The sequence below is a fragment of the Desmodus rotundus genome, chromosome 9 (assembly GCF_022682495.2).
Source record: "Desmodus rotundus isolate HL8 chromosome 9, HLdesRot8A.1, whole genome shotgun sequence".
In the NCBI taxonomy this organism is placed as follows: domain Eukaryota; kingdom Metazoa; phylum Chordata; class Mammalia; order Chiroptera; family Phyllostomidae; genus Desmodus; species Desmodus rotundus.
In genome coordinates, this window is record NC_071395.1 from 36949138 (window position 1) to 37075953 (window position 126816).

At 57.1% G+C, this 126816-nt stretch overlaps 8 protein-coding genes and 1 non-coding gene across 18 annotated transcripts; 6 read left to right on the forward strand and 3 right to left on the reverse strand.

Annotated features, from left to right (window-relative positions):
- Nucleotides 1-1102: 1102 nt before the first annotated feature.
- On the forward strand, nucleotides 1103-34971 carry ARID3A (AT-rich interaction domain 3A). Of its 6 annotated transcripts, none has more exons than XM_045202508.2 (9): nucleotides 1103-1307; nucleotides 4718-5347; nucleotides 6423-6756; nucleotides 25904-25976; nucleotides 29294-29477; nucleotides 29842-30089; nucleotides 32076-32372; nucleotides 33700-33798; nucleotides 34649-34971. In XM_045202508.2, exons 2-9 carry the CDS (start codon nucleotides 4968-4970, stop codon nucleotides 34822-34824), a joined length of 1791 nt encoding a protein of 596 aa, XP_045058443.2. In that variant the 5' UTR covers nucleotides 1103-1307; nucleotides 4718-4967; the 3' UTR covers nucleotides 34825-34971. The 6 variants fall into 6 exon arrangements, with proteins under 6 accessions (XP_045058443.2, XP_024424854.2, XP_045058446.2 ...); XM_024569086.3 differs by having other exon boundaries at nucleotides 1103-1257; XM_053911168.1 differs by lacking the exon at nucleotides 1103-1307 and adding an exon at nucleotides 1312-1416.
- Nucleotides 34972-42204: 7233 nt separating this feature from the next.
- Nucleotides 42205-48406, forward strand: WDR18 (WD repeat domain 18). Its single transcript, XM_024569003.3, has 10 exons — nucleotides 42205-42420; nucleotides 43318-43428; nucleotides 44791-44924; nucleotides 45226-45367; nucleotides 45890-46033; nucleotides 46247-46311; nucleotides 46409-46533; nucleotides 46755-46921; nucleotides 47838-47906; nucleotides 48060-48406. The coding sequence occupies exons 1-10, from the start codon at nucleotides 42211-42213 to the stop codon at nucleotides 48189-48191; spliced, it is 1299 nt and encodes a 432-aa protein (XP_024424771.1). The 5' UTR covers nucleotides 42205-42210; the 3' UTR covers nucleotides 48192-48406.
- Nucleotides 48407-52641: 4235 nt separating this feature from the next.
- On the forward strand, nucleotides 52642-60629 carry GRIN3B (glutamate ionotropic receptor NMDA type subunit 3B). Its single transcript, XM_053911180.1, has 9 exons — nucleotides 52642-53082; nucleotides 54809-55401; nucleotides 55863-56895; nucleotides 58722-58867; nucleotides 58954-59069; nucleotides 59196-59347; nucleotides 59665-59829; nucleotides 59917-59975; nucleotides 60177-60629. Exons 1-9 carry the CDS (start codon nucleotides 52657-52659, stop codon nucleotides 60523-60525), a joined length of 3039 nt encoding a protein of 1012 aa, XP_053767155.1. The 5' UTR covers nucleotides 52642-52656; the 3' UTR covers nucleotides 60526-60629.
- An 88-nt stretch (nucleotides 60630-60717) lies between these two features.
- On the reverse strand, nucleotides 60718-67969 carry TMEM259 (transmembrane protein 259). Of its 3 annotated transcripts, none has more exons than XM_045202535.3 (11): nucleotides 67546-67969; nucleotides 64367-64642; nucleotides 63647-63746; nucleotides 63317-63427; nucleotides 62984-63106; nucleotides 62804-62904; nucleotides 62665-62722; nucleotides 62451-62531; nucleotides 62207-62339; nucleotides 62034-62133; nucleotides 60718-61947 (listed from the first exon to the last, which is right to left on the reverse strand). In XM_045202535.3, exons 1-11 carry the CDS (start codon nucleotides 67771-67773, stop codon nucleotides 61393-61395), a joined length of 1866 nt encoding a protein of 621 aa, XP_045058470.2. In that variant the 5' UTR covers nucleotides 67774-67969; the 3' UTR covers nucleotides 60718-61392. The 3 variants fall into 3 exon arrangements, with proteins under 3 accessions (XP_045058470.2, XP_024424852.3, XP_053767157.1); XM_024569084.4 differs by having other exon boundaries at nucleotides 62451-62534; nucleotides 67546-67968; XM_053911182.1 differs by lacking the exon at nucleotides 62034-62133 and having other exon boundaries at nucleotides 62451-62534; nucleotides 67546-67967.
- A 5987-nt stretch (nucleotides 67970-73956) lies between these two features.
- CNN2 (calponin 2) lies at nucleotides 73957-81601 on the forward strand. The gene is made up of 7 exons (XM_024568840.3): nucleotides 73957-74084; nucleotides 77706-77827; nucleotides 78368-78434; nucleotides 78536-78673; nucleotides 79693-79809; nucleotides 79909-80055; nucleotides 80608-81601. The coding sequence occupies exons 1-7, from the start codon at nucleotides 74022-74024 to the stop codon at nucleotides 80881-80883; spliced, it is 930 nt and encodes a 309-aa protein (XP_024424608.2). The 5' UTR covers nucleotides 73957-74021; the 3' UTR covers nucleotides 80884-81601.
- Nucleotides 81602-82997: 1396 nt separating this feature from the next.
- Nucleotides 82998-96538, forward strand: ABCA7 (ATP binding cassette subfamily A member 7). The gene is given in 53 exon segments (XM_071219257.1): nucleotides 82998-83100; nucleotides 83800-83921; nucleotides 84018-84055; nucleotides 84057-84109; nucleotides 84294-84435; nucleotides 84520-84526; nucleotides 84642-84791; nucleotides 84793-84818; nucleotides 84820-84844; nucleotides 85037-85071; nucleotides 85073-85151; nucleotides 85371-85470; nucleotides 85473-85531; nucleotides 85682-85921; nucleotides 86243-86414; nucleotides 86561-86665; nucleotides 86890-86970; nucleotides 86973-87106; nucleotides 87557-87630; nucleotides 87632-87713; nucleotides 87920-87980; nucleotides 88200-88270; nucleotides 88356-88481; nucleotides 88580-88600; nucleotides 88632-88771; nucleotides 89081-89383; nucleotides 89591-89617; nucleotides 89744-89921; nucleotides 90008-90020; nucleotides 90023-90052; nucleotides 90055-90138; nucleotides 90141-90174; nucleotides 90536-90704; nucleotides 90826-90846; nucleotides 90953-91017; nucleotides 91019-91064; nucleotides 91367-91513; nucleotides 91577-91700; nucleotides 92050-92130; nucleotides 92133-92179; nucleotides 92255-92371; nucleotides 92441-92502; nucleotides 93472-93592; nucleotides 93972-94106; nucleotides 94176-94254; nucleotides 95518-95554; nucleotides 95556-95588; nucleotides 95590-95616; nucleotides 96089-96242; nucleotides 96244-96330; nucleotides 96394-96454; nucleotides 96457-96489; nucleotides 96492-96538. Coding segments are annotated over 53 exon segments (4608 nt in total).
- Nucleotides 96539-97927: 1389 nt separating this feature from the next.
- Nucleotides 97928-109735, forward strand: ARHGAP45 (Rho GTPase activating protein 45). 2 transcript variants are annotated; one of them, XR_008425190.2, is made up of 24 exons: nucleotides 97928-98279; nucleotides 99155-99485; nucleotides 101886-102029; nucleotides 102228-102312; nucleotides 102397-102469; nucleotides 102580-102646; nucleotides 102764-102901; nucleotides 103006-103070; nucleotides 103239-103349; nucleotides 103424-103504; nucleotides 104991-105179; nucleotides 105389-105526; nucleotides 105622-105812; nucleotides 105919-106025; nucleotides 106117-106197; nucleotides 106339-106446; nucleotides 106554-106726; nucleotides 106899-107087; nucleotides 107179-107316; nucleotides 107469-107695; nucleotides 107783-108008; nucleotides 108661-108769; nucleotides 108877-109155; nucleotides 109477-109735. XR_008425190.2 is itself a non-coding variant. In XM_053911790.2 (23 exons), the coding sequence occupies exons 1-23, from the start codon at nucleotides 98190-98192 to the stop codon at nucleotides 109077-109079; spliced, it is 3264 nt and encodes a 1087-aa protein (XP_053767765.1). In that variant the 5' UTR covers nucleotides 97928-98189; the 3' UTR covers nucleotides 109080-109735. The 2 variants fall into 2 exon arrangements, 1 of the variants encoding a protein (XP_053767765.1); XM_053911790.2 differs by having other exon boundaries at nucleotides 108877-109735.
- Nucleotides 109736-110161: 426 nt separating this feature from the next.
- POLR2E (RNA polymerase II, I and III subunit E) lies at nucleotides 110162-121866 on the reverse strand. Of its 2 annotated transcripts, XR_006656688.3 has the most exons (9): nucleotides 121710-121866; nucleotides 119985-120159; nucleotides 117884-117999; nucleotides 117139-117219; nucleotides 116732-116790; nucleotides 116560-116638; nucleotides 116249-116333; nucleotides 111103-111157; nucleotides 110162-110735 (listed from the first exon to the last, which is right to left on the reverse strand). XR_006656688.3 is itself a non-coding variant. In XM_024569213.4 (8 exons), exons 1-7 carry the CDS (start codon nucleotides 121764-121766, stop codon nucleotides 116268-116270), a joined length of 633 nt encoding a protein of 210 aa, XP_024424981.1. In that variant the 5' UTR covers nucleotides 121767-121866; the 3' UTR covers nucleotides 115719-115925; nucleotides 116249-116267. The 2 variants fall into 2 exon arrangements, 1 of the variants encoding a protein (XP_024424981.1); XM_024569213.4 differs by lacking the exons at nucleotides 110162-110735; nucleotides 111103-111157 and adding an exon at nucleotides 115719-115925.
- Nucleotides 114635-114736, reverse strand: LOC112312701 (small nucleolar RNA U13). The gene has a single exon (XR_002975599.2). It is a non-coding gene; the product is annotated as a small nucleolar RNA U13 (small nucleolar RNA).
- Nucleotides 121867-126816: the final 4950 nt, after the last annotated feature.

Consider the following 126816-nt stretch of genomic DNA (forward strand, 5'->3'; position numbering starts at 1 on the left):
AGCCTAAAAGGTGGAGGCTTCACTGCCACCTGCTGCCCTTAGACTACGAGCAGCTCTACAATTGGGGGGGGTGCGACGTGGAGGGATGGCCCCGAGAAGATGGCAATGCTGTGTACTTTGGGGGAAGCGATGGACTGCACAAGATCCCACCCCAAAACTCAAGATGAGGGAGCCGAGTCCCACCCCGTGGGGACCCTTGAGAAGTAGGGCCCTCTGGGTGGCCCCTAATCTCCCACTATCTCTTACTTGGGCTGAAGTCTGCAACTCCCTCCGGCTGAGCCCACATGCCCATCCCACCTTTCCCCACCCTACTCTGTTCCTCAGTTTCCAGCTCTTCCAAACGGGGACATTTAGAGTCTCCACTACCTAAATATGTGAGGGCTGAATTTTGCCTTGGGCACGTGGCCAGGAACCTGAGTATTCAGAATATGAAAATTATTAAATTATTACTAAGACGAAGATATCCTCCTAGGTGGGCTGTCAGGTTCTTAAGAGACGGTGAGAGTCGGGGCTGGGGTCGCCTCGATTTCGCGACGAGCCCCTTCACCCCCACCCTGGATCCAGCATGTAAGGCGGCACCTTACTCATTAGCGGGGCTTTGCTTCCCTCTGGGCAGCCGCTCCCCCTCCAGGACTCCTCCCTAACGTGCGACGGCCCCTGGCCAGACTCTGGCTTCTCTCTCCGGCCCCGCCCCGCTCTCATTTCTCGTCACTATTGCTCAGTTCTTCCCCGGGTTTCGAATCCCCATTTTACAGACGTGAAAACCGAGGCTCAGCTGGGGTTGTGGGGTGAGGCAGGTCACTCGCACCCGGCCGCTCATGAGACAAGAGTGCAATTGCGAGCCTGATAGGTCCACGCCGGGTGCTCTGTAAGATGCGGAGGAGCTCTCCGACGCCGCTCTGGTCGCCCCAATTTACTCCTCCTCCCCCACACTTCGGACGCTCCCAGCTCCACCCGCGTCCTCAGTGCTATGTGCCCTGTGCGCTCCCAGAGGCAGCGCGCACTTTGCCCACCGTCCCTAGGCAGGGGGCGGGGCCTCTCGCGTCGGTGTTCCCCTTACTTTTATTATGTATTATTTTTTAAAGGGGCCGCGACCCGAGAATTTCCGTCCACTCTCCTTTCCCTCCCCAACACCCCAGGGCTGGTCGTGCGTGGTCCAACCGAGCGCCGGGAGGACCTGGGCCGTCCGGGAAGGGGGAGGGGGCCTCGCGAGACCCCTCCCCGCGTCTCAGGCCGCGGCGCTGAATCACCCGCGAGGTATTTGCATCTGAGAGCGATTTGTCACCCGGTGATTTGTCTTCCCGGCGGTGAGCGCGCCGGTCGGGGGGAGGGGAGGGGCGGGGGAGGCCGCGCGCAGGGAGACTTTTACCAATCCGGTCGGATGGGGGTGTAGACGCGGACTGGGCCGGCGGCTAGGTGAGTCCGCGCGTCGCGCAAACCCGGCGGCGGCCGGGAGCCAGCAGCTCGCAGCTTGCGGCCCGGGCCGGAGGCCAAGCGCGGCCGGGGCAGGGCCGGACGCCAGGCGTGGGGCATGGGCCGGGGGAGCGGGCCCCGCGCGGTGAGGCTGGGGTGCGGACGCTGGCCTTTTAAATCGTGGGTTTCGGTCCGCGGTGATGGGATCCCCAAAGTTGGGCAGGGACGTGGGTGGTGGTCCAGCTCCGTGAAGGCGACCGTAGTGGGTCGCAGTTGGGTGGTTTTCTCTGCACCCCTTGTTGACCTCACCCCCTACCGTGTTGCATAGGGGCGCGCCCGCGTGTGTGTGCGCGCGCGCGGGGTGGATCGGGGGTCGCAACTGCGCTCCCCCTCTAGCGGAAGGAAATGGTCTCTAGGCGCGCACTGGGGGCTGCGCTTCGGGTCCTTAGTTCGTTTTTTTCTCCCCGGAATCTGGTGTTTTATTCTGGAGTTCTGAGGAGAGTGGAAGCCCCAGTGGGGAGGGCAATTCCCTAGTGACCTTACCCTGCCTGGACAGTTTATTTATAAAGTGTCGGCCCCCGGGCAGAAAGGGCCCCCTGGAGGGGACAACGCGGTGCCCGCACTCGGGGGTGGGCTCGGCCAGGGACCTGGCTCTCTGGTGGGGATCCCCGGGGAAAGCCCCCTCCCCCGTTCAGTGCCCCCCAGACACAAAGCGGGCGCAGGAAGCGCGAGGAGCGCGCGTTTGTCAATTCCAACGTTTGGTGTCTGACCCCGGGCTGTGCGTTTGTCAATAATCTTCCGTTTTTCAGTCTCCCGGACCCAGGGTTTGCACCCCCCCCCCCCCCCGCCATGCAAATCGGCCGCTTTCCAAGAAGCGTTTGAAACCGGGACTGGGGTTTTCGTCGTTTTATTTCTTCTTCAGTGTTTTTCTCACTTCCTCCAGGCCGACCCCTCCCCACCCTCCTCGCCCCCTGCCCAGCTTGCTGCCCCACCCTCCCCCTCCTCTTCCCTCTGTGGAGTGAGGGCCCCCTTTCGCCACCCGCGGGCCCCAGCCTTGCACAACTCTTTAAATAACTGTGTTTTGCAAGGCCCTGGCCGGGCCTGAGCCGGTGACCTCTCTCTCCCAGAGGCATTAGAGGGAGGGCGTGGCCCGATCCCTCCTCCCTACCCCCCAGCCAGGTCTTAACGACCACCCGGCACCCCCCACCCCTGCCAGGTTCCTGCCTGGGAATGCCTTTCCCATGGGGCTGTCATAAAGTGGGAGTAGGGACTGAGGACAAAGGGCTCTTGGGGGGAGGGGTGGGGGTGGGTGCTGCCAGTTCAGGGTTAATGGCAGCCTTGAGGGGGCCCAGGCCCAACCCAAGGGGGCTCCCGGGTTCCCACCTGCCCCCTCCAGACCCAGCCTGGAGGCCTGCCCTGCTCCCCTCCCCCACCGGCTGACCCGGAAGGGTCATTAAACCCAGCAGGCCAGGCAGGGGCAGCGTGAGGGGGGGGGAGTAGCTTCCTCTGGCCTTTTCCTTATGCCCCCCAAAGCAGTAGAAGGCATTGCCTGGAGTGTTTCCATGGGAGGGGGCTTGTCTTGAGGTTGTTAAAGGTGAGCAAGGGGCAGTAGGCCCTAGACACTGGGTGAATGGGTGAAAAATGTCCCCTCAGCACTTCTCGGAGCTGGTGGGGGATGACCATCAGTAGAGGGGAGAAGGGGGCTGGGTGCTGCTTTGCTGTGCTGGTCACTCTCCAGCACTGTGGCCTCTAATAGGGTCTTTGTGCCCAGAGACCCCTGCTGGATACTGAGGTCCTTTGAGGGTGTGTCCCTTCCCACTTTTTACAGGGGCCACTCACCTGCCCCCCCCATTGCCCTTTTACCCAGCAAGCCCCAGGGGGCCTGGGTAAAGGGTGGCTAGCCTGGAGGAGGTGGAAGTCCACTGGGCTCACTGTGGCTCTGTGGGGCCCTCCCAAGACTGGAGAAGTTGCAGGGGGGGTGGGGGGGGCTGCACTGCAAGTCTCCTTGGCGGGGTCAGGTTCCTTTTAGCAAGCCACCATAGCGGTGACCCTTGATCAGCTAGAACCAGGAGCCTCTGGCCCTTCAGACCCACTGGCCCCTCCTGTGTGACACCCTTCTGCCCCAGAAGCAGATTAAGAGCCTTTGGGGGTTCATTTGCTGGGTTAGGGGCAGCCTCCCGGACCCTCCTGCCCTCCCCACTGTCCCTGTGGTATCTGGGGTGTCACCGCCAGGCCTGTTGAGTTCTGCCCATTTGTTTTATTGGTTGCTTGGGTGGGTGTGGGTGTGGCCCTGGCTTGGGTGGGGGGCTGGGGTGAGACCTGAATCCTCCTGTCCTGGTGGAGCCTGGCTGTGTCAGGTCTGGGACATCCCTCTCCAAGGCACCTGGAGGCCCTGGCAATTAAGGCTAGTGGTGAACTGAAGGGACCCCAGGCTAGGGACAGAGTACATTGCATTCTGGGATGTTGGTTCTACTTGGGGTCCCAAAGAGCAGGGGAAGTCCCCTGCAGAGAGCACATGGGGGCAGAGTGGGAGGTTCTGATGGCACCCAGACCCACTTAGCAAGACATCTCTGAGCCTCAGTTTCCCTCATCCATAAAATGGGGACAATCTAGTGTCTACTTTCCTACCACTGACATAACACGGTGTCTATTTGTGCCTGTCTTCACCATCATGAACTCACTTCATCTCTGCCTCAGCACAGTGAGGTGGGTGCAGTTAGGGTACCATTTTGCATATGGGGAAACTGAGTTCCAGAGGAGCCGAAGCTTAGGGCTTAAAGCATGAGCGGGGAAGGGTTAGCTCAGGGCCCGTACGTAGCAAGCACTCAGTCTGGACTAGCCATTTTCTCTGTTAGCCTGAGAGAGAGTAGGGCACCTGTAGCCCTCTGGGCTGGGCAGCAGCAGCACCTAGAACCTAGAACCAGAACCCAGAACCTATCTGGACGCTGGTGCCTGGCAGCCAGCTGTAGCCAATCAGAGACCAGAAATGTCCTGTCCCCCCCTGCTCTGTTTATGGAGCAATAACTCACAATGAAGTCGGCGACTGCATATTTCTTTGTGTGGCTGCCTCAAGATCCTTGGGAGCCCAGTGCTAGGTAACCCTGCTTCCCAGCCCACTGAAGGGCAGGGAGAGGGGATGGATGGGGATAGTGTGCTTCTTCACCTCCAGGGAGGCCTCCAGGTTCGCACCCTGATGGGAGTGAATGGGGGAGATTTTCCCAGAAGCCTTTGCAATCCAAATTCAGTGGGAAGCATGGAGCTAAGGAGCCCAGTGTGATTTGACAGTCTCTCTTGCCACCCTCAGGTTTCTGCAAACACACTAATGAGCTGGACACCAGCTGCTGCCTCTCCGTGCCCAGCGTGAGAAGGAGGTGACACCTGTTGGCATGCCCCACCAGCCTTCAGTCTGAGCCAAGCGGCCCCTGCCCCCCGCCACCCTGCACTGTCCCAGCTCCCCCGCGGCCCCCACACTGCAGTGCGGCCGGGCCCCCTCCCCGAAGGGGCCACCCCTGCCACCCACCCCTGGTGCCCGGGGTGGCCCAGCTCGCAGGGCCATGAAGCTACAGGCTGTGATGGAGACACTCCTGCAGCGGCAGCAGCGAGCACGCCAGGAGCTGGAGTCCCGGCAGCCACTGCTGCCCGAGGCCCCTGCTGGCCCCCCAACCCTCTCCAGGGCTGCCTTGGACGAGGACAGAGACCCTGAGAACACCCGAATGCAGCAGGCACAGATGGCCGCATTGGCTGCCATGCGGGCCGCTGCTGCAGGCCTTGGACCTGCACCCAGTCCCTGTGGCTCTGAGGATGGGCCTCCTGGCTCAGAGGAGGAAGACACTGCCCAGGAAGGGGAACCAGCCTCACCAGGCCAGGACAGGGAGGCGCCAGGACATGCCGAAGGCGACGGGCACTTTGAGGATGTGGGCTCTGATGATGACCTGTGAGTGAGGGTCTGCAGTCTTCATGCATTGGATGGTGTCTAGGTCTTAGAGCAAAGATGTAAGGGCAGGACAAACCCCCCCCAGGGAAGTGCCACCCTTAGAACTTTTCTGGATGGCAGTGGACATGTCCTCCAAGTGCGCTGTCCAGTGTGGATGCCACAAGTGATAAGTGGCTATTGAACATGTGTGGGGTGGCCAATGCCAAGGATGTGACCGAGGATCAGTGTTTGTAGTGTTCTTGGCATCTTAATTTTTTTCAAGCTTGTATTTTACTTTTTATTTATTTTTTTATTGTATTTTTTTCCCATTACCATTTAGTCCCCTTATACCCTCCTCCCCACCACAATCACCACACTGTTGCACCTTAATTTAAACCAGGGCTCAGTGAGGCTACCGTACATTCAATGTCAGGGTTGGATAAGGTTGGTGGGTTGGGTGGGGCCTGCATGGGGAGGGTATTGGTTGGCTCATTGGGGTCTGTGTTTCATGGGGATCCAATGTGAGCCCTGAGCTGGGTGCTGGCAAGAACCCAGGGGGGTCTTCCTGGGAAGACTTTTAACAAGCAAAGAAGCAGGGTGATTACAGGCTGTGGCTGGGGCTTCTAAGAAAATGAAGCGGGGGTGCTGGGGAGGGGGGTGGCTGTGGCTAGGATTAGCTTTCTCAAATGATGAGCAAAGTGTTAATAGACCCTAGGAAAGGCTGGGAGCCTGGAACAGCATGCCTAGTGGAGGGAACAGCCTGAGCAAAGGCCCAGAGGCAGGAACCAGCTTGGCATTTTCAAGGCTTAGAAAGGCAGCCTGTGCAACAAGGGAGAGGAGAGGGAGAGCCAGTTAGCTCTAGGCAGGGGCTGGGGTTTATGTCAAAGGGGCAGCTACAGCTGGTCTAAGCTAATTGGGACCAAGAGGTGTATGGCCCATGCCCCACTTACCGGCCCTCTCAGCAGCTGGGGCAGGTGAGGCCCAAACTTCCCGTGTGGAAAGAGGGAAACCAGGCTGGAATAAGGAGCTGAACTTACCCCGACACAGGGGTGAGCTGGTGCCCTCTCCTCTGACATCTGCCCTCTGCCTTCCCCAGGAAGCCGAAGTGGGAAGAGGAGGAGGAGGAAGAGGAGGAGGAAGAGCTAGAGGAAGACTTGGGGGATGAGGACGAAGAGGAGGATGAGGAAGACTACGAAGACGAGGAGGGGCTCGGGCCGCCAAGCTCTACTGGCCTGGGCCCTGCAGCCCTGTTCCCCCACAAGGCCCAGCTGCCCCAGGCCTTCCGTGGCGGTGATGGTGGGCCCCGGGTGCTGGGCAGCCAGGAGCGCCCAGGGGCTGGCCCAGCCCACCCCGGAGGAGCTGCCCATGTCGTACCCCAGCTACAGCCTCCTGACCATGGGGACTGGACATACGAGGAGCAGTTCAAACAGGTGGGTCGTGTGTCACGAGGGCTGTAGAAGCAGGGGCACACCTGGCTGTTACTGGGACCCTTCCAGCTGGCCCGGATGGCTTTTGCCTCCTGCCTGCAGGTGCCAAGCTGGGTGCAAGGGATCCCATGGGTAGGCTGGCTGGCTGTTAAATGCGTGAATATGGGGGACATGAGCCAGGAAGGAGAAGTTTGGGGCTCTTGGTATCTGCACCAAAAGGACAAGCAGAGGAGGGGCAGAGTGAAGAGAGGGTTTCAGAGTGGAGGGAATGGCCCAGGCAAAGGCTGTGTGACTGGACCTGGCTCAGCATGGGTTGCAGGTGTGGCCTGGTGACATGGGGTTAGAAGCCTTGTTGGTCTGGTCTCTTGAGTGGAGCCCAGTTTATTGAGGCCCAGGCCGTTGATTGAGAAGGAGGTGGCCACGTTGGATGGCTACGCACCCTGGGGCTCTGGAGGGGCGGGGAGGAAGCAGGCCATTCTGGTGCCTTCCCGAGAGCGGGGCCAGGGCAGAGGAAGTGGCCGGGCGGGGCATCCTTTGAAGTTTGGCCGAGCTGGGCTGGGCAGATGGAAACCAGATGGTGGCCGGGGGCAGCCAGGGCGGCCAGTAGGGCTTGCATTCCATCCTCAGCCAGCTGGGCCCTGCCCGACCTCTAGGAGTGGCTGAAAGGGACCTTGCTGGGGCTCCACCGGGCTGTGGACACCGGGCACACAGGATAGCCTTGGGGTGGTTGCCCTCTGGACGCTGGCTCCTGGATAGGTTGCGGAGCCCTCCCAGAGGGAGGTGAGGCCCAGCCACCCTCTGCTGGTCTCTGGGGACCCAAAGCCAGCGGCTTCCCTCTCAGCCTCACTTGGAGAAAAGGATGCTGGGACCTGGCAGCCCTTGGAGACCAGTTCAAGCCATCAGAAAACTCACAGATGAATTAAAGAACAGGAAATTGGACCCATGGGGACGAGCAGGAGCTATAGTGGGAGTGACGAGGATGGAGTAGGTGGGAAGGATGGCACCCTCCAGGTAGGCACACCAGCTGCTAGGAAGGGAAAGGAGAGTTAACTGCCTCCCTCCCCCAGCCCCCTTGCCTTCCTGGGAGCTGCCCAGGTGGCTGGGTGGGGCAGCCTTGCCTCCTGCCTCGTTTTGGCCCACGGTTGGTAGTGCCTTTTGATGGAATGAAATCCAGCAGATGTCACCTCCTCAGGATGAGGCCAGCCACGTCCCATGAGTGGTCCTGGCTGTCCCCTGCATGTGGACACCAGCCTGAATCGGCATACAGGACTGATGGCCCCACCCTGCTCCTTGCATCAGTTTCCCTCCCTTTGGGAAGGAAACTCTTGCCCAGCACCCGCTTACCCCATCTTGCAGATGAGAAAATTGAGGCATAGTATTGGGGCAGGTTTTGCAGACTCTGAGCCCCTGATGTCCTCTGGGTTCAGTATAACACAGACGGGCACGTTGTAGACATGTCATATTTATTTATTCATCGAGTATTTGCTGTTTGTCCTGAACATAGCACTCGGGGAACCCCAGGCTGGTGGGCAGCAAAGCTGGACAGACACCCCCACCTTATAGGGTCACAGCCAGGTAGGAGGACTGAGGCCATGCAGCCCTTGGGGGGTCAGAGGTCGACAACCCCTGCTCCTCTGGCCCCAACACTGACAGGGGATGGGGGCGGGGTGTTGGCAGTCAGGCCAGGTGGAGATGAGGGGTCAGAAGCCCTGACCCCAGAGACCTTTGTGCATGTCAGGAACAAAGGGCCTTGGGAGCCATTGTCCCATTTGTCCAGGAAGTGATGGTGATCACACCCAGGGTCATACAGTCATTTTCAAGATTTGTCCTTGTTGTGGGCGGAGAAGGTCAGTGAACGAGTAGGTGGACAGCACACGGGATGTGGTCGGTATCTTCACCGGTATCTTTACTGGGGGTGTGGGCATGCCCTGGGGTGCTAGGAGCTTGTTCTTTTTCTTTTTAAGGGAGGGCCCCAAGTTTCTCCTTTTCATTTATTTATTTGTTTATCTTTAGAGAGAGGTGGAGGGAGGGAGAAAGCAAGGGAGAGAAACAATGATTCGCGAGAGACATATTGACTGGTTGCCTTTCGCACGTCCCCAGTGGGGGACCTGGCCCACAACCCAGGCATGTGCCCTGACCTGGATTTGAACTGGCGACCTTTTGGTTCACAGGCAGGCGCTCAATCCACTGAGCCATGCCAGCCAGGGCTGGGAGCTTATTCTTGCCAGTTTGTGGCAGGTCCAGCTGCCAGTGCTGCCTGTCCACCCAGCTGGCCAGGCACCTGTGCAGCCAGTGTCAATAGTGGTTTGGCCCTAGCCAGCTTTGCAGATGTCAGGGGCTGTGTTGACTCTGGCGCTGCCCCACCTGCTTCCTGGCACGTTGTAGCCAGCTGCTAGCCATCCACTTGGCATCATCTTTGCCTCTCCCTCCCAGGTCTTGGCAGGGCCTGGAGCTAACTTCTGCCCCAAAACCCTCAACAGCCTTGAAATTCCACTGTCAGCTATAAGTCTGAGGGCAGGCAGGCTGGGGAGGGGCCAAGAGCAGTGGGCTTCTGACCCCGGAATCTTTCCTGGAAAACCTGGAACCTCCCACTGTGGGTCCCCCTCCCCATGCAATATGCACTGATGGAGGCCAGCTCACCTGGAGCTGCTGGCTGGGGATCAGGTTGTGTAATGGGCAGGACTTAGGATCTCAGCCTCCTGGCATCCGATATGGCTTCTGGTGGTATCCTGGTGGTTTCCTGTCACTAACACAGCCATGCCTGGGCTCTAGGAAGTGCCATTGTGAGTTTTTAAATTGTATCCATTTATTTTCAGAGAGGGGAAGGGAGGGAGAAAGAGAGGGAGAGAAACATCAGTGAGGGGTTGCCTCTCACATGCCTCCCACTGGGGACCTGACCGGCAGCCCAGGCACGTGCCTTGACTGGGAATTGAACCGGCGACCCTTTGGTTCGCAGCCCGCACTCAATCCACTGAGCCACACCAGCCAGGGCCCATTGTGGGTTTTTAAATCAGCATACTTTTTTTTTGCTTTTAAAAAATATATTGATTGATTTTAGAGGGAGAGAGGAAAGGATAGGGAGGGAGAGAAAGAGAGAGAAACATCAGTGTGTTGCTCCACTTTGATGCCTTCATTGGCTGTTTCCTGTGTGTGCCCTGACCAGGGATCGACCCCACAACCTCGGCCTATTGGGACAACACTCTAACCAGCTGAGTTACCTGTCCAGGGCTTTTGGCAGACTCTTAATCACAGATCTTCAGCCACTTAAGGATTTGAATCCTTAGTCTCAAGAACTCATATAAATATTGGAACTTTTAAACAGCTTTATTGGTAGAAAATTTGCATAGCATGGAATTTACCCATTTGAAGGGTGCAATTCACTAGTTTTTAGTATATTCACAAGGCTGTGCACTCATCAATCACCGCAGTCAATTTTAGAACATGTTCATCACCCCAAAATGAGTCCCATCCCCCTTAGCAGTTTCCTCCATCCCTCTCCCCTAGCCCTTGGCCCGTTTTCTGTGGCTGTGCCTGTCCTGGGCACTTTACATACATGGAATCACATACTGTGTGGCCTTCTGTGTTTGACTTCTCTCACTGAGCTTCATGTTCAAGGTCCACCCACACTGTAGCGTTAGTGTGTCTCTCCTTTTCGTGGCCGAGGGACACTCCAGTGTGCGCTGGGCCACGGTGTGTTGCCCAGTCCTCCATGTTCAGACGCGTGCGTTCTTCCCACCCTGTGGCCCCCGGGAAGGCTGCTGCTGTGAACGTGCGTGGGCAGCTTTTTGTCTGAACGTGTTTTCGATTTTCTTGCTGTGCACATCGGAGTGGGGTTTCTGGTCCAGATGGTAACTCTGTGTTCAACGTTTTGGGGGGCTGCTGAGTGCTGTTCATAGCACCGCCCCACTTTGCATCCCACCTGCCGTGCGTGAGGCTCCAGTTTCTCCGGGTCTTCACTGGCACTTGTGACTGTGGCTGGTTCCAGCTGTGCGGGTGGGGATTGTGTGGTGTTTCACCTTTTTTTTTTTTAATTGTCACCTGAGGATGTGTTTATTGATTTTGAGAGAAAGGAAGGAGGAGAGAGAGAAACATTGATTGGTTGCCTCCCATACATGCCCTGGTAGGGATCGAACCCACAACCCAATATGTGCCCTGACCAGGGATCGAACCCATAACCTTCTGGTGTACAGGACGATGCTCTAACCAACCAAGCTACCCGGTCAGGGCTCACTGTGGTTTTGATTCACATTAAACGTTGGGATATTTCCCCCTGCTTTCCAAGGTAACGTCTGCTCACCTCCTAACCCCTAAAGGAAACCAGAGACATGGAGACGACAGTTTACCTAGTGTTTGTCACTGAATTGTGTGCAGGCAACAGACTGAACGTGTGGGTCTCGGGTGCACCCTCTGGAGCCTTCTGGGGATGGGGGGGAGGCCATTGCCCCTGTTGGGCGGATGGGGAAAACCAAGGCGCAGAGCGGTCTAGGAACTTGCCATGGGGGCGGGGTCCGAGCTGGGATTGTATTCCAGGGTACACTGGCTTCAGTGCCTGCCAGAGTGTTCCTGGGGAGTGGATGAACCAGCGAGGGGCAGGGGGCCACTAGCTATGTGGTTGAGGGGAGGCCTGGTGGTCTCACTAAGCCTCAGTTTCATTCAGCTGAAATGGAGGCAATTGGTGCGATGCTTCACACTGGGGCCTCTGGGCCCAGGGTGCACTTGGACAGAAACAGCTGCCAGCAGCCCCAAGAGGCCTCTGCATCCTTGCCTCAGGCCCTCTCTGGCCCCTCCCACCCCTGGGCCTCCCGGGGCCCATCTTATTCCAGGCTCCTCATATCCCCTCTCCAACTCGATGACCCTGGGTACAGGTTCAGGGTCTGGGAGGTGAAGCCATGGGCCTCAGAGGCGTCCTCAGCAAGAGGCCAGGGGAGCTTTTTCTTGTCCTTTCAGCTCATTTAGTTTTTAAATTGTGGAAAATAAACTCTTACACATTTTTAAGTCCATTTTTGATTCCAGAAGTAGCACTAGACACCGTTCTCATGGGGTGAGAACATGGAAGGGGACCACTGAGGCTTGAGGTCGGCAGCCCCGGCCCCGACTGGTGTCGCTGTGGTTCTTCCAGGTGCATCTCTCCCCACTTCTGCCCAGAAGTGTGACCTTTCACAGGCGTGGATGGTTCCACCCAATACCGTGCCAGGCACACTTCTTTTGGCGGGTGTTGTCACCTCATTGTCAATCGGCCTCTGTGTGTATCAGAACGTCTGAGTTGCCTGGTTCTTGTGAGCTCAGTGCAGAGTTCCCTTGTGGGGCCAACAGCAAGGTGTTGGTTTTCTCTGCTTCCCTGTTGTGAACAACACTGCAGTGAGCATTTCCGGGCTCCTCAGAGTTGCTTGGGGCAGTGTGGGATGGGGTGGGGAGCTGGAATTGCTGGGGCTGAGGGAGGAGGTGGCAGACAATTTCTCTGTCCTGCTGGGAGCAGGACATCCAGGCTGGGGGATGATGGAGCAGGACCCAGGAATTCCCATCCCTAAGGGGGTTGGGGCTGGGCTAGAAGAGGATTGAAGGGAAGGCTGCCCAGAGGAAGGGGCTTTGCAGGATATGTAAAAGTTTGCCAGATGGACAAAGAAGGGTAGGGTCTGCTTCTTGGAATAGTGTGGCTGGAGCATAAAAGTGAAGGGGAAGGGGTGGGCGGAACATTAGGGCAAAACAGAAGTGGGCTCGAGGGGGCCTTGGTAGGATTTGGAACTGAGGAGAGGGAGAGATGCTGGGAGGACCCTTCTGGGGTCCATGGGCCAGGCAGGAGTGAGAAAGTAGCACTATAGCCAGGCCTTTGGGACCAGGGGGAGAGGATGAGTTAGAATTTTTTTCAGTGGGCCAGGGTACTCTGGGGAGAGGGCACAGCATGGGCAAAGGCCAGGTCAGACGCTGTGCTCTTCCGATGTGCTTGAGGCAGGAGGTGCCAGGGGCCAGGCCCCATGGACCCTGGAAGCCAGCTTGGCACCAGGCGTCTTCCTGAGGCACGAGGAGCCCTGGGCCCTGTGCGAAGAGGCAGGGAGGGGTACTGGGAAGCCCCTGGGGAACCCAGCGCTCCCCGCCTAGGGCAGCGCCTGCCTCATCAAAGCTGCTGTGGCTGTTGGCTCAGAGCCAGCTGGGCCGTGGCAGGCGCAGGGAGGGTGCATGCCCGCCAGCCGCTGGCACCATGCCCCTACCCGTGCCAGCCCTGGGAACCACACTGACTCAGCCGGAAGAACCTTATCTGGCCCTTATGCTGTCACTCAGCCGCAGGGTCACCACCGTGGGGTCACTGCCGCTGTGGCCTGGCCCCACGCCCTCCGCCAGCTCCCCACCCTGGTGGCCTCTGCCAAGTGCCCAGCCACACCCCACGCTCTCTAATAATACACGCGGCCGATGGAGGGAGCGGTGCCTGGCAGGCAGAGTGCCCTCGCTGGGCACCCCATCAGGATGGGTGTGGGTGAGCCACGTGGGGGCCCACCTGCTGGCTGGCATGGGTGTGTGAGTGTGAGTGTGGGTGTGGGGATGTGGCGGTGGTACCTGGCTCCGTGGGCTGGAGTGTCCTGTCTTCCCAGGGCCTCATGAGTGTCAGAGTCTGTATTCACCAGAGCTGGGGCCCCGGGGGCAGTTGAGACCCTGTGTGTGGGTAACCCATGCTTCTGCTGGTGCATGACTGTCACGTGTGTGCACGTGCATGTTCTGGGGCCGCAGGGACCCCTCTGCGGCATCTTTTACGTGTATCTGTCATCCTGAGCACCTGCTCATATCCTGATGTGTGACCCATTCTGACTTGTGTGTATATGTCTACGCGTGCATACCACGTGACGTGTCTCCAACTTGTGTGGAATGTCACCGAGTGTGTCCTGGGGTCCGGACACACTCAGGGCTGGCACGGCCTGTGTATCCCACAGTGTGTCAGCTCGGGGGCCTTGAGGGCTCCTTACGTCTGTATGTGACGGGCTGACAGTCTTTTATGGCTGTGTGTGCACGTGGCTGTGTGCAGGGGGTCTGCAAGCGTGTATGTGTAGCCAGCTTCCACGTGTGCCTGTGTTTGAGCCTTGCGTGCCTGTCGCCACTGGGCTTGCTTCCCCTGCCCTGTGAAGCGTGAGGTCTCAGTAGTGCCCATTAAACATTAGCCAGAAAGTCAAGTTCCCTGCTCAGTGGTACAGACTGGCCGCACAGGAGCAGGTCAGCTGTGCTTGCCTGCTGACGTAGCCCCAGGGATCCCTGAGGTGGGGGGGACTCCCACAGCCCTGCTTGATTCCTTCTTTCCCTCACGTGCTGTGTGGTCTTAGGTAGGGGTGTGCCCTCTCTGATCCAGGATTCAGCCCACTCTGTGCCCCAGTTTTCCCCACCTGACACAAAGACCCTTCAGCCTCCTAAGTTTTCTGATCCCCAAAGCCAGCACCCCTGCAGTGAGGTGGAGGGCACCCCCTCGCCCTTTGTGACAGCCCAGTCCCCCCATCACAGATGCTGGCACTGTTCAGTGTGCACTCCAAGCCTGCCCAGAGGAGCAGCTGGGGGAGCTGGCTGGCGGGTGGGCACGAACGGGGCGGGATGCAGCCCGCCCCTTCTCTCCCTTCCTGGCTGCATGCAGCCAGAGGACAATTGGGGGTCACAGGGTTAAATGGTAACCAGTCCGCCTATTGAAGGCCTCAGCTCAGGACATGGCCTTGCCCTGTGGTGGTCAGGGCTGGCGGGGGTCTCCTGGGGCTAAGGGTGGGGGCAGGGAGGGTGTGGAGTGAGCACGGCTCACCACCCTTGCAGGTCCCGAGGCTGCAGGAACAGGTAAAAACTCACATTCCAGGAGGAAACCTGTCATGGGATGAATGATTTTCCCCCCAAACTCACGTCCACCCGGAACCTCAGAACGGGACCTTACGTTGAAATACGGTCGGTCTTTGCAGATGTAATTGGTTGAGAGGAGGTCACACTGGAGTAGGGTGGGCCCCAAACCTAAGGACAGGTGTCCTTATAGCAGGAGGAGACACACACAGCCACACAGGGAGGCAGCCACACGAAGGCAGAGATCAGGGCAATGTGGTCACAAGCCCAGGGACACTGGAGTCCCAAGAAACTGGGAGAGGCGGGAAGGGCCCTCCCCTGGAGTTTTGGGCCATTCGACACCTGAATGCCTTGATCTCAGGTGGCTGGCCCAGACCTGTGAAAGAACGAATGGCTTTTTAGGGCCCAGTTCTGTTGCTTTCTTCCCCCACACAGGAAATAATTTAAAACCTGAAGAAGGTTTGGGTCCCGGACTTGAGACTTGGCCATGACATGGGTTGCCCCCACCCCTATGGCTTTGGGGATTGGTTTTGGTCAATGGGGACCCCGACTGTCCCACCCATGTGGTCATGGGACTGGGTTTAGACAGAAAAGCCAGGCTGTCCCCCATGTGTGCGTGTCTGAGCGTGTACGACCACCGGTTGTGTCCCAGTCCCCCTTCTGGGCACTGGGGGCACATCTGTGAAGAAGACAGACAGAAGTGGCTGGCTGTCTTCTGTTTGGCAGTGCGGTGGTGGGAGTGTGGGGCCCAGCAGGCCGGGTGGGTGAGACAGCCAAGGGCAGGCTGTCTGAGCCATTATCTTAAAGCCAGTGCTCGAGGGTGTGTCTGTGTTTGTGTGTCTGTCTGGGTGGAGGGGTGTGTCCGTGTGTGCGCCGGGAGACCACACTAGGGAGGGCAGGGCGGTGGGCACATCAGGAGGGTCTGTGTGTCCATTGCCACATGGAGGTCCAGGTGGGGGGCTGTGTGGCTGCTCTGGGTGGGGCTGGGGGTCTGGCCGTTTCTGTCTGGGTGTGATTGTTAAGAGTGTGTGTGAGGTCTGCTAGTACTGAGGGGGGCATCTGCCATCTCTGTCCGGGCTGGAGTGGCCTGGAGTGACTGTGCGTCCCTGTGCTATGTCCCGTTCTCTCTCTACCCCGTGGTGGGTCTTTGAGGGTCCCTGTGGTCGCCCTAGCCTCTGCCCTGTTAGGCTGTGCTCCCAGACCTCCACCTGGCACAGGGGTATGAGCCCGTCACTATAAATGTGGATCTTTTGGGCTTGTGAAGCCTCACCCGGGGGGCGTCTGCCCAGGCTCCTGGGCCCCTTTATGGACCAGGCAGGGGCCGGCTGCCCCTTGCTTCTGTTCTTCATTTTACCCACCCCCGCCTTCTATGACCAGCTCCATCAATTCTTCCCCAGGATCTAGGCTGGGCCAGGTCCTCTGATGGGGACTGGGAGACAAAGAGACAACCAGGGTGCTGGGACCCTGACCAGGTCTCTCGGGTCACGGAGCCTCCTGGTTTCACTGTCTCTCCCCCACGTCTCTCAGTCTCTTTCCCTCTCTGTATCCCTCCTCCTCCCCCCCGCCCTTCCATTCCCCCCTAATTCCTCTTCAACTGCCACTTTCCCAGGCTGCCCCTGTGCTGGTAAGTGCCCTGTGGATGGGCGCCACCCTCTCCCCGCCCTGGCAGCTGCCTCCCTGCTCAGCCATCCGCCTACCTGCCCCTTCCCTGTGCCCTGCAGTGCTGCCTGGTGGGTGCCTGGTTCTTGGAAGGGAAGTGGGACCTGAAGGCACCTCTGGGTTATTCATTTCTTTACCATCACCATGTAGGGGGGCAGCCTAGCCAAGCTGGGGTGCAGACCGTTGGCTGCTGGCATTTCATGGTCATCGTTACTTGTTACCATTTACCTAGTATCCTGGTGGAGGAGGGACAGGACGTGGTGGGTGCCAGGCATGGACTTGCCAGGGCTGCCCAGCTGGCACCCTGAAGGAAGTGGAGATGTTCTAGGAGTAGGGGTCCCTCGCCTTAGGTGGGAGGTAGGCTTGGGTGGCATCCCGGGGCTGCTGGCACCGTCATGGCGTATGTAGTTCCTGTTGTCCTGCCCTTGGCCTGGGGTCTGGCAGAGGCTTCTTTGGGTGTGTCCAGTGGTAACTCCAGGCCCTGAGCTCACCGGGGCCCCTTCCTCTTGAATTCTGGGTAGGTGGTGGGAAACAGCCCTATTTCTTCCTGCTGTACGGGGCCGCTGTCCCGTGACAGTGGGGACCCGGTCAACTTGGCTGAGGCGGCGTGGCAGTCTCTCCCCTGGCCTCCCACTCCTGAAGCTGCTGGCACTGGCTGGGTGTCTGTTTTTTTCAGAAAACCTGGGTTAAAAGCAGCAGGGACCTCACTCTCTGGCCAGGTAGACCTTTCTGAGCAGCTCCAGCCACTAGGAAAGTCCCTTCTTGCATGTTCCGGGGCTGCCCTGGGGCCCAGCTGCAGGGAAACAGGGCTGGTTCCTTTCTGAGGATGCCTAGGACAGGGGTTTTGGTTCTTGGGGGCCAGGCCCTGGGCTCAGGGCTTGGACCCCCAGTGTGAAACGCCCCCAGGACAGCATGGAACATTGGGTTAATAATTGCTGCGGGGGAGGAAGGAGATTCTGGATTTGGCATTTGCTGACCCTGAAGCTTTGCCCAGAGACCCTGCGTGTGAGGTGCTTTGGGGCGGGGATCCCTTCTCAACCTGGGGGAGCTGATGAGGCCGGAGCAGGCTGCAGTCATTCCAAGGGGCTCTCTGTAGGTCTTGGTCTCAGTCTTGGTCTGAGTCCATCTCCACGGTTTTCTCTCAGTGCGTCTGTTTACCTGTCTGTGAAGTGCTGTCTGACTCCTACCGTGGTCAGCTCAGGGCCAGGCCTGGGGGTAGGGGCTCCCAGCTGGTAAGGTGGCCACCTGGATTTGCATGTCATCTGCGTGACAGCATGGGACAACCACCTCCCTCCTCTGCTCCTCTTCCTAGAAGTGTCTCTGCTGATCCCTTTCCTGAGTGCGGCCTGGATGCCGGGCCTGCTGGATCCCCCACGTGCCTTAGTTGCCCCACCGCGACATGGGGCCAGTGGGTGACCAGCCTTGTCGGGCTACCAAGGGGGTTCTTCTTGCTGCCGCCCCCAGCCATCTTCCTGAAGCCAGACCCTCCTCCCTGCACACCCTGGTTCTCATGAGTCCCTCATCCCCACCTGACACCCAGGTGCACCCTTGGCCACTCCACAGATGGCCCTGGTCACACGCAAGGCTGATTGGGAGAAAAGGAGAGGGTTTAGGGTAAAGGCCCTGCTACCGAATCTTGCATTCCGGAAATCTAGAAAGATGCTCCTTTGCGTGTTTGATTCTGTGACCCCTTTTTTGAGCTTTTTATTAATATCTCTGTTGTGGGTGTGGGTGCTATGTCTTTTCAGAGAAAGGACACATAGCCGATTGGGGAGGGGTGCCCAAGCGGACAGATGTTTCTGCCCTGCCCAGAATCACTTCCCCAATTTCCTTCAAGCCCGGTGGGGCCCCTGCAGCATCTGCGTGTAGGAGGCCCTGCCTGGAGTGCTGACAGGAAGCGAAAGGGCTGAGTGGCCAGCAGGGGTGCCCCCAGGGTCAGGTGCACAGAATGGCAACTCCTGGGAAGGGCCTGAGGACCCCCCGAACATTAATTAAAGCCCCTACAGCAATAGATGTGCCCCTTCCCCCATCCTTCAGGAGTCCCAGCTCCCACAGGCCTCCAGCTCTCGGCCCATCTCCTTGGCCAGCCTGGGCCCCAAGGGGCATCTGTATCTCTCTAGGACACACTGCATCCTCAGCGTCCAGCACAGGCCCGACATACATTTGCTCAGTAATGGCTGCAGAATGGATTGTCCGAGTCAAAACCCTGCGGGCTGACAGCTCTCACTCCGTCTCTCCCTTCCCTGTGCTGTGTCCTGGGAATTTCCAGAACAGGAAAGAAGTCTCAAATTCAAAACCCCCCGGTGCCTGCCTGGGCTGGAGTCCTACCACACCTCAGAGAGGCTGCTGTCATGGCTTCATGGTCACATTGCCTACCCCCCCCCCCCCCCCCCCCCCCCCGTCCCCTTAGCGGGTAGACGGAGGCCTGAGGTGCAGGCAGGGAGGGTTGCAGCCTCCAGGTCCTTTTGCCCCAAATGCCTTCCTCCCGAAGTCCTACAAAGCCCTACGGAGCCCCATTCCAACTTTATTCATTCTTCTGTTTGTCCAACCATTTGTTCCTGCTCTGGGGTCTCCGTGGGAGGGCGCAAGACCTGGCCTCGGGGCTCAGCTGTGCCGTCTCTGGGCCTCACGGTGCTGGGCGAGGAGTGGGCACATCGGGCCCTGTCCTCCCTGCCCGGTGCATGTGGGAAAGGGCAGATCAAGCTCTTAGCAGGTGGTTGGTGTAGACCTGGTCACCGAGCTTACAGGGAGCCCTCTGCCCCCTTCAGTTTCTCTGATTGCAGAGTAGGCACAGGGGGCTGTGGGTGCTGCCTCACCCACCCTCTGCCTCCAGCAGCTGTGGGCGTTTCAGTGAATGGGGAGGGCTGAGGCAAGGCTCCCCTGGGGACGATACTCTCAGCCCACCTGGGGCTGGCAACTGCTGTGAGTGCTGAGTCATCTCGCCTGGGCCGAAGGGGAGGGCCTCACCACTGCCCCGCGTGTGAGGAAGGTTTTTATCAGTGGGCGGCAGGGAGCAGCTGGGAGGGGGACCTTAAAGGAGGACAGAGCTAAGGTCGAAAGAGCCTGAGTATACTCTCTCCCCTTTCCTTCATTAGTGAGCACCTGCTGTATACCAGAGTCTTTGCCCTATACCCGAAGACCCCAATTGTGCCCTTGGGGTTTCTTATCTGGGTGGGGAGAAAGACGAGGTGAAACCATCCCGAAATAAATGCACAATCACAGGCGCATGACAAATGTTGGTGCATTCCTGGAGGCGCTGGCCTGGTTTGGGGGCCAGAGCTGCAGGCCTGAGAGAGAGACTAAGGTTGGAGGAGGGGGCCTCCAGGTGGAGGGAGCAGCAAAGGCAAAGGCGTCAGGGCAGGACTGCGTACAGGGGGAAGCGAGGAGGCATTGGTGACTGGAGTAGAGTGAGCATGGCGTGGCCAAGGTGGAGACCCAACAGGCCAGCCAGCCCCGGGCGTCCAAGGCCAGAAGTTTGGACTCTCTCCTGAGAGTAATAGGGAGCCACAGGCGGCGTCCACAGCTGGCTCCTGAGCAGGGGGGACAGAGCCTGCTCTTGCTGTAAAGACCTGAAAGCCCCTCAGGCCCTCCGCCCCTGGGAGGCTACAAGGAGGAAGTGCCATCCACCGGTCCCAGTTGCTCTCGGGTGTTTTAGGGGAACTGGAGGATAAAAACCAGCGCGCTGCCTTCTCCACTTTGTGTCACGGTAGTTTCATTTTTCGCATAGGAGTTAGTGCCGTGAATCAGATCTTGTCTCAGACCAGAAGGTGTTAAAATAGGTGAGCTCCATACACACGTGTTCACAGCAGCATGAATCACCACAGCCAAAGGCAGAAACAGCCGTGTCCACCAGCTAACGAACAGGTGCTCGGCCCACCCATGCCCAGGAACGTTACCGAGCCAGGAAAAGGAGCGAAGCGCCGACACTCGGTACAGCGTGGATGGGCCTCGAACACATGGTGCTCAGTGAGAGACGCCAGACCCAAAAGGCCACACGGGGTGTGATTCCGCTCATGTGACATGTCCAGAACAGGCAGATCCACAGACACAGAGAATGGGTTAGTGGTTGTCAGGGGCTGTGTGTGTGTGTGTGTGTGTTGGGGGGGTGATGGAATGTGCTGGAATTACAGGAGGCAGTTGCACACCATAGTGAATGTACTAAGTGGCACTGAGTTGTTTATTTTAAAATGGCGAACTCTATGTTATGGAAATTTCACCTCTGTAAATATTTTGTTCAAAAATTCAGGGAAAAGTAGGTGAGGTTAAGCACTAAAGCCCCTGGGCTGAACCCAGCCCAGCTTGCAGGCTTCCTCACTCCTTCCCCGGTCCCTCCCCCCTTCATAGAACCCCTGTAAGCCAGCCAAGGTTGTGGCATGTCCCCTGCTTCACACCCTGCGATGCTGTCTGTCCTTCCCCTCTGACCCTCAGTGGCCCAGCGGTGCCCAAGGAGGTCCTGCCTGGCACACAGGCGATGCGTGGTCAGGTCTGTTCCCGCCCCAGCTGAGCATTTGTAAGCCCACTCCTGGATGTGGAGAAACACACTTTCCTGGTTTCCTGTAAGCTATATTGGATGGTACAGAATTGTACGTTTTTTTAAAAAAACTTCCCATCCTCAGCATCTCTACCATATCCTTGTTTGCTAGAGAGGCAGTTGTCCTTCTGCATGGCTCATTGGTCCCCAAATGCTGGGCACCAGGCAGCGTCTCAGTTTCCCACCATCCAAGGACAGCAGCCTCACTCCCCAGGTCCCTCTTCCGGCCCAGTGGCCTCCTCTAGAGGTGGGGCCCTGTGGACTTTGGAGCCACCTGGGTGGCGGAAGGGGGCCTGAGCAGACACCGTTTAGGGGCAAAGGTCCTCCCAGGGGCCCTTTGGGCTGTCTCTTTATAGCCTGGGCCCCTAAGGGCCCACACTGCCCCTGGGCCCCTGCAGCAGGCTGGGGAACTGGTGCCCTGTTGCCCCGGCCAGGCCTTCTGGCAACTCAACTTCCTCGAAGGGCCCAGCAGTGCCTGGGGAGGAGACCTCTTGTGTGCTGAGCCCTGGTGCCCCCCCCCCCATACATGTTACTTTGTGGATTTGCTAGTGGCCTTTCCTCCTCCCTTCCAGGCCAGCGGGCTAGGGAGGCGTTCCCACACTAGGGTGAGCTCTCTGGCTCCAAAGGACCCCTCAGCTTCAGGGTGGGGGTGGGGTGGGGAGGTCTTCTCAGCCTGGTCAGCAGTATAACCTGGGCTGTGGTGAAAATGCTCACTGTTTGGCCACAAACAAGAATTTCCTGTTTGCCCACCGTGCCCATGGGGAGAGTGGTTACCTCACTTTTTCTCCTGCTTCTCCCCTGCCCCCCCCCCAGCCCCGAGACCTCCTGGCTTTATTTTCGTCCTCCTTACCTCGCTGCCCAGTGTCCCCTCCTGGGAGGGGCTGTCCCTCAGTGGGTCCCCAGCACCTCTGCCCCTTCCCCTGCACACGCAGACTGGGCCTGGAGTGCCAGGATCTGCAGGGCGGGCGGCGCTTCGTGCAAAGTACCCAGAAGGAAATGAGAGCAGATGAAAGGGCAGAGGGTGAGGAAGGGCTGGGGGCAGGAAGGAGGGGCTGACTCTGCTGAGATCTGGGGAACCGCATTCCAGAAGGGGGAACAGCCAGTGCAAAGCCCTGAGGTGAGAGAGGGTACTTGTTTTGCTCAGAAAGCAGCAACAGGCCTTAAGGGGCTGGAGTGGAGGGAGGTGAAGTGAGGATTTCAGTGGGAGTTCTGGGAGCCATGGAAGACTGTAGGGCAGGGGAGGGTCCTACTCAGACTTCCTGGAAAAGCCTCTCTGTTTGCTAAAGTGTGTGTTGGGGTGGGGTGGGGGGGACAGGCTGGGCTCCACCCCCTCTGAGCCTCAGTTTTTCCTTCCTGAAGTGACTCGTGCTAAGGAGCGGGAGATGGACACATGGTCAGCCCAGCCTTGGTAATTCAGGGACGGACTTCATTGCTGGGTCAAGCGTCACTGCAGCCACTGCAGGCAGAGGAGCCAGGGCTGTGTGTGTCCCAGTGACCCTGCCTGCAGCTGGAAGAGGAGAAGGGACCCGTGTACTCAGGGAACACCTGTGGGGGCCTCCAGCCCAGGCTCTCCCATCCACATCTCCCATTGTCGAACTTTTGCACCCATTTCACAACTGAGTAGACTGAGGCCTGGGAAGAGCAGGACAGGCGTGGGGTCACAGGGGCAGGAAGTGAACCCAGCGGGGGACAAAGCTCACCCAGCATGTTCCTGGCGTATGCCTGCATTTCTGGATTTGGGAAAGCATTAAGTATCCCTGTCCTTGTGCGTCACAAGGAATCCACATTCATTTAATGAGTGTCGGCTGGGTCCCCAGTTCTAGACACCGTGGACAAAACACACGAATGCCCTGCCATTCTGCCTGGGCAGATGGACAGGGAACCGGACCAGGATGTGAATCCATGTGCCTCCGATCACACGAGGGTTAGGGAGGGAGAGAGTGGGGAAGAGCAAGGAAAAGCCGTCATCAGTAAACATGTTGCAAGTAAGAGCAGAGTGTTTGGGAGAGATGGGGCTGTGGCTGAGATGTCGGAGGGCAGGGGCTTCTTTCAGGGAGGCTGGGGCCCTTCGTGGGGATGGCATTTGAGCCCAGCTGGGAACCTGCATGAAGGGGAAGCCAGCTGGGGCAGAGCTGGTTAAGGCATTCCCCAGAGGTGGAACTGCCAGGGCCATGGCTGGGAGGGGGACTGTCTGACGGGTTTGAGAAACCCCAAGTGGTCAGGGGAGAGTTGAGACGGCGTGGGGCCTGGCAGGGTCTGTGGGCTGCGGGAAGGGGTATCGTTATAATCAGACAGGAGCCAGAGCGAGACTCATTCTCAGTGCCTGGCACTTGGCCCCAGGGAAATCAGGTCTCCAGGAGGAGCAAGAGACCCTTATCTCAGCCCTCAGCCTGGGGTTTGCAGCCCTGGATATGTCTGTGGCTGATTTCAGCGCCGCCTCGTGCACCTTGAGAGGGGCTGGGTTCTAACCAGAGAAGCCGGGCTGGACTGAGGGTGGGGTGTGGCCCATCTGTATGACTCGAGAGCTTTACGAGGACAAGCAGCCTGGCCCATGGGCCCACAGGGAGGGTCCAGACACCACCTCGAGGAGTCTTGACACTGTTCCCAGCTCCCCCATTCCTGGGGCCTGGCAGACAGCTCCAGCCAGCTGGCCAGGGCGGGACACACGCCACAGGGGTGCAGAACTTGGGGCCAGAGCCCCATAAAGCTGGGGCAGCCTTTACTGCCTGGCTTTGTTGTCAGCTGCCCATGACACAGCTATTAAAGCTGCCTCTTTCACCACACATCCTCTTTATGGCCTCATGCTATGCCCCAGCCCCATGAGGGTCTGCCCACCATTTGGCCTAGGGGCTAACAGCTCCCCCCAGCCCCACTCAGCCAAGCACCTCTGCTGAGGGGTCATGGAGCAGCCGGTCTCCACCCTGAACCTCAGTTTCCCGCCTTGAATATGGGGCTCATTATGGTTCCAGGTGGTAAGGGTGGTGCTTTTGTGTTTATTGCACAATGTCCTCAAAAGAGGGGGAAACCGAGGCAGGAGCATTGAGGTCTTGGAGGGGGGGGCCTGGAGAAGGGGTTTAGGCAGCGTGGGCCCTCCTCTACCTGGGTGAGGGTATCAAAGGGGAACATGCTGCCCCCCGAGTGAGTTTTCAGGCCATGGCAAATGACCACACGCTGAGCAGCTTAAAACGACGATTCAGCCTCTCACACTCTGGAGCCAGAAGTCCGAAATCAAGGCGTCATGAGGCCGCACTTCCTAGAGACTCTGGGGAAGGCCCTTCTTGCTTCTTCCGGCTCCTGGGGGCTCCCAAGTCCCTGGACTTGTGGCCGCCATCACCCTCATCTCTGCCTCTGTCCCTGCATGGCTTCTCCTCTGTGTCTGTGTCCCTCCTCTTCCAATAAGGACATTGTCATTGGATTAGGGCCCCTACCACAGTGTGACCTCATCTAATGACATCTGCAAAGCCCCCTTTTGAGGTTTCGAGTGGTGGCTGTGACTTGGTGGGGGGCACCTGCCAATTCCCCAAGTCTGTCTGACCTCACTCTCTGCCTAGCCAGGCCCAGCTTGCATCTGAAAGGCAGAGTTCACGTACCACTGACCACACAGCTCTGTGTGCTCAGCTACCTTTCAGACACTGGCAATAAAATTAACAAAATCCCTGATGTCCTACGGGGCAGACGGACAGGGGACCAGGCATGTGTGAATCCACACTTCCCAGCCAGGGAGGAAGAGAGTGGGGAGGGGACACATGCAGGGGTGTCATGTAGGCAAGGAGTGGACGGACAGGGCCTGGCGTGAGTATGCCCATGGAAGGTCCAGCTGCAGGGCTCATACCCGTCAGGCAGGGGAAAACATGGGCCTCCCCGGACGCCATAAATCAGCGCAGGAATGTGGCTGGCCAGCCTGGCCGGGCGGGGCAGAGAAGACAAAGGCCTCGACCACCCAGATCTGGGCTCCTGGCTCTCCCAGCCCTTGCCCTAGAGGCCCCACTTTGCTCCATTATGCAGGTGGGGAAACTGAGGCCCAGAGAGGAGCAACATGGCTAAGGAGTGTTTGGCCCTAACAGTCCCATCTCCCTAGGCCCTGGATGTCCCAGCTACAGGAGCTGGGTGTTGGGGCATTCTCGGGCCCCAATGATTGATTATTCCAGCCCAGCTGGGGCCAACTGGTGGTTTCAAGGCCCCCCACAGTCCTGAATCCCTCCGTGTCCAGGCGGCACAATGCTGTATTCCTTGAAGCTTAATTTGAAGCCTGCTATTTGCTATCTGTGTTGCTCCTTCTCAGCCAATGTGAGGTTGCACCCCCCCAACCCCACTCTCTATCTCTGCTGGCTTCCGCCCACCCCAGCACCTGGGAGAAAATGGTCAATGGGGTCAATGGACCCCCTGCCTCCCAAACCCCAGACAGAGGCCCTCCCCGCCTTCGATGACCGGTGAACCCAGGCAGCCAGTGCCCAGCAGCCCAGGACTTCAGTTTCCCAGCTGCCTCTCTGCGCCCCAGTGTGTGCGTGACTCACTGGACAGGGTCGGGGTGCATCATAGCGCCAGTGGCCCTGGTGGGTGCTGCGTGTCTGGGATGCACTGTGTCCCAGAATGATGTGCTCAAACCCAGCTCCCAGTCCCCATGAGGGAGACCTTTTTTGGAAATTGGGTCTCTGCAGATATTTCTAGTTAAGCATTGAGATGAGTTGAGGTGGCCATAAATCCAGTGACAGGTGTCCTACAAGAAGAGGGGAATTTCGACACAGAGGAGAGCCACGTGACAGGGGCAGAGACTGGGGTGATGCGGCCCCAAGCCCAGGGACTGCTGGAGCTATCAGAAGCTGGGGAGGCAGGAAGGACCTTCCTTGGAGTCTCAGGAGGGAGATTGGCCCTGCCACACCTTGATCTCTGACTTCTGGCCCCAGAACTGTAGGAGGATAAACCTCTGTTGTTTTAAGCAACCCGGGGGACGTGTCCAGATGCCTCTGTCCTCACCTGAAGGTGAGGAGCAGACTCATCATCTGTTTAGTGGGGCTTCAGGAGATGCTTGGACTTGGGGGGGTGCTAGGGCTGGGACCCCCAGTGCCTATTCCTGCCAGCAGCCCCCTTGGTTGGCTCTCGCGATGGAGGCATGGTGCCCATGCCCGAGCTCTGGCATCAATTAACTGCTCTTCCCTGCCCTCACAGCTCTACGAACTGGATGGGGACCCCAAGAGGAAGGAGTTCCTGGATGACTTGTTCAGCTTCATGCAAAAGCGAGGTGAGGCCTACCCTCTGGGAAGTGGTGGGAAATGGGCTTGAGGAGGGGGGTTCCCGTCAGCCGCCACCTGGGACAGTGTGTCAGAGTGGCATTGAGTTTTCCGTGGCTGGAGGCATCCCAGAGGTGTGGAGGGGAGGCACAACCTGATAGGGGGGCACAGCTGTGAGAGTCTAAGGGGTAGTTCTTACGGGGTGGGCGGGGTGTCTCAGGGCACCACCCAGAACTGACAGTCCAAGCTGTACCCCTTGCTGCTGAGACACACAGTACGATCTGTGGACAGTGGGGTTGAATTCACAGGTAGACAAGTGGGCGCTGGAGCAACAGGGCGAAAGCTCCCCACGCAGGCTTCCAGCTCGCATGGCCTAGAGTGCCTGCTGGTGCCCAAGCCCCCCCTGCTCCTAAAGGGGTCGTAGTCCTCCTATCTGCAAGGTGGGCCACAAGCAGCCCCCGCTGTTGGCAGCGCCCCAGACATACGGAGTGCCCCGCTGTATTTGTCGAGCAGCAGCAGGACACGGCAGTGTACTGTGCCCTAGTTTCTCCGGGGGCTGGAGTGAGGGAGACGCCAACCACGGCCCCACCAGGAAGTGTGTGGGCCTTGAGAACGGTGACATGAGGAGCAGGGCTGATCTGGGTGAGTGTCTGGGTGGGGGACTGAGGCCCAAACACCGGAGGACATCAGGGGCGTCTGGAGTGAGCCAGGCTCAGAGAGAACAAGGGGCAGCCAGGGAGTCCCGAGAGGTCCCCTGCCTGGGCCTCACCCTTAGCTTAGAGCAGATACCAGAGCTGTCCTAGGAATACCCACTGTAGGGTGCAGTTCGTTCCTCTGACCCCTGGACAGCACCCCTGGGGGGTTATTATCACCCTGCTGTTCAGAGAAGGAAACTGAGGCCCCAAGAGGGCACCTTTGAGCTACAGAGGCAGGAAGGGGTGGGGCCAGTAGGGGGCTGCAGGGTCCACTGGGGCCATTGTAGGGGCCCGGCCCCTGCTGCTTTGTCCTGGGCCTCTGCCTGCCCCTCCCTCACCAGTAGCTTCTGTAAACACAGGCCCAGCCAGGCCCAGAAGGGAAGGAGATGAAAGGGGAGGGGGCTGCAGCCTCTGAGTTAACCCCTCCTGTGCCGGCATAGAAGAATTCAGATCCAGTCCTGGGGTGGGGGCCCCTCTCATGTTATCGTGTTATCCATCCAGCCAGCCCCAGCCAGAGCTGCTGTCCCCTGTGTGGTCAGAGAGATCCCCCCTGCTCTCTTTATCAGCCTGTCCACACCTGCCTGAACCCCACTCCAACCCCCCTGCCATGGGGCTCAGAGCTTCCAGGCCTGGAACCCACCCATGTTACCCAAGACAAGCCTCCTGGTGTCCTGGAGGTACATAGGAAGTACTGTGAGCTGCACCTGGGTGGGGGTGAGGCTGGGGCCCCCAGATGCGTAGTCCAGCCCCTTGCCAAAAAGGGCTGTGAGGGTTGTGTCCAGCCCTGCCTTCTTCACCAAGATGATGCTCCTGAAGGACAGGAGGCAGCAGACTCCTATGCATTCCTCAAAACCCAGCTCTAAGGCCCTTTCTCCCCTGCCATCTTCCTGGGCACTCCCCTCTGTATGGGGGGCCTTTGGGGCTGAGAATCTGTTAGACCCCCTTTACCCTGGACACCATGTCTTGCATCTCACAAGCCTCTTTCCCTTCACTCCAGACAAAGGGTCACAAAATAAAAACCTCCAACTGAATTCTCCTGTTGCCTGCACCCCACCCGCCTGCTATTTCCTTGACAACCTCTCCACCCTTTCTTATCGCCCCCACAGCCCTCACTGCCCACCATCAGTGCCTCCCTGTGTTCTCCCAGCCCCCATCCTTCTATAAACATCCGTCCAGGCCCCGCCTGCCACAGAGCCAGGAGGATCTGATTCCGTAATTCTTCCCCCTGCCCGGGCAGGGCCTAAATCCAAGTCCAGGCAGGACAGCGCTGTGGCCACATCTCCGGGCTGTGCATGCTGACACTGGTGTTGCTTTTTCTCTCTTTCTCTTGGGTTGAAAATAGAATCAGGGACGGGGGGGACTCTGAGGTCCATCTTCCTGCCCCCACTCCAGGTGCTTCTACATTCACTGGGGTTTGCAGTGTGGGAAGGGCTGGAACGCAGCCAGAGGTGGTGGGAGGTGGCTGCGGAAAGTCCAGAGGTGGAGAGCATCGTCCAGGCCCTGGGGCAGGCAAGCCGACCCCTCCCTCAGACCTTCCTCCATCAGGGCACATTCTGCGGCCTCCCTTTGCTCAGCTCCAAATGGGGGTAAGCGTGGCCCTTGGGCTGAGATGCAGTCTGCCCGCCTTCGCTGTTTATTGAACACTTGCTGTGTGCCAGGCTGCGCACCGAGGAGCCCATGTGAGCAGAGCAGGGCAAGGGGGTGCACAGAAAGAAAACCTGCGATTCACTGTTAGGGAGAGAAGGGGGCCTTCTCCACCCTCGACCAGGAAGGTACCAGACAGGCCAGGCTGAGATTTGAAGGCTCCAAGGCTGGAGAACTCAGTGTGGAGGGCTAGGTGGGCAGAAGAGGGCATCAGGCCTGCGTGCAGGGGTCAGTCCTCCCCTCGATGAACTAGCCCACTTCCCTTTCCCCCGGGGCTGGCTCTGCACCGACGGCCCTGTTTTCCTGAGCTAGCCCCTGCCCTCCCTTCCCTGGCCTAGACCACTGTCCCACTCTCAGGCTGCAGAGTGGGTTAACCAAGCCGTCTCCCCCTGACTGCAGACCCCCCACATGCACACTATGCCCCATACGCGTTACACACCTTCCCGGACAGGGAGGAAGCAGGCCGCTGGGAACACAGGCCAGTTGTTTTGCCAGCTGTTGTGGTTGGTGATGGGAGTAGGAGCAGTGAGGGCTGCACTTCTCATGCTTGCCCCCCAGGTGTGCCCCCTCGTCTCCCTCTCTATGCCCCATCCTCCCCTCCGGTGAGTTCAGAAATGAGCACACCAGGTGCCTGGTAAAGAAGCTGAGGCAGAGCTGTTCCCTCAGCGCTCTCTGGGGCAGGGGACGGGTGTCTGTCTCACCTGAGGCAGTCCTGTCCCCGGGAAACACTGGGCAATGTCAGGGACATCTGTGGTTGTCACACCTGGGGGTGCTCCTGGCATCGAGTGGGTGGGCGCCAGGAATGCCGTTCAATACCCTAAGTGCCCAGGACACCCCCACAGAGTGACCTGCCCTGATGTCCACACAGCTGGGGAGACCCTGCTCCGAACCAGTGTGTTAACTGCAGACTTGGCATCTGCTGCACGTGGGGCTCCGGCCCTGGCCACAGCGCCTCCCTCACCCGCACTCACCCCCCCCGCCCCCCGCAGGGACGCCCGTGAACCGGATCCCCATCATGGCCAAGCAGGTGCTTGACCTGTTTATGCTGTATGTGCTGGTGACAGAGAAGGGCGGCCTGGTGGAGGTCATCAATAAGAAGCTGTGGCGTGAGATCACCAAGGGCCTCAACCTGCCCACGTCCATTACCAGTGCCGCTTTCACCCTGCGGACCCAGTGAGTGCTGCCCGTGCAGAGGGCTTGGGGCAGGAAGCGACAGGAAGGACCGTGGGGGCACTGGGCTGTGGGAGGGGTCTGAGTCATGAGAGCCTGGGGGTGGGCTTTATGGAAGGTTCTGGCTCTGAGGTTACTGGAATTGAGTATTAAAGAATTAATGCGAGGTAGTCATGGGGACAAGCATTGAGACAGGGAACAGCATATGCAAAATTCTGGCTCTGAGCATTGCTAGGTGATTCCCTGGTGGTCATGCGTGATGAATGCGAGAAGGTAGTGCCACAGTGGGGTTTGTTTATGCTGTGGGCAGCAGGGAGCCACGGGAAGTGTCCCAGGTGCCACCCTGTCCCTTCACCCCTGCCCGCAGGTACATGAAGTACCTGTACCCCTATGAGTGTGAGAAACGCGGCCTCAGCAACCCCAATGAGCTCCAGGCAGCCATTGACAGCAACCGGCGGGAGGGCCGGCGCCAGAGTTTCGGGGGCTCCCTCTTCGCCTACTCACCAGGAGGTGCCCACAGCATGCTCTCCTCACCCAAGCTGCCCGTGTCCTCCCTGGGCCTGGCCACCAGCACCAACGGCAGCTCCATCACCCCCGCCCCCAAGATCAAGAAAGGTAAGGGGTGGACTGATCCCAACTCAAGCTGGCTTTGTGGGGCAGGTACCTCTCCCGCCTCACGGAGTAAACAGATTGATAAACCCCAAAGCTGTCCTGAATGAGGGCAGCAAATCTGGCAGCGCTGTGTTCACAGCAGGCGTCACTAACCAACCCCCATTCTTCTAACCCCACACCCACGGCAGGTAGGCATTCCTAGTCAATTCGTTTTCCTACTCCTGAGCTCATGGCAGGCACCACTAATTGATAGTTTTTATCTTTCAATTCTGTGCCAAGGTAGACATTACAAATCCAGCACAATTTTCCCATCCTGAGCCCATGGCAGACATTACTAATTAATCTCTGTTTTCCAGTTAATTGAGCCCTGTGCTAATCCTGCGGCATTCGTTGCTAATCACTTATTGTAGCGTTGGCCCGACTTCTGCCTGTGGCTGACACTCCCCATCACTGTATTTTTTTCCAGTACCCTGCCCGTGACAGACATTACTAGATGATGCCTGTATTTTTTTCCCTTTGAATTTTAAGCGTCTTTCTCAACACTCTGTCTGAGTAGACACCATTGAGAGTGCAGTATGGGTCTATCAAACTGACCCGTTAACCATCCCTGAAGCAACTGCTAGGTGTCCCTGAGTGGCTCAGTGCCCCTTTCCGAGCCTGATTTCCTTATGAGTAAAGTGGAGACAATTACCTGCTATTTGTAGAGTTGTAGGGAGCCTTCAGTGTGAAAAATGCCCAGCATGCAACAAGCCCAGTTTTGCAGATACCTGACAGGCAGCCCCCATGCCTAGTCTCCACCCACGGCAGACATCACTAGGCGATCACAATTCTCTCCCACTGAGCCTCAAATCCTTCCTAATACAGAGCACTGGCAGCACCTGTGACAGCAGGGCCTTGAGCAGGCTGGTGTGCCTGGCTGAGTTCCCATTTCTCCTCTGCCACACTGGCTGTGACTTCCTACTTCCAGGGAGTGGCCCAAGGATCTGAGGTGATCCCCACAAGGCCCTGAAAAGTTAGGTCTTGTTAATATTAGCTCATTCATTCTTCTGTGGGCCTCAGTTTACCCTCCTGCCTTTGAGGAGTTCCAAAGATACCAGTTGTTGGTAATTAAGTATCCACATGGGCCAGGTCTCACGCTGGAGCTAAGGAAGATGGTGGCATGTCAGATAAAGGGGTCTGACCTCAGGGAGTCACGAGAGAGCCTGGAAACAGCAGGCAGCAGGCAGCAGCGACCAGAACGCTGGTTGAGACATTTGAGTGAGAGAGAGCAAGGAGAGAGCACTAAACCTCCAGGGCAGGGGGCCTGGCAACAGCAAAGGCTGGAGTGAGGGCCCAGCATTAGGGGCAGCACCTGGTGAGCAGGGATTGACTTGGGAAAAAGCCGGAAAGAAGAGACAGCGGGTCCCAATGGAACCAGTGAGTGGGAATGCTGGGGACGTTTGTTTCAATCACAGAAGAGGGGAATGGTTAGGAACTGGTTCTGGGGTTGGGCTGCCTGGGTTAGAATCCCACCTCAGCCTCTCTCTGCTCTGTGGCCTTGGGAAAGTTATACATCCTCTCTGAGCCTCAGTTTCCTCATCTGGAGATAAGAGTAGGCTTGGGATTGTTGAAATGGCCCTTCAAGATGGTTCGTGTTAAGTGCTTTAGACAAGACATGTTCCGAGTCCGTGTTATGACTAGTGCTGTATGTAATACATGCTATTGTAGTGTCTGTGTAGTACTGATACTAAATACTACTATAATACTAGTATATAACTAGTGTTGTTATCACCAGTATTACCAGTATGATGGTGTCTACTCTCAGCCTACTTTAGAAAGGGTTTTATAGCACTTCTGCCTATTCAGAAACCTAGCTACTTCCCTGGAGAGGGAGTGAGCACCCTGTCAGTGGTGGTATTCAAGAGGGTGCACATTCCTGCATGGGTCAAAGGCTGGGCCAGGCCACCCCACTTCCCTTCTGGCCACCAACTCCTCTTCTCTCCTGTCTAGAGGAGGATTCGGCCATCCCCATCACGGTCCCTGGCCGCCTGCCAGTCTCCCTGGCAGGCCACCCCGTGGTGGCAGCCCAGGCAGTAGCAGTGCAAGCAGCAGCAGCCCAGGCAGCTGTGGCGGCACAGGCAGCCGCCCTGGAGCAACTTCGAGAGAAACTGGAGTCTGGGGAGCCTCCAGAAAAGAAGATGGCCCTGGTGGCGGATGAGCAGCAACGGCTCATGCAGCGAGCGCTGCAGCAGAACTTCCTGGCCATGACAGCCCAACTGCCCATGAGCATTCGTATCAACAGCCAAGGTATCAGTCCGGCACCCAGACTCTCCATGCTTCCTGGCATGTGTAACCAAATAAGGGTCTTGGAGCCAGGGTATGTAAAGAGTGTCTCTAAATCAACAAGAAAAAAAAGCAAGCAAATCAATAGAAAAAATGGGCAATTGTGACTAGCAGATTCCTATGAGAAGCTGTTCAATTCCATCTACCTGGGGATCTGCACGTTAACAGGGAGATACCATTTTTCACCCATCTGAGTCTGGCAGTATCCAGCGTTAGTCAGGATGTGGAGAAATGGGCCCTGCTTGTGGGAGTGTAAATAGGTGGCAATTTGGCAATCTCTTTTACAAATAGAAAATGTGACCCAGTGATCTACTTGGTATCTACAGCGGACCTAGTGCAGGTCCTGAAGGTAACACAGGTGTCTCCCACTATCCGAAAGTAGGGCATCCTGTGAAGCCTTTCGAAGTAGTACAATGCGAATTTTCAAAAAGCGGGGGTTACCTGTATAGACAGGATTGTTCACTGCAGTCATTTGCATGATGTTGTAACAGTGAGGCTTGAAGCTCTGTGTGTGTCCATCAGTGAGGAATGAATGAGTCACACCTGGAAGACTTTGTGGCTTTTAGGAAGAACGATATGTTTTGGGTGTGCAATATTGCTTCAGACTTACAATCATGGCTCTGGCTGGGTAGCCCAGTCAGTTGGAGTGTCGTCCCGTACACCAGAAGGTTTTGGGTTTGATTCCTGGTGAGGGCACATATCTAGGTTGAGGGTTCGAATCCTCATTGGGGTACATATGGGAGGGGACTGATCAATGTTTCTCTCTCACATCGATGTTTCTTTCTCTCTTCCTCCCTCCTTCCGTCTCTCTCTAAAATCAGTAAACATATTCTCAGGGGAGGATTTTTTTAAAGATATTATTTATTTACTTATTTATTTTAGAGAGAGGGAAAGGGAGGGAGAAAGAGGAGAGAAACATCATTGTATGGTTGCCTCTCCTGCGCCCCCTACTGGGGACCTGGCCTGCAACCCAGGCATGTGCCCTGACTGGGAACCGAACCAGCAACCCTTTGCTTCGCAGTTTAGTGCTCAGTCCACTGAGCCACACCAGCCAGGGAAGGGGAAGATTTTTTAAAATTAATTAATTTTTAAAAAGACAGTCATGATAAAAGCAAATGTTAGACAAATATGTTTTTATTTGATATTTACTGAGTATGTCCTGGGTTTGCTGGAGGCAAATACAGTCCACAGCTTCGTGAAGTTTGAAGTCTAGTGGGGGAGACGGACACGAAACAGCTCATCTCACAGACGGGTTTGTGTTTCCAAATGGTGGCTTTTCTTCTTCCCACAGCCTCTGAGAGCCGCCAGGATTCGGCTGCAAACCTGACCAGCACCAATGGCAGCAATAGTATAAGCATGTCAGTGGAGATTAACGGGATTATGTACACAGGTAACACCTCGACTGCTTCATTCCCCAGGTTAATTCAGGAGTCCTGGGTAACCCCCAGGTTTGGCCTGTGTGAGAGCCCAGCCATTAGAGCGAGCGAAGTCCTTTCTTCCCTTGGAGATTTGAATACGTGGCCGATGTAGTGTACTTAATGCAGTGCTCAGCACATGGCATGCACTTGGCATGGTGCTCAGTATGTAGCACGTACTTGGCACAGCGCTCAGCGCGTAGTCAGTGATCAAAAATACAGCCGACCCTTGGGCAACAAGGGTTTGGACTGCTGCGTGGGCCCACTTACATGTGCATTTTTTTCAATAAGTACTGCAAATGTATTTCCCTGATGATTTTCCTAATAACATTTTCTTCCCTGTAGCTTACTTTATTGTAAGAATTCAGTATATAATACATATAACATACAAACTATGTGTTCGTCCACTGTTTATTTTATCGGTGAGGCTTCCAGTCAACAGTAGGCTATTAGTGGTTAAGTTTTGGGGAGTCAAAAGTTATATTTGGATTTTCAGCTGTGTCAGGATCACTATCTCTAACACCTGTGTTGTTCAAAGGTGAACTGTACAAGTGATGTTTCAGTTCCTCGTAAAAAATGTACTCGAGCCATTTGCTCATTAGGCCACCAGGTGGCGCTGGGAACAAAGAACAGCTGTGTTGTTGGGCAAAGACTCCCTTGGGAAGCAGAGACTGAGATGAGGTGGTGGGTGTCCTAGTGGGTCCCTGGGTGGACTTTGCAGGGGATCAGTGCTCAGGGAGCCCTTTGTACTGTCATATAATTTTTTTTTCATATAATTTTTTAAAGACTCTCCATAACATGTCTCTCCTCCTGTCCTTGCATTAGGAGTGCTGTTTGCTCAGCCACCAGCCCCCACCCCAGCCTCAGCTCCCAGCAAAAGCAGTGGTGGCAGCAGCCGGGGAGGAAACAGTGGGACCAGCAGCAGCGTCGGCAGCCAGGCCGGGCCAGCGGGGTTACCCACACCCCCCACGTCTTCTACCTCAAATAATTCATTGCCTTAACCGCACCACTCCCCACCCGCCGCCCCCACCCTGGGAGCCGGTCACACTGGGCAGAGGCCAAAAGGTGGGCCAAGCAGGGCCGGGGTGGTGGGAGATACGGGTGGGGAGGGGAGATATCCACAAAGGAGCCACAGCTAACGCCAAAAATAGAAGAAAAAATATATATATACATATATATAAAGAAAATTTAATAAAACAGGGGAAAACCAAGGAACACTTGAATTACTCAGGTTTCAGACATTCAGAGAAATGGATTGCGAGAGTAGCAAAGGAAACTAGGAAAGAAAGCTCCCAGGGCTTGCCTGCAGCCATGGTGGACCGACTTGGACTGGTGTCTGATTTGGACCAGTTGCAATGTAAGGCCAGATCCTGTTTACCTCATACATCCCTGCACTGTGTGTTTTCATTTTTGTCTGGTTTTTTTCCTTTTTTTTTCCTGTTCATCACACACTCACCCACTCTCCATACTCAGCTCCGTGTTTTGAATGAAACCCCTGAGCCAAGATCAGTTGAATTTTTTTCTTGTTGCTTTTGGGAACTTTTTATTATTTTTTTTAAAAGAAATAGTGATATTCAAGCTTTATAGGGTTTTTAAGAGGTTTGGGGGGTTTTGTTTTGTAAATATTCTATTTTATTCTTGGGGGAGGAATCAAACCTTAGGAAAAGGATATATATCTCTATATATTTGTGTTCATTCAGGGAAACTGGACTTAAAAGAAGCAAAAAAAAAAAAAAGTAATATCCTTTTAATTTTTCCCATGACTGATTTGAGTTCGTGTGTGCGTTTCCTGTGGTGCAGTAGGCGGCTGGTGAGCTTGGGACACTGCACCCTGGGCTAGAGCCAGAAAAGGTGATGAACTCAGGTGCTGAGCACCAGGCTGGGGTTGGGGGCTCCATGGGGAGTACTCGAATGCTGAATGGCAGACCAGGACTCTAGATGCTTTTTCTCACTCTGCCACACTGTGCTCCCAGTCAGGGACCTGGAAGTCAACTAGAAAGGAGATAGTGCTGGAAAAGGGGCCAGGGCCTTGGAGGGGTGTGTCTGTCATAGCTCCCAGGCTCTTGTCTCAGGGATGAATATGGCCTGGGGACTCTCTCTTGCCTGAAAGGGCTGCTTTTGAAGACCTATCTATGTTAATATTCAGAGACTGGGATGAGCCAGGCTTAGCTCAGGGTGAGGTTTTTGGGGCGTTGTCATCCTGAACACCCCACCCCTTCTCATCTCCTTCACTGAGTCCCTTCATCCTCCCTTGGCCCCTTGCAAGGCCACATCTCCCGCTGTAATTAAAGGAACTAAATAGAGGTCCGTGAGGAGGCTGCACTCCCTCCACGAACCCTTCCCCCAGGTTAGAAAGTGGGCATCGGAGACAATTGGGCTGAGGAACTTATTTCAGTGGCTGGTGATGGTCTTCACTACAAGGTAGCGCCTTCTGTCCAAAGGCCCAGGTGGGGTTTGGGACTTCTTTGGCCACCCTAACCCTTGCTGGGTCTCTGGGAACCAGGCGGGTGCTGGTTGGGACTATTCCTCCTACACCTTAGCACTCTTTCCTTTCACGCACCGAGTTTGTCTGCTCTAATTGGGCCCAGGGAGCCTGGCTTAATGAGGCCAAAAAGGGAAATGCCCCGCCTGGCAGTCTCCCAGATCCCCAGATCCCAGACCCAGTGATCCCTGACCTGGCCCCATCTTATTGCCTTGGAGACTTTGCAGAGGGGAGCATCCAGGTCCCACCCCCGCCCCATGTCTGGGTTTGCTTGGGTGCGGTGCTATGGTGTCTTTGGGGAGAACCCCTTTCTTTGGTATATCTCAGGGTTGTTGACACCGCCTACCTTCCAAGATGGGGTGGCTGCGGGCATCTGGGGTTTCCTCTCTGTTTTAACTTCTGGAAGGTTCTCCTCCACAGTTCTCACTGCAGCAGCACAACCACTGTGGGAGGAGGATCTTCTTGTCCCCAGAGCAGTGGACTGGATGCTCCTCCTCCCTTCTTCCATGACCAGGCCCCACGGAGCCACAGCCTTCTGGTGGGTGGGGCCCACATGGGGGCGTCTGCTGCCTGGTTATTTCTACCTCAGGTCTAACTCTTGATGCCAAAACCCCTCCTCAGCCTGACCCCTTTTTCTGGCTCAGAGTTTCAACAAGTACCAATACTTGTCCCCTCCTGCCCGTGTCATGGGTGCCTCCACCTGAGAGCCTACCTGGGTGCTCTCTTTGGTCCTGTGTGTGTCTCACGTGTCTGTGTGTGTTGGGGGACCTGGGCGTCGTGTCCTGTGGGCAGTGTGGCCCGCGGATCTAACTCAGGGCATGCCTACTGTTCAGGGTGATTGTAGGGTTTGGGGGAGACAGCGCTGTGGGCAGGGGGAAGGGATGGAAAGGTGCAGGGGAGCTCCAGGCTGGGACGGAGTTGCAGCCTCTGCCTCGAGTGTGTCCCCATTTACCCTCTGCCACTCCCAGCTCAGGGCAACCCCCCTGTCAGTGGGGGTTCTAGGGTGCAGGTCGGCACCCCCTTATGCAAACTGGGGTGGGGAAGGGGCAGCCATCTCTGTCAGCGGCTCGCTTGTACACTGTTCATTCTGGAATGGGTGGGGCTTAGCTGCCTGGTGCAGGCAGGGACCTCCAAGCTCAAGCTCAAGAGGGGCTCAGGGGCTTCCCCTGCTCTAGAGATGTTTGTGACGGCTGCTTCTAGAATCTTCCTTGTGACCCCCTAAACTGGCCGCAGTGCTGTCCACTGTCGTGCGAGGGGCAGAGCAGAGGCGTTGGGGCAGCTGAGCTAGTGTTTAATAGTTGTGCGTTTGTACAGTCACTTTTTTTTGCTTTTGTCGTTTGCCCACTTCTGTCATTTTTTTCTTCCCCTTAATTTTGCTTTTGCATTTTTTTCTTGGCAAACACGAATGAATTCAGCCTTTCATTCCTGACATGTGAAATTTCAGTTTCTCTGGGGTTTGTCCGATGGCACGGGGACCGTGCCTGAACTCAGGTTAAAGGAAAAAAACTTAAAAAAGGTATAAACTACTCTACCTCTGGCCGTGCCTTGCCTGTCACCCTGGCCGGTGGGGCAGCCGGTAAGGATTTCAGTTTTGCAGAACATTCAGGTATTAAGGGGGGGTGGGGGGCAAAAGACCAAAAAAAGGGAGGGAGGTGTGATTTTGAAATTTAAAAGAACACTGAAAGTTTACATTTTATAACATTATTATGCAGATTGTATTTAAATTTCAGAAATATTTAAGACAATTGTAACCCTGTAAAGCTGATGATATTAAAACAAGACAAAACACTTCTGACTTTTAACAGAAAAGGTCTCAGTGTTGGTTTCCTGGGCGTCGCCCGACCCTGTCCGGGTCCAGGTAGCAGAAGGCACAGGGGCTAATTCAGGTGTCCTCTAGTGGGGACCGTGCCCCCAGGGGATACTGGGCGATGTCTGGGGACATCTGTGGTTGTCACAACTGGGGGTGCTCCTGTCACCAAGTGGGTGAGGCCAAGGATGCTGCTCAACACCCCAGAGTGCCCAGGATGGCCCCACCCAAGAGTGACCTGGCCTCAGTGTCAGAGGTCTGAGAGGGAGACCCTGACTGAGCCAGCTCTGAGAGGTAGCTCCCTCCCCCTCAGTGTCACCCTCTTGGTCCCCCAACCCTCTAGCTTAGACCTCCTGCTCTCCTGGGTTCTGATGCCCCTGTTACTCCTGAGTTGCCTGACTCACACCCCCAGGGTGTGTCATCCCTCCTTGCTGACATCATTTTGGTTCTCTAAGGAGACCGCCCTGGGCATGCCTCTCTTCACCCTGCTCCCCAAGCCTTCCCCTGTGGTTTGGTTCACACTTTAACATTTTGTCTTCCAGTACAATGTAGCCCCAAAGAAACCAGACCAAGGGGCGATTGGTCCCTTGGGCTACGGTTGCCAACCCCAGGCTCAGCCCAGATAAAGGGAAACCCTGGTTTTCAGCCTTGAAAACCCAAACCTGACAACTAGCATGCAGCATGCAAGGTGTTGAGTGGAAGAGATTTCCTGGGGTGTCCCTCACATCACCCACACCCAGGGGATGTAACAGGCTCAAGGTCGGTATGGCTGGATAGTGAACAAGCCCCTCCTCCTGCCACCTGGCTCCCCTGCCACTAGCTCCTGCATGTGGCTGGCCTGGGCCTGTGCCTCCTGCCTGGGTCAGCCCTGAAGGCTGGGTAGGAATCAGGAAAATCAACCCCCTCCTGTGGCAGCCAGTTGGTTCCCAGAAGCCTCCCCCCCCCCCCCCCCGGCCCATTTCATCCAGCATTTTACATCCATACCAGAGATCGAGCAGCTACATTTCCATGGGCCTGGGGAACCTGGAATGGACAGGTCAATCCACCTGCCTCTCTGAGCCCCGTGCCCGCCAGGGGCATAAAGGAAAAGTTTGGGGTTTTTTTAAGGCCCTTTTTTTGCCAACTGGATGGGCCAGTCTAGCATCTTTATTCCTCTGCTAAAGACACCCAAAGAAGGACTGGGGTCCCTGAGGTCACACAGCCCCTGGAGGCACACGACTGCAGCACCTCTCCCTACCTCCTCAAGCCAGGGCACCTCCTGGCTTCCTGCTCTGCTTGTTAGGAGGCAGGGAAACTCCCAGGAGGTGAAACTCAAAACTAGGCCTGATTAGTGGAGCTAATCAAGAGAGGCAGACCAAGGAGGTTGGGGTGGGGGTGGGGGGTTGAAAGGATGCCTGAAAAAGATGGTTGTCCCCCGAGTCAGGGAGTCCTCCGTTATCCTTATACCATTAGTGCACACCGTGGGGGCTGCTGGGTTTGTTCAAGCACCCCCCACTCCCTCGGGTGGGCAGGGAGTAAGGTGGCTGGGCTCCCAGAAAGGAGGTGTCTGGTTTGGTTCATCTGTGTACCAGTGCCTGCAAACAGGAGGTGCTCAGTAAATGTGTAGGAATAAAGAATGCAAGAATCCTGGGTTTAGACCTAGTGGGATTATGCAGGCCTCTGTACCTCAGTTTCCCCAAGCCTAGTTGCTGCTCTCGCCCCACCACCACCAGGGCCTCCCAGCCTTGGATTTGGGAGGCAGTGCCTGTCTGGCACCAAGGAGGTCTGGTGACTGGGTGGTCTGGAGGCCCCCAAAGTGTGGCTTTTGTCCTGCTCTTCTGACACAACTGGTCTGTCCTCATTCCGGGAACTGGGCTGGGGGTGGGGTGACCTCTGACCTGACAGCAGCCTGGCCTACTGGGTCCCCAGGGAAGGGAGGAGGGGAGGGAGGGAGGGAGAGGCCTATGAGGGGGCCTGAGTGCAATCCAGCAGCCCTGTCTTGAGGCCCTGCCTGGGCCTGTTCCTGCCTAAACATCCACCATCAGAGCCCCTTATCCCTCTTGGCACAATTGGTCCCTGCAAACCACACCTGCTGGGCCCACCCCGGTGTCCGGAGTTCAGAAACTTCCAGGCCAGACTTCCCAGGATGAGGACACAGACCCCATAGCTCTGAGAAACCCCTGCTTTGTACATGGGACAACAGGCCCAGAGCTGTGTAATGACTTGCCCCAGGGCTCAGAAGTGCCAGCTTCAAGCCCTGACTTGGTGTTTACAATGGTCACTTTGCCCGCCCCCCCCCCCCCGCCCCGGTTCTGCAGAGGGCTGGACTTCAGGTATCAAAGAAAGACTTGTTTTGGGAAAAGTCTAAAAGATTTCATTGAGCCCTGGCCCTAGCTCAGCTGGTTAGAGCGTAATCCCAATACACCAAGGTTGCCCGGTCAATCCCTGGTCAGGGCACATACAAGAAGCCACTGATGAATGAATACGTGAAAACAAATCAGTGTTTTGCTCTCCCCCCCCACCACCAAAAAAAATTTCTTGCTTGTTTTGGTGTTTGAAAAGTGTACATTAGCATTCAAGGTGTCTCATTTCAGTTATTCACACTACAAGCATTTGAAGAACCTGGGGCATCATCTGGGTCTGGTGGCAGAAATCAGAAACATCTGGTTCTAGTTGCAATCTGTCTTGGGACTAGGTGGTTCCTGCCTCAGTTTCCCCATTTAGCAGGTTCTGGGGGTTGGGACCTAGCTCTCCCCAACTTACAAAAGTCCTCCCTCCCCCAGGATAAAATTAAATCCAGGCTCCCCACTGCCCACAAGTCCCTGAATGGACCAGTGCCCCCTCTAGGGTCTGGCCACAGGGCCTTGGCACTACTTCTGCCCATCTTTCTCTTCAAGTCATTAGTACCCTGCTCAAAGGATACCTCTTCCGGGAAGTCCCTCCTCCAGACCTTCCATCCCCGTTGCGGTTTTGCACTGTGGCCCCAGGACTGGGAACGGCCCCACAGCCCGCCTCCCTGTCGGTGGCTCCCGACTGCCACCTGGTGGCCGGGGCTGGGGCTGCGGATCCTCACGCTCTGGGCTCCACTTTCAGCGGCTTGGGGGCGGTGCTCTGGACGGTGTGGCAGGCACCCCGCATCGGGCACCCTCGGTGTTGCTTGTGGACACACCGCCCAGGACAGACAAGTCTCCCCGGCTGGAGACTTCGACTTTTAAGTGATTTCTCCCCTTTCAAAGGTTGGCAATTAATTCCACATTTTAAAGTGCACTATTTTCCCCTGACCGGTAGGCAGGTGGTTAGAGCCTGTCCCCCATAGGCCCAGGGTGAGGGCTCCATCCCAGTCAGGGTACGTACAAGTAAACAATGAATGTATAAATAAGTGGAACAACAAAGCAATGTTTCTCTCCCTCCCTCCTCCTCTCTCTAAAGTCAATAAATAAAAATTAAATAAAGTACATTGTTTTTAGACGTGTCCAGAACAGCAGCTGACATTGTTTTTAGATGTGGCCAGGACAGCAGCTGTGACCTTCAGTTAGGCGCCCTCGACTTGTTTGGCTTGCACCAAGTTTATGAAATAAAAATGTGTATTTTGTGGCCCCCAAGAGGGTCTATGGGGAGGCTGACGGTGGATCCGTGAGTATGACTTAATTACATCGCATTGAGTGCTAACTGGATATGTAATGTCAGGCACGTAGTCTGCATTTCATACCTGTGAGGTCGGTACTTCATTATTCGAATATTAAAAAAAAAAAAGTCTGAGAGTTTGAGTCACTTCGCCAAAAGCGCCGAGCTTAAATAGCTAAGCTAGACTTCCAGGCTCTGAAGCTAACTGCTCGCAGAAGACTCTGGGCCTTGATTTATATTCCATACAGTTTTGCAAGAGTCCTCCTTCCAAGACTTTTGACCAGACCGCTCGCCCCTTGAAGCTCAGCAGAGCCGAGGGGAGGGTGGGAGGGAGGACTTAAATTCACCAGGAACCCGGCTCCTCAAGGTGGGTGCGCACTAGCCGGCCGGCCAGCCCCTCCGGGGGCGGGGCAATCTGAGTGTCGCTCTAGCCCGCACGGCGCAACCTCCCAGGTGTCCCTGGTGATGACGCATTTCCGGGGCGGTGGGGGTAAGATGGCGGCGCCCATGGAGGTGGCCGTGTGTACTGACTCTTCTGCCCAGTTGTGGAGCTGCGTCGTGTGGGAGCTGCACTCGGGTGCTAACCTGCTCACGTACCGCGGCGGCCAGGCAGGGCCCCATGGCCTGGCGCTGCTCAATGGCGAGTACCTGCTGGCGGCGCAGCTAGGCAAGAACTACATCAGCGCCTGGGAGCTGCAGCGGAAGGTACGGCGGTACACGCCCGAGACTAGGGCACGTGCGGGGCGCGCCCGAAACTGGGGTTAATGGAGGCTGCACACGCCCTAACCTGGGGTGAAGAAGTCTCAGTTAGGATGCTCTGCGCGCCCTGGGGCGGGCTTGGGGGAAGCGGGTCCCTGAGACAGCCGGCCAGGAGCTTGAGCACATGAAGAGGTGTGAAGATAGCGGGCAGCTAAAGGGAGCTGTGCGTAAAGGGGCGCGAAATTTAAAGGGAGAGTTTGCAGTTGGGGTTCCATGGGTCTCGTAGGCTTGAAAGGTGAAGGTCTGAGGCCTGGTGAACCCCTTGAAAGGGTAGTTCAGGAGACTTTCATTTTTCAAAAAAAGACACTATCTTTTCTCATTATAGTCCATAGTATCTCCTCTTAAGCATCCCCAAAATGCGGCTCCTGCAGCTGCTTGCAGCCCCTTTCTGCCAGCCGACAACTTTTGGGGCAAGCTCTGTGCTCTGGCTTTGCCTGGTGTGGGCCATACTGAACTTATGTTTTCCCATTTTAGAGATTTGGAAACTGAGGCTTAGGGTCGCAGGTGGGATCTTAAAGAAGCAAGATTAGGGAACGAGCCCCTGGCCTTTGGGCTCTCTAGCCCCACCGCCCTCTGTGCCTCACCCATCCCCACCCCCACCCCCAGGCCCATAGGAACACCATGCCGCTTTTATCCAAGGATTTGCAGGTCTATACCCCTAACCTGCAAATCCTGGGATGGAACAAACACTTCTTTGCTGAACTGTGAATTTGCTCAAACCACTCCTGTTCCCACTCTTTCTGGTTTTCTCAGATTTACCAGCTGCTTGCCCCCACCCACTCCTCCCTGCCCTCTGGCTCTTGAGTTCTGCATGAAGCTCAGAGGCTTCTTATGTTCCTCTAGGACCAGCTGCAGCAGAAGATCATGTGCCCTGGGCCTGTCACCTGTCTGACCACGTCACCCAATGGCCTTTACATGCTGGCGGGGATTGCAGAGAGCATATACCTGTGGGAGGTGAGCATCAGAGCCAGGGTCAGGGATCTGTGGAACACTGAATTAGACCTATCAACAGTTAGTTGTTTGAAGGGAGACTCCCCTCACTTCCTGCACAGACAGTGTAGGATTTGGGGACGGGAGGTGGGTATAACTACCTCAGCCCTTTCTGACCTTACCCTTAACCCGAAAAACAGGTTTGGCAAGGGAAAACTGAGCCCTCTGTGGGATGGGAGGGGCTTTGTTATCTCACCCTGGGAGCTTTAAATCTTAGTTCTGATTTTGAAACAAGGAAGCAGTTAGTTGTTCAGGCACAAGACGGGAAACTGGGCCGGGTGGTGGGGGGGGGGGGGGGGCACTTCTCAGATTGCCTATCATGGTAGAAATCCTTGCCCTGATTACTGTCAGCCTGGTGCAGGGGGCGTGGTAGAAACCAGTGGCCTTCAGCCTGATGGGAGCATCTTAGGGGTCGTCCCTCCTTGATGAGGTACACTCGTGGCACTTTTGGCTTGGCGGGTGGGGTTGCTTGCTGTCTGGCTTTGGCTTCCTCATTCTCTTGGAGAATTCCTGATGGGTGTGAGCTTTGACCAGGAGAGGGCGCCACACAAGGGCAACCGCTTTCAGCCAGGGCTGGACTTACTGCCATAGCTGCCACTGTTGACCTTTCCCCCTTGCTCTCTGAGTGGGTGGGAGAGGCTAGAAATCCTTAGAGAGGGGCTCCAGGGTGAACAAGTCTATGTCTGTCCAAGTTTCCCCCTTGTTAGATTTGGGGCCACCTTACTCTACCTCACCTGAACTAATTATACCTGCAAAGCTTTTATGTTTAAGTAAGGTCACAGGTTCTAGGGATTAGGACAAATGTATTGTGGGGGACACAGTTTAACCTACAGTATCATCTGTGTTCTCCTCCTCCCATGCCACGGCCCTTCCCAGGTGTTGTGTTCCGGGCTCATCCCCGCCACCAGGCCCCTCCCTCTTCAGTAGACTAGTCTGCTCAGCTTTCTGCTGGTTTGGGTCTCCCTTTCCCCAGGTTTCACAGCAAGAGGTACCCCCACCCCCAGTCCCTTCTGCTAGACCAAGTGGCATGGCTTCATTGAAAGCCCCTCACAGCCAGTCTGGAAGGCTGTGACTTCTTGCTGTGACGGAATCACCATGAGGAGCCACCTGCTGCTGGTCGTGGGTCCAGCTGCTCCTGAACAGACCCGCTCCCTCACCAGCCTTGGCGCACTCACCCATGCTTGCCCTGGGGGCTTCAGTCACACCACCTGTCTCCCTGGGCCCCGGCAGGTTCTCTCTTCAGTGCACCCCTGTGACCTGGCAGCTGGGGGCCAGGCACTGCACCTCGTTTCCTGACCTGACCCATGTGCACCCTGCTTTCCCCAGGTGTCCACAGGGAACCTCCTGGTCATCCTGAGCCGCCACTACCAGGACATCGCCTGCTTGCGGTTCACAGGGGACAGCAGCCACTTCCTCTCAGGTGGCAAGGACTGCCTGGTGCTGGTGTGGAGCCTGTGCAGGTAGCACCCTGACCCTCGCGGGCCTGCACCCAGACTATAGCTTCAGCCAGGTGAGGCTTCAGCACAGAGGGCAAGGGAGCCTGCTCTGCAGGAGGCCATGCTGAAGTCCTGGGGCAGGAAAGGGTGGGATCTGGGGCCTGCAAGTTGGTGGGCTGGTGTGAGGAGGACCAGGGTGACTGGTTTGTCCAGGAACCAAAGGGAGCCACCTGAGAATATTCTGCCAGCGGGATGGACCCAGTGGCCACATGGGGGTGGGGGGCATCAGGGTGCAGCCCTCCCCCTGAATCCACTTCTCCTGCAGTGTGCTCCAGGGGGATTCCTCCAGGACCCCAGCCCCCCGGCATGTCTGGTCCCGCCACACCCTTCCCATCACAGACCTGCACTGTGGCTTTGGGGGGCCCCTAGCCAGGGTGGCCACAGCCTCGCTAGACCAGACAGTGAAGGTAGGATGGACCACCTGCCCTCCCCCAGTGGATCTGTGAGTTGGGCTTGGGTGGCTGGCGGGTTCTTGGATGTGAGTCAGTGAGACCTGCTCCCCCAGGCTGGCGGTTCCAGACAGCTCTTAATCCCCTAGTGCTTCTGGCCACAAGGACATCCAGAGGGCAGACGGTCCAGGCCTCTGTTGGCTCAGAAATTCCCAATTGGCCACCCGCGCCTGATGGCTCCCTGGCCAAGCTTCAGGGATTTGTGGGCTCCTAGCCCTTGGGTCTTTGTCCTTGGTGGTGGGGGATGCAGAATCCAGGATTGACAGCTAAAATGGGGTGGTGAGGGGTCCTGGGCAAGAGAACGTAGCTCTGTCTCGGGGAGTGTCCCAAGTGCCCCAGCCCCAAGAACCCCAAGTGATAGCTCCTGTCCATGGGGTCCGGGTCTCCCAGGCAGGCTGTCTGGCTCTTAGGCAAGCACCCCTGCAGCACTGGGACCCCAGTATGTGTGGACCCCCCATCCCATACCCTGCTTGCCCCTAGCTGTGGGAGATCTCCTCAGGGGAGCTGCTGCTCTCCGTGCTCTTTGACGTGGGCATTATGGCTGTGACCATGGACCTGGCTGAGCATCACATGTTCTGCGGTGGCAGTGAAGGCTCCATCTTCCAGGTCGATCTCTGCACCTGGGTGAGTGGTGGGTGCCTGGGCCCATGGTTGGAGGCTCAGGGGACAGTGGGACATGGAGGGTTCATCCTCCAAAGGCCCTAGAACCATCCATCTCCCCTGATCCAGGTCCTCGAGCTGAGCCAGCTCTGCCCCGCCCATCACCTCAATGCCCTGGGGCCCCCTGTCTGAGGCACAGTTGTGTCCCTCTGTTTACTGGCCCCTCTGCCTCCACAGCCTGGACAGAGAGAGAAGAGCTTCCAGCCAGAACAGGACAGTGGGAAGGTGTTCAAAGGCCACAGGTGCGGGGCCAGACTGGCAGCTGGGGAGGGGCCCTGTTCTCGTGCTCCTGGGGTCTGGGATCATTTGCACCACCCTTTCTCAGATCTGTGTCCCCAGGAACCAGGTGACCTGCTTGTCAGTGTCTACTGATGGCAGCGTGCTGCTCTCTGGCTCACATGACGAGACCGTGCGCCTCTGGGACATCCAGAGCAAGCAGTGCATCAGGACAGTGACCCTCAAAGGTGGGCCTGGGGGCACAAGACCAAGAGCTTGTAAGTTGTGTGGCTTTGCCTGTTTGGCTACACCGCAGCCACTTGGCCAGGTGCTGGGAGGTTGGACCGGCAAGAGAAAAGTAGGTGGGGCACCCCTGGACAGGTGGGCAGGTTCGAGGAGTGGAGGGTGTGGGAGCCATGGCCCAGGCCTGGCCAAGGTGGCTCCTGACCAGCTGCCTGCCCTGCTGCAGGCCCTGTGACCAATGCCTTCATTATGCTGGCTCCGGTCAGCATGCTGAGCTCCGACTTCAGGCCCAGCCTGCCCTTGCCACACTTCAACAAACACCTGCTGGGCGCTGAGCATGGGGACGAGCAGCACCGTGGGGGCCTGACACTGCGCCTGGGCCTCCACCAGCAGGTACTTGCTGCAACAGGTCACCTGCCCTGGCTCGACCTCTGCACCTTGGCTCTGAATTCCCTCTGGGTCTGGGTCCTGGCCAGAGTCCCTTAGAGGGCCCTCAACGCATGCCCTCAGTGAGGAGGCTCCTCTGACCACATGGCTGAGCCCAGCCTGGTGGCCAGCAACTGACCTCAGAAAGCGCCTTCCACAGTAGAAGCAGGCCACAGTAGAATGCAGACCAGCGTGCATTCCCAAACAAGCAAACAAGCATGAGCAAAGGCTCTGTGTCCAGTACTTTCTCTAGCAGGGCAGTAGGCAGCACTCTCTTTCCTGGTACTCTCCAGGGACTGCCCTCCAAGGGTCTGCCTGTACTTAGCAGGCCCTGGCATTGCCACTGTGGCTGTGCTCCTTCTGCCTCTGCCCACTATTTCCGTGCCCTGGACTCACACAAGCTCCAGAGGGGTGTCCAGGCCCCTCACTCAGACATCATGATGGATGTCAGGCCCAAGTGCCTGCCTGTCTGCCAGCCAAGGACAGCATGCCTAGACTGCACCTAGCAGGAGGCGGGATGGACCCAGTGGCCACGACCTCTCCGCTGAGGCGGTGTCCATCCATCTAGATGGGCAGGCAGGTACTACCCTCCTGCTGGCTGGTTCTTTCCTGGAGCCTTCTTGACCCTGGTTTCTGCATATCCCCCAAAGTCTGGCTCCAAACCCACATTTGTGGTGTGACCTTGAGTGTCCCCATCCCTGTGCCTTGTTGGGCACAGTCCTGCAGCAGGAAACAGATGTGAGGAGGCTGGTCACATTGCTTCCTGCCAGGTGTGGGGTTAAAGACACAGCCTCCCACAGAGATATCACCTCCCTCTCCACTGGGGTGATGTGAGCAGCGTGGGTGAGCCCTGAGGTCACTGAGGCAGCCCCTTCCTTTGCAGGGCTCAGAGCCCAGCTACCTGGAGCGAGCAGAGCAGCTGCACAGGGTCATGTGCAGCACTATGGAAAAGGTAGGTGGGGCTGTGGAGAAGGGCAAGGCTGAGGTAGGTGGGGCAGCACCCTGGGGGGAAGGTGGGGTTGACGGCTGTTAATTGGGGAGGAGATCAGTCCCCCTCTGTGGGATGTAAGAGGTTCCTCCGCCCTGAGGCCCCACTTCTCCCCAGAATGTGCTGGGTGGCCAGGACCAGCTTCGAATCCGAATCACGGAATTAGAAGATGAGGTGCAGAACCTGCGCAAGATTAATCGTGACCTGTTTGACTTCTCCACCCGCATGATCACCCGGCCTGCCAAGTGAGTGCGGGGACCCAGACCACCACCCACGGACAGGCCTGCAGGGCTGCCCTCCCTGGGGCTGCTGGGCCGACACCCCTGGACCACTGCACTGTCCCCAGCTCCCCTTCCCCTGGACTGTTACCTGCATGAAGGGTCGTTTTGTCTCTGATGATCCACTGGTGTCCGTTGTGTCCAGTTGGTGCTGTTCAGTTTTTAACAAAAAGACCTAAAATCCTGTCCTCCTCAGTCCTTCGTGTGTGCAGAGGGCTATTCCAGGACTCACGCTGGGCTTTGGGACCCTCGACACAGGCCATCAGGTCCCACCTGAAAATCCAGTGCTGAGAATCCTTGATTCTCAGATTGTTCTGATGATCACTTGTCACCCCGGGGCCTTTGCGTGACCTTGAAGGCCCAGCCTCCCTTGATGGGAGGGGACTGGGGGAGGCAGCCTCAGCTGCAGGCTGAGGTCACCACAGGTGGTGGTGATTTAGGGAGAGCGGTGTGGTCACACTGGTCACATCCTAATGACCACCAAGGGTCCCCCTAACCTTAGTTGAGGCAAGGGCTGGGGTAGCAGCCAGTTCTGGGCTAGGGTTCCCTGGAGGGACAGGTGGCCAGGGCCACTTGACCTGAATGTTTTTGTCAGTGTCAAGGGCCCAAGGGAGGCCAGGTGTCTCCACTGCCTTGGGGACACTGCCAGGCCAGTCATCATCTGGAGGCCAGCCCAGAAATGTGGGCCCCAAGACTGCCCTCGGAACCTTCCAGAAAGCTAACCACCACTGACAGTCCTGCTTAATGATCCTGAAAACCCACATAATTTATCAGGTGTCATCATAACTGAAGCTGCGAGCCAGCAGCCAGCACTGAGTTCCTGCTTTTAGGCTAATTGGACTTCTCTGTCCCTGGGGCTCTCTGTCCTCGCAAGCAGGTGGCCCAGCCACACACTGCAGCAGGGTACCCGGGAATGGGACTGGGCCACCCTCCCCCCTCCCCTGCCCAGGGAGTTTGGACAGGATGATACTTGGACTGTCCAGTCTGTGCCAGGAAGGGGGTCCACCTTGACTGATAGGGGCTACATCATAGTCCCACACTCACACAGTGGGGTCTGTAGCAGCCAGGCAGCAAAGCTGGGGGCATGGAACTTGTTCTGCAGAGGTTCCAGGAGGTGGAGGTGGGGCTTAAAGATGGGTTCAGACTTCCTGAGGGTACCTCATCTGCCAGGGCTGAGACCCTCTGGTCCTGCTCCTGATCAGGCCATCTCTGCCTGGCCACATGAACCACCAGCCCTCCGTGCCCTCTGCTGTTGGCTCCGTAGGAGACTTGGACCTAGTTCTGATCTTGATGCTGCTGTCCACGTCTGCGTCTGGTCAGGCCCAGACAGGGCTGGCAGGTTGCCACGTGCTGACAGTCCCAGCCTCCAGCTGACAGCTTCCTTTGGGTCTGGATTTTTCCCTGAGTTGGGGGTGCTGTTCCCGCCGTCCCTCACCACGCATGTATTTCCAGGGCCAGAGCCCCCCCCCACATACACACCATACCGAACCTTCAACTGCTGGAGCACCCTGGGCGGAGAAGGCAGGGTCCCCACCCCCTGGGGCTGTCCCCATATTCTGACTTGGGCCTGATGGGTTGTGGTGCCTACCCACCCTGTAGCTTCTCACACCCTGGGAGGGGGAACATTAACAGCAGGCGGCCTTTATAATAACTGTCCGTGCCACCTGTCCAGTGCATCCGTGGAAGGTTGCCCCTCTGCAGGCCACTGTGGGGGTGCCTAGAGGAAGGGGGTTGGTTGGCCACCCTACCACACACCTTTCAGACGACGGAAGTGTTGAGGGTGGAGCTGACCTCTCATCCTGCCTGAAATCACCGCATGGCCTTGGATAAGCCATATCTGGCTCCAACAGTTTCCTTATCTGTTAAAGAAGTATTCTCCTGTGCTTGCAGAGCCTGCAAGGGACCTTGGGGAGCTTGTACCCAGCTAGTGTGACAGGTGCATAGCACATAGTAAATGGTGCTCTTGGCTATCCGGTCTATGCGGATTGCTGTACACACTTCCTCAGCACAACTGACCCTGAATCCCAGGCCATCGTTGCCAGAGGGGACATGCTGACAGCATCTAGTGTTCACTGGCAACCTCGGTGTGCTGGCAGAGCTGATGTGAACTGCAGTGAGACGCCACTTCACACCCTCCAGGACTGCTGTTCTTTCAAAACCAAGTGTCCACGAATAGGCGGAGAGACCACCCTTGTGCGCGGTGGGTGGGGCAGCTGCTGTGGCAAATAGTCTAGTGGTTCCTAAAAAAATGAAAGTCTGCCGCATGACCCTGCAGTCCCACTTGCAGGTGAACGGACACCCCAAAGACCTGAGAGCAGGAACTCAAGATTTGTACGCCCATGGCCACAACAGCTGGAAGGTGGGAGTGACCTGTGTCCATCAGCGGACGCATGGGTAAACTCTGAGGTCCACCCAGGTGGTGGCTACTGATTATTCAGACTGTGAAGGGAAGGACACGCTGCGCTGGCCGGGTGTCAGCCGGAGCATCATCCTGGTGCACCGAAGGCTTGTAGGTTTGATTCCCGGTCAGGGCACACACCTAGTTACAGGTGCCATCCCCAGTCGGGGCCTGTATGGAGGCCACCAATTGATTTTTCTCACATAGATGTTTTTCTCTCTCTAAGATCAAACATATCCCTATAAATAAGTAAAATCAAATATATCCGCCCTGACTGGTGTGGCTCAGTGGGCTGGGCGTCCTCCCCAAAACTGAAAGCTCGCCTGTTTGATTCCCAGTCAGGGCACATGCCTGGGTTGCTGGCCAGGTCCCCAGTAGGGGGCACGTGAGGCAATCAGTGTTTCCCTCCCTTCCCCTCTCTTTACAAATAAAATACATATTTTTTAAAAGTCAAAACATCCTGGCGGGGGGGGGGAGGGGAAAAGAAAAGTCAAACATCCTTGGATGAGGATTTTTTTTTAAGGAAGGACATTCTGTCTGACGCCTGCTGCACCGTAGATGAACCCTGAGGACGTGCTCAGTGACAAGCCAGTCGTGAAAGGCGTGTGTGGACTGCGCGCCCGCTGGGGGCCGGTCAGGGTGAAAATGCCTTCTAGCCAGGGTGGGTTTCTGTTTCTGAGGTTCCTGCTGTCAGCGGGACCGGCGGACCCTGAGGGCACCAGCTGGGAGCCCCACCTAGGGCCAGTGCAGGTGGGGTGCTCCCTGGCGTGACTGCAGTCCCGGGCAGGGAGTGGGCTGGAACCCAGGCCCCCAGGGGTTCTCCTCGGCCTCAGGTGCCTGACCGGGGACTGCCTGGAACTCGGCCCCCCCTCGCTACAGCCCTCTCACATCTCAGTCTGCACTGCTGGTTGGCACTGTCTCTGCCCTTCTCACACTGGCTCCAAAAGAGTTTGTTTTCATGTGAAAAAAATCAACCAAGTGTAGGTTTATTCATTAGAGCTGGAATGTTCCATGCCAGAAGAGTGCCCTGCACCTGGGGGATGCCTGGGGGACATCCCCATTTTCTCAGCCCTCCCCCCTCACCCGCCCTGGGGACTATAGGGTGAGAGCCGCACCGGGTGCTACTGGCCCTGACTCAGCCAGCGTCTACGGAGTGCTTGCCATGTGCCAGGGCTACAAGGACCCTGGGTCATTTGAAGTGGGAGGCCCACAGAACACAGGAAGGCTTGGGGATTGGAAGATGGAAGGGAGCTATAGACAGTTCTGGAGCAGTGGACAGTGGTGTCACCAAGTGTCTGTGTCACAGTTGCTCGAGCAATGAGAAAGCAGTGTGTGGTGGAGTCACGGGCAGAATGGGCTTCAGGGGGGTGGGGGTGTTCTGTATCTTTCTGGGTGACAAGCAGGGGACATTTTTTAGAGCAGTGGCATTCGGCACTGGGTCTTGAAGGGTGAAAAAGGATTCTCTGGTTTCAGTTGCCTGCCCACAGCTAGAGGACAGGAGATCTGCCTCAGTGTCCCCAGGGTGCACACGACGTTCGAGCACACTCAGATGGAGGTGGGAGGTGCTGCTGTGTGAACGCGGAGGCACACCCTGACTCCTCCTGAGCCTCAGAGTCCCTGACTAAACAATGGCCACATTCCCAGGCTGGAGAGGGGATCCTGGAGTACAACAAGAGCGAGTGTAGGTAGGGGCAGTGTCTGACTAAAACCTCTCCCTGGTGGCAAGCTTCAGTCTCCTCCTGGCACAGAAAGGGGACGAGCAGTGGTTATGTTCAGTCCCCGTGCAGTGTGACCACTGGGGCCTGTTTCCTGCCCTGAGCAGTAGGTCCCACTCTTCCCTAGTGGGTCGCTGGCATAGGGGGAGGGGAACGGCTGGGGGTGGGATAAGGCGAGGGCGTGCCCAAGGACGGTGGAGCCAAGCAGGGAGGGATGCGCCAACCCGGGAGGGTGGGAAGGGTGTGGCTTGGGCTCCTGGGATTCTGCCTCCCGCGTGTAGCACCAGCGGTTCCACGCCACGGCACCTGCCGGTAACTTTGGGATGGAGTTTGTGCGGGCGCTGTGGCTCGGCCTGGCGCTGGCGCTGGGGCCCCTGCCCACCGGAGGCCACCCACAGCCGTGCGGCGTCCTGGCGCGCCTAGGGGGCTCGGTACGCCTAGGCGCCCTTCTGCCCCGCGCGCCCGCCGCCCGCGCTCGCGCCCGCGCCGCCCTAAACCGGGCTGCCCTGGCGCCGCGGCTACCGCACAACCTGAGCTTGGAGCTGGTGGCCACCTCGACCCCTGCCCGCGACCCCGCCTCGCTGGCCCGTGGCTTGTGCCAGACACTGGCGGCGCCGGGCGTGGTTGCCGTGCTGGCCTTCCCCGAAGCGCGGCCCGAGCTGCTGCAGCTGCACTTCCTGGCGGCCGCCACTGAGACCCCGGTGCTCAGCCTGCTGCGGCTGGAGGCGCGCGCGCCCCTCGGCGCCCCGGTACGCGCAACGGTGGAAGTCAGGACCTGCGGGGATCAGGGGTGTGGATCAGGGAGGCCCTGGGATGACCCTGGGATGCGGGGACCTGGGGTCCCTGGGGCGCGCGGGAAAGGACTTATAGACCTCGGATGCAGGGACAGGAGCCCCGGGGATGCCCAAGAGTTCGCGGGACCTGGGCCCCAGGGCTCCAGATGCTCCCAGAGCACGGGAACTGTAGGCAGGAGCCCAGGGGCTCAGGGACCTAGAGCCCAGAACTCGCGGATCCGGAACCCCTAGGATGCCCCGTTTGGGGTGCGGTACTCCGGTGCAGACCCCTTCCTTGGGCCTTGGTTGTGGAGTCCCGCCACAGCGGTCCTACCCCCTTTCGGCTCCAGAACCCATCCAACTTGTTGGGAACAGCTCCCTCTCAATACGAGAGCGCCTCCTGGTTCCCACCCCTCAGGACCGCGGGTCTGGGAAAAGAAAGCGGGGCTCCCTGTTTGCTCTCTGGGTGGGGAGCGCCCTTCTTGGACCCCCAGGGCACTCTGTCACTCCAAATCACTTTTGGAGTCACCCCCATCCTCCTTTTCACCCTTTCCACGTCTTTGGAGTTTATTTTCTCTTCTAGTTTCACCCCATCCCCACCCCACTCCAGGTCCGGATTTGGGACGAAAACAGACAATGAGATAAGGAGGAGAGAAGGGTGACAGGCAGGGCTCTTAGGACCCTGTTGTGCCCCAAGGAAAGAACCGGTTCCCCAACCTCCTAGGGCCAGCAGGCAGGGGCCCAACACGGAACATGGGGCTAGGGGAGACTCCCTCCCTCCAAATCTACCTTGAAGCCCCCTCCAGGCCATCCTTCTCCACAGGAGGGAAGACCCTGATCCTGGAGGAGGCCTGAGGTGTCATCAGGCTGTCACTGTGTTGAGGCCCCTTTTCTGTCCCCCTGCCTCTTCCACTAGGGAGATTCAGGACCCAAATCCAGGCCTATGGCGCCCTCTGCTGCCGCATCCGAGAACTGCGCCCTGCAGTTTGCACTGTCGGGTTTTTGTGGGGACTGAGTAGCAGCGCCCAGCCAGTCCCCCAGCTCTGGCCGCCCTGTCCTCATGCCGGCAACATCCTGCCCACCTTGTGTCTGGCAAAGTCTCCCTTCCTTTACAGGCTAAGCAAATCCAGGAGAACTTTCTGGGTGCCACTGAGTGCAGAGGAACCCCTCAGCCCCTGGATTGCCAGGCTTAGGGGCAGTGATGTGCAGGAGGGGTCCTAAGAAGCAGCAATCTGGCATGGCTCAGTGCATGAGGGCATCAACCAGTTTGTTGTTATGGATCCCCGGTCTTGAGCCTTTGAGGGGTTCCTAGACAGAGGTGTAGGCGAGGTCAGACTGTGGTGAATGAGGGGTTCAAGGCTGGGAGAGCCCAGAACGGTGAGCCAGGGTTCCGAGGTGGGGATGTCTACATAGAGGAGGGGGCCATGCAGCTGAGTTTTGAAGACTGTATAGGAATTGACTGGAACAGAGGGAGAAAGGTATTCCAGATCGGGAATGGCACATGCAAAAACCCTCAAAATGGTGTGCTACCAGGGAGGCTGGGCTTTGTGCTGTTGGCTGTGGGGCACCACAGAGAGGTTTAGAGCAGGTGTGGGCTGGGAGGAGGCAGGTACAAGGTCCAGTTATCATCTATTTATTGAACACCTACTGGTGGGGAGGGTATGGTGGTCACCAGCCCTAACTATGATCACTCCCTTCCCAGAATCCGTTCCACCTACAGCTGGACTGGGCCAGTCCCCTGGAAACGCTGCTTGAAGTGCTAGTGTCTGTGCTGCAGGCCCATGACTGGGAGGATGTTGGCCTGGTGCTCTGTCGCATGCGGGACCCTGGTGGCCTGGTGGCCCTCTGGACAAGCCAGGCTGGCAGAGCCCCAAAGCTTGTGCTGGACCTGAGCCGGCCAGACACCCGTGTTGCAGGGTTGCAGGCCCGCCTTTCCCTGCTGGGGGCGCTGGTGGGGGACTCAGCCCAGGTACCTGTGGCCGTGCTCCTTGGCTGTGACATGTCCCGCGCCCGTCAGGTGCTGGAGGCTGGGCCCCCTGGACCCCGCTGGCTTCTGGGCACACCACTGCCCGCTGAAGCACTGCCCACAGAGGGTCTGCCACCTGGGCTGCTGGCGCTGGGCGAGGTGGCTCGGCCCCCATTGGAGGCTGCTATTCAGGACGCAGTGGAGCTGGTGGTACGGGCACTGGGCAGCATGGCCCATGTGCAGCCAGAGCTCACCCTTCTCCCTGCCACCAACAATTGCAATGACCTGCAGCCAACCAAGCGCACGTCCTCAGGCCATCTCTTGGCACGGTGAGTGGGGACCCTGCTGTGGAAAGGGTGTGCAGTTTCCACATGGAGGCGCCTCTGCCTGGGGCAACATTATTGTGCACTTGCTGTTTGCCAGGCTCTGTGGCCTCACGAGAGGGTGGCTTTGTCCCTGTCTTGGTGGAAGCAGGACCTGAGACAGGGATTCTGGTGAGGGGCTCACTTGGCACTTTGCAAGCAGCAGAGGTCGGCGGGCACGCGTCTCTGCCTGCCAGGCAGCTCTGGAGGGTGGACAGTGCCTCAGAGCCAGGGGGCCCTCCCTGGGAGTTCAAACTGCCTGGTCAGTCATTGACTTTGGGCCCCTGCTGGTAAAGAGATCTGGTGTGGGGGGATGCAACAGCATCCACCGTGGTCCCCAGTGTGTGCTGAGAGGTGGGGACGGGGTCTGAGCTTTGCTGGGGAGGCTCCCACTGCCTGATACCTGCTTGCCTCTCACCTTCTGCCAGGTTCCTGGGCAACACATCCTTCCAGGGCCGCACGGGGCCAGTGTGGGTGACCAGCTCCTCCCACGTGTACATGTCCCGGCACTTCCGGGTGTGGAGCCTGCGCCAGGACCCGCTGGGCACCCCAGCCTGGGCCACGCTGGGCAGCTGGCGAGACGGGCGGCTGGAGTTGGAACCAGGGGGTGCTGCTCTGAAGCCCCCACCCCCACTGGGTGCCCAAGCCCGGCCCAAGCTGCGCGTGGTGACGCTGGTGGAGCACCCATTTGTGTTTGCCCGAGAGCCAGATGAGGATGGGCAGTGCCCGGCGGGGCAGCTGTGCCTGGCCCCTGGTACCAACGACTCAGCCACCCTGGATGCTCTGTTTGCTTCCCTGGCCAATGGCTCGGTGCCCCGTGCCTTCCGCAGATGTTGCTATGGCTACTGCATTGACCTGCTGGAGCAACTGGCAGAGGACACACCCTTTGATTTTGAGCTGTACATTGTGGGCGACGGCAAGTATGGTGCCCTGCGGGATGGCCGCTGGACCGGCCTGGTGGGTGACCTGCTGGCCGGCAGGGCCCACATGGCAGTCACCAGCTTCAGCATCAACTCGGCCCGTTCGAAGGTGGTGGACTTCAGCAGCCCCTTCTTCTCCACCAGCCTGGGCATCATGGTACGAGCACGGGACACGGCCTCACCCCTTGGCGCCTTCATGTGGCCGCTGCACTGGTCCATGTGGCTGGGCATCTTCGCCGCCCTGCACCTCACAGCACTCTTCCTCACGCTGTACGAGTGGCGCAGTCCCTATGGCCTCACACCCCGCGGCCGCAACCGCAGCACTGTTTTCTCCTATTCTTCGGCCCTCAATCTCTGCTACGCCATTTTGTTTGGACGCACGGTGTCCAGCAAGACACCCAAGTGCCCCACAGGGCGTCTGCTCATGAACCTGTGGGCCATCTTCTGCCTGCTAGTGCTGTCCAGCTACACGGCCAACCTGGCTGCAGTCATGGTCGGGGACAAGACTTTTGAGGAGCTGTCGGGGATTCACGACCCCAAGGTAGGTGGCTGTGGGGAATGGGGGCCAGAGCTGGGAGGTTGCTTGCTGTATGTCCCGAACCCCAGCCACATGTGAACATCCACTTGTGCAAACATTTATTGAGCACCTATGGTGTGCCAGACACTGGGGACCCAGCTAGCACAAAATAGGCACAGATCCCTATCCCTGGGGGATTCGTTGCAGGAATTAAGATAGATCAACAAAAGAGATGGTGATAAAGTGCCAGGGACAAAAATAAGGCAGAGTGGGGACACGGGGATAATGGCAGGGACATTTTCTCTAATGGGGGTCAGGAATTCCTCTGGGAGGGGTTGACCTGTGAGGACTTTTATGCCGACATCAGAGAGGAGTGGGCACAGCTCCTGTGCAAAGCCCCGGGGGCAGAACTTGCCTGGTGGTGTTGGGGTGTTGGAGCAACAGTGAAGGCCCTTGCAGCTGGAGCAGAGGGTCAAGGAGGTAACAGAGGGGACAGGTCACACAGGGCCAGAGGGTGTAGGACCCTCTGAGATGAAGCCTCTCCTGGGAGCCCTGGAGGGCTTTGGCAAAGCAAGGGTGTGCCCCATTCTATATAGTTTGTTTTTAATAAAAAAATTGAATATCCCTGAGTGGGGAGCAAAGAACATGCATGAACCCATTGTCTGGCTCCAAAATCAACTGCCAGCCACTTTCATCCACCACCAACCTCAACCACTGCATTCTGATGAAGCAAATCCTGGCCCTCGTGTCACTTCACCATAAATACTTGGAAGTCTGACAAACATAAGGCCCCCTTCCCCAGCTGTCTTCCCTCCACCCCCGGGGTTTGACTCTGGAGCTTAAACACCCGCACGTTGCAGATGGTAGAGACCTGTGGCTCTCAGCTCCGGGTTTTCTCTCATCTCTTTTGTTCCTTAGTGTGTGTTTGTCCAAGAAATTGTTGGGGTTTATTTTTACCCCATAGTGTCTCCCACTGTTTGAATCTTGCTGACTGTGTGCCCTGAGGGGTGTTCAGCATGTTCTGCTGCCCCCCCGCCCCATCCCCATGTCCTTTGTAAACTGGTAATAAAACCTAGACACTGTGCTGTGTGATGCACTAGCCACGCAGGTGTGACCACTTTAAAAATTAATTTAATCAAATGCAAGTGCTTAACAGCCATGGACAACAGCAGCGATAGTGTTTTCATCATCACGACAAAGTCCTAGGAGGCTCAGTCTAGATGGTGTGGCTTTTGGTGCTGCTACAGTCCCATGGGGAGCAGCCACTCTCTCATTCTGCAGGAGTTTGCACAGACCATGGGTGGCGCTGAGATCACCCATGGTGGGGATGGTGGAGGGCATGGTGGGGCCTGGATGGGGGCTGCAGAGGGGGTAAGCAGTGGGCAGACTGTGGGTGTTCTGAAAGCAGAGACGACCCCACAAGATCTGCAGGACAGAACATGGGACCAGAGGAGGGAGAACAGGGAGCCATGGAAGAGGCAGGGGAGAAGGCGGAGGTCTGCAGTTCAGGGCCAGGTCTGTGTGGAGATGGACGTTTGGGTACTTAGAACAGTGAGTTTCAGTTGGGCAATTCTGCCCACAGGGGACTCTAGGCCATGCATGGGGACATGTGTGGTTATCACACTGGGGGTGCTCTTGGCATTGCAAGGATGGTGTCAAGGATGCTGCTCTACACCTGCAGTGCCTGGGGTCCCCACCCCCCAAAAATGACCTGGCCCTGTGTCATCCAGGAGGGAAGACACTGGTTGAGAACACTGGGCCTGGGCTGGTGCCCAGAACAGAGTTGGGTGGGGAGCAGGGTGAGGGCACAGGGGCTGCCTGGTGCTGACCAGTCAGTCGCCTGCCTGCAGCTGCACCGCCCGTCCCAGGGCTTCCGCTTTGGCACTGTGTGGGAGAGCAGCGCTGAAGCCTACATCAAGAAGAGCTTTCCCGAGATGCACGCGCATATGCGAAGACACAGCGTACCCACCACACCTCATGGTGTCGCCATGCTCACGTGAGATCCAAGTGTGGGGCAGGGCGAGGGGCAGGGTGGACAGGGGCCTGCCTGGGCAGGTATTCACCCCATCTACGTCCCCACAGGAGCGACCCCCCCAAGCTCAATGCTTTCATCATGGACAAATCACTCTTGGACTATGAGGTCTCCATTGATGCCGACTGCAAACTGCTGACTGTGGGCAAGCCCTTTGCCATTGAGGGTGAGGGGCCTCTGAGACCACTGACCCTGGGGCAGCAGGGAACCACTGCATCGTGGGCTCAAGGTGGGAACAGCTCCCCCAGACTGTCTCCGGCCTGGTCCCAACCTAATTCCTGCCTTTCTCCAGGTTATGGCATCGGACTCCCTCAGAACTCGCCACTCACCTCCAACCTGTCTGAGTTCATCAGCCGCTACAAGTCCTCTGGCTTCATCGACTTGCTGCATGACAAGTGGTACAAGATGGTGCCTTGTGGGAAGCGGGTGTTCGCTGTCACAGAGGTGGGACAGGGCCTGGGACACAGGGTGGGGGTAGGTGTTGGGGCCCTGAGCCTGCGTGGGCCTCAACTGAGGTGGCTGACCCCCAGTTTATATGCAAGATATGGATTTCTCTGCTTTTGTGCGCTCCCATTCACCCTACAAAACCCAGCTTCAAAGCCCTCTACTGCTTGAAACCTTGCTCTAGAACGTGGAGCCCTAGCTTCTCAATCTAATTGCACTGCCCTAGGTCTCAGGCCCAACCTATGTCCCCCGGGCCAGGGTTCCCCAAGGGTTTGCCATGACCATGAGGGCTTGTGCCTGTGCCCCACCCTTTGCAGACCCTGCAGATGGGCATCTACCACTTCTCGGGTCTCTTTGTGCTGCTCTGCCTGGGCCTGGGTAGTGCCCTGCTCAGCTCCCTGGGAGAGCACATATTCTACCACCTGGCACTACCATGCATCCGGAAGGGCAACAGGCTGCAGTACTGGCTGCACACAAGCCAGGTGAGGTGATGGCACGGGGTGGGCAGGTGTGGCCAGCCTCCCAACCTGACCCGACCTGACCCAACCTAGTCTTTGTCTGGCTCACAGAGAATCCATCGTGCCCTCAACACAGAGCCACTGGACAAGCAGAAAGAGCCTGAGCCGAGGTAAGGGGCTCTGGGGTTGCTCCCACCCCTGCCTGCAAGCCTGCCATTTACGCCTGTGGGCCCCACTCCCACTCCAGACCTCAACTTGTCGTCCCTGCCTCCCACTGCCCACAGCCTCCTCAGTAACCCTGACCCCAGAGGAAAGCAGGCACACCCATTTCTCAGGGGACACTAGTCTAGCCCCACCCATTCTGTCCTCAGGGGTCTGGAGAAGCAGCAGCGGGACACACCAACTGCCCCAGCAGGTCAGGGTGACTGGACACGGATACACCAGACCACAGTGAGGGAACGTCATGTGTGCTTCCTGCTGGAGCCTGTTGCAGCCACTGCTACATCAGTGGTGGACAAGAATGTGGAGGGGGCCAGGCCACCCAAGGGCCCTGTCTGGCTCTGCTCCAATGGCCAGCCACCCACCACGCTGCCCACAGGTGCCCCACACCCAGGAGAGCTGGAGGAACTGGAGCAGCACATCGCAGGTGTGCGTGCAAGGCTCCACCAGGCACTGATGCGGCGCAGGGAGCTCCTGGCCCAGCTCCCCAGTGGCACCTGAGATGGGCCACTGTGCCTGCTCCAGGTCAGACAGGAAATGCCAGGGGGCCTCCTTTCCTGCTAAAGTCCCCACCTACCACTTCTGTGGAAGGTGGCCATACCCCACCACACCCAGCCCACTTGGCTTTGCATGAGGGCGGACCCTGCAAAAGCTAATCTCAGCACCTGGCTCATGCAGACACTAGCCAGTTGCTGTCAGCAGACAGTTTATTCTATATACAAACACAATTTTGTACACTGCAATTAAATAGAATGGAATGAGCGCTCTGCAGTCCTCACCGAGTGACTTGGTTGGGCCATTGGGCTGCTGGCCCTCTGCGCAGGAGCAAGGCTGGACCCTAGCGCCTGGTTGCTGTCTTTGACAGCTGGCACACGCACACCATGTCCCTGTGCCCATACCCCAGTCCTGGCACGCACACATGGGGGCGGGGGCCATGGAAAAGGCACTGTGCACGACGGAGCACCAGCCAAGAGGCCAGGACTGCAAGGGCTGCCCCCACCAGTGCTCACCTGGCTCAGAGACCTGCTAGGCTCTGCCCCTAAGTACGGCTTGCTCCAAACCTTTCATCAACCCCTTCCAGAGCCTTCCATGGAGACCCCACCCACTTTTCTGCCCCAGTTCATCAGCCTGCCTAGATATTTCTGGCTGAGGGGACCCACACACATGTGACGGGCAGGCTGTAGGCAGGACCCATGCCTGTGGGAGAGGAGCCCACCCCTAGGCAAACCAGAGGGACCCTGACACAAAGCTGACTGCACAGCCCCAGACACACTGGGGACAGCCTCCCTAACCTCCAAGGAACCCCCAGCCAGGTCACACCCAGCTGGCCTGGGCAGCCGGGGACAGAGGCACTCAGCTCCCCAGGACTTAGGAGCCAACCTCCAAGGGTTCATCTGCTGGGGCCGGGGACTCGGAGCTGGGACCACTCACCCCAGCAGACGAGGGGGCTGTGTCAGGTGCTGGGGAGTCACTTGGGGGTACACTGTCCTGGGGGGCTTGGAGGCCCTGAGGGAATGCCCCACTGGGGCTCACGGGGCTGGCTGCCCTCCGCTCCATGAGGGAGGCGCTCAGGCCAGAGAGGAAAGAAGCGTCTGTGATGATGGCAGCTGTCTCTGCCATCCAGCCCAGATCACTACTGGCCGCTGCAGCCACCGAGGCCGCTGCAGCCACCAGAGAACTGGGTGCTTCAACCACGGGCCTGGGGCCCCCACCAGCCCCCAGTGAGCCAGGGTCCAGGGTGGGGGGCTGGCTGGTAGGGTCAGGGGCAGTTGCTGGGGTGCCCCCATTGTTGTTGAGGTCATCCGGTAGTGCTGTGGGGGTGCCGGGGCCCAGAGGCGGTGTCTGTAGCAGCATCTCCTGGATACGAATCTGCTGCAGGATGGCAGGCAGCTCATAGTGGTGGAAGAAGTAGATCATGGAATGCTAGAGGCACAGTGGGGGTGGGTCAGGCCTAGCCCAGGGCCAAAGCTCCCACAGGCCGGACCTTGGGGAATAGGCAGGCCCCTCACCTGGATGAAGAGCCAAGAGGTGACAAGGGCCAGGCTGCTGTACTGCCCGTTGAAGCGGTAGTGGTAGGCGTAGAAGGCAAAGTGGTACAGGTAGAAGAACCTGCAGGGGGCACAGTGAGGCACCGCCAGTCCAGACCCCACCCCAACCCCGCCTGGACCCCTGTGGCACTCACCGCAGCCAGTGCCTCTTGCTGGTGTTGGTGTGGCAGCAAATGGCATCATACTGGTCAGCCAGCCACACAATGAGGATGATGTAGAAGGCGGTGGTGGTGTCATTGAAGAACTCAGACATGATGGCCTCCATCCCTGCGGGAGGCCGTCGATTGCAGTGGGCATGGCAGGGAGGCCGGGGACAGAGGGGAGGTGGGGGTGGGTGTCTGGGTGGAGAGGCAGAAGGGTGGGCAGAGGGGTCCTCACCCACAAGGGCCAGGATGACGGTCAGCAGGGGCGCTGCAGGGAAGGCGATGGCCATGTTCATCTCCAGCATCTGCAGCAGGTCCACTGCGGGCAGAGGGTGGTGGGCGGGCAGACCAGGTGAGGTGTCCCTCGGAGGGGGTGGGGGGGGGTGGGGGGCCATGGGGGCCCAGGGCTGACCCCACCTTTCCTCCTGCTACCCGGTGGGGAGACTCACCAATGAAGACAAAGATCTGGTGATGGGAGTAGCGGAGCAGCATGGACACGCTTAGGGTCTGCAAGTGAAGGCACGTGAGGCTGGGGAAGGGCCACCTGCCCCATACACTCCATCTCCAGCCCAGCCTCAGAACACTCACGAAGATGACCATGATGACGAACGCAGCCAGATAGGATGCTCGGGCCATCCACATGCTCACAAACCGGTAGTGCTCGCCTGACACCACGTTCCGCAGGAAGCCTGTTCGGGGAGGCTGTGAGCACCACGGCCTGCCCTCCATCCCCTGCCCGTCCCCACCCGCCTCTGGTCCCATTTGCACCCTTGTTCTCCTCGTTCTCAGCCAGGCCCTTCACGCTGGACATGAGGATATCATCGTAGCCCAGGAACTCGGCCAGCAGCAGGCGGCTGAAGCGGTCCCCAAAGCACTGGTCCCGTGTGGGGTCTGCAGGTGGCACACCAATGGGGGTGCACCTGGTAAGGCCCCCCCCCCAGCCCAGGCAGCACTATGACTGCTCAGGACCTGGGCGATGGTCCAATGAAACAGGGGGTTGGGGGACAGTTTTCTGTAGCTGCAACAGGGATGGCCCCCTGACCTCGGTCTTAAGTGCTGCTGAGCCACCCCCCACCCTGGCCCTCTCTCAGGGTGACTTACCCAGGGTGACCACCATGACTGGGATGCTGAGCCGCTGTCGTGTGGCCTGCGACAGGCGCAGGAAGCCGTATTCCAGGGAGTACTCCACGATGTACTCATCCTGTGGCCACACTGTGGGTGGGCATGGCCTGTCAGCCTGCAGAGCCCTGGCCATCCCGCCTCCCACCTTCAGAGGAGGGGCCCAGAGAGGGAGAGTGACCACTTCTGTCAGCTTCACATGCTGCTGACAGATGGGGAAATGAAGGCTGGGAGTGGCCGTTTTCCCCATCCAGGAGTGAGGCCCCACTCCCCTGCCCAGGTGACTCCACCTGACACCTCAGCAACACGTACCTTTCGAGGGTGTCTCAGGGAAGGGGAACTCCCGGCTGTCATTCAGGGCCTCGGGGCCACCAGGTGGCTTGAACACCTTGGGCTCAATGTCCAACTCAAACTGTGGGTCACCAGGAGGCAGGGTGTCAGTGGGCCCTCAGCACCAGGGGGCTGGCCCAGAGGCCCTTCTCCTGCCACCTAAAAGGAGATGTTCTCTGCCCCTGCCCAGGCAGGGAGTGGGCCAGAGGCTGTGACCCGCAGCCTCTGCCAGAATGTCCTCCATCTCTGGGGCTGGAGGGCCTCTGCCCAGCATCTCACCAAACACCCCTCACCCAACATCAAGCTCCTGACTCTCTCCAGGTGAGTGGTCTGTGCCCCAAAGTTGGGGATGAGACCACTTGGGTGCGGTCTGTACAACACCCCACCTGTGCTGGCTCTCTTACCCACAGGACCCTAGCCTCTGACTGCACAAGCACGTCCCTCCCTGCAGACTACAGGCCCCACACACCCACCCCTGCGGGCAGTTGTGCCATCTGGGATGGCCAGGAATGCTAGAGCTCTCAGCCCAGACCCTCTGGGGACCTCCTCAGTACTCCCAGAACAAGACCAATCCCTTCCAGGTGACGGTCTGCCTCACGCAGCCCTCCATCCTGCTCCAAGGCCACACGACAGCCAGGCCCTGCAAGGTCCAGAGCTTCCCCAGCAGCGATGTCGTCCTGCACATGCACTTGGCCAGATCACCTGGATGGAGCGGTTCCCAAACATCTCCATGGTCAGCTCCTCCTCCTCCTCCTCCTCCAGCTCCAGGCCACCAGGTGCCGCTGCCAGGCCGGGGAAGCTGCTGTGACCGCCGTCACAGAACTGCAGGAAGACGGGCGCACGACTCGAGTTCTGCTGTACCTCCACGCGTAGGACACCCTCTCGTGGCCACTTGTCCCGCACGTGCTCCAGGCAGTTGATAGGTGATCGGGAGAAGACGATGTGGATGTAGGCCAGCACGAAGAGCACAAACAGGGCCTGGGGATGAGGGCACCCACCCTGACAGTGAGGCCTCAGCTTTGTGAGGAAAGGAAGGGAACCCCAGGGCTCTGAGGTTCCCTAAGCCCTAAACCTGCTCTGGCCCCTCTTGGCAGCACAGATTTTGGGGGTGTCACTGGTCCAAGATCCTGACCACCCTTCTCTGTGTGAGCCAGGATACGGCACTCTTGTGCATATGTGGGACCCCCACCCTGGCAGAGACCAACTAACCTCTCCCCTCCTGGGAGGCCCAGGCCAGGTGCTACCACCCCTGGGCCACCTGCTGTGTCCCCACTGTCCCCAAGAGGCCTGCCCAGCTGCCTCACGCTCAGCCTTATCCTCAGAATGCCCCTGACCTCACCAGCTAAAAACAGCCTCCCTTACCCGCCAGGCACACTCTGCACCCCCCCCCCCACCATGGCAGGGCCAGCTAGAACTGCAGAGACAGCCAACCCTTGCAGCCTGGGCCAGCTCATTCTGCCTAAAGCAGTTTCCCCATCAGTAAAATGGGGTCAGCAGGGTTTCATCTGGGTGTTCCTGCTTCCAGGGGATGTAGGGTCAGGTTTGGGGACATCTCTGGTTGTACACTGGGAGTGCTCCTGGAATCAAGGGGACAGTGCCAGAGGGTGCTGCACACCATCCTCAGCACATCAGTGATCAGGATGGCCCCCACGGGGAACAAGCAGCCCGATATCAGAAAGGCTGAGGTGGGGGGGACATTACCCTACCTCACCAACAGGACTTTGTGCCTGGCTCAAAGTAAGCGCATCAAAAGGGCCCTCCACTGAGGTCTACTTAGATGCACCCTCCTACCTAAGAGCCCACCTCACTTCCTGACAGTCTTGCTTCACATGGGGCCCCAGTTAGCTGAGGTCACCCTCCCAACCTAGAGAACATGTCCAGTGCATCACCCCCATGCATCCCACCTACTGCCTCACCCTTGGGGAAAGAACCCAACTGGCCCGGTGTAGTGCCCACCTTCCTAGGAAAACATGGGTGCCAGGGAACTAGTGACCCCATGACTGTTCAACCAGAGACTGGAGTGATCCCTCCGCACGGCCAGCACAGGCCACACCCCCCACACCCGCATGCTCCCGCACCAAATTCCTATTCTCCAGGACTACCTGACTGTGTGATCCAGAACCACAACCTGAAAAAGCCTGGATCATGGAGAGACCAGAGCACAAAGCCCCTTCTTGCCCTCTGGCAGGGACACCGATGCTCAGGGAGTTGGTGAGTTGCCCATTACCACACAGTCACCAGTAAGGCTGCCAGAACCCCATCCCTACGGGACCATGAGCCTGGCACTCCTGGCCTGGCAATGGTGGTGGCTGTGACCTGAGAGGGATGGGGAGAGGCCCTGCCTCTGAGCACACTGCTGCATGCCCGGGTCCAATCATACCTGAAGCAGCAGGAGCCCACCCCAGACTCCCCAGTTGCACGAGCTCCAAGATCTCTCCTGGGCCAGTACGAACTACTTCCCTCCTTTGCAGCCAAAAATGCTGCAAGGAGACGGGGGTTAGGGCATCACTAAAATCTCAGCAGACAGACATTGCAGCACCCAAGCGTTCAGGTCTCAGCAGACAGATGCTGAAGACAAGAACACAGCTGGGGAGGAGGGGGCCAGGGGAGGTAATGAGTAATGCCAGAAGAGCCTCCCATAGGCCTGCACCCCAGCCCTTCTTCTCAACATGGTATCTAGGGACCACAGAGCTGGTGATGGGAGTTGTGAAGTGCAGGGGGTGGCGGTGGGACCCACAACTCAGTGGGAAGCAATCAGACAGCTAACCCTGAAGCCTTTATGCTCAGCCCCCTTCCCCGATCTCCAGGATCTGGGGCTGGCTGGCAACCCAAGTGCCTCCACCTCCAGCATCAGCCTCAAAGGGAACCTGAAGTGAACCCGAAGCTTGCTTGGCAATGTCAAAAACCCCAGCCCCTCCCTGTCAACACTCTGATAGGAAACTAAATGCCTGTTCCTCCCTTTCCTCCGCCATGACAGGCAACAACTGAGACCACCTCTCTCCGCTCAGGAACCCAGGACCCTGTGGCCCAGTGAGCTCTGGGCCCCCACCTGAGTGAGCCAACCCCCTCCTTGGAGGGACCCAGATCAATGCTGGTCCTTCAGAAGTTGCTCTCATGAGTGAAACCTCTATGCCACCTGAGGGAGGATGGGAAGGAGGTTCCTGTGCAGTCTCTTGTTAAGACATGAGTAGTAGCAACGGCTGTGACTTTGTCACTAATTCTGGAGAAATGACCTCAGCTAGGTCATATTCCCTGTAAGGCTCAGAGGAGAAAGAATTGGGGTTGGAGGCTTATGGAAGGTCCCAAAGAGGGGAACAGCCCCAAGAAAAGGGGAAGCAGAAGGAAGTGCACTTCCAGTGCAGGTAGGTGGTTCCGGGGTGTGTCCTGAGGGGGGAGGGTGAGCCTAGAATCCTTTCAAGTTTTAGGAAGCCTAGGACTGGGGACCTGGGCTAGGACAGGCAAGAGATGGCAGGATGGGGGAGTCCTCCCAAGGATAAGGATCTCACGTGGCAAGATAGGGGAGTCAGGGCTGGGAGGAAGTCAGAGGCAGGTCAGAGGCAGGCTCCAGACCCCGGTCCCCAAGGAAGTGGGTCACCAAAGGAACTATGAGGCCAAGTATGGGTGCGGCCTGGAGAGTGCTGGGAGTTTCTGGTTGCGGTAGCAAAGACCGACACCTGTGCTACCACGACCAGGAGGCCACCCACGGGGTGAGACTACAGACTTCGGAGGGTGATGTGTGAGGGGATCAAGCGCTGGGACGGCAGGCTAAAAAAAGGGGTGGGTACCCAAGAGATCGTATCGGGTATAGACCTCAATATGGGAGGGACTGGCCATCCTGGGCGGCACTGGGGTCAAGGGTCGGGGGTCCGGGCCGCGGTCACCTTGAGCAACACGAAGAACTCGAAGAGGCGGCGGAAGGCGGGCGGGAAGAGCCGCGAGTAGGTGACTGCCATCTTGAAGAACAGCGCATGGAAGAGCCGGTCGCGCACATTGATGAGCGGGTTGGGGTTGAGGTTGGGGGTGCGGGGCCCGCGCGCGGGGGCAGGACCGCCGCCGCCGCCGCCGTTGGGCCCGGGCCCCGGGGCCCCGGGTGCCGCGTGCTCCGACATGCCGCCCAGCGTCGCGCCCTAACGGCCCGCGGGTCCCCGAGGGCGTATCCCGGCCGCCATGGGCCTCCCTCTTCGCCGCCGCGCTCCTCAGGGCGCCTTGGCCGCCACGGTCGCCATCTTCCGCCTCCGCGGCCCTGCTGACGCTAGCGAGGCGCAGCGCTGGCAGGAGCGGCCCTCGGGAGCTCGCTGGGAACGTAGGGACGCCGGCGGTCAGCCCACGGCGGCCCCGCCCTCTCGCTTGGCCGCGCTGTGGGGCGGGGCTGTTTGCCCTTATTTTGCATATTTCCCCCACAACGCCTTGCGGCTGCCAGGACGCGATTTGACGGTAAAACTAGTAAATATATGACGGTGTTACGTGATCAAAGACACCTTAGGTAAGTGTGACCTTAGGTAGGAGATGTTACTTGAGGTGGTGCTGTAGAAAGCCAGGCCAATTGTAAACGTAAACTACATCGCTCTGACTGTAAAGTAATTTTGTTATTTGACTTTAAATACCTAACCCCGGAAGATGGGTATTCGTGCTCACTTTGTAAACCGTATAATGACGTGGGGCCCCTGGGTGCCCCGAGGGCCTTCTTGCCCTAAGTGAAGGGGTCCTTTGACGTAACGCGGCACTAGTCGTGCCCCGCCTTTCCCCTCGTTAACCAAGTCGCCCATTGGGCGGACCTCTAGCGGGTTACCACGCCCCGAGCCAGCAATTTCGCCGGCTGGTGACGGGCAGTTGTAGGCCACGCGCTTGCATGAGAGGAGAGTCTGGTTTAGCGGAGCTTAGTTTTGTTACCATCAACGCGAACCTACTACCCACGCACTACCAACCTCCTGTTTTTCTTCCTCCATTAAGTGTTCTACATTCATTGAGCACATACAATATGCCAGGTGCTGCTACTCCACTCAACAGTTTAAGGCGTGGAAGGCGGGAGTAGGAGACAGGGGGCATGGGACGAGGACCCTGAGCAACTGCCCTGAAGAAGGACAATAGAAACCCTAGGTCTGCGGCAAACGGTTTAGGGAAATGAACGCACAACGCCCAGGGCCCGTGCACAGTGGTGGGTGCACAGGCTAGTGTCTGCTTTCACAGAGCTTAGGAACCAGCGTGGTTCGTTCCTGGTGTCTGGACGACAGTGTCTGGTCTCGTTCTTGACGTTGAACACCCCACTGTGAAGGGTGCAGATGGGGGCCTCTGAGAAAGGCCAGGGCATGGGGCATTATGGGGGTGGCTGTTCTGAATTGAATTGGTTGGTCAGGGAAGGGTGTGACTTCAGCTGTGACCCCGACCGAGGCTGAGGAGAACCTTCCAGACCTACCTGCCGGATTTTATAATCCTGGGAGCCCAACACCCTTACTGGACGGACAGACCCACACCTGTGCTACCACAACCAGGAGGCCAAAGTCATTCTCTTCCTGTTTCATAAAAAAAATGCTCTGCGTGGTGCCTGACATACAGTAGGTGCTCAATAAAGTACACTCTTGAAATTATTATGGATCCATCCTACATCCCTCTCCCCTCCACATCACTTGTTAGTTGCAAAGGGAGAAAAAAAACACATCATCTTTTCCAATGGAGAAGCCAGGCCTACTTCATCCCCTTGACCTGGGGAGCACCCCCTGCCCCACTGTGGCAGGCACTGTGGGTCTCTGATATGCCCAGAAAGGCCCAATGCACCACACACTGGCTCCTGAGCAGGGCAGTGTGGCCTGTGTGGCCAAGGAGCATAATTTTAAACTTAGTTAATTTTTTATCAATGTAAGTTACATTGAAATAGCCCCAAATGGTGGGCAGCTGCCGTGTCTGGCTGCAGCATCCCCAGTGCTCACTCTCACATTGCAGAAACATGGACGCATGACACCAAAGAAACTTCACACATCCAAACTGCGGCCAACCACTGGACAACAGCATGGCCTCCTGGGAGAGTCACCCTCAGGAAAAAGGACAAGCTGGGAGAGACGCTTCTAACCCTAAACCACAAGAAATAGAGGAGGACTGAACACCACACCACCCTTCTGGGGACAACAGGAAAGTAAGAAGTTGAGCTGGATTTCGGAGGATGCTATGGGTGTGTGTGTGTGGACCAGCAGGGGAAGGGGGCATTGGGTGGTAGCCAGGCTGGGTCAGGTTGAGAGTTACATGGGGCTGGGAGAGTGGGGGTCACTGAGCAGGTGACGTTCCAGTAGGGGTTGAAGGGAAGACAGTGGAGGAACCAGGTAGAAAGAATGTCAGGGAGAGGGCGCAGCCAAAGCAAAGGCCCTGAGGCAGAGCAAGGAAAAAGTCCATGTGCCCCAGCAGAGCACAGGGCCTGCAGGACACTTTTGTTGAGGGGACAATGGGGAGACGTGGCAAACTGTGAGTAAGAGAGGCTCCTGAACTGAGTTAACAAGCTGAAATTATTGTTACTTTTGTTGTTTTTCTCTATCATGCTTGTTCTACCATAGTGTCCAGGAGTAAACAGTGACTGTTTGCAGAGAGCAAGGGGAAGGCCTGAAGCCCCCCAGGAGGTGTCCACAGCCCCTGCTGGAGGGCCCAGCCCTGGGTCCCACCTTGAACCTCTGGCATCCCACTCAGAGCCCAGACACTGCAGGGAAAGGGTTGCCATGTTGGTGGCAGCCAGAAAGGGGCCCCGGAGTCCTCATTGCACCCACAGCCCCCCTCCACCCAGCCACCAGGACACCTAGGTTCAGACCTCTGCCCACCCAAGGCCCCTGCAACCTCTGATCCTCCAGCCCCTGCAGTCTCCCTGGCCTCACCCTGGATGGATCGGCAAGTACCATGGGGGCAAGGGCACAGGGCAGCTGCAGAAACTCAAGACCTCCCTGCCAGGCTCCCCTGACGGAAGCCCAAATCCCTAAGATTTTGACTGTTGGCTGAAGAACTCTTATCTCACCGTTTATACACACAAATACAAGATTTCAGCCCTAAAGACAGTAGGAGCTTTACAGACAGGAGAGGGAGGCACATAATTATGCTGGTGGAGCATAATTGTGGAAGGTCACACAGCCAGGTGGGCAGTCATGATTTGAACCCAGGCTCCAAGGCAGGGACACTGCAGCTGGAGAACTACACAGAATCATACAATTCCATCGATCTGAGGTCCTCGGGTAGAGGTCCTTGAGTTACAGGTGCACCCCATTTTATTGCACTTCACTTCCTTGTGCTTCATGGGTGTTGCATTTTTACAAATGGAAAGCAAGACCACCAGCAAAAAGGTTACAACCTGCCTTATTTTAATACTTTATTATGGTGGTCTGGACCTGAACCCGCAGTATCTTCAGATATGGGCGTATAAATATTCTCAGCTCCTGGAACACCAGGATTTTAAATTCTGGGAGGTCTGAGCCTGGATTTCCAGGGTTCTGAGAAACTCAGAGCCTAGATCAGGGGTCAGCAAAATGTTTTCTGTAAAAGGCCAGAGAGCCAATGTTTTCAGCTCTGCAGCCCAGAGACTACCCAGCCGCGTAGTAATGGTTACTGCCTGAAGGTTAATGGCCAGTAAGCCAAGGAGCTGGCCACCAATGAAACTTTGGACACCAAAGTTTAAATATTTTGTGATTTCCAAGTTTTGTGTACTAGCACTTTTTAAAATTCTTTTCAACCTCTTAAAAATGTAAAGACCATTCTTTGCTCATGGGCCACACCACAAACAAACGTGTAGTGTCTGGACCTGGCCCACGGGTCCAGGACAGCCCCGGCCTGGCCAGTGGAAATAGAAGACAAACCAAACACCTAATTTTCAACTTTCTAGTGGCCATGTTCAAAGACCTAAGAACAGTTTTGGTAGCGCGTTTCACAAAACTCTATATATCAGGTCATTTCAGCATGTAATCAATACGAAGAATGATGAGCAAGGTATGTGACACTTTTTTCTGGCCCACGTCTTTGAAATCCAGCTTGTTTCCCTCTTAGAGCCCAATTCAATTTGCACACTCTCGTGGCCTGGGAAACTCACCTGCATCTACAGATTTCACAGAACTTACTCTGAAAAGGGAAATGCACACATCCTCCCCAAGTGGTTTCAAATAGATTCAGGCGTTTCCCCAAAACTGATCCAGTGTCGGTTTCTCGTTTTAAATTGGAATGAATTAGTAACATCAGCCGCACTGGAAGGGCTCAGAGGCCGGGTGTGGCCAGAGACTGCAGAGGCAAACCATGCCTAGTAGGGCACCTCTGCCATCTCAGTCCTGCGGGTCAGCACTGGTCTAAGTGCCTGGATTCAAGTTTCCCAGCTGTTATGTGGCGTGTACGATGTCCCAGGCGTTTTTCCGGGCACCTGGTGAATATCAGTACTGGGGCAGTAGCTCATTTCGGAGTCTGAAGCTGGGCGTCGCTGCGGGGCTTGCCCGGGTCTCCAGCGGGAGAGGTGGCGGGTGGTTCTGGGGTTGGGAACCATTCAGGCTCAGTCTTGTTTCTGTGTTTTAGCTCCTGCCAATCCCTGCAGAGGCCCCTCAGCCCTTCTTGATTGAAATGCTGTGGGCGGACCCAGCGCCCTGGGACATGGGAGGGCTGCTGTCCTATTAGTATGCCTGCTTCGGCTGCCTTGGGTTGGACACAGGGCTGCAGGTATAGGTGGGGGTCACATGCAACGTCTCAGAGACCCCCAACTCAAATGGTCCCTAGGGAGGAGCTGGTGGCCCCCTGGACAAGCACCAGGGCCCGGCTCGTGGCAAGAAGACCTATGGCCGTGTTGCCAGCAGACACTGACCACTGCAGGCTGGCCTCCAAGTGCCCTGGGGTCCACCTCCTGCCCCAACGGGACCTGCACAGGATCCACCCACTCCATGCCCCTCCCACCCTCACAGCTCCCTCCTAGGCACCAAGAAACAGCACTGTTCCCATACTCAGAGCTGTGCTGTCTCGTTGTTGATCTGTCCCCCAACTGTCCACTGGTCCTCATTTCACAGATGATGAGACAGACCCAGAAGGGAGGGGACTCACCCAAAACTCCCCAGGTAGGACTTGAAGAAAGGAGTCTACAGATAGATGAATGGGAGAAGGACAGGCAGAGAAAGGAAACAGACATCGGGAGCTGGGGCATCAGGGATGACTGCTCTCCAGGGAACAGACAGCAGTGGGTCATCTCTGAGCCCTTGCAGAGTCCAACCAGCCACTTGTCAAATGTGTCAAACTCCTACACATGCTTCAAAACCCCATCTTATGTATCCTCTATGTGCAGCTTTCCTTGATCTTTCCAGCGGAGCCCCCAATTCCCCTCCAGCTTTCTCCACCCCAGACCCCTTTTCTGTCCTTTACTTGCTCTGTGCCTGGCTCTGTCTTCCCAGGGGTGATAGGGCAAGAACTAAGGTCTCCTGGGAGCCAGAATTGCCTAGCAAGGGACTGGCCCACCAAGCTTTTGATGAATGAATAGGTATATGAATGAATAAATGAACCAATTACTGAATAAGTGAATTAATTTATTCTATTAATTTATTGATTTATCTGTACAAGTAGGCATCACCTATTGAGCGCCAACTGTGTGCCTGCCATGGTGTGCTTGGTAGCCTAACCCCAGGGCACCTCCTGACTTCAACTCTCTGCTGTTTCATACACCCCCCATCCCCCATCATTCCTCAGCCCAGAATTCAAGGCCCCTTCTCATCCCCTCTCTCCCAATTTATCTGATTGATCTCTATAGGCTTTCAACCACTGACAGTCTCCCTTGGTCTTACCACCTTTTGCTCTGCCAGGAACACGAATCCCTTTTAGACTAGCGAACTCCTAGTCATCCATCAGAGCCCCAGCTCCAGTCCCCCCCCACCCCCCTGAGGACTCCTCTAGTTCCCTGGCCCACCACCCAACTCTGGGAGTTCCTGGAGGGGGCGGTAAACTGCGAGATGCCTCTAAGTGGCAGAGAGGGGTTCTCATTCGTGCCCCAAGGGATTAGAGTCCCACTAAACAATTCCTCGTCTTCCGTCTCCGTGCAGAAGGGGAAACTGGGACCCAGAAAGGACGAGAGAGCCACTTAGGGGCCCCCAGCTGGGAGAGGGCAGGCGTGCCATGCGTTGGTAGTCCAGAGGCCCTGCCCTTCCCGACCTCAGTTTCCCTCACGGCCCCTGGGGCTGAGGCGCTCCGCTGGGGCGGGGGGTCCGAGGCGGCAGAGAAGATTCAGGAAGTCCTTGGCCGAAGGAATCCGGCGCATCACCGCCTTATAAGGACAAGTGCGCCGGGGGCCAATCACCGGCGGGGGCGGGGCTCACACCCGCGCGTCCCCAGCCGTCTCACCCCGCGGGCTGTCTGTCCTGCCGTCGCAGCCGCCGAAATGAGCTCCACGCAGTTCAACAAGGGACCCTCGTATGGGCTTTCGGCCGAGGTCAAGAACCGGGTGAGTGAGGGGCACCCGGGTCCCGCCCTCGGACATCCCGAACCCTCGGACTTCTGCAGGGTTGAGGGCACCGCCAGGCTCCCCGATGTCTGGAGCGCAGTAGCTCTGAGACCTGGGGTGAGAGTGGCCCTCCTGCGGTTCTGGGGGCGCCAATCGAGACTTCCTGAACTCTGGGGAAACAGTGAGGTCCGCGATCTGGCACCGCCACAGTGGCTGGGAGTGGTTGGATCTGACCCGTTCCCCAGCCCAGCTCCGCAGCCCTCCCCCATCTGAACCCCACAGCCCTGGGCCCCCTCCAGCACTTCAAGGCCTGAGAATAACCTGCGGATCTAAGAGGACCCCAGTAGCCCCCTCCTCATGCCGTGGCCACACTCCTGCTTTTGGGTCCACTTAAGCTGCCGAAGGAGAAGGGGGTGGGCCAGGTGTTAGTGCTTGTTTGTTTGTTTTTTAATTAGAGTGTGGGCACCCCCCACAGGAATTTCCCAACCTTCTGCACCTGGGGTGGTGAGCACCAAGGGGAAGTTGGATAGGAGGAGGCCTGCCTGGGCTGTTCCTTTGTATGTTCTCTTTGTCTCCATCTGACAAAGGAACAGCAAAGGGATCCCATAGGACGCCTGGGTCCCCTGAATATGACTCTAAAATGTGTGGGTTTTGTACCCTGGGAACATGGGGCGGGGCCGGTGGAGACACTCTTTAAGAAAACTTTTGTGGTTCTGGCTCAGAGAGGGGCAGACACTTTTGGAGGGTCACACAGCAAGGCCCATCCTAGGGAAGGGGAAGCATGGGATGATTCCACACCCTGGTGATTGTCCCAGGCCTGATAAGCAAGGGCCCTTCCTTCCAGCTGAGCAGGGTGTTGCCATTCCTGTGCAACCCCCCACATCCTTCCACCAGACATCTGGGAATGTGGCCTTGGAAGGGAGCCTGCCTGGGCATGCTGAGGGCACAGCCCCGCCAGCTCCAGATAGGCACCTGTGGTGGGTACCCCAGCGTCCGTGGACAGCAGGGAGAATTCTGCATCACCTTCTGTGGGCTCCTTGGAGTCTCCCTTAACCCTTTTAACAAAAGGAGAGGCTGAGGCTTAGGAAGTCAAGGGACAGAGTATGGTCACTTAGCAGGCTCCAGACCCCTGTTAAATGCAGGATTCCCCCTCTAGCGACAATCTCACACGGCGAACACCCAACATTGATGGGCAGCCTGCGCAGGCGCAGAGCATCCTGCCCCACACAGCACGAAGGCGGGTTAAGGGCTCCAGTTTGCACAGGGGGCTCAGAGCTGCTCAGGACCACACAACATGAGAAAGGTAGAGTCAGGGCTAGAACCAGGCCTGCTGCATCCAGTGCCTGATGGCCGCTGGTCCTCCCGGACCCTGCGTTCACCCCTAAGTGGGTGAGAGCCAGGTAGCTTCTGGAGATGGAGTGAGATGGGGGCAGGTTGATACCTGCACCCCAGGTGAGGTCAGAGGCTCCTTGAAGCCCAGCCTCAGTTTGCAGGTTTGGAGTGTGGGCGGGGCACCTACCAGCTTGCCAAGGTCATGCAGGGGCCTACTTTCTAGGGCTCTGAGCCCATGCCCTGCGCACTTTTCCAGCTGCTTAAGATGGGAGACCGGGAGACTTCCTGGCCCCTGTGCCTCAGTTTACCCCCAGCTGGATGGTCTGAGGCAGGCAGATGTCTGGTGTGTCCCTCTGGAGCAGCCATGGCCACTCAGTCCTGGGCTGGGTTGTCGAGGTTTAGACCATTGGGAACAGCTGGTCCCGATTTAGCAGATTTCTCAGGAGGCGGTGGCTGCATTCCTGGCAGTTTGTGGTGATGAGGAATGCTTCAGGCCAGGGTGGGAAGGGCCAGGCGCCTCTGCCCAGGACCCTGGCCCTCTCGACGGATGGGGCCCAGCTGGGCAGGCATGCTAGGGATCCAGACCAGCCCATCTGCCTCAAATTCAACCATCAGGACATGACCCTGCTCATTCCTTAGGCTGGACAAAGCCTCATCTGGGCAGGGCTGCTTCCCGGCCATGGGAACCAGGAGACTGCAGCTCGAGGGGGTGGGCCGAGCAGATTGGGTTAGCTGGCTGGCCTCTTGCCTTTGTCTCCCCTGAGCTCTGGGCGTCTCAGCTGTGATCCCATGTCACAGGGATTTACATGCAATCGCCAGGAGAAGGAGGGGGAGGGGTGGAGCAGAGTTCAGGAGACCTCCATGCAGATGGTTCCAAACAAAAGTGAGGAAACTGAGGCAAGAGGTAGAGAACTGTTCGCAGTCATGGAGGAGTCGGGGGCAGAGCTGGGAGTAGAAATTAGGTCTGCAAAAGGTCTCAGTCCCCTGGGCAATGGGAGGAAAGGAAAAGAGCCTCCCAGGCTGGGATCTGTGGGTAAAGGTACGCAGGGGACCTGGGGCAGAAAACGCACTGGTTGGTGTAGTCTAGTCCTGAACAGGGACTGGATTGGCTTCTTACCAACCCCAAGGACCTGCCCTGGAGCTGACTGACCCTGCCCATACTGGCCTCGGTCTCCCTGACTTTTGGGGGCTTCCCTGGGAGCTAGCCATTCTGATTTTCTCAGCCTTTGGTGCTCTGAGGTGGGGAACTGGGTGTGTGTGTGCTTGTGGGCAGTGGGTGTGCACTGACCAGGGACCAGGAGCACTGTTACCCAGAGACAGCACCGGGCTGGGTGGCAAAGCTCAAGGGGGAATGGATCATAAGCAAGGAGCTGTATCGTAACAGAAGGTGTAAATAAAAGCTACACAGAAAGTAAGGCAGGGTCAGGGAGAGTTGTCATGGCTAAAGAGGTAACCTTCAAGCTGTGCCCAGGTGGAAGGCGGGGACCCAGCCATGCAAACATCTGAGCCAAAAGTGACAGCACGTGCAAAGACCTGAGCCAGTAACTGGAATAGCCAGTTCGAGGCACGGAGAGCGATTTGGCAGTCCCTCGGTAACTTAAACAGGATCACCATGTGGCCCAGCAATTCCACTCCTAGATCTGTACCCAAAATAACTAAAATAGGTATCGAAACAAACAAAACTTGTACACAGACATTCACAACAGCAGGATTCACAATGGCAAAGAGGCGGAAATAGCCTAAATGTCCATCAACAGGTAAATGGATACACACAATGTGCTCTGAGCACACAGTGGAATGTTACTAGGCCATGGAAGGACGCACTACCACGTGCTATAACATGGATGGATGGACCTTGAACACATGATGCTTAATGAGAGGAGCCAACACAAAAGGCCACACAGTGTGTGCTTTCATTTATGTGACACGTCCAGAACAGGTACATCCGCAGACACAGGAAGTGGCAACAGAAGGGTCTGTCTCTAGTGCAGGTAGAGCAAGGAGATGAGGGGCACGGGTTGGCTGCCGTGTGGGGTTTGGCATCGTTGGCCGTGGGTTAGAGCTGATGTCTGTCAGGGAGAGATATGAGCGTGTCTGTGGAGCGTGGTTCATCGGCCCATGAGTGTCCCTGCTGATGGGAACGGGGGAGGGTTGGCTCTGTAGTGTGGGGTCCTCCAGACCTCTCTGTCTCTTCTTGCCATGGAGCCCCCAGCCTCGCCCCAGCAGGAGCTTCAGGGAACTTCTGCTGGATGTATTCTCACCCCAACCCTATGCCCTCTGCTCCTCCAGCTCCTATCCAAATATGACCCTCAGAAGGAGGCAGAACTCCGCAGCTGGATCGAGGGACTCACGGGCCTGTCTATTGGTTCTGACTTCCAGAAGGGTCTGAAGGACGGGATTATCCTGTGCACGTGAGTGCGGGCGTTGGCACATGCTTGTCACCAGTTGTCTGTACAATGCGATCGTGCTTCATGTGCCATGTGAAGCCTGCTTGCTTTGCGTTTCCCTCAATGACTCTTGGGTCTTTTTTTTTTCCTTGTGTTTTTGTTTGTCAAGGATCTCTAACAGGGGGCATTCTAGTCTTATGCCCTTCCTTTCATGGGAGAGCCTCTAAAATGTCTGGGGGGCCTTTCTTTGCTGCATCCTATTTGACTGTAGTTAAACCGTTTCATGTTTTGCACATTAAACGTGAATGGAAATTCCCAGATTCACTCCCAGAAATCAGGGGTTCATGATCATACTCACAACACCCGTTTTTGTCACTCTTTCGCATCTTTGCTCTGTGGGTGAGGACGAAGTGGCAAGCGGGGAAACTAAAGCCCAGAAGGAGGCAGTGAGTTTGCCCAGGAAGGTGACCGAGATCAGAATTAGCCTCTTGGGTCTGCGAGGGTCGGGTTTACATATGCTGATAGAGATTCCTGTTTCCTCCCCACCCCTGTGTCTCCCCCAAGACTCATGAATAAGCTGCAGCCCGGCTCGGTCCCTAAGATCAACCGCTCCATGCAGAACTGGCACCAGGTGAGGGACTGGCGGGTGGAGCAAGGACAGGGCTGGGGGAGCCCATCGAACCCGTGGGCAGCCTGAGGTCCCCTCATGGCCCCTCTCCTGCCTTCTCCCAGCTAGAAAACCTCTCCAACTTCATCAAGGCCATGGTCAGCTACGGCATGAACTCCGTGGACCTGTTCGAGGCCAATGACCTGTTTGAGAGTGGAAATATGACACAGGTGCAGGTGTCTCTCCTGGCTCTGGCGGGGAAGGTAAGGCCCAGAGAGGGGCAGCAACCTGCCCAAAGCCACACAGCAAAGCTGATGCAGATTTACAGACGCTCTCCTTTATTCCTTGGCTAATATTCCTGAGCACTCACAAGGCATTGGGCACTTTGGACTCCATAGTAAACAGGACAGACACAGTTCACCCCTTCACGGGCTCATAGTCCGATGGAGGAAGCAGAAAAATAAATAAGTCTTTTTTTAATTAAAAATAAAAACGCTTTATATTTTAGAGCAGTTTTAGGTTCACAGCAAAATTGAGAGGAAGCTACAGAGAGTTCCCGTACGCCCCCTTGCCCACCCCCGCTCATGCGCAGCCTTTCCCACCACCCACATCCTCACCGGAGTTTGAACCATGGTCACCGTTAATAAGTGTCCATCCACACCTCATCAGAGCCCAGAGTTTACATGATGGTTCCCTCTTCAGGTCATTTTTTAATAAGTTAGAAATAAGTCATAGACTGACTGTGAGACATGGCTGGAGGGAAGAGAAAGAATTAGACCAATGCGTAGGGTCTAGTGACCCTTTAACCAAGAACAGGGTAGGTTGGAACAGTGTTTCCAGAGGAAAAAACAGCAAGGCCCCAATGTGGGAGCAGGGAGGAGGTTCCCATGCCAGGAATTGTGTTCTGGATGGTGTTTTCAGGAGCCACCTGTGACTGCCCCATAATGATTGGGGATGGGGAAGACCAGGGAGGAGCCGGGAGCAGGTGTCCAAGCAAGAGATGGTGGCCATGGCCTGAACAGGCGGTGGTGAGGGTTGGGTAGAAGGTGATGGAAGATGAGAGGAAGAGGCAGCAAGGAAACCCCCAAAATTCTTGGCCTGAGCAACTGGAAGGTTGGGGGCCAATGGGACCTCTGAATCTGACCCCTGAGGCGTTGAGCAGCAGGTTAAGGGGGCAGGTTGCAGCCCAGTCCCTGTATCTCCTCCAGGGTCACACACTCTGGGCCTGGCTCAGGGCTCCCAGCCTCCCCTCCCTGATACGCCTAGTCCCTCTTCCCTCCAGGCCAAGACAAAGGGGCTGCAGAGTGGTGTGGACATCGGCATCAAGTACTCAGAAAAGCAGGAGAGGAACTTTGACGACGCCACCATGAAGGCGGGCCAGTGCGTCATTGGGCTCCAGGTGGGCACCAGGGTCCACTGGGGGCGGGAGGATTCCCCCGTGACCCAGTGGCCCCTCAAATTTGGGGCAGCCTGACCTCTCCTGCCCACCTCCCTGCAGATGGGCACTAACAAGTGTGCCAGCCAATCAGGCATGACAGCATATGGCACGAGAAGACATCTGTACGACCCCAAGAACCATATCCTGCCACCCATGGACCACTCAACCATCAGCCTCCAAATGGGCACCAACAAGTGTGCCAGCCAGGTGGGCCTCGCCCAGCCCCCCTCGGGCCCCAACCCCACCTAGCCAAAATCCTTGTTCTCCCTTGACAACCCCACTCTGGGCTTCCCGCCTGCCTTCTCTCTCTGCCTCAGCTTGCTGTGTGCCCCCAGGGAAGTTTCCACCCAGCGCTGTGCCTCAGTTTCCCCTCAAGGGCTTTCTCCAAGGCCCACTGAACTCTGGAAGCTTTAGATCCTATGATTCTTACGTTTCCTGCTGTGAACATGTAGTGGTGTGGTGGTGGTTTTGGAGCACTCAGGTTTTCGGGAGGCCTCAGCTCCAGCCTGGGAAGCTTCCTGGCTGACAGGGAGAACGGGACCCAAACACCCCGTGTTCCCGAGGAAAGGGTCCCTACTAATGAAGTCAACTCAGCAGCGTCAGAAAAGAGGGAGTCTGAGTGGGGAGTCTGAGCGGGTAGGAGGGTGCATAGGAGTTTGCGCTGAGACTGTAAAGGGAGAAGGAGACAGGGTGGGAACTTGGGAGCCTGACAGTTCCCCCTCGTCCCTCCTGCCCTGACATTATCTCCTCCCTCTTTAGGTGGGCATGACGGCTCCCGGGACCCGGCGGCACATCTATGACACCAAGTTGGGAACCGACAAGTGTGACAATTCCTCCATGTCTCTGCAGATGGGCTACACGCAGGGCGCCAACCAGAGTGGCCAGGTCTTCGGCTTGGGCCGGCAGATATACGACCCCAAGTACTGCCCACAAGGCCCAGTGGCCGACGGGGCTCCAGAGTCAGCAGGCGACTACCCAAGCCCAGGGAAGGCCCCAGAGTACCCCCCCTACTACCAAGAGGAGGCAGGCTACTGAGGCCCCCTTAGTGAGGTGCCTCCGTATATCAGTACCCCATCTGGGATTTCAGGTTTTTCTGTGTCGTCATCTTGTTTTTCTACATGTTCAAGTGCTTCCAGCTGAGGGGCTGTGAAGGCCAGATCCAGATGCTTATGAGGTGGGGGGGGGGGTCCCTGCCAGGGCACATCCAGGTAGCAAATTTCCCAGCAGGCTTTGGGCCAAGCTGTTGGGGGGAGAAGAAACCTGTGCAGGGAGGGAAACTGGCCCCAATGGCTTCCGGTTGCTTCTGTGCCTCTTCCCTTTTCTCTGCTGATCAGTTTGTGGTTTCTGTACCCACAAAAGTTTCAGGCGCTTTTAACAAAACCAAGGTATTTTGGGGGAGGAAGAGGGGGTGGTGGAGGGCAGGAGTGATGAGAAGGAAGTCCCCTGGGAGAGGGCCAAGCCAGGGTCCCTAGATATTTTAGACATAATGAAGGGACTGGATTTCTCCAGGACCCTCCCAGGGGCACAGTGAAGAAACCGAGGCCCAGACAGGGCAGTGGAGTTCTGAGTGGTTGAGGCAAAGCCAGACTCCTCCTTTCCATACTAGTAGTTCCTTCTTCCCCATGAAGTACTGCACAGGGACCCCCACCAGGAGGCCCTCTCTGGGACCAGCCCCACCCAGGAGCCCTGGGGACAAGAGATAATGTGAAATACCAACTGTGGACCAAAGGCAATAAAAACCTTTTTAGCAAAAGAGAGTGCTGGGAGAGTTGGTGTCAGAGGCAGCCTCAGAGAGGGGTTAGCTTGGGTCACTTCTGGGGTCCTGAGGGACCTGAAGGCGGGGCACCTCATCCTCACAGCTGTCTTGGGAGAAGGAGCTGAGGCTCGGCACAGACCAGTCTGAGGTGAAGAAATCTGAGGGCCAGGATCTGGGATAGGGGAAGAGGTGGGACTTCTGCAACCCCCCACCTGCCACACTGACAGCTGGGGCCCCACCCAGCGCGCATCATCCAGCCTCCAGGCCTTGTGCAGTCACAGTGCCTAGAGTTCCCTCCTTGACAGACTCCTAGTCACCCGGCCAAGCCCCAACAGCAAAATCACCTTCCTCCACAGAGCCCTCCCCTACACCACGCACCCTTCCCGGCACCTTCAGAGCTGTGGATCCAAACCCTTGTTTGATCTTTGGGATCTTGTGAAACACACCCGCTTTAACGGAGCAGGAAACATCTGGACATTTTCTTCAAAAGTCGGGGTGACCTTCAGGACCCAACACTCTAATTTTAGCATGGTGGGGGCCCCTTCCCTTTCTGCCATTACCTGTATCACTCTAGGGAACAAGATTGTGCAATGAATGGTGAATAGTCGAAGCCCCGTTTTCCTGATGGACCAATGTAGTCTCAGGGTAATAGCGTGAGTCTAGCTAGGACCCGTATTCCCCAGGGGAAAGTGGGGAGATAGGAGCCTCTTGCTACCCGGAGCTGCGGTATTGTAGGCAGCTGTCACGTGGGAAAACAGCTGGGCCGGCGTGGGTTGAGGCAGACCCGGGTGGGGCTAGCCTGCCACCCAGCCACCTCATTGTGATGCAGCGAAGAGGCAAGCGGTCCCTTTAAGAGAGCCGGTTTGGCGCGGCTCTACTGTGACCCCACCTACTTTCTCTGTGCGCGAGGCTCCGGCTGGCCCCAAGCTTCTGAGTGGCGGCACGGCATCCAATAGCAGTTGGCGGAGACAGGGCCTCGTGCTGCGAAGGGCGCAGAACGCGAGTGCAATCAGCTGCATGGGCTCAGCGCCCGCTTGGAGGCGGTCTTTTCTTAAAGGGGCCGCGCTTCCCGGCCTCTGTCAGATGGAGGGAAGGCGGCTAGCGCTGGGAGCTGGAATGGTGACAGCGTCCCAGAGAAAGACGAGGGCCTCAAGAGAAGACATGTGTGGGGATGAGTGGGACGGAGGCAATTTCCCTGGGAATTAGGGGATGAGCGAGCCAGGTCCAGACTCTCACTCACCTTTGCTCCCTGCGGCTGAGTATTGGGTGGGCGGCAGAATTGGCCACCAATTTTCAAGGGCGAGTTTGGACTCACCAGAGAGGGGCTTTGCCAAGTACACCTGCAGCCCCTTTCCTCGTTTGAACCCCTCCAAAACCTGCCCCAGTTTTACAAATGGAGTGCTGTGCAGCTGCGGGCAACTCCCTGTCCCTCTTCCCAGAGGCCGCTTCCCAGATCCCACTTTATGTAAAGGAGAGTTCTAGAGTGGAGGCCGGGGGTACAGAGTCCCCCTTTGTATGTGAGTGTGGCAACTCCCTGTCCCTCTGGTGACCTCAGTTTCCCCATCTGTACCATAATAAAGTAGGTCACAGCTGAACAATTACAAGAAAGGTACAAGGTCAGGAATCGCTGGTTCCAGGAACCTCCATCGCTGTCCCTTCTCCTAACCTATTTTCTGGATCTTGGGGGCCTTCTGAGCAGTAAATAATAATTGAGGGTTAGGCAGAGCAGAGGTCCAGCCTCCTGCTGGATGACTCTTTGGGCTCCTTGGTTGGCCCCTCTTCCAGCCAGGCGTGTAAAATGTTCAGCACAGTAAATACTTTGCTATTATTATTGGGGAAGAGCAGGGTCGAAGGGAAACGAAGATCCTTCCCTCGGCCAGGGGTGAGGGTGGGAACCAGGGTCAGGAGGTCCCCAAGTGGGCTTAGGGTAAAGCCTGGTGATGTGTTAAGTTGAAGCCCCGCCCCCTGAAAAAAATTTTTGCTAGCCTTTCGCACCGCATTAACCGGAGCGACAGCCCTGGCATCCAATCAGATTCAAGGGATTCAAGGACAGCTTCAAGAAGGGCTCCCATTGGCTTACTGTACCACGAGTAAGTACTCTTAAGTGCCTACTCTTAGGCTCTAAGCAGTGTCCAAGTCTTCTGAGCAATGGGATAAGGAATGAAGTTCCGAGAGGGACAGGGAGTTGCCCGCAGCTGCACAGCACTTTCTCAACCTGGCCCCTCCGTGCTGTCTCCTGTCTATTCCCATAACGGCCTTCTGGGTGCAGCTGATGCTGCTGCGTTGGAACAATTTCCTGCATCGTAGGAGACAGCCGGTAAATGCCTGGGCTTTTGGGACAGGGTGGGCCTGGCCCAGGCACACCCCCAACCCCAACTGTTCGCCACTATCCTGCTTGTTCTGTCTCTCCCAGATTCAGCTCCTGGTGGAGTTGTCGTGGCCTCTCTTTCTCCATCCTGGTGGCCGGCAGCCATTCACAGCACCCCCCACTGGGGCAGTATTAAAGTAAGCCCCTGCAGGGTCCAGGTGCTTTCTGTATTGGGGGAGGCCTTCACCCTATCCACAGGGCTGCAATGAGCAAACGCCAGACAGCACAGTCCCTAGCACCCACTAAATGGCTGGGAGTGGGCAGAGGGTGGGATCCCAGTGAAGACTCTGTCGGGGCCTGCAACACCTGGCATCCCGGCAGGCCATTTCCTCAACGAGCCACTGCCCTCTTTGGGCACCATACCCTGGGTCCAGTATCTCATCTGCAATGTGAACAACACCTGCTCCCCGCAGCGCATGCCCAGTGAGGAGCCAGGCATCCTCAACACCTTTAACTACTCCTTGTGATCAAGCGTTACTGGGGTTCCGCGGGTGCCCACTGAGCCCTTGCCTCCTGCCCTCTCTCTGTCCCCAGGGTCTCCTGGCAGATGCCATGTTGAGAATAGAGGCTCAGAGAAACAACAGTTAATTATGCCCGACAGGACAGACTTAAGGAAAGAGATAGCTAGCCCCGGTAAAGAGGGCCTGAAGGGGGCTTTTTCCCCTTCAGTTTCTCAATGTGGGAATTGGGGTGGTGGATGTGGAGGCACGGCCTCATGGCACCTCCAACCCAGGCCCTGCCTGTGCTAAGCTGATGGGGGCCCTGGACACGCACCCACTGTCCCACCTCCTCTGGAGGCACCCGAAGCCACTGGTTCTGGGGAAAACTGCTGTTTGCACCTGACGCTCTTCACTTGGCAGCTCATGGCACAGGTGATGGCGGGAGGAGTCCCCAGTCCCTAGGCCCTCCCTCAGCTCAGGGGGTGAGGGCTGGGAGAAGGCTCCAAGGGGCCTGTGCCTTTGCTCAGAGGCACAGGATGGAACAAAGTGGAGGAGAAAGAAGTGGATGGGGGTCCTCAGAAGAGGGGTGAGCCTGACATTGATCTGGGCTCCTGTCTCCACCAGGTAAACCAAGTCTTCCAGGACTTGGCCCTGTTGAAGGGTCCATGAGGTTTCGGGGGTGCTGGGGCCCCAGCTCTTCCACTTCATGAATGACAGTGCAAATGTAGTCATACTGCAGGTGGGCCCAGGATGGAGGGTGGCAAATTTACCCCGAGCCTCCCCAGTCACCTTAGCTCCTGCTGAGAAGTAGGACAAAGGGCAGGTCAGGGCTTCCTGGGCAAGAGTGCAGACGTGAAATGTGGCCTCCACATTGAGGACAGGCCCCAGGGATGGGAAGAGGGGTGACAAGGCAATGAATGCCCCATGCAGACCCCTACGTTCCCCTCCCTTTCCTCAGAGGCTCCTGTAAATTCAGGACGTAGAGGCAGCCAGGACCCAGAGGCCAGCACCAGGTGGAGGCCCTTGAGCCTTTCTGGACCCCCACAGGGGCAGCTACAGCCGCATGAGGCCTGTGCAGATGTGGAGCATCTGGTGGGCAAACGGGGCCGTGCTATGGAGGCGAGGGACCTTCCACTTGGGAAACTCTTTTGAGTGGGGAGACAGCCTGGCCTGGGGGAGGTCTGCTGGAGGAGGGAACCCTGCCCTGGGGTTCCTAGGAAAAAGTTTGGCTCAGCCCCGAGGTCCAGGACGGGACCGGACCCTCCCCAGTGCATGACCCCGGACAAGCTGGAGGCAGCACCTTTGGGGGCAGCCCTGGTAGACAAGGCTCTGGAGCTGCTTGCCCAGCACGGCTTCTGGGCAGGTGTCATCTTCCTGGACCCCAAGGATTCCCCGCAACCAGAGCATCTCCCAGGCCCAAGCCACCTACATATCAAGATCTGCATGGACAATGACAATGTGATCAGAACCAATAAGATCAGGGACAGGTGGGACTGTGGCCACGTGGTGGTGAGGCCAGGAGTGTGACGGGTGAGGTCAGGACACCCTGCTAATGGAGACCAGCAGGCAGAGCCTGATTGATTCCTTAGACTAATTAGGGCCCACAGTGGGCGGGGCCTAGGTTGCCTAAGCCCTTCTGCTTAAGGGCTTGATGGATGAGCTCGATGCTTTGGCTTCCCCAGTCAATGGGCGTGGGTGTAGAAGGTTGTGTGACAGGCCTGGCCAGGCCTGTAGTTGAGCCTGTGGGTGAGGATGGAGCTCCGACTGTGATGGACAGGGCCCTTGGAGTTTCCAGCGGGTCCCTGCAGCTGACCATCATGCCCCTCACAGGTTTTGGGACCTGGCCCGGCCACTGACCCCCTGACAGATCTGCACTACGTGTGGGGTGGTGTCGGGTACCTGCAGCACCTGCTGGAGCGTGCAGCGGTGCATCTGCTCAGCGGCAATGTGTCCCTCGCCAGCTTCTATCTGCAGCAGATGCCCTACACTTGCTACGTGAATGGCGTGTGAGCGCCTCCTCCCCACTCATCCCCCTAGCTGCAAATCCCAAGTGGGACCCAGACTCCATTTGGAACATTTGTGCAGTCAAGGCCATGAATGTCTGGTGTAGGTGGGCCACCCCCGTGACCTGTAGAGGGAGGGTATGAGGTCTCCTGGGTGGCTCCTGCGTCACTGTCCTGGATGAGCCTGCGGCTGGTGTGGACCCTGTTTCCTGCCATGACATTAGGGAGCTGCTGCTCAAATACTGGGAAGGTAAGAGTTGGGGGCAGCCCAGGGCTCTCCTGGACTCTCCTTGAGGGGCCAGAAAAAAGTTTCTGACGTGGAGAAAAGGTTTCTAATGATTAAGTGCTGGGAATGGGGTTGTGAGGAATAAATGGGAGTTTGTCACACGGGGCAGGCAATTCCTGGCTAAGGCCACAGCTTAGGCAATGATCTGGAAGCCTGATGATACACGCACGTTGGGTTCCTATGCCCAGGTTGCACCCTGATCCCTTCCCCCCACCACTTGGATAGAGTGGAGCTATTGGGAGACTGAGTGGCAGTGGTGACAGGTGGCCGCTATGCTGCTGTGGCTGCCCACGCTTCCTGCATCATCACTTGGGACCTGGCTACTACCAGATGCTGGAGAAGGGTCTCCAGTTCCTGGCCACCAGCACGAGGGGAGGTCTGGAGCCTCCGACCCCTGATCTCTCCGTCCAGCCCTGAGGGCCGTGTCAACTGGTGCTCCTCTGCCTGCAGGGTGACACTGACTTGGAGGAAAGGGAACCAGGCAGCCAGGGCAGCAGGGCCAGTGAGAGCTGGGGTGGGAGAGCCAGAGCCAGAGGAAGGGGTCGGTGGGTGGCAGTGCCTTGCTTCAGGGCCACAGGGCTTCACGACCCCAGACTAGTCTCCGACCCTGGGCTGAGCCCAGACAGAAACCTATTCCTGACCTCTGACCCTGAGTGGATGCCAGCTCTGATCCCAGGTCAAGTTCTTCCCTCTGGTGTTTAACCCTGACCTCCTCTGTCCACAGGGACAGGCCCCTTGTGAGTCACCCAGGCCTCTTCCCCAGGGAGGCTGGGCTGAGAGGGGTGAGGCAGGAGCCAGGGCCGTCCGCCTCGCCAGGGTCCCTGATGTGACCCACCCCCGGGCACCTGGGTGCAGCGCTGCATGCCTGGGGCACAGCTTGTCCAGGAATGGTTGTGTGAGCTGCTGCTGGCTCTGCCCTATGAGGGTACCCTGGGGGACAGGCGAGCTGGACCAGTGACTGAGGAGGCTGGAGCTGGCCGGCTGTGGGATCTCTGACACCAGCCTTGAGGAGGTGTGGCTGTTGAGGGAGGACTGCCTGGAGGAAGTGGTGCTTGGAAGGAGGAGTCTGCTTATCTTAGCAGGGCACCCCAAGGAGGAGGCCGTGTGGATGTCTGGAGGCTTGGAGGCTCTCGGAGAGGCCTGGGGTGGGAGGATCTGGAGTCCCTGGCTCCCTCTTGTGGGTCCTCAGGCTTTGAGCCCCCTGCTCTGTCTCCCCAGGTCTTGCTGAAGGTGCTAGAAGACTGTGCTGTGGACACACACCCAGAGGGTGTGGCCACAGGTCTCTGTCCTTTTCCCCTAACCCTGGTCCAGAGTTGGACCTCACTTTTTACCAAGTCCCAATTCCTGGCTGAGTCTGGCCCAAGGCATTGCCCTGACTTTGGTCTCCGACTCTTGATCCCCTTTATTTTTGCGTTTTGACCCCAGGCTGAGAACTAACCCTTGATGCTGACCCCTGATGGCCCCACAAATGGTAACTGCAGACCACACCTGTATGTAGGCATTACTCACCCAAACATGACCATGGGGCTCAGGATTCTGCCAGGGGGCTCAGCTCTGGAGGACCAGGAGCTGCATGAGTTGCCCCACCCTGACCCTGCGACCCTCTGGGCCCCCCCCAGTCCCCCCATTGGGAGCACTGACCCTTCTATCCCTCGAAGCTGGGTCTGCGCCAGAGACACAGGCCCTGCGGGGCTCTGGGCTGGATGTCGTGGGCCAGGTACAGGGGTGGACGCTGACCTGTCAGCAGCTCTGGGCCCTGCTTCTCAAGCGCTTTTTGCTTGCTTCACTGTGGCCTAATTCAAATGCCTGACTCCAGGCATATCCTCCATCCTGCACACCTTTATTGGAAGCACTGGGGAGCCATGGATAATTGTAGAGTGGGAGCAAGGAAGGAAGGGTGTGATGGGCTGGAGTTTGGTGGGGAGAGCAGCTGATGGCCAGTCCTTCAGATCCTGCTGCCCATCCTGTGGGCCTGGCACTGGTATTCAGCTTCATTGTGCCTCCCTTTGGGTACTACCCAGCTCTGCAGCTCAGCCCCAGCATGTACAGTGCCCAGGTGTCCTTCTTCAGGTAGCGGCAGGGGAGAAGGGCTCGTGGCAAGAGAACCAGCGGCCCACGGACACAGCCCTGACCCTGCACCCCACACAGTGAGATGCCCCAGAGGACCCCAAACGTGTCCACCTGCTGTAGGCACTGCTGATGGAGGTGGGATTGGAGATTCGCTACTTGTAGAACAGCTCCCGTAGGTGAGTCCCTTAGCCTGGCCCTGGCCCTTTTCTTCCCTATCTGGGTTCTGGCCGTCGGGCCTCAGGGGTGCCCAGAGAACCCCTCATGCCTGCTTGGGATCTGGGAGCCTCCACGTTCTGGCCTCCCTGCAAGCTGGGTGCCCACAGCCCTGCCCTGCTCCCGCAAGGCGTCCAAGTGCATGCAGCCCGTCATCTGCCAGTTGGGAATCTCAGACGTGGCCAAGGTCTTGGCCAGTGGCAACTGGACCTCAGAGTCTGCATCCCCTTTCTGCCAGTGCAGCTGGCCTGGCACCCGCCACCTGCTTCCCAACTGCCCCACTAAAGCTGGTGGCCCACCACCACCCCAGGTACTGACCGCCTCGGGCGCAATTGTACAGAACCTGGCAGGCTGGACTCTGTCCGACTTCCTGGATCCGTGTCTGGTGCGCTGAGGTGAGTGGTAGTCGGGCTCGGTGTGCCTGGCTGTCATATTGGTCCTCAGGTAGAGGGGGTGGTCTGGCCCCCAGGGAGGTTAGGATGGCTTCCCGGACTAGAGGCCTCTGGAGTGCCCTCCATGCCTAACCCCTTTTGGTTTGTCTTGCCTGACCCCCAGCATCTTGCATTCTGTCTCAGTCACATCTCTGACTTTCTGTCTGTCTCACAGCCTGAGAACTAAGAAATGAGTGAATGAGTTCAGGGAAGGAGGAGCCCCTGCCTTGGGTTCCCTTCCATGCCCCTCCGCTCATCCACTGGTGGGCTTTCCCACCCCATCCTCCCTGGTCCTCAACTACACCTGCCTGCCCCCACTGCCCCAAAGGTATGGGGGCTTCTCCCTGGGGAGCCCAGATGTGGGCCTGCCCTCAGGGCATGCGGTGGGGCGCTCGCAGGAAGAGCTGCGTGTGCTGCTGGGCCTTGAACCTGGCGGGGCCCTTGACCACGTCCTGGACAACCTCATGGCCTGGGCTTGTGGCCTGGATGCTCAGCACAGCGTCAAGGTGGGACCTGGGGGCAGTGGGCAGGTGGCTGGTGGGAGCAGGGCTGACTTCACCACCCTTACCCCTCGGCCCTGACCCCACCCCAGGCCTGGTTTAACAACCGGGCTGGCATGCCATGGTGGCCTTTGTCAACAAGCCAACAGTGTGCTCCTATGTGCCCAACTGCCACTGGGCCCCGATCGCCATGCCCACAGCATCACCACACTCAACCACCCTCTGACCTCACCAAGGAGCGACTGTCCGAGGCCACCCCGTGAGTCCCTCTGCCCTGCATGTCCTCCCCTACCTCGGTCTCCCTGTTATTTTGGGTGGTAGGAGCTAGATTTGCATTCTGCACACTCTTGCTGTATAAATGGTGAATAGAAATGCCCCTGTCCACTTCCTAGGCCAGGGTAATGGGACATCGTCAGGCTCAGCAGGCTCCAGTCTCCCCTAGTGGCCCACATGTCCCATCACATCAGCCTTGTACAGCTTCTCCCTGCCAATGACCCAGCCACGCTCATCCCGAAATGGCTTGAGCCGCTTTCCCTACCAGTGACCAGCTCTGTGGAACTTGGTCCCATGAATGGAATGCACAGCTCTGTCCTGAGCAGCTCATCTGCCCCCGCCCCCAGGATGGCCTCCTCGGTAGACGCACCTGTCTCCACCTGCGTGGTCTTCGCCATGTCCTTCATCCCAGCCAACTTGACTCTTGTCCTCTTTGAGGAGTGTGTCACCCAAGCCAAACAGCTGCAGTTCACAGGGGGCCTGCCCCCCACTTTCTACTGGCTTTCTCTAGGACATGCTTTCTCTAGGACATGTATGGGGACTGCCTGGAGGGGTGGGGTGCCCAGCCGCTGCCACATGCCTCTGCCCCTTCTGGCCTCCTCTGGGCAGGGACTTGTCCAGGATGTCTGGGGTGAAGTTCTGGGGACTGTGGGACCTTGTGTTCCACTCTCCAAATTGCAGGGAGGTCAGGACGGGTTACAGGGCTGAGGGTGGCAGCCCCCACCCCTGCACACTGACGGGGGTAACTGCCATTTGCTATGCAGCGTAACCGCTTGGTGTTGGCATGCGTGGTGGTGCTCATCTTTCTGGCCTTTCAGCAGAGGGCTACGCAGCCCTGTCAACCTGCCTGTCCTCCTGCTGTTGCTACTACTGTATAGGAGAGGCCCCCAAATCCCTAGGGCTCATTCTTACCACCTTACTGCCGCAGCCACCGCCACTGGTCCTATTAAGGGAGATGGGAATCTGCAGTGGTTCCCAAGGACAGGAAGAGAATGCAGGGTCCGAGGTGACTCCAAATGGGATCTAATTCAATGGTATGTCAAGGTGGCCTTGAAAACTCGTCCCAACTCACATTAATAGGGGTCTACATTGTGGATTGTGGGAGAGAAGATCTGTATTCCTCTCGGGGCTTCTCAGCCCCCCATCTGAGTGGTTATAGGCGACCCCTGTTGCCCCCGAGCTGCTCAATCACGCCACTCAAGTACCCAGCCTCCTCCGCCTGCTCTGTGCCCAGCATGGCCTACATGGCACTTACCTGCTTCAACCTCTTTATTGGCATCAATGGCAGCACGGCTACCTTCATGCTCGAGCTCGTCTCTGATCAGGTGGGACCCCGCAAAGCTGGGCCTTGGTCCCTGACCCACCTTCTGCTCCCTTCCCCTGTACAGAAGCAGCAGAAGGTGAGCCGGATCCCGAAACAAGTTTTTCTTATCTTTCCCCACTTCTGCTGGGGCTGGGGGCTTGTTGACACAGTGCACAACCAGCCCATGGCTGATGCCTTTGAGCGCTTTGGTGAGAACTTTCCTGCAGGTGGGGAAGTGCCAGCCAAGAATCAGTTGTACAGGGAAGGGACGAACAGCAGACCCCAGGAAGAGAACTAGACGTTTTAGGGGGCCCCAAGTTTGGGTCAAGTTAGGTGCAGAAAAGCAGCCATAAATAGCTAGTTCCATCTGGGGTTATATCACAAGAAGTCTAAAGCCCTAAATAAGGGAGGTGGTAATATCCCTGTTTTCTGTATCAGACCCCAACTGAGTGGCCTATGCAGTTCTTGGTCTCCTAAGAACCCAAGGTGAATTAGGTGGAGAGGGGCACAGAAACAAAGCCCCTCCAAGGGCCCAGTCCCTCCTTCCTGCTTCCACAGGGGACAGGCCATTCCAGTTGCTCCTGTGTGGGGAGGTGGTTGGCAAGAACCTCTTGGCCATGTTGGTAAAGGGGCCCCTCTTCTCTTTACAGTTCTGCTACAGCACCGTACCCACCTCCTGCCACAATCAGTGGGAACCAGGGCAGGGTGGCAGGGGCTGGGGTCCAGCTTTGGGCCCACTCATACCTCTGTCCTTAGACCCAAGCAGAGGCCACCACACCCTCTGGAAAAGGAAGATGAGGATGTGGTTTGTGAGTGGGAATGGGTGGTGGAAGGGGTCACCCAGGGGGATGTGTCGGTGCTTCAGGACCTAACCAAGGGGGTGCTGACTGCTGGGTGGGGGGCTCCCGGTGGCCTACCCACTCTTCTCAGGGTCCTGCACTCCTCCCAGATGTACCCCTGGCAGAAGACACCAGCTGTTGACCACCTGTGCCTGGGGATCACCCGGGTACAGTGAGTCCAGGATAGAGGTCCTGGTGCAGGGGCAGTGAGAGGTTGCCCTACTGTGTGCCTGCTGCCCTTTATTGAGCACCTACTGTGTGTATGCTGCCCTTTATTGAGCACCTCCTGGTTGTCAACATTTGAGCTCCTATTTCGAGCCAACAAAGTCTCATTAAGCATCTACTGCATGCTTACATTCATTGACCCCTACTGTGTGTAATAAAGTATTAGTAAACCCCGACTGAGGACAAGCATCTTTACTATTGAGCCCCTATTGGGGGCCCACACATGTGCCAGTGACCTTTATCAAGTACTGTGTGCCACCCGACTTCTCCACCTTTGGCTGACTATGCACCCCCATGTGGCAGGAAATATTTGGAAATCTCACGTCCCTATGTGTAAGGAGCACTTGCTGTATATCAACTCTGTAGGATTATTATATACCTACTGTGTGCCAGGACTGGTTAAACACATACCATGTGCCAACAGCCATTCCTTGCTAAGCAACGGGCTTCTGCCTCCCCACACACCCCTGTATTTTCCCCAGGGGTTTCTCTTGCCCACAGCCTAACACGCAGAAACTTAGAAATCTGCCCAGAATCCCAAGAGCTGGAACAAGGGGGTCTGAGGCCTTGTGGAGCGCCCCCTGTGGGTGTCGTCGCCGTGTTTCGAGCTCCTGGGCACGAATAGAACAGGGAATGGGTACAGCCACACTCAGGAGAGAAGGGGCAGGTGCAGTTTCATGTCGTGACTGGGACACATTGCCCAGTGTGGGCAAGGTGGGGGCCTCTAGGTGGGGGTGGAGCAGTCTCGGAGCCCACATACCCTCACATGCCCACACATGAACAGGGTAGGCCCTGAGACACTCCTGTCCCTTAACAGAGTGGTCTGGGGTGGTAGTTAAGCCCCGAGACCCTGGTGTTTGCCCCAGCACGCCCGAGGTCTAGCTAGTTCCCCAAATACCCTGTCCCCCATCCACAGCGTGACTTGGGACATGGGTTACTGTCCTCAGTCAGATGCCATCTTTGGGCTGCTGACTGGCCAGGAGCACCTGGAGCAGTTTGCGTGCCTGCGTGGCACCCCTGAAGCCACAACTGTCCAGGTGACCTGCTGCCCTTTTCTGCCCTGGAGCTTCTGGATCCCAGCCCACACTGGCTCCGCTGGCCATGCGGGCAGCCCAGGCCCACAGGCCTCTCTGTGCTCTGGGCCCCAGCCTGCCCTTTCCCGGGTGCTACACTCACAGGGGCCGTGTGCTTTGTTCTGTCATCCAAGCTGCGCCTGCCTTTCTCTCCAGACTGTGGCTAAACCCATTCTCTCCATGACTCTACCTTTGGCTGAGGACTGAGCCTTTCTGCCCCTGGGCCAGGTCCCATGTTTCATTTGCTGTGGCCCTGCGCCCAGGTGTCAGTCCCACTCTGTGCTCCCTCTAGCCCTGCCCCCTTTGTTTGCCTCCACCCCACCCTTGCCCTGGCCCCTCCCAGACAGTGAACTTGGACCTAGCGAACCTGGGGCTCCAGCGGTGTACAGACCAGCCTGCGGGCACCGACAACTGTGGCAACAAGCAAAAACTGGCAACAGCTGGGGCACTAGTGGGGGATCCAGCAGTGAAGACCACAGCCTGGGTGAGGTGGGGCCTGGGAAGGGCAGCACCTGTCTTACTGGGGCTTATCCCTGACCCCTCCCAGGGTGAACTGACCACCGGTGTGGACCCCAGTGCCAGGCGCTTCTTCTGGAGGAGCCTCCTGGCTGCGGTGCAGAAGGGCTGTCAGTGGCGCTCACCTCGCCCAGGAGGGCCCTGTGCCCAGCCCCACAGCTCTGGTCAAAGTGACCCAGGCTCTGGGGAGAGAGACGGAGCTCAGGGAGAGGCTGTCGGACAGAGCCTAGGAACACAGGGGATGGGTGGCCTGGCCCCTGGAGGATGCTGCCAGGCCCGAATGCGAGGATGCAGGGGAAACCTGGGAATGGAGTGGGCTGGGCCCGGCTGGACACGTTCAGACTAGTAGCATTACCAAACAGATGTATGCTGGGGAGGGGGGGGCGGGCAAAATACTATTACAGAATGTACCCCCCTTCTTCTGCCAGGGTCCCCCTCTACTAGGTTCACCTTGTGCGCCACCAGGGAATGACGTCTCTCAATGCCAGAGATTGGTGAAAAGGAAAGGAACTATTTATTCAAAGGTTATACAGACTTAGAGTAATGACGTAATGTCTTCACTGAGATCCCAAAGTCCCTTAGAACACCCACAAACGCACACAGTCCTTCCTTCCCCTCTCTGCCCAGTCCGGGTACCGTATCAGGAAAAGAAATAGAAGTCCGTGGCTCAGGTGGCCCCTGGTTCTTCCCAGTAATCCCTGCTCAGCTGGCAGGCCTCCCGCAGTTCCCAGCGCCATCACGTGTGGCCATTGCGATCTCCAGTTCTCCATCCAAACCCGCACGGCACCTTCTCCTGGCCCGCCAGCAAGAGTCCTTTACCCCTTTCCTCCCTGAGCATCTTTCCTGCATTATTGCAAACTGCTAAGAGAGAGCTCTGCGTCGCTGCTACATCTTGCTTTCCAGCTTCCTAAGCTGCGTGGCAAAGGAAGCCCCAAAGCCGTGTGGTCCCAACCTCTTACTCCAAGCCCCCCTCACACAGGCGCTGTAACCAGGGGGAGCTGCTTCCCAGTTACATCCTACATGGCAGTCACTCCCATCTCCCTGGCTCAAAGCAAGGCCACAGCTACTTAATATATCCATGAAACCCATTAAAAGTTATAGATATGTTAAATGACCATGCCTGAGGTTAGTTGCAAAACTGTTACTACATAAAACAATTCTCAATGGCCCTGCTCCACCTGTCCCATCCTCCAGTTCAGACTTGTGGGAGTGAGGACATCCTACATATTTTTTTTAATATTTCCTGGACACCCTGAGTTCTGGACCCCATTACAAATCCCTATTTGGGGGCCCCTTGCTGCACACTGTTACAGTAGGGCGATCCGGATCTGGAGGGTAGGTGGTCTGGGCCCAGCCGGAGCGCACAGCACTAGGCCCTGGCAGTGTGGAGGGATGCGGTGCACTCTGCGTGCCTGGCCATTGTGGTGAATGGCGGTTCTGCCACCTGGGGAGCCACAGCACCTCAAGGGCAGGTGAGCTGGGCCAGGCCTCAAGGGCAGGTGTTGGGGCCTGAGAAATGGGCTGGAGGAGGGTCAAGGCACAGGTGGGGCCCAAGGACAGAGCAGGTGCAGGGTCAGCTTGGCTCTAACCTGTGAAGAGGGAGGATCACGGACTGTCCAAGAGAGATGTTGAAGGGGCCGGCCGGGACCAGGAGGGGCTGGAGTCTCTTGGGTGAGGGTAAGTGGGTAGGTCCATGGGTAGAGGTAGAGGAGGGTCAGTTGAGTGGGCAGGGCCATGTGGGGGCAGGGCCTTGGGAGAGGAAGGTTTGGAGAAGGGATGAACCTTTTAAAGGGCAAGGAGGTGAGGTCACCTGTACTAGATAGGGAGTCAAGAGGGGCCTGGTATTGAGGGTGGGGCCAGAAGAGAGCAGGAAGGTAGTGTGGCTGGGCTGGGCTCCGGGCATGACAGGTAGCCCCCCTCCACCACTAGCCCCTTCACCATCAGATTCAGTTCTGGCCATATACTGACCATGTGGGTGCCCACGGGGAGGTCTGAGCCCGTGGCAGCCTTCGTGGCTGCTGCATTTCCAGGGACTGACCTGTGGGAGGCCCACGGGAGTTGCCTGCACTTCCAGCTGCTGCCAGGAGGGTGCTGCACCCCTAGCGTACATCTCTGGAGAGCTGGCTGCCCCAGGGGCAGAGCAAGGCGTGGAGGACTTCTTAACGAGCCAGACTACCCTGGAGGAAGCACCAGGAAGGGGCTGGGGGCCCAGGCCCTCAGGCTGACCTCTCCCCACCCCCACCTGCTAGGGATTCCTAGCCATCTCTGACAACCAGGGGAAAAAGGAGGAGGAGGATCACCAGAAGGCAGGAGGGGGGCGGACCCTGGGCTAGGCCCTTGGGTTCCCAAACCTGGTTCCTGGATGATCCCAGCATGACTGCAAGGGGGTGGTGAGCCTCCCTCCTCTGTGGGGCTGGTGGGAGTCGCTGGGAGTGACAAAGGCAGGCCAGGAGGCCTGGAGCTGTCCTGGAGGAAATAAAGGGAAGCCCTCCCGCAAAACCGTGTGCGCGTGTCTGTGTCCCAGGCTGCCTGTGTGTCTGCAGACGGCTCTGTGTTTGTGTCTGGATCCAGCTTAGGTGTGTGCACGGCCCCCCAGCGGTGAAGGCCTCTGGTGGGCCTGGGAAGTAGGGGGGTTTGCACGCGAGTGTGGGCTCCATAAGAGTGTCCACGCGGCCTGAGGGCAGTACTAGTGTGTGCCTGGCCATGAAGGGGGCATGAGGTCAGGGCTTGGGGAAGTCAGGGGCCACTTTAGAGGAGCCCAGTGAGGGTGGCTGGGACCTAGAGACCTCAGGCTTCCCAGCCCAGCCACTAGCCAGCCTGCCCTCACCCCCTGGGCCCGGCGTCCAGAGCAGTGAGTGGTGGGCAGAAGACCCTCAAGGAACTTCTGGGCTGGGTTTGCAGGTGGACCTGGGCCTGGAGAGCTGGGTTTGGCATGAGGGGCTGCAGCCCATGTGCCTGTGCCCTGGAGATCTACCCCTTCCACCTGAGGTCGGTGAGGACTGGTCTTGGGTAGAGGGGTTGGAGACTGGGGGGTGGGACTCTGGAAGTGGGGGGAGAAGGCCCAGACTGTGGGTGGCTCCAAGTGAACAGGTGGTCGTGGGAGAGGGAACGGGGATCAGGGGAAGGTACAGGGAGGTGGGGATCTGTACACTTGGCTCATACCAGCATGTGGGGAGGTGCATGGTGGCCTCACAAGTGTTATCAGCCCTGCTGCCCAGCATGTCCTTGGTCAGTCTGTGTGTCCCTGGGAGGTAGGGTGGGGGCTGGGGTATGGAGCTGGGCTGAGACCAGTGCAAACGCCAGGCTGAGGGGAGACCTGCTATGCCCCACATAGCCCAGGCCCTGGGCTCTGCAACGGTGAGGGGTTGCTGGGGACGCAGGGCGGGCACGCCTGTGAGAGGATGTGGGGACTGGAAGGGAGGGTGTCTGTGCCCCAGGTCTGAGTGTGAAGCTCCACGTTATCTGTTTCATCCGCAGAGCTCTGTGCAGTCTGAGCCTGAGTGTGCGTCAGTGTCCCTGTGGCTCAGTGTCCCCCCCACCCCCCCCCGTGTCTCTGTCCCCGTGTCAGTGTGCCTGTGCATGTTTACGTCCGCTTCAGCGTGCTCCTGCTTGCATCTGGGTGTGTCTGAGCGAGGGTCAGCGTCTGTACAGTCAGCCATGGACCTCTGTGCCCGCCAGGGCCAGAAGGGGGCGGGTGCCTAGTCCCATGCACGTGCAGAGCTCCTGAAAGTGGAAGCTGGAGGTGGGGCCTGGGCTAGGGGCGGGGCCTGGGACCCCACCTTCAAGCCCACTCTGTGGAGTGGCAGGCTGAGGCCTCAGAGGGTTGGGGTGTGGGTCTGCGTCACCACCTCCGGAGGCCTTTTCCTGTGGGGGGAGGGCCCGCCAATGAGGGCTGAGCCTGTCACGTGGGCCTGACAGCTGGGGAGGGGGGTGGCTGGTGACTATGTGGTCCTGAGGTGGTCAGCTCCTGGAGCTGCATCGCTGAGACCCCTCCGGGCCTGCTCTACCTCAGCCTGCCTGCCTGGGCGGCTCTGCTGGCCCAACCATGTTCTCCAGGAAGAAGCGTGAACTCATGAAAACCCCTTCCATCTCGAAAAAGAACCGGGCGGGAAGCCCCAGCCCGCAGCCCTCGGGGGTAAGTTACCCACTTCAGGTCAGAGGGTGGGGACCTTGGAGCCACAGTGGGACAAGGGTGCTCCCTCCGCTCCGGCAGTGGGGCAGGTGCCCAGCAGCAACAACATGCTGGGCCTGCAGTGGGGGGCTCAAGCCAGCTACAGCCCCTACCAGGCGGGACGGCGGGGGCCATGCAGGATCAGCCAGGACTCTGGCATTCAGCTCATGGTAGGAGTTTTTGGGATGGCCACTGCCTCCCCTGTCTCCTCCAGGGCGGGCTGCAGCACCCAGGGAGTGCGGTAGGGTGCTAGGGTGGGGGCATCATTTGACTGTGACTCTGTAGGATGGACGCAGAGAACTGTGGCACATCACTGGGCAGAAGGTGTAGAGGGCAGCAGAGTATCCGACAGGGTCCCTGGGTGTAGGGCCTCCAGGACCCCGGGGGTATACCAAGTTTGGGAGTGTCCTAGAGTTTGGGACTCGGAGGTCTCCAGGACCCTTAGGGTATAGCAATCGACAGGGGGGTCTTTTTCAGGGAACAGGTGTGTCTGCCACAGCCTGAGGTGGGTTACAGGGCCCGGGACCTTCTCCCAGATCTCTCTTCCTCACCAGGAAGTGGGGTACCCGCGCCCCCGCAGGCCCCGCCCCTGGCTTGTGGTTTGGGCTGACGGTTGTTTGTGAAAGCTCTGGGGAAGAGGATGTTGGGTAACAGGTATGAGAGGGGTATGGCCCCAAATCTCAGCCCTCTGACCTCTAGCTTTTGACCCCCATGGGGTCAGGCTGAAGACCCCCCAGAGCCCCATTTCACTTCTAGGGACACTGAGGTAGCACCTGGGCCAGAGCATCTGCCTTACCCACCACCCACCCCACCCCACCCCACCCCACCTCACCCCCCAGGAGCTGCCTAGGAAAGATGGGGCTGAAGCTGTGTACCTGGGACCCACTCTGGACCCACTGAGTGTGGCCTCCAATGCCAAGACCACGGGCACACTCAAGAGGCCCACGAGCCTGAGCCGCCATGCCAGCGCTGCTGGCTTCCCTCTGTCCGGGGCTAGTTCCTGGACTCTAGGCCGGGGCCACCGAAGCCCACTGACAGCAGCCAGCCCCGCCGAGCCACCCATCGAGGGGCCCTGCCCCGATGCCGTGGAGGACATCTCCCACCTCCTGGTCGACGTGGCCCGCTTTGCAGAGGGCCTGGAGAACCTCAAGGACTGTGTTCTACGTGACGGTGAGAGCCAGAGGGGACAGCGAGGCCTGGGGGGAAGGCCGAGGTGGATAGACATAACCCAGACCCTGTGGGGCCAAGGCAGGATAGAGGGAAGGACTGGGGAAGGCTCAGAGGGGGGTCACAGGGACAGCTTTGTGGAAGAAGCCACTGCAGCTAAGGCTTTGAGGGATGTGTAAGAGTTTGGTGGCAACTAGGAGGGAAAGGCATTGAGGCAGAGGGAGTGTCACGTGCACAGGTCAGAAACAGGACACGGAGTTGTATTCCGGGAGCAAGGTTTGGGTGTTGCTGGTGTGTGGAGTGTGAGAGGCTGAAGGCATTGAGGACGTTAGGCAGAAGGATCTTGGACGTTTTCCTGAGGTCAGTGGGGAGCCACAGGAGGTGTTAGAGCAGAGGTAGGTCAAAGTTGAATGCGTGTGTCTGACCGAGGTGGGCTAGAGGTAGGGCGAGGTCCAATGGGGAGAGTCAGGAGGGACCAGAGGTGGCCGGCATGTGAGCTGCAGGAGGCAGCAGCCTGTGGGATGGTGGTTCCGTTTTCTCCTCCATGAGACTGACAGCCTGGCTTCCTGCTAAGTTATTTTCATCTGTTTCCTGTTTGTCCCTGGCAACCCTGGCAGGCGCCTAGACGAGGCAAGCACAGCAGCCTGTGCGCTGCCTGCTTCTCCCGGAAACCACAGTGCCAGGACCACGCCAAGTGCTCTGACCTGCTCGCCCAAGGCATCCATTTCACAGATAGGAAAACCGAGGCCAGGAGTGGGGCCCTGACCCCCAGCTCTCCCGTCCGTGGAGGGGCCAAAGCCAGATCCGACCTGGGCCTGCAGGGGCCCCCATGCCTTCGGGGCGCTGATGAGGAGCTCTGTGCAGAGGCCCAGCCCTGCCAGGGCCCCGGTTATCTAGTCGCAAGGGCAGGGCCTGCACTGCTTCCTGGGGAAACTCTCTAATCTCGGTTCCTATCCTATTCTGGTACTTCCTTGGAGGTTAGGCCTGGGTGGGGCTGAGTCCTGTAGGCAGTTTGGATGGAGCTGGGGACACCCTTCTCTCCGCCTGGGGCATCCTGGGCCTGGGGAAGAGACTAAAGCAGAGAGGATGTGGGTGTGAGTCCGGGTGCTGCCCCTGCTGTCCAGCTGTGAACCTTGGACTAGTGGCCTCCTGCTCCCAGCCTTGGGTGTCCTATCTGTGAACCAGGGCAGCAATGTGCCCCGGGCTTAGTGACCTACCAGGCGTTCTCAGCATATTGTGACTGTTGTCTTAGAGACCGGGGTGCTGCTGCACGGGGCCCAAGGTGAGGGGACAGAGCAGAATGAGGGGTCCCCAGCCCTCCGGGAGCACATACAGCTTTTGCGGACGCAGCAGCTGCAGCGCTTAGCTTGGCCATGCCAAGCTGGGCATGTCTTGGCTTCACTGGAGTCAGCTTCCTAGGTTGGGGTGCTGCAGGGACCCAGTGGGCTGAGGCCAAGCAACACAAGGGGAGAGGGACTGGGCACATGGAAGGAATGTCCTTAGAAGGGGTGTGGCCCGACCATTCCCTGGTATCTTCCCTGGATTCCCGAAGCCCCTTTCTGCCTCTTTGAGTTGGCCTCAGTTTCAGGGCCCCCAAGTTTCAAGGCACAGGGGCCCTCCAAAGGGGTTCTCCGTGCTGAAAAAGGTTGGGCACCTATTTTCAGGTTCCACTTATGTTGTTGAGCAGGCCTGCTAGGCAGAGTCAGAAGGCCCCAGGTGTCAAAGCTGTCCCCCCAGCTGGCTGTCAGGCCTTCCTGGGTCTTTGTGCCTGGCTGTTCCTTCCCCTTACACGCACTGCTACGGTTTCGTTTCTGTTGGATAGTATGTATTCTGCCTGCTGTTTGCATGCCTTCAAACGTCGTGTAGGTGGAAAAGCTGCATGATCCTTGAGAAGTGACTTTACCTGTCTGTGCTTCGGTTCTTCCTCTGCAAAACGGGGTGATGACAAGTGTCTGTCTTATGGGGTGGCTGTCGGGAGAGTATGAGATAACAGGGTGCTTGAGGCCCGGCGCCACGGCAGGCAGGGAAGGGAGAGAGTTGGATAGAGTCTTGAGCAACCCTGAGTGGCTGGGGCAGGGAAGGGGCCAGGTGGGCTCCATGGAAGAGGAGGTACCAGCACTGCAACTTGAAGGACAAGCAGGAGTTTACTTCCTGGAGGGATGAGGAAAGTGTTCTGAGCAGAAGGGACTGCTTATGCCAAGGTCTGGCCTTTGCTGCCCTGGCCAGCAGCCCAGAGAGGGATGGTGCTCCACCTGAGGTCCTACAGTGAGCCTCGGGCAGCGGCCGTCTCCCACCTCTGCCTCAGTTTTCTCACCTGGGGACAGGATCTTTGAGGAATAAGTGAGCAGGTTTTCCCTGGGGCAAGGCCCCTGCCTCCCTGCTCATAGCTGTTCTGCCCGGCAGACCTCCTTGAGGCCCGCCGGCCCCTGGCCCACGAGTCCCTGGGCGAGGCCCTACGAGTGATGCGCCAGGTCATCTGCAAGTACCCGCTGCTGAACACTGTGGAGACACTCACAGCTGCTGGCACCCTCATTGCCAAGGTCAAAGGTCAGCTGGCCAGGACAGAGCAGCAAGGGCTCTCTGCCTGGAAGGGCTTTCTGGAGGGGGGGTGTTTGAAATGGGTTTTGAAGGATAAGTAGGAGTTTGATGGGTACACTTGCCCTAGTGATTTCCCTTCAGTTAGCTGCAGGGGTGGTCGCATCGGAAAGTGGACCAACCCCCTTCACCCTTGTCTCCACCCGCCAGCCTTCCATTATGAGTGCAACAATGAGGCAGACAAGCAGGAGTTTGAGAAGGCCTTGGAGACCATCGCCGTCTCTTTCAGCAGCACGTGAGTGCGGCGCCTGCGGGGCAGGAGCAGGGGTGTGTGGGGCCCGTGTACCTCTAGAGGCTGACTGCACGCCCTGCCCTGCAGTGTGTCTGAGTTCCTCATGGGCGAAGTGGACAGCAGCACTCTCCTGTCAGTGCCCCCTGGGGACCCGAGCCAGGTGAGCAGGGGTGGCCTCCTCTGTCCAGAGGCAGGGATGGTCGCCTGCAGGGTGGGCCTCAGACAGGACCTATCACAGAGCTGGACTCACCTGGGTCTTCCCCTGCACAGTCCATGGAGAACCTGTATGGACAGGGGAGCGAGGGTGGCCCCCCCAGCGCTGAGGACTGTGAGATGGGTGAGTCTCTGAGCCGAACACGGGGGCGGGCGCTTGCCCGAATGGTGGATGGAGGGCAGAAGACTGGGACTGGGGGTGTGCTGGGGGTGGAGCCCGGGCTGAGAGGCCACTCCGCAGGCTGCCTGCTACCCGAGGAGGTGGACATGCTGCTGCAGCGCTGTGAGGGAGGTGTAGATGTGGCCCTGAACTACGCCAAGAATATGGCCAAGTACATGAAGGATCTCATTGGCTACTTGGAGAAGCGGACTGCACTGGGTGAGCGCTGACCCTGGAAGAGATCTGCCAGAGGGCCCCTCCCCTAACGTCCCCCCTGCATGCCCCCCTCCCCCCTGCACTGACTCCCCTTCCCTGCCCTGCAGAGATGGACTTTGCCAAAGGCCTGCAGAAGATTGTCCACAACTGCAGACAGAGCGTCATGCAGGAGGTGGGGCCACGGGCCTGGGCGTGAGTCTCTGCACCTGAGAAGGGCCAAAGGAAGAGGCTCCCCATCTATGCTATGGTGGTGGCTGAGGGAACCTGAGGGGACCAGGGAGGGCTTCCAGGAGGGCCTGGATGCTGTCCCACCCCTCTGACTACTACTCCCCCTCAAAAGCCCCACATGCCCCTACTGTCCATCTACTCACTGGCCCTGGAGCAGGACCTGGAGTTTGGCCACGGCATGGTGCAGGCAGCAAGCACGCTGCAAACCCAGACCTTCATGCAGGTGGGCTGCACCCTGGAGGGTGGGCAAGGAGTGGGGTTTCTGGGGTTTCCTACTTATGGTCCGTCTCACCTCAGCCCCTGAATCTGCGGCGACTTGAGCACGAGAAGCGCAGGAAGGAGATCAAGGAGTCCTGGCACCGCGCCCAGAGGAAGCTGGTACCTCTGGGGCAGGGGGGTGGGTGGGGGCAGGACGGTTGGCCTCTGGCATGGACCCACACTGTGCTGTGATTTCCCCGCCTCTTATGCACTTGATGGCAGCTTACCAAGCACCCTGTTCTGCTCCTGGCCTCCTACACTCACCCTGCATCCAGAGGCTCTCCCCACCTCAGTCCACCCTCCTTCCTTTTTCTCGGCCCTTTACAGGTTCAGTTGTGATGGCCACATGGCTTATTTCACTAAATCCCTATGAATTTTAGTTGCTGCTGAGCTACTGCTGTGTAGTTGAGCTGTTTCAAATGTCACTGCTGTGAGGAGCCTGCACCCTGTCTTTCGGACACGTGATCAAGCATTTCTGATCTGTGCCCGAAAAGGGGTGGCTGGGATGGAGTGTGAGGGTACAAGCTCCCCTCCTGAGCCAGAGCCACATTTCTCCCCTTCTGTGAGGCTTGGTCCACATCCTCTGGATTGGACTGTGGCCTATTTTTTATTGATTTATCAGAGCTCTTTACATATTAGAGAGCTCAGCCCCTGAAGGTGTGTGTTACAAGACTCCCCCTACCAGTTTATTGTTTTGACTTTTGAACTTACCTATGGCCTATTTTGCCAGGTAGACACCACGACTGTCAACAGTAGGCTTTCCTTTTATGGCTTCTGGGGTTTGTGTCTCTCATCACAATTTTTTATTTAAAAAGTTCCCCCACGGTTTCTCCCACTGCCTGTATGAGTTCTATGAGTTCTTTATGTTTAAGCCTCTGATGGTGCAGGCTCCAAGATGTGGCCTTGGAAGGCCCATGGGTTTTGACTAAGTGCCTTCCTGCTCACCCAGAGAGCACTTGACTTCCTTCCTGGGTGGCTGCACTGTTCTCCGTGAGAGGGGAAGTGAAAGAGAGCATGCGTCACCAGCCGTTCTGCTGGGGGTGGAAGTGGGGGCTGGGGGTGGGTGTCAGGGACTGGTGTCCCTCGTTCAGAGCTTAGCTATGCCTCAGCCGCCCAGACCTTTTTTAAAAAAAAAAAAATTAAAGACTTTATTTATTTATTTCTAGAGATATAGGAAGGGAGGGAGAAAAAGAGGGAGAGAAACACCAATGTGTGGTTGCCTCTCACATGGTCCCCACTGGGGACCCGGCCTGCAACCCAGGCACATGCCCTGACTGGGAACCGAACTGGTGACCCTTTGGTTTGCAGCCCACGCCCAATCCACTGAGCCACACCAGCCTGGGCTGCCTAGGCTTTTAAATGGACACACCAGGTGCCACTTCTTTCTGGGGCCCTGTTGTAGGAGTCACCCCCTATTCTCCTACTGTCAGTTCTTGTGCAGGGGCCTTTTTGCCCACTGGGCCACAAAATGTCAGCACAAGAGACATAGGTGGTGGAGATGCCTGACTCGGTGTCTTGCTGTTGGGGTAGAAAGTGGCTGAAGCCAGGACACTGAGCCCAGTTGAAGGGCAGTTTGGAACTGGTCTCCCCGCTCCCACACCCACAGCAAGAGGCAGAGTCCAACCTTCGCAAGGCCAAACAGGGCTACGTGCAGCGCTGTGAGGACCACGACAAGGCCCGCCTGCTGATGGTCAAGGCAGAGGAGGAGCAGGCCGGCACTGGGCCTGGGGCGGGTGGCACGGCCTCCAAGACCCTGGACAAGAGGCGGCGCTTGGAAGAGGAGGCCAAGAATAAGGTAAGACCGGGTTGGATGGAGCAGTGAAGGAGAGCACCCAGTGGGGGCAGTTCCTGACACACTATGCAAAGTTTCCCACCTCCAGGCCTTTGCCTGGGCTGTACATCCTGCCAGAAAAGCCTTTCGACCATGATCTGCTGGCTGGATTTCTGTGTGGGGCTTGAACCCCTGGCAAAGGCCTCTCTGTGAACCCCCCTGCACCATCCCAGGCGGAGGAAGCCATGGCCACATACCGTACATGTGTGGCGGATGCTAAGACACAGAAGCAGGAGCTGGAGGACACCAAGGTGACGGCGCTCCGGCAGATCCAGGAGGTCATCCGGCAGAGCGACCAGACCATCAAGTCGGTGGGTGCCAGGTGCTCCCATGCTGTAGCCCTGGGCAGTCTGGGCACCTATCCATCAACCTCTGGACCTCACCACCTGCACCCTACTGTCTGCAGGCCACCATCTCCTACTACCAGATGATGCACATGCAGACAGCCCCGCTGCCTGTGCACTTCCAGATGCTGTGCGAGAGCAGCAAGCTGTATGACCCGGGCCAGCAGTATGCCTCCCACGTGCGCCAGCTGCAGCGCGACGAGGAGCCTGATGTGCACTATGACTTCGAGCCCCACATCTCCACAAACACCTGGTACAGCCCTGTGCGGAGCCAGCTTTCCACCTGCGGTGCGGGTGAGCGTGTCTGGGCGCCCGTGATCCCCATTGTGTTTCCTCCTTCTGGCTTTTGGTCCCACCAGGTCCCCTGTCATGCGCACCCGGAAAGGCAGCTTCAGTGTTGGTGACGCTGCAGAGGCTGCCAGCAGCCCTCCAGAGGAAAGTGGCCCCAGCGATGGGGTGCGCAGGGGTGAGTGCCCAGTAGGACTGTGAAATGGGTGAAGCCTCCCTCCAGCCCTTCTCAGCCACACTCAGCCCTTCACTAGCGGCCCATTCCACAGGTGGGCGTGGACACCAGGTGCACAAGTCATGGCCAATCTCCATCCCAGACTCCGACGGCGTGGACCCCAGCCCTAGCTCAGGTGAAGGGCCTGCCCTGCCAGCTGAGGGCAGAGCTCACCACGGGGCCAGGGTGATGGAGAGGGCCCTTGGGCAGCATCTGGCCAACGAGATGCCTGCTCCCTCCTGGCTTGGGGTAACTGACACCGCTGCTTCCTGCTTAGGGGACTTTAAGAAGTTTGAGCGGATGTCGTCCAGTGGCACCATGTCGTCCAGTGAGGAGCTGGTGGACCAGGAGGGCAGCGCGGGGGCAGCGTCAGCCTTTGAGCAGGGTGAGAGGGGCTCTGACCCCGGCGGTAGGGGGAGAGGGTTTAGACTCGGCTTGTGGGCTTGGTCCTGACCTGCCTTGGTGACAATGAGCACCTGCCCTGCCTCCCAGCTGACCTCAATGGCATGGCCCCCGAGCTGCCAGTGGCCGTGCCCAGTGGGCCCTTCCGCCACGTGGGGATGTCCAAGGCAGCCCGTACTCACCGGCTCCGAAAGCTCCGCTCACCAGCCAAGTGCCGGGAGTGCAACAGCTATGTCTACTTCCAGGGTGCTGAGTGTGAGGAGGTGAGTGGGGACCCCAGGGGTTGCTGGAAGGTCCCATGCAGAGCACAGGGGGCTCTGGGAGCAAAGATCGGGACTGTGCTTTCAGAAGCTGCCTTATAGGGGTGTGGGCTGTGAGGGCTTCAGAGAGGAGGGGAGGGAGCCAGGCTCTCTGCTCACGAAGTGCTGCCCCCAGTGCTGCCTGGCCTGCCACAAGAAGTGTCTGGAGACCCTGGCCATCCAGTGTGGACACAAGAAGCTTCAGGGCCGCCTGCAGCTCTTTGGCCAGGACTTTGGCCAGGCAGCCCGGGGCACTCCTGATGGTGTGCCCTTCATCATCAAGAAGTGCGTCTGTGAGATTGAGCGACGGGCACTGCGCACAAAGGTGACTACTGCGGGGACGGCAGCAGGGGCTCTGTCCTGGGAGACCAGAGGGGAGGCAGGCGTGGGCTGAGGCTGACTGTGGGCTGCCACAGGGCATATACAGGGTGAATGGGGTGAAGACGCGCGTGGAGAAGCTGTGCCAGGCCTTTGAGAATGGCAAGGAGCTGGTGGAGCTGTCACAGGCCTCACCCCATGACATCAGCAACGTCCTCAAACTCTACCTGCGCCAGGTGAGCCCCATGAGGACAGAGCAGATGCTAGGCCAGGACCCTTGCCTGGCAGGGGCGGGGGTTTCTTGGGGCAGTGGACTGCTAGGCTGGGATGTGGCCAGGGCAGAATAGGAAGGGACTGGGCTCGACCCCACTCCACCTGTCACTTTTAGCTGCCAGAGCCACTCATCTGCTTCCGCCTCTACCACGAGCTCATGGGGCTGGCCAAGGACAGCCTGAAGGCAGAGGCTGAGGCAAAGGCCACGTCCCGGAGTTGCACAGATGCGGCTGAGAGCAAGGCTGTGGACATGGTTATGGTAGGCCGGTTGCGGGAGCTCCTGAGTGACCTGCCACCCGAGAACCAGGCCTCGCTGCAGTACCTGCTGCGGCACCTGCGCAGGTGAGGGCCAGCCGGGCTGGGGTCCAGGACGGCTGGGTCCAGGGAGCCATTCTCACCCACTCCCGCACCCCCTAACCCATCCCCCAGGATCGTGGAGGTGGAACAGGACAACAAGATGACCCCCGGGAACCTAGGCATTGTGTTTGGGCCCACACTGCTGCGGCCTCGGCCCACCAAGGCCACCGTGTCCCTCTCCTCCCTGGTCGATTACCCGCACCAAGCCCGCATCGTGGAGACCCTCATCACCCACTACGGTATGGTCTTTGAGGAGAAGCCCGAAGAGGATAAGTCTGAAGAGGAGGCTGCGGGCCAGGTGAGGTGGCAGATGTCCTCGGGCGCGGGGGGGCTGCAAAGCTCTGCCTGTGGCAGGATACAGGCGGGAAGGGCTGGGGAGTCTCTGGTTGCCACAGGGGCATTGTCTGAGGGGTCTTTTAAGCAAAGACCAGACGAAGTGTGGGCTCAAATCTGCGGGAGACCCTGCTGGGTGCGGAGGCTTTGGCTCACCCTGTGCCCTCCAGCCAGCCCCTCAGCTGGGTCCAAGCTGCTACTTTACCTGGCTGCTGGGTTTTAATTTCATGCCAGCAGTTTTTGTTTCTGCCTGTTTTTTTGTGTTCAAGCAGCACCCTGCCCCAGTATTCAGTGCCTTCGCCTGTGCCTTTACCTGTCTCCAGGCATCTCTTGGGGCTTGATCCCTGGTCTCCAGAGGGAGGACTGGGTATAGCCTCAGGACAGTGGTCCCTTGCTGGCCACCCCTGCAGGACTCAGCCCAACCACCAGAGCCTGCGGCCCCTGCTGGAGGAGCTCAGCCCTTCGTGACGTGGGAGCGGGGCCCTCACCTCAGATGCAGTGGGTGGTGATGACTGGTTGGGATTTTTTTTTTTAATGTGGCTAATATAGAAGACACAAAATGAGCTTGGATGGGCTGGGTTCCAGGTCCCTCCCTGACCTCCCTGTCACCTCTGCAGTACGGGATGCCCACCCAGCGGGCTGAGGTGCTGCTCCAGGTGCCCTACCTGGAGGCCCGTGAGGGGGCTGCCTTCCCCCTGCAGGAGGAGGCTGAGGACGGGGGCCCAGGTGAGCATTTGGGTCGAGGGTATTCAGTGGCAGACACCTCCCAGTCTCTCCCCATCTCATCCACCTCTGTGCCTCCGTCCCTGCCACCGCCTCTCCTCCTCTCACAGACCTACCAGAATCCCACGTCACCTCCAACGACTCTGACTCGGATCTGGAGGAGGGCCCGGAGCTGCTATCCCCAGAGGAGAGGGGTGCCCTGCACCGCCTCAGCTTCCTGGAGAAGCAGAGCAGTGAGGCCAGCGTGGAGGAGGCCCAGGACAGCGGCAGTGAGGAGCAGCTGGGGCCCTCCGCCAGGGAGGACAGTGACTAGGAGGGGCTGTCCCAGTACACCACCAACCAGTGCAACAACGCAGCTGGGGGCCGACTGCCCACCATGAGGCACAATGGTAGGCAGGTCACAGTGGGCACTGGCTGGGAGAGGTGGTCAGAATTTGTCTGGCTGGGGCCATGGCTGGGGGCCGAGTACCACCCCATTCCTGGCTTCTGTCACCATGGACGTTCCTGGGACTGGCCACACTGTGCCAGGCTCTTTGCCCAGAGTGCCTCGGTTGCAATGTCCACTCAATGGGAGGCCCCTCTGATGCCCAGTGGTAAGGGCATCGCTGGCCGCCTTTTCCACAAACTTCTAGGAATTGGGTGAGTCCACGGTCCACCCTGTGCCTCTTCGCATGACCTGCTTGGCTGAGCCAGGGACTTTGCTCTCCCAGGGAATCACCGTGGGCCTGTGTGAACAGAAGAACCCCGAGTTGCCCCTGCCCTCTGCTCAGGGCTGGCCCCTCCTCAGACCTGCCCTGAGCTGTGTACGATCTCTGGCCGCCAGGCTGCAGAAGGCCACTCCTCTGGCAGCCAGATGGACGGCAGGGGCCAGGCGGCAGAACCGGGTTTGGACACCTGGGGTTTAGGTACCTGGTGGGGTCTCTCCTTCACATGCATGTATTTTGCTTAAAATAAAATTTGTTAATCTGAGTGGCAGCTTGGGGACGGGGACACAGGGGGCCCTTTGCTTCCTTGCTTAGGAGGTTGTGAGGAAGGAAATTCTACCCCAAAGCCTGGTGAGGTGCAAGAGCCCAGGGGCCTCGGAGGTGGCTGTGCGAATCCACAGATGTCAGATAACCGCCACTTCACAGAAACATCCCGCTCAGCGCTATCCAGTAGAACCTTCCAGAGGAAGACGGAGACACTCTCCCTCTGTGTTGCTTAGCTGCCAGCTGCATTTCCCGTGGGTACTCGGTGCCTCAAATTAGGCCAGACTGACCTGAGGAACTTATTTACATTTCGTTTAATTTGTTTAGATTGAAGAGCCTCAGGAGGGTGGTGGCCACCATCGGGGACATCAGAGGGGACAGGCAAGGACCCACCCCAATGCATGTTACCCCTGTAGCGTAGAGACCACCCCACAGCCAGAGGGTTGGAGGGGGTAGCCCAGTAGAGTCGAGCCCCAACTTTTAATTTTGTACAGAAGAATCAGGCAGAATCCACACCCAGTTGTGACAATGGCAGCCAGGAGGGCAGGGGCCTTCCCTCCCAGTATGGAACAGGCCCCCCAAACCACAGCACACCCCAGCAGCGGTGACAAGCCAGTCAGGACCCTTTGCGACAGCAGGCCTCATCCCTGCAGAATCTTTCAAAGAGCCGGAAAAGTAGACCATGTGCCAGCGAACTGCAGTCCGGCAGTATTTGGCAAACAAAGACGAGTTGGCAGGCAGCCACTCTCAGCGACATGCTGCCCTTGTGCACCACTGCAGCAGAGCTGGGTCACGGCAGCGCTGAAAACATTCACCATCTGGCCCTTCACACAACAAACACGCTGACCTCTGGTCCACATTTTTAAAAGGACAAAAGAATGAACAGATAAAACTAATAGTCCGGAGTTCAGCTGGACAGCAGTTTTCTACTCTCTGTGCTGGTCAGATAGCAAAGGTCACGAAAAGCACCCCATTCTCAGATGTGAAAGCACCTCCAGAACCTGGTGGGTGAGTGAACAACAGCCCTGGCCTGTTAGAGGGGTTCCCACAGGGTGGGCCACCTTCAGCCTCACAGTATGCCCTGGTGGCAGGGGACTGAGTGAGTGCCAGGCCCCTGCCTCATCCCACCCAAGACCCTGAGCCAATCTCGGGACTTGGGAACAGGCCATGCTTGGAGGCAGAGACAGAATCTGGTCCCCAAGGAACGAAGGCGAGCCAGGTCCTGCTGGGAGGAGGGCACAGAGGCCACAGCAAACTCCCCCTCAGCTGACAGCAGTGTCCACGCCCTCTGTGGCCAGAAACCTAACCAAGGGCAGGTTTTCACCAGCTTCAGAGACAGAGCAAACCCAACCGCAGCAGAGGACTTACCACGGATGCTGGCGAGCTGATGCTATTCATTCAAACGGTAAATATCCACGAATAGCTGAAACATTTTGTGATAAAACAAAATTTACCGCCTTAACCTTTTAGGTACGCACAGCTCAGTGGCGTTAAGCGCGCTCACACGGTCGTGCAGCCGTCCCTACCGTCCATCCTTCTCACCTCCCCACCCTGGAACTCTGTCCCCATTAAATACTCGCTCCCCCAGGCCCCGGCTCCCACCACCTGCTTCCTGTCTCTGCGTCCGACCCCTCTCTGGCCCTCCCGAGTGGAATCACACAGTGTTTGGAGCCTGGCTCATTTTGGCCAAGGTGATTTGGGAAAAAAACAGAAGACTGGTTCAACCATTAGACATACTGTAAAACACTTTTAAAACCTAAATTGAGTAATGGAAGAATCTCGAAACAAACCCTTGGTGAGTCTACACGGGAGAGAGGCAATCCAGGGCGGCCACCCAAGGATATTCCAGATACTCGACAGTGTTGAGATCATCGTTGGGGGGGAAGGGGCACCCTTGGGTCACGGGGTGTCCAGAAGCAAATCCCAGGATTAAAGGCCTGTGTGTACACACAATACCTACAACTGGGTAGGTAAGCAATACAAAAAATAATAAATAAACAAACAGGTAACTTTTGCAAATTGTCTGCCTAACCAGAATAAAGAACTCTTACAGCTCAATAGCCTTGCTCACCCCCACTGGGATGGACCATAACGAGGGTCCCACAGATGTGGACAAGCTGGACTCTTTACAGGGCTTATAGGAATGCAAAATGGGGAAGCTGCTTTGGAAAGCAATCTGGCAGTTTCTAGAAATGGTATCCAGCGTTTCCGCACGGCCCTGCAATTCCCTTCGTAGGTGCACAACCAGGGTACTGAGCACATGTCCCCACAAAACCTGCTCACAGCAGCACACTCACAGTGGCCAAAAGGTGGACACTGCCCAGGAGTGTCCAGCTAATGAACTGACAAACACAACGTGTCCACCCACACACGCAACATCACTCAGCCACGAAAAGGAGTGAAGCGCTGACACCCACTACAGCGTGGATGGACCTTAAACACGTGATGCTCAGTGAGAGACGCCAGATGCGAAATGCCACACAGTGTGTGTGATTCCATGTATGTGACACGTCCAGAACAGGCACATCCGGAGACAGAAAATGGGTCAGAAGTTGTGAGGAGCTGGGGGTGGGGGTGGGGTGACTGCTGGGGAAGTTTTTTTTTTTTTTTCCATTTTAAAATATTTTATTAAATCTTTTTTTAAAAAAGATTTAATTTTGAGAGCGAGGGGAAGGGAGGGAGAAACAGAGGGAGAGAAACACTGACGTGTGAGAGAGACATCAATCTGTTGCCTCTCACACCCCCCAACCAGTAACCTGGCCAGCAACCCAGGCATGTGCCCTGACCAGGAATCGAACTAGCAACTTTCTGATTAGCTGGCCAGTGCTCAATCCACTGAGCCACACCAGCCAGGGCTATTTTATCAAATCTTCTGCAATTTATTGACCAAGAATACATATAGCTGTGTCCATACTTGGCAAAAAAACACGTAGTGCAAGTGCACAGCTAGAGCAGGCGGAAGGGTCACTGGGCTACTCCACAAATTCAGAGCTGACAAATCCAGGACATAACAATGAAGTAGAAGGCTGCCACGAACCAACTGATCTTAGACATAAAGATTTAAAAATGTAAGGACAAAATAAATGGTGTTGAGGAAAATAATTATTAAGCGAAAAACTCCCCCTAAAAAAACAAAAACAAAGACGCATGACAATGAATCAAGGAAACAAAACAAAAAACCACAATGGTGGGAAAATCGGGCAGATCTGTGCAGAAAAACGAAACCACACACAAGAGTAAGTTCAAAATAGATCACAGACTTAAATGCTAGGCCCGAAACCATAAAAATCCTAGAAGAAAACATAGGCAGCAAAATTTTGGACACTGCTCGTAGCAGTATTTTATCGGGTCTGTCTCCCCAGCACGGGAAACAAAAGACACAATAAACAAATGGGACATCAAACTAAAAAGGTTTTGCACAGCAAGGGAAATCATCAAAATAAAAAGACAACCCACAGAATGGGAAAACATATTTGCTGGTATATCTGATAAGGGGTTAATATCCAAAATTTATAAAGAACTTACAAAACTCAACATCAAAAACAAAACAAAAAACCCCAACCCAATTAAAAAATGGGCAAAGGACCTGAATAGGCACTTCTTCAAAGAGGACATACAGATGGCTAGTAGACATAATATGGAAAGATGTTCAACATCACTTTTCATCAGGGAAATGCAAACTAAAACCACAATGAGACATCACCTCACACCTGTCAGAATGGACATCATCAATATACCAACAAACAAGTGCTGGCGAGGGTGTGGAGAAAGAGGACCCTTCTGCACTGTTGGGAATGCAGACCGGGGCAGCCACTGTGGAGAGCAGTATCGAGATACTTTAAAAAATTAAAAATGGATCTGCCTTTTGCCCCAGCGGTCCCACTTCTGGGAACATACCCAAAGGAACCCAAAACACTAACTGGAAAGAACATAAGCCCATGTGTTTGCTGCAGCGCTATTTACAGTAGCCAAGACACGCAAGCAGCCCGGGTGTCCACGAGATGAGTGGATAAAACAAGTCTGGGGCATTTACACAATGGAACACTACTCGGCTACAAAAAAAAGAAAGTTCTACTCTTTGTGACAGTATGGGTGAACCTGGAGAACATTGTGCTAAGTGAAATAATAAGGCAGTCAGAGAAAGACAAATACTGTATGATCTCACTCCTACGTGGAATCTAATAAACAAACTGAACAAGGAAAATGGAGACGGACTCATAGATGGAGAACAGGCTGACAGCTAGTGGTGAGGATGAGGGGGTGGAGGGATTGACCAAAAAGGAAAAATGACTCATGGACATGGACAACAGCATGATTGCTGGGAGAGAGGGGATACAAGGGGACTAAATGGTAATGGGAAAAATATAATAAAGATCTTAAAAAAAATTTTTTTTAAAAGAACACTAACATTAAGTTAATAGATTCTGCACAAGATCTCAACTTCGATCCTTATTTAGGCAGGCAAAACACTCAGTGAATGAATACTGACAGGCACCGAAACCATTTCCTGGCCTTCTCCCCCTCTGCCCCCCAGGAGCGCTACCTTTGCCCTTCCCTCTCCTAAGCTGCAGGGGCCCTTCTTCTCCTTCTGTACCTTGTTTCCTGAGCCTCCGCAGCCCAGCTGGCTCACTTCTACTACCTCTGTGACTTTCTAAATAAGCTTTCTCTTATAATTTGAGCATTTTTTGTTTGTTTGTTTGTTTTTTTTAAAGAAACCATTTCCTTAATTCTACAATCTGGAGAAAAGGTTGGTAGGGCAATGTACAAGTTAAAACCCTTTCTATTTTCAGTCACTATTGTGGAGGAGGCGCCTCCCCTAACCCTAATGAGCAGAAGTGAGCCCTCAATAAGTAAATGAGGGAAGAGACTAAAAACTGGAACGTCTCCAGAACTCTTTTCACGTCAGATGGGTAATGTGCCAACATCGTAACAAGGTTTGAGGGAGGTGTGTCTCAGAGAAGGGCAGGGACACCCAGTCATCGTGCTTGTGAACTACAGACATAGCAAAAACACATCTAAAATTTTAAATTAAATGCTACAATAATGCCAAGACTTTCGTCACTGGGACATACAAAATTATTAGTTTAGCAGTAACGTTTAAGAAAGTACATAGGAAGATAGCTGTGCTTCCTTAAGCAAATGGAAATATTAGTATTTTGAAACTGAATGGAAACCACATTCCCAGTATTCTGTATGACTTAAGTGTTGTTAAGATTGATGGGTAAATTTATAATTAACAGTTGGATTTACAAAACAATGGCTAATCAATTGCATTAATGACTAAAATCACCATCAACACCATCTTTTCTTGTTTACAAATTCCAAATTCCAAACTACGTTATAGGCCAAAGCTTATCACGTAGTTTCTGGTTTAATGTACCCTGACTGGGAATTGAACCAGCGTCCTTTTGGTTTGCAGGTGAGTGCTCAATCCACTAAGCCACACCAACCAGGGCAAGGACCCCAAACTTGTATGGGAAAAGCTCAGGGGAACACAGCTGGAAGTGAATGCTAGACATTAACCCTGTCCTTTGGGAGGGCAGGTACACAGCCAGCCAACCAGGCAGTTGGAAAGTGGGGAGCAGAGGGCGGCCATGGAGACTAGCTTTGATGCCACAGAAAACCTGTTCTCCCACCTTGGATGTTCAGACAAGTGAAACTGTTTACTCAAAATTATCTTTAATTTTAAAACACCAGCATTCAAGACCAACTCAAAATCCAGATGCGTTTTAACCTCCCTGTCTGCTGCCCTCTTTTAACCTCCCTGTCTGCTGCCCTCAAGTGTTCACGGTGGGTCACCGACAGGGCCACTGTGAGGGCAGCACGGAGCTGGGAAGTGGAAGGAAGCGGGCGTTGACGAGACTCGGACCCAGGTCCTATTTGCGGGGAGCCAGCTCAGGGTGCCCAGGGGCGGACAAGAAACTTGGACTGTCTTGGTTGCTTGCTGGCCCCCTGACCTCCCCTCAGGATCCTTTCTCCCCCTGAGGCACCACTACACGGGACCCCAGGTGGGGTTCAGGGTCCAGGTGAGGCCACGAGGGTCCTCAGCCTGGGAAAGGAAAACAAGCAGCCTGCCTTGGGGTCCAGAGAGCAGAGGGTAGGTTTCCAGGGTTGAGCGGATTCCCGCAGGGCAAGCCACCAACTGCCCAGGTAGAGTGGTCACAGTCCATTTGTCCGTCAACTCCCAGGGGCTGGGGGAGAGAAAAGGCCCATCTAGTGATATGCCTATCACGTGATCTGGGCACACCCAGGCTGCAGGTGCCGCTGCCTCTTGGCCCCACAGGTGGACAGTGCCTGGCCGCTGCAGAACCTGGGAGAGGGTCTGCGGCAGCGGGGAGGAGGAAAGGTCAAGGAAGGAGGGGCTGAGCTTTACGCTCCAGGTCAGACCATCTGCAGGGTAGGTAACAGATGCAGCTCACTTACGTAAAGTGGGTGCTTCCTGCACCCCCACAGTGCACACAGACACACTCCCACCCTTGCCCAGGCCCCCCAGCTCAGGTGGCATCTGTCTCACCTGTTGGGCAGTAGGGTGGCTACTGCACCAGCCGGTAGGTGATGTACCTGCCTGCGGTTTCACTGGGCCGGATAATCTTCACCACCTGCGTCAGGGTGAGAGAAAGGCTGGGAGGGGCCTAGCCTTACCAGGGACCCAGGTACAAGTGTGTGGGGGCGGGGGGCGCGGAAGGGTGCGGCAGGGCAGGTGGAGACCTGGGGCTGCCCTGGCTCTAAAAAGAGCTGGAGTCAGAAGGGGTGGATCCTGAGGGTCCTGCCCAAGAGGAAAAGTGCTGAGGGCACTTTTCCCTCCTGCCAGGAGGGCTCTCTCACCTGCCCTCGCTTTATCCCAAAGTAGCGAGCCACAGGGTCTCCAGCCTGGATCCTGGGCAGCTGGTTCTCTCGGAGTTTGCTGGGAAGCTCAGTCAGGAAAAAAACCATGCAGGGCTGACTGGGAGGTATGGAGAATCCCAGAGAAGAGGACCGGGGAAGCCAGAAAGGATACTATCGGGCCAGTAGCTCTGTCACCTCCTCCTTGGTCATGACGACGTGCTCTGGGACCAGCTGCCAAGAGAACCTGAGTCTCCAGAGGGCCGGGACAGACCCCACTGTGTCCCACACCCCTACATGGGAGATGGGTACAGTGTGCCCCTCAGAGAGCCTGCACCCCACCCTGTGACTGTCATACAGAGGCCTTGGGTCACAACCTGGGATCCCCTGCAGCTCTCAGGAGAACAGATCTCCGTCTAGGTCAGTGGGGTGGTCCTGGGAACCTGCATTCCTAGCAAGGCCCCAGGTGATGCTGCTGCTTTGGGGCCCAGGAGGCCACCCACTTTGAGAGCTGGGCTCTGCTTCCTTCACTGTCTCACCCCTCTCCACCACCCTACACCTCCCACCATTCCCAGGCCCCACCTCATGCTCCGTGATGTTGATGAGCAACTCCTGTTGCAGAAACTGCTCCAGTATGTACTTGGGGGCCATGTCGACCAAGGACTAAAAGAGACAAACCCTCAGGCTCAGCCACAGCTCCCACCCAGGGCCTTACCTACCCACCCTTATGTGCCTGGAGACAACTGGACCTGGTTTGTTTCCTCCCCAGAGGCCAGGGCAGGCAGGAAGCTGAATGGGTTTGATCTTGTGCGCAAAAGCCAGGCATCAGAGCTGGGAATTCCCATCCTATGTACAGGATTCTCCCTGCTACCCCAGCCCCCAGCACATCTCTACGCCTCGGCTTGGTGTCAGGGAACGAGTTTCCGTCAAATGAGTCCAGGGGTTGTCCCTGAGCTGGTGTGGCGGGCCCTCCCCAGGAGAGGATCAAGATGGCTAAGACTGCAGCTCCCAAAGGCAGAGAAGAGGGTGCGTGCTGCTCCTCCATCCCCCACTCAGGCCTGTCCAACCAGAGGGGGGACGCTGGTTCTGTTCTGGGTCTGCCCCACAGCCCACGTAGGACAGTAGCTCCTTCTCAGACCCCGAGCTCCCGCACCAGGACATGGGGCCCGTGCACTGAGAGGCTAGAGTTGAATGTCGCCCAGGTGCAGCAGGCACCCTGGGTGGAGACAGCAGCAGGGCCTCACAGGAGGTGCTGCAGGAAGGGAAAGCAGGGCTCAGGACAGACGGGAAGAGGAGTGGTCAGGCTCATTGCTGCAGGGGCACCTACCTGCTTGGCGGAGGGCGTCATGCCCTGCTGCACCACGATGAGGGCTCGGGTGATGTTCTCCTCCTGCATGCGCTGGCAGTACACCTTGATGGTCTTGATTCCCACCTTGGGCTCCTCTGCAGGCAGAGTGCATGTTGGTCCACAAAGCCAGGTCCCCTGCTCGCCCCTTCCCAGGCATGTGTGGCACCACTTTCTGGGGTTTCAGTTTCCCAGTTTGTAGAACAGGGGGCTGGCTGCCTCCAGGTCACCCAGTTTCTGAAAGGTGTCTGTGCCCCTGGACCTTAAGAGGTCCCTGTCTAGAAGTGGGGTCTGGGAGTCTGGGTTTGGTTAGGTGCCTCACTGGTCCCAAGGTTTCGGAACCCCCGGGTTAAGTGGCCTGTTTAGTCTGGGAGCCCACAAGGTGCACGGCTGTGCTGAGATGAGGTTGGCTGATTTGCCATGAAGCCAGACCACCTGCCCCGGAGTCCTTACACTCTCAGCAACATTCAGGGTGGGGGCTTTGTCACTGGAGAAGTGCTGGACCCTACAAGCCTACCGGGTGTCTGGGCTTCAGCCACCAGGATTCGTGCGAGACTCCCAGCTGGGCCTCTATCTCTGTGCAGTGCATATCACTCCACCGATGGGCAGTGGGCTGAGTTGTGTTCCCCTCTAAAATCCCCATGGTCAAATTCTAACCAACAGGACCTCAGAAGGTGACTGTTTGGTAATGGGGCTTTCAAAGAGATGACTAAGGTAACCAGATCACGTGTGAGCCGTGATCCAATCTGAATGGTGTCCTTCTAAGAGATTAAGTCACAGACTTTAGGGACCCTGTGAGGAAGCAGGAAGGAGACAGCCACCCTCTACACATTTAGGACAGAGGCCTGAGGTGGAACCAACCCAGAGAACACCCTGATCTTGGATTTCTAGCCTCCAGAGCTGGGCACGATAAATGTCTGTTGTTTAAGCCCCTCGTGTGTAGTTTCGTTATGGCAGCCCCAAACCAATACAGGCAGAAAGCCCAGCCCTGACCTGAAGCGTGTCCCAGAGGAGCAGTGATGCCCCCAGTGGCACCACAGACCAGGAAGTGCAGCGAGACCTCCTACTCCAGGGAGGGGCTGATCCCTGGCAGGTCTGGAGACAGCTACATGGGAGGCCTGACAGGCATCAAGGTCTCAAATAATCATGTCTCAAACATAGGGACACTTTTCTTAATGCCACCAGCACCCTGGCTGGGGTGGCTCAGCACATTAAGCTCTGGCCTGTGAACTAAAAGGTTACCAGTTCAATTCCTAGTCAGGGTACATGCCTGGTCTGTAGGCCAGATTCCTAGCTGGGGGTGTGAGAGAGGCAACCGATCAACGTTTCTCACATCTTTGTTTCTCTCCCTCCCTTCCCGTCTCTATAAAAATAAATAAAGTATTTTTTTTAAAAATGCCACCAGGTTCTGCTCTGCAAATGTTTTCTGCCCACCCCCTGCATTCCGGCACGGAGTTGCCCTCAAGGTGCCAGACACGGCCTAGCCCAGCTTTCGCAGGCCTCAGAGCCAGGCTGCTGCAGTGGGGGAGGTGTTAAGACAGGAACACAGGAGTCTCAGGACACCCCTAAATGGCTCTTCATTCAGCCTGGGGCTCAGCAGGGGTCCTAGTAGAGGAGGCACCTGAGCAAGGTCTCCAAGGACAATGACTGGACACTGAGCAGGCAGAGGGAGGAGGAAAGGGTGTGGTGAGGCGGAGAGATTGGCAGGGAAGAGGCAAGAACCCTGCAACACTGCAGGGAGGAGCTGCAGGAAATGCAGGTGCTGAGAATGGAAGCTGTGCTGGTTGGGGGAGGATGGTGGGTCTGAGGTCAGGAGGGGCCGAGGGCTCGCCTGGAAGACCTATGGTAATCCTGGTCGAAGAAAACAGCCTAGAAATAGAGAATGGGAAAGGGGACCAAGAAGGACACTGAAAAGGTACCCAGAGGGGTCAGAGATCAATGGCATTACCCACAGCACATGGGGCAAGGGGGAGCTCTCTCCTCTGGGGCACACAGCAGGGGGCTATTACTAGCTGGATCCTGCGCAGGCCCTCAGACGGCTCCATCCGAACCATGCACCCTCGGGCACTAGCAAGGCACTGACCTGGGAAAAAGACAAACATCTGGTCGGTGGGGTCATCGTTGTGGGCCACCAGCACTGTGAGGTCTGTGCGCCGTGGCCGCCCTTCGCTGGGCTTGTCCCCAAACTGGGCCTTGAACTCCTCCAGTGTCTGGTCTAGCTCATCCTGCGTCACCAAGTAGCCTCGGTCATGGCACAGCTGTGGACAGAAAGAGCCAGGTAACGCCAGGGTGGAGGAGGGATTGCAGCAAGAGCTTGAGCTGAACGAAGCCACTCTGAGGGCAACACAGGGAGTGTGGGGCTCAGAGTGGCAGGTGTGTGAAGAGGCCAAAGAAGAGGGACGGGGAAGGTGGGGACAAAGATGGGGCGTACCCCAAGACAGCCGTAGCACTACTCCAGTTAACCAGCTGCCATGGGTGTTGTCATTTTATCCTGCACCATGGGGAGAGACTGTGATTGGGAAGCAGCTGCAGGGCTGGGACTTGGGGTTGGGGCGCAGGGGCAGAGGAAGACAGTTGGGTGGGAGGGGCGTTGCTAGACTGGCTAGGCAGACTCTGCTTGGGAAACCAGGCAACAGTTTGAAGGCCAGCAGTTCTAACTCTCGTCTTGGACATCAGGGTTCTTTGAGTAGGCTGACTAGGAGACCCAAATGGAAAAGGGGGAGGTCAGAGCTGCTACTCAGCCTGGTCCCCCACCCCCTTTCTTCTGAGAAGTCCCCACAGCCTGATTCTCTCTCAGAATCCCAACACTGTCAGTCTGTAGCACACCTGTTTCAGTCCCTGTCTTTGGGGTAGCTTTGCGAAGCAGTCAAGAAGCTGGCTTGGGCTGCTCGCCCTTTGTCGTAGCAGGATTCCTGTGAGGCGAGTGCAAAGGCCAAGGTGTTGGTCAACACCCCACACCTCTGTGCTCTCTGCGGATTACAATGGTCCCCTCTCATGGGGTGGCTTGGAGGCACATAGCGCGAAGTGACTGCTCAGCGAGCTTGCTGCTCTCACTCTATGCCAAGTAACTCAAAGTTGGTGGCTGAAGCACTGAAGTAGCCACCAGACAGAGATCAGAGAAATGTCCGCAGTGGATGACGGCAGGTCAGACCAACTAAGCTGGGTTCCTCCTAGCCCCACAATCCTGGAATTCTGTCTTATGCACTTGGGGTGGTGCTGCAGCCTTCCAGAAAGTAAACAAGAGACTGTGGACGAAAAAGGGTTCTGTGGACAGTAACCTCAAAGGGTGATCCGATCATAAATCCCTAACTGGTCAGGTCATCGTGGGTAGCCACGTCCTAGACCCATTACTTTTTAAGGAAAAGGTTTACCTTTGCCTAAGTAAGCCCTGTCCATTGTTCTTCTGCATCCAGGTTAACACACCTGTGAAATACGCGTATCCACCCTCAGGAGAGCTGTCGTTTCGTTATCTACTCTGTAATCCAATCCCAGCACTGTTTTTTCCCCGCCCGCATGCGATCTTCCTTACATTCCCCCAATTCCAAATGCATAAAAGAAACTGCAATGCTGTCATTTTCCGAAAGGGTATCTGACATATTGTTTACCGGAATGTCGTCAGTTTTGCTTAAAATAAACTGTCATAAAAGTTCTTTACAGGTTTGGACGTTCTTTACGTGGACAAAACCCTGCCACGAAGAGACAGCGAACATTCCGGGAAGACAGACCCCAGACTCCCTCGGACTCACGACTGGGCCACCGAGGCCCGCCTTCACCGCGCGCGCCAAGCAAGGGCCCCACGCGGACCCACCTGCATAATGGTCTTGCGGATCTTCCACAGCCGGTACGTCTCCTCCTCGTCGTCCATGCTCCCGCCGCTCGCTCTCACCGGCCCGTGCCCCGCAGACCCGCGCCGACTGCGCCTGCGCCGAGCCCCGCTCAGGCCCCCTCAGCCACCCAGTTTAAGGCTGTCTTCAGCGGACGCCTGAATGCACGTACCTTCCGGAGAGGCAGTGCCAAGGGCAGCCCAAGCCTTCCGCGAGCGGCGGTGGGCTGCGCCTGTGGCGTGCAAAGGGCGCTGCCCACCCTCGCCTCGGAAGCCCGCGCGTGTTTGCGGGCTTCCGAGATTGCACGGCATCTCCAGAACTAGTTTCTTCTAAACACCAACCTCAGGGTGGCAGTTTACGACCCCCACAGGCTGAAGCAGGAAAACTGAGAACGGAGAAAATGGGGCCAGGGGTCTGCTCTCCCCCCAGGCACAGTCGGGCTGCTTAGTAGTCGCTCCATAAATATTTGTGCATCTAACTGTATGGAAGCCTTCTCAATTGGCTCTGGGCCACGTGCAGCCTAATGGCACCAGCCTCCGTTTTCCCATCTGTAGAATGGAAATAATAAAGTGTCCCCATTTAAAAGGGTTAGCTGAGAATTTAAAGGGACAACCATGCTTGGGAGGAGGTTGGCAAAGCTCCTGGTGCTTATGACATGCTCCCACTTCTGTCCTTACCCCTTCCTGTGCCCTGAACCCCAACCCTGTCTCCACCTAGATACCTCCCTGAGTTCATGCAAAAGGCTCGCCAAGCCCAACCCAGCCCCTGCCACGTGGAGGCCATCAGTAACTGCTCATTCAGTAATACATTTATTCAATCAGATATGTACTGAACGACGACAGGACAAGCACACCTTACATTCCAGGAAGAGATAGGATAGACACAGTGAACATAATAGACAATAATGTGAGAAGGTGATGATACTTTGTAAGAGCTAGGCCGGCTGTGGGTAATGGGAAGTTTGCAGTGTCAGATGGGAGGTCAGGAAAGGTGAGGAAAGGTTCCAGCGAAGACCCAAAGGAGGAGAAGGAGGGAGGTGGGGCTGTCAGGAGGAAGGTGTACCAGGGTGCAGTCCGTGCCAAGGCTCTGAGGCTGTACCTTGCTTGGTTGGCAGCAGGAGACCTGTGGGGGGAGGGTAGGAGAGAGGTCAGAGAATGGGGTGGGGCAGATGTTGATAGGGTTGAAAAGTTTGGGTTTTCTTTTCAGCCATTTTCAGAGAGACAAGGGAGGGGCTGTGGAGGATGTCCCGCCCTGTGAGTGTGGAGCAGTGGTCTGGGTCTAGGTGCGCTGAAGGAAGCACCCACAGGATTTGCAGGACGGGATTTGGAGATGAGGGGGAACAGAGTTGCCCTGACTGGGATGGGAAGACCCCGGGGGTAGAGCTTGGGGGCTCCAGTGAGACCCCAAGGGCAGACACTGATGAAGCAGGGAGGATTTGAGTCTGGAATTCAGGGTGAGGGCCAAGTGGAGACAGACGTGTGGGCACCATAGGCACATGGTGGGGAGTAGAGCTGGGAGCCTGGATGAGGTCACTGGTGGATCCAGCCCAGAGGCCAGGAGGAGGGAAGGGAGCAAGCAGTAGAAGAAACAGGTGTTCACTGACCCTGGACCAATCTTGGCTATGTGACCCGAGGCACGATATTTAACCTCTCTGTGCCTCAGTGCCTCCCTCCCCCTGCCAAGAACAGTACCCACTTCCTAGGGTGACCTGGCTAACAATAAGCGCCTGACACTGGAGTTATGTAAGTGCTCTTACATAGAATAAAGGGCCATGGGAGGTTGCCAGGTGTCCTGGAACCAGGCAAAGAAGGTGTCTGGAGGAGGAGGGAGCAGCCATCAAAACCACCAAACTGGCCCTGGCTGGTGTAGCTCAGTGGATTGAGCTTGGGTTGCAAACCAAAGGGTTGCTGGTTTGATTCCCAACCAGGGCACATGCCTGGGTTGTGGGCCAAGTTCCCAGTAGGAGGCATGCAAGAGACAACTACACATCGATATTTCTGTCCCTCTCTCCTTTTCTTCCCCTCTCTCTAAAAATAAATAAAATCTTAAAAAAGACAACAACCCACCAAGCTGTGAGTCTGAGCAAGCCTGAGGATTGGGTAGAGGTTTAGCCAAGTTGACATTGTTCGTGACCATGAGGAGGGCAGATCTGAGGAAGGAGTGAATGCCTGTATGGGGCAGGTTTGCAGGAGGGAAGGAATTGGAGATGTGACTTGATGCAAAGGGGAGCAGGGGGGACAAGAGTGAGAGGAGCAGGTTAGGTTTTGACATGAGAAAGGGCTTACAAGAACAAGTGGGCCTCAAGGCCCCAGAGAAGCTGGCAGGGCCTGACCACAATGCTGATGACTCAGAGTCCTGCCAGTGACCATGTGGCCTCAGCACCAGGACACAGAGTGGTAACTTGCTCCTTCACATCCCCCACCATGATATGCCACCTGACAGAGCCTGAGGCCCAGAGATAAGGCCCCCACCCACACACTTGTGGGTGGGCATGGAAAATGGGTCAGCCACTGTGGAAAACAGTCTGGCAGCTGCTCAAACAGTTACACAGAGTCACTGTGTGCTCCAGCAATTTCACTCCTACGCACATAAGGAGAAATGAAAATATGTGCCCATACCACAACTTGTACAAGATTACAAAACCAAAAGGTGAAAACAACCCAGATGGACATCAGAGGATGAATGGATACAAGAAGTGGTCCTTCCACACACTGGAACATCACTCAGCCACGAAAAGGAGCGAAGCACCGACGCTCTACAACACAGGTGGACCTTGAACACATGGCGCTCAGAGAGAGAAGCCAGACACAAAAGGCCACACCATGTCAGGATAGGAAAACCCACAGAGCTGGGAAGTGAGTTAGTGTTTGTCTGGGGCTGCGGGGGTTGGGGAGTGACTGCTAACCAGGACTGGGTTTCTTTTATTTCTACTACTTTTTGAAGATTTTATTTATCTTTAGAGAGAGGGGAAGGGAGAAAAAGAGGCAGAGAAACAATGAGGTGTGAGAGATACATCGATCAGTTGCCTTGCCTCTCCCACATGACCAACAGGTGACCAACGTAGCTGGAAAGCCAGGCATGTGCCCTGACTGGGAATCAAACTGCCGACCTTGCAGGCTGGCACTCAAACCAATGAGCCATACCAGCCAGGGCGGGACTGAGTTTCTTTTGAGGTGATGAACATTTTGTAACTAAATAGAGGTGATGGTCAGCCTTGCAAATATATAAAAACCATTTTAATTCTATACTTTAAAGCAATTAAAATGGTGAATTTTATGTTATGTAAATATTATCTTCTTTTTTAAACAAAGAAGAAAATCAGACCACAGGAAAGACCCTGTCCAGTCCTTCCTGGAGCTCATTGCCACTCTGCAAAGGCCTCTGGTCAGTGGGCAACTCACCTTCCTCACTGAAGGAATCCAGATACCACAGGGGAGCCTTCCTGGAGTCTTGAGACTGCTTCAAGACCCCATCTGTAAAATGGGGTCACTTGGGCAAAAGCTGTGAAACACCAAAGGCAATCCCTTCCCGATGCCTGGGATGCACTTCCCAGCTTCCCCCTCTGGGCAGCTGCCCCAGGCCTGCACCAGGCTTGTCTCCTCTCCTGCTCTTATTTCCTCCTATGTAACCCACAGGAAGTTAGGAATGGGATGAAGCCCCATGCTCCATCATCTTTCATCCTTGCTGCACTCCATGGGGGCCTCGACCTGTGCTGTTTTTCTGGCAACTCCAAAATGCATTACAGCAAATAACAACAGATCACAACTTAAACGAAAATGGAAACAGCTGAGTCTTCCTCATGGCCAGACAGACTGGCCGGGACACCAGGGCTGCCAAGGGGAGGAAATGCTGGGGGTTGCGTGAGGGTTGTTCCTGAGAAGTGAAGAGGCCCAGCTGAAACAATGCTCCCTTCCCAGAACTTGAGAACTCCTATGGTGCACTGACTGGAGGGACGAAGCCACAGTGAAGACCATTGCGCAAGGAGAATGTAGCAACCCGGCCTGGGGGAATTTCTCCCTCCACTACTTTTACCACCCAACTTGGCCATTTAAGCCCCTGCTCTGCCCTCTAACAGGCCTGGGTCTGGGGCAGAAGGAGAGAGAGGGCTCAATGGCTCTGCCAAATTAACTCAGCCCCAAGAATTCCTGCCCCCGCCTCTGCAGAAATGTTCATGGGAGGGTCTGAGAAAAGGATAAGATGTTTACAGAGCACAAAAGGCTGAAACTACCCTGCTGTTCCAAGGTCAAGGTCCAGTAATGGCTGCGGGGTGGGGGTGGGGTCAGCCAGGCCTGCTGTGGAATTCCATGACTCAGGTCCCAAGAATGGGGTGGGTCATTTTTTCTGACCGCTGTGGCCAAGTGTCGAAGGTTTGAGTGGGGCCCTTCCGGGTCTGTGTGCGCACCTGCCTGTAATGCTAGAAGTGGAGACGTTGCTCTGGCGTAGTTTTTCCTTGTAAGCACACACCTGGGCATCCCCGCGTGTCCTCCCTGGTGGACGGAATACCAGGGAGTCTGATTTAACAAACCCCCCTCCTCAGGTGTGATTTATATAAGCGGCTAAAGCGACAGTTACCCTAAGACGGTAATGCCTCGGCCACTGCGCTCTATGGCGGACACTGCGGCAGCAGACCACTCTGGCAGGGGCACCCGCCACTAGGTGACCCCCACGCAATCGCTGGGCGCCCACAGATGGGGCCGAGGCGCCCCAAACAGCCCCGAGAGAGATGGAGTCTGGCCCCCAGTTTGGTTTTTATTGACGTTAAAAACAAACTCCCCAGTTTTCAAAGAGCTGGGGCGATTTCTCTGCGAGTTCAAGCCATCTTCCCTCGGGTTTCCAGTTCAAGCTGTCAGGTATCCCGCGGAGATCTGGTCTATCACCCAGATAACTGTCTCACCACCACCAACGAGCAGCTTGCGTACACGCGGCCGCCCACCCGCCTACGAGCAAGCGCAGTCACAGACAACAAAACCGCAGCCCGCGGCACCACCCACTCACGCCCTTCATTCCCGCCTCCCATTGGCTATTTCTACCACGCGTCACAGCGCCGGAGCGGCCGACGAATGGGGACTCTGGTGGGCGTGGCCGAGGGCG

Bases quoted from the DNA above. Each gene is read 5' to 3' on its own strand.
- WDR18 (XM_024569003.3), top strand. From the start codon at position 42,211: ATGGCGGCGCCCATGGAGGTGGCCGTGTGTACTGACTCTTCTGCCCAG. The intron at 43,429-44,790 runs GTGAGCATCAGA...TGCTTTCCCCAG, and splicing joins AGAGCATATACCTGTGGGAG to GTGTCCACAGGGAACCTCCT. The intron at 47,907-48,059 runs GTAGGTGGGGCT...ACTTCTCCCCAG, and splicing joins TGTGCAGCACTATGGAAAAG to AATGTGCTGGGTGGCCAGGA.
- CNN2 (XM_024568840.3), top strand. From the start codon at position 74,022: ATGAGCTCCACGCAGTTCAACAAGGGACCCTCGTATGGGCTTTCGGCC. The intron at 74,085-77,705 runs GTGAGTGAGGGG...CTGCTCCTCCAG, and splicing joins CGGCCGAGGTCAAGAACCGG to CTCCTATCCAAATATGACCC. The intron at 80,056-80,607 runs GTGGGCCTCGCC...CTCCCTCTTTAG, and splicing joins CCAACAAGTGTGCCAGCCAG to GTGGGCATGACGGCTCCCGG.
- ARID3A (XM_045202508.2), top strand. From the start codon at position 4,968: ATGAAGCTACAGGCTGTGATGGAGACACTCCTGCAGCGGCAGCAGCGA. The intron at 30,090-32,075 runs GTAAGGGGTGGA...TCTCCTGTCTAG, and splicing joins CGCCCCCAAGATCAAGAAAG to AGGAGGATTCGGCCATCCCC. The intron at 32,373-33,699 runs GTATCAGTCCGG...TTCTTCCCACAG, and splicing joins CATTCGTATCAACAGCCAAG to CCTCTGAGAGCCGCCAGGAT.
- GRIN3B (XM_053911180.1), top strand. From the start codon at position 52,657: ATGGAGTTTGTGCGGGCGCTGTGGCTCGGCCTGGCGCTGGCGCTGGGG. The intron at 56,896-58,721 runs GTAGGTGGCTGT...GCCTGCCTGCAG, and splicing joins CGGGGATTCACGACCCCAAG to CTGCACCGCCCGTCCCAGGG. The intron at 58,868-58,953 runs GTGAGATCCAAG...ACGTCCCCACAG, and splicing joins CATGGTGTCGCCATGCTCAC to GAGCGACCCCCCCAAGCTCA.
- POLR2E (XM_024569213.4), bottom strand. From the start codon at position 121,766: ATGGACGACGAGGAGGAGACGTACCGGCTGTGGAAGATCCGCAAGACC. The intron at 120,160-121,709 runs GTGGGTCCGCGT...TTCTGTCCACAG, and splicing joins TCCGCAAGACCATTATGCAG to CTGTGCCATGACCGAGGCTA. The intron at 118,000-119,984 runs GTCAGTGCCTTG...CTCTGCCTGCAG, and splicing joins GATGTTTGTCTTTTTCCCAG to AGGAGCCCAAGGTGGGAATC.
- TMEM259 (XM_024569084.4), bottom strand. From the start codon at position 67,773: ATGTCGGAGCACGCGGCACCCGGGGCCCCGGGGCCCGGGCCCAACGGC. The intron at 63,747-64,366 runs GTGATCTGGCCA...GGTGACCCACAG, and splicing joins TTGGGAACCGCTCCATCCAG to TTTGAGTTGGACATTGAGCC. The intron at 61,948-62,033 runs GTGAGGGGCCTG...CTGTGCCTCTAG, and splicing joins CCTCTTGGCTCTTCATCCAG to CATTCCATGATCTACTTCTT.
- ARHGAP45 (XM_053911790.2), top strand. From the start codon at position 98,190: ATGTTCTCCAGGAAGAAGCGTGAACTCATGAAAACCCCTTCCATCTCG. The intron at 107,317-107,468 runs GTGAGCCCCATG...TGTCACTTTTAG, and splicing joins TCAAACTCTACCTGCGCCAG to CTGCCAGAGCCACTCATCTG. The intron at 108,009-108,660 runs GTGAGGTGGCAG...TCACCTCTGCAG, and splicing joins AAGAGGAGGCTGCGGGCCAG to TACGGGATGCCCACCCAGCG.